At 40.2% G+C, this 112,661-nt stretch overlaps 9 protein-coding genes across 18 annotated transcripts; 7 read left to right on the top strand and 2 right to left on the bottom strand.

The window, feature by feature from the left end:
* Positions 1–1,399: 1,399 nt before the first annotated feature.
* On the bottom strand, positions 1,400–12,441 carry bap1 (BRCA1 associated deubiquitinase 1). Of its 2 annotated transcripts, none has more exons than XM_071532116.1 (17): positions 12,297–12,441; positions 11,613–11,642; positions 11,428–11,482; positions 10,111–10,243; positions 9,215–9,334; positions 8,738–8,799; positions 8,424–8,566; positions 8,173–8,251; positions 7,950–8,073; positions 6,097–6,238; positions 5,811–5,992; positions 5,337–5,470; positions 4,726–5,189; positions 4,279–4,520; positions 4,000–4,092; positions 3,825–3,897; positions 1,400–2,329 (listed from the first exon to the last, which is right to left on the bottom strand). In XM_071532116.1, exons 1-17 carry the CDS (start codon positions 12,331–12,333, stop codon positions 2,196–2,198), a joined length of 2,247 nt encoding a protein of 748 aa, XP_071388217.1. In that variant the 5' UTR covers positions 12,334–12,441; the 3' UTR covers positions 1,400–2,195. The 2 variants fall into 2 exon arrangements, with proteins under 2 accessions (XP_071388217.1, XP_071388218.1); XM_071532117.1 differs by having other exon boundaries at positions 4,279–4,517.
* Positions 12,442–13,379: 938 nt separating this feature from the next.
* rad54l2 (RAD54 like 2) lies at positions 13,380–31,376 on the top strand. 3 transcript variants are annotated; one of them, XM_071532125.1, is made up of 22 exons: positions 13,380–13,499; positions 14,556–14,748; positions 15,245–15,554; positions 15,643–15,779; positions 15,995–16,138; positions 16,329–16,561; positions 16,840–17,022; positions 17,170–17,303; positions 17,403–17,599; positions 17,743–18,085; positions 18,210–18,387; positions 18,751–18,981; positions 20,468–20,586; positions 21,077–21,195; positions 22,259–22,358; positions 22,449–22,654; positions 23,987–24,162; positions 24,740–24,936; positions 25,185–25,366; positions 25,505–25,594; positions 25,678–25,779; positions 27,058–31,376. In XM_071532125.1, exons 2-22 carry the CDS (start codon positions 14,607–14,609, stop codon positions 28,089–28,091), a joined length of 4,557 nt encoding a protein of 1,518 aa, XP_071388226.1. In that variant the 5' UTR covers positions 13,380–13,499; positions 14,556–14,606; the 3' UTR covers positions 28,092–31,376. The 3 variants fall into 3 exon arrangements, with proteins under 3 accessions (XP_071388226.1, XP_071388225.1, XP_071388224.1); XM_071532124.1 differs by having other exon boundaries at positions 15,968–16,138; positions 25,678–25,770; XM_071532123.1 differs by having other exon boundaries at positions 15,968–16,138.
* A 126-nt stretch (positions 31,377–31,502) lies between these two features.
* cyb561d2 (cytochrome b561 family, member D2) lies at positions 31,503–33,019 on the bottom strand. The gene is made up of 4 exons (XM_071532133.1): positions 32,935–33,019; positions 32,659–32,854; positions 32,528–32,565; positions 31,503–32,295 (listed from the first exon to the last, which is right to left on the bottom strand). Exons 2-4 carry the CDS (start codon positions 32,789–32,791, stop codon positions 31,792–31,794), a joined length of 675 nt encoding a protein of 224 aa, XP_071388234.1. The 5' UTR covers positions 32,792–32,854; positions 32,935–33,019; the 3' UTR covers positions 31,503–31,791.
* Positions 33,020–37,684: 4,665 nt separating this feature from the next.
* On the top strand, positions 37,685–41,753 carry rassf1 (Ras association domain family member 1). Of its 3 annotated transcripts, XM_071532131.1 has the most exons (7): positions 37,685–37,985; positions 39,038–39,180; positions 40,198–40,212; positions 40,666–40,770; positions 40,945–41,233; positions 41,356–41,471; positions 41,604–41,753. In XM_071532131.1, the coding sequence occupies exons 1-7, from the start codon at positions 37,685–37,687 to the stop codon at positions 41,751–41,753; spliced, it is 1,119 nt and encodes a 372-aa protein (XP_071388232.1). The 3 variants fall into 3 exon arrangements, with proteins under 3 accessions (XP_071388232.1, XP_071388231.1, XP_071388233.1); XM_071532130.1 differs by lacking the exon at positions 40,198–40,212 and having other exon boundaries at positions 39,038–39,162; XM_071532132.1 differs by lacking the exons at positions 37,685–37,985; positions 39,038–39,180; positions 40,198–40,212 and adding an exon at positions 40,303–40,419.
* Positions 41,754–42,729: 976 nt separating this feature from the next.
* Positions 42,730–46,885, top strand: tusc2b (tumor suppressor 2, mitochondrial calcium regulator b). Its single transcript, XM_071532128.1, has 4 exons — positions 42,730–42,871; positions 43,996–44,238; positions 45,690–45,810; positions 45,915–46,885. Exons 2-4 carry the CDS (start codon positions 44,090–44,092, stop codon positions 45,978–45,980), a joined length of 336 nt encoding a protein of 111 aa, XP_071388229.1. The 5' UTR covers positions 42,730–42,871; positions 43,996–44,089; the 3' UTR covers positions 45,981–46,885.
* A 4,233-nt stretch (positions 46,886–51,118) lies between these two features.
* hyal2b (hyaluronidase 2b) lies at positions 51,119–57,439 on the top strand. Of its 2 annotated transcripts, XM_071532107.1 has the most exons (4): positions 51,119–51,268; positions 51,945–52,927; positions 53,382–53,471; positions 53,564–57,439. In XM_071532107.1, the coding sequence occupies exons 2-4, from the start codon at positions 51,977–51,979 to the stop codon at positions 53,951–53,953; spliced, it is 1,431 nt and encodes a 476-aa protein (XP_071388208.1). In that variant the 5' UTR covers positions 51,119–51,268; positions 51,945–51,976; the 3' UTR covers positions 53,954–57,439. The 2 variants fall into 2 exon arrangements, with proteins under 2 accessions (XP_071388208.1, XP_071388209.1); XM_071532108.1 differs by lacking the exon at positions 51,119–51,268 and having other exon boundaries at positions 51,816–52,927.
* A 1,113-nt stretch (positions 57,440–58,552) lies between these two features.
* abhd14a (abhydrolase domain containing 14A) lies at positions 58,553–63,100 on the top strand. Of its 3 annotated transcripts, none has more exons than XM_071532120.1 (5): positions 58,553–58,623; positions 59,898–60,178; positions 60,439–60,554; positions 61,329–61,564; positions 62,123–63,100. In XM_071532120.1, the coding sequence occupies exons 2-5, from the start codon at positions 59,916–59,918 to the stop codon at positions 62,303–62,305; spliced, it is 798 nt and encodes a 265-aa protein (XP_071388221.1). In that variant the 5' UTR covers positions 58,553–58,623; positions 59,898–59,915; the 3' UTR covers positions 62,306–63,100. The 3 variants fall into 3 exon arrangements, with proteins under 3 accessions (XP_071388221.1, XP_071388220.1, XP_071388219.1); XM_071532118.1 differs by lacking the exon at positions 58,553–58,623 and adding an exon at positions 58,648–59,149; XM_071532119.1 differs by lacking the exon at positions 58,553–58,623 and having other exon boundaries at positions 58,647–60,178.
* Positions 63,101–63,990: 890 nt separating this feature from the next.
* On the top strand, positions 63,991–73,897 carry LOC139654888 (aminoacylase-1A-like). 2 transcript variants are annotated; one of them, XM_071532114.1, is made up of 15 exons: positions 63,991–64,069; positions 64,695–64,832; positions 67,382–67,446; positions 67,597–67,701; positions 67,797–67,891; positions 68,128–68,204; positions 68,972–69,061; positions 70,354–70,410; positions 70,542–70,615; positions 70,747–70,796; positions 71,759–71,903; positions 72,034–72,102; positions 72,199–72,278; positions 73,061–73,121; positions 73,266–73,897. In XM_071532114.1, the coding sequence occupies exons 2-15, from the start codon at positions 64,706–64,708 to the stop codon at positions 73,428–73,430; spliced, it is 1,260 nt and encodes a 419-aa protein (XP_071388215.1). In that variant the 5' UTR covers positions 63,991–64,069; positions 64,695–64,705; the 3' UTR covers positions 73,431–73,897. The 2 variants fall into 2 exon arrangements, with proteins under 2 accessions (XP_071388215.1, XP_071388214.1); XM_071532113.1 differs by having other exon boundaries at positions 64,028–64,069; positions 64,692–64,832.
* A 3,410-nt stretch (positions 73,898–77,307) lies between these two features.
* Positions 77,308–107,037, top strand: cacna2d2b (calcium channel, voltage-dependent, alpha 2/delta subunit 2b). The gene is made up of 38 exons (XM_071532110.1): positions 77,308–77,423; positions 88,623–88,704; positions 93,253–93,369; positions 93,851–93,910; positions 95,664–95,708; positions 95,886–96,021; positions 96,178–96,309; positions 96,418–96,475; positions 96,590–96,640; positions 97,152–97,251; positions 97,409–97,570; positions 97,729–97,839; positions 97,928–98,006; positions 99,438–99,487; positions 99,667–99,756; positions 99,917–99,982; positions 100,187–100,261; positions 100,410–100,484; positions 100,702–100,773; positions 101,000–101,071; positions 101,445–101,506; positions 101,693–101,769; positions 101,922–101,982; positions 102,283–102,380; positions 102,475–102,565; positions 102,868–102,930; positions 103,066–103,169; positions 103,464–103,562; positions 103,747–103,838; positions 103,947–103,994; positions 104,657–104,728; positions 105,486–105,638; positions 105,767–105,819; positions 106,095–106,150; positions 106,296–106,419; positions 106,529–106,638; positions 106,757–106,839; positions 106,942–107,037. The coding sequence occupies exons 1-38, from the start codon at positions 77,308–77,310 to the stop codon at positions 107,035–107,037; spliced, it is 3,291 nt and encodes a 1,096-aa protein (XP_071388211.1).
* The last annotated feature ends 5,624 nt before the right edge of the window (positions 107,038–112,661 follow it).

Genomic DNA, 112,661 nt, shown 5'->3' with positions numbered 1-112,661 from the left:
CCCAATAGCGAAGCAGGAAAAAAAGGATATAGGCCGAAGTATGATTTTCAGTACAAATACAAGGAGTGGATAGGGGAGGGTTGAAAATGTAACAATTGGGGTACTATGTGTGAGTTTCACATGTCCTTGACTCTCTGACAGGAACAGAGCACAAATAGTCAAACATTATAGTAGTAGTACAGCACGACTGTCTACACAAGCATCTGCTCCACTGAAGCTGAGTGGCTAAAGGATGTTTTATCAGCTCCCACTCTGTCTGTGTGGCAGTGGCATTGGGTTAATAAAGATTACATCATATCAGCGTCAACCTTGTCCCAGCATAAGAAGTGACTCAAATGTCTCCAGTGCTTGCTTCAAACAGGCCTGCAACATAAGGTCAAAACTTTTCTGACAAACGAGCAATTGATGATGATGCCATTTTGCTAGTAACAGGTGTATGGAGGTCATGTTACGTACCACTAGCTCAATGAATCCAGCCATAAAATGTGTGATTTAAGTTGTTAAACTATCAGTCTCGTTTTATATCTAGTACTTGAATGACAAGCGTAAGCTGAAGATCAAATTCATGTGGGATATTTTATTCACCAAAACAATAAATTGTACAGTATTTCACACAAGGCCAATGGCATAAAGAGCCAACATGATGCATTTCTGATTAGACCATGAATCTGTCTCAAATGTGTAAATCAACAAATCAAAATAATTGTAAGAGGAACAATGGGATTCGTTTGCAAAATGCAATCTGTTAGTATTGCCTTTCACAAAAAATACTAGATTTTACTTTTTCAAGGTAGTTAAAATTCATGTAAGTACACTTGTACCTCAGCATCACTATGCCAGTACATAGTGCTATTAAGGAGAACCCAAAGTGCAATTTATAGTGAATGAGGGCCTCAGTCCAGCATAGCAAGTGACAGCCAATTATCCCCTGCTAGGTACTACTCATCTCTGAGTCATTGCTCTCCCTAGTGTACCGTGGCTGGTACTACACAAAAACCACAGAACTCTCTCACAACATGTCAATCTAACTAGTTAACGGTTTTTAAACCTATTGTTTCACTGCAACCTTGGATCCAACACAGCCCAGTCAACACCATTACAAAACACTTTAAAATGTCAACCCAAGACACTTTCAAAAATATGGATCAGTCAGAGCAAGATATTTTTGTTGAGTTTATTGTAGTATGAATTGGCAAGCACAAAAACCAACTGAGCTCACTGTACAGAAGTGATGCTGAGCTGATGAACAGATACATATGTACAAAACACACAACTGCACACACCCACACAATCTCCACTCAATTCTGAGATCCATTTCAGGTACAAAAATAACACAAGAGCTTGCTATTCATTTGCAGGACCTCAAGAGATGTACAGTTGAAGCCGTACACACAGTGTGAACAAACAGCCCTCTCACAGCCTTATCTGAGGAGTGAGATCTTAGTTGAAGGGACTTTCGCTGAAAAAAAGCATCCCAAAGGGCAAAGTCTTGCACAACATCCTCTTGAGTTTAAAACTGTCCATTGACGGATGCCGTTAAAAGATGCTTGATCTATTGTTATATTACCTGCAGTGGATATACTGAAAGTGAAATTATGTATAAATGTATGTATGAATAAAACACATTTCCCACCTTGTCAAAACATTCACAACATCAGTGAGGGATACAGTTGGGGAAATATTGTTTTCAGGTTAGCAAATTGTATATACACTGAAGTATGAAGGGGTTTTTACAGGAATTCATTTTCCAACAAAGAATAATAACCAAATATCTAATGACCATAAGACTGTAGAGAAAATCTTTCTATGTGAATAAATCCCACACACAGTAAAGACAAAATAGTACTCAGATGCATTATTGGTAACGTTTGAGATGGCTCATTTTAAATGTACAAACTGTAAATAGTAGTGGCACGGACAGAAGCAAATTTACATTGAGACTAAAATGGTAGTACAAACATACAACCATACATACATACATACATACTGTACATACATACATACATGATAAAAGAAGTGACCAAACACATGGTCAATTTTATGAAAAAGAAGAGGGTGACTAAAATACAAGAATAAAGTCTTTTCAGACAGACTTTATGGGAACGTTTTGGGAGCGCTGCAATTTCTTTTCTCTGCAGTGATTGCTCGGTGCTTACAGGTGTGACTTACAGGAGTTACTGTAAAACTGTTTGTAATCACTGCCGCTTGGCTTTGTAGGGCCGGGAGCGTTTCCTGCGATCAGGTTTCCTCTGTTTGTGCAAGCGGCCGATACTCACTCCCTGCCGACGACGCACCGAAATGTTCTGCTCCACAAGGCTGGCCAACATGCCTGGAGAGGAGACCAGTCAGAATGAAGAAATCAGCAAAGAAATTACAAAAATAACACACAATAACAAGCAATGAGCCAAAACTAGGAACAAAGCATTTCACATATCATACAGGTTCTCTTAAAAAGATTCCAGTCCTGATAAATGTTTACTATGTAGAGCATTAGATACTACCAACTAGGAATCACATACAGTAATGCCAGAATGATGTTCAAATTATTTTTATTCAGAAGATTACCCAATAAACATAATGTTTCAATTAGGGCTGGGCGATATGGTTGAAATCAATATCACGATAATCATAAGGATTTTTCTCGATATCAATATATATCACGATATGGTTCATGTATGCAAAATCACGTTAAATAATCAAATTAATGTTCATCTCATTGAACCGAATGGTAATGTTAGGTGTGATGTCAAACAAAACAGAAATATTCAAATAATATACCTACCATACCTCATTTTATGAGAGTTTCTAAGTAAAATTTGCTTGTCATCATCAATTTAGACAGCAAAAATGTGTGTCACGATATTAAAATATCTTCATATCATCACGATATGATTCCACTGAAAGACGATAAACGATAATATTGAATTATCGCCCAGCCCTAGTTTCAATACTAGTTTTCATCGTAGTCTTCGGAAGAACTGGACCTAATTATTCTAAACAATCAACATATGGCTTATGTGTCTTTTGGTTCACGTCCAGTTTAGATGAATTGGGCCCCAATTCTTGTTTAGAGTTTGTATACTCTATCTGTCTATACTCTGTTTACCTTCTCTTGTTTATTGCTGTTGAGGTACACAAGTTTTTGTCTACATGAGGGGGATATTGAATGCTGTCTTAGTACTAAATATATTGTTACAGATAATTGTCTTGCCGTATAAAACACTGTCTGAAAAAGAAAGTGAAAAAGAAGTGCTGTCAGTATGTACAACACCTTGTTATTGCCAAAGCTGGCCCCTACAGGTTCTATTTCCAGGCTGATAACTGACGGACGCCTGGTACAACAAGACCTTATATATGTCAGTATCTCTATTGGAGGCTCACCCCAGATCACTCCTGATGAAGATCATTATTGAGATGTTGGGTGTGCAGTTTATTGTACTGACTTATAGAATAAAATGAACCAATTTCAACATTATTCAGGCATTACTGCGTGTGCTTCCCCATGGGCAGTATCTATTGCAACTATTGGTTTGGGGATACACTTATGACAGTTTTTTCTTGACTGCCAGGAGTCCTATTAGACTACACAGTGTAGCACAGGCATCCAGTATAAAAATAAGCCTGGTATGGTGTGGGTGGAGACGAACCCCAGAGATGAAGCATAAGTGTACCGATCAAACACTAACATCTGCCATTTTAGGAGAGTGAGACTGCAGAAGTTGAAATAAAACTCAGAAAAAGGTGGTTGTGTGGAGGGGAAAAGGGAGACAAAGTGCAAATAGGAAAAGACGAAGAGGTTGAGATCTCCGACTTGGGAGATTTACCTTCTTGTGCCAGCATTGATATGAAGGTGCAGATGAACTCATCGTAATTATGGGTCCTCCTTTGATCATCGATCTGATCAAATGAAGTCAAAACATTGTGATTAAAAACCAGCAAATACAAAAATCCACCAAAAATATAGGATTTACATGATCATTCTAGGTGAATAAAACTTGCCTTATATTTCTTCCTCTTCTCCACCTCCTCCTTCAGAAACACTTCATAATTGGCAATGTCAGCCTCTACACACTTGAGCAGAGCAAGCAACTCCTGCAAGAAACAAAATAATATGAACAGCTCTGTTGCATTTGTTTATTATATCAAATAGAAAAGTCTACTAATTCAACAACAGCCCCTTAATTGGCAGTATAGAGCACACGAGAAAGAAAAAACTCTTGACAGACTGATAAAGAGAGCACTGTACAGATGAAAACACTCTGTAAAATCTGGACTTACTTTAGGAGAGTACTTCTCCCCAGAGGGTTTGTGGCCTCCAGCAGTTTCCACAGAGTTGAGCTTCTCCTTGCTAGGTTTGACCTCAGATCCATCTTTGCCCTCCTCTTCTTTCACTTCCACCGATGGTCCCTCGTTTCCCTCCTTCACCACTTCCCGTTCTCCTGCTAGATGGCCCCCTTGCTCTTTGTCTTTCATCTTCTCAGGAGTGCAAGGCCGCTTTGTCCCATCAGCAGCAGCATCTCCTGTGCAGGTTAAGTAAAAATCTATAAAAAAAAACTAACAGTAGTGTGTTTCATATTCACACAGATCAGCCCAAGCAGTAGTAAACATCGAGACAGATTTATATGCTATGAACTGTAGTCAGAATGTCATGCAATAAGCTCAAATACTTCCTTCAGCAGAGGCTTTTCAACCTCCCTTTGGGAATAACATCATTAGCGTACTCACCAGATGGTGGGAGAGCGTAGATGACCCCGTCCTCCTGCAGGTGTAGCAAGGCTATGCTGACAGAGGGACCCAGTTCTCTTACAGCACGGTTGTGTCTGGAGTCTAGCCTCAACATCTCGTCTTCTCCAAAGAGCACACGAGAGAGATGCGATGCGACCGGACTGGACGGGCGCGTGGCAGCTTGGGAGCGTGCTGGTGAGCGCAGCGGGGAGTTGAAGGCGCTGCCAATCTCAGAGGCTGTGTCAGTGCTCTCGTTGCTGGGTGTGGGGGAAGGCTGCGATGCAGCTGTGATACAGATGCCCCCCGTGCGGCCCTCTGTGCGTACAGAAAGGGGTGTATTCAGGGCATCTTTCCTTTGGACCTCCTTCTTTAGTTTCTCAGCCAGGACACTGAGGGCAATCTGGCTCTCCATTCCACCTCCTACCCGCCCTGATCGTGTACGCAGACTTGCCTTCCGTCTAAACCTAAACAAAGCGAATCAAAACAAGATCAAACATTAATTGAGCTAAATCCATAAAAGTAACAATTCAAAAGGGATTAGTTCCCTTTGGTCAGACCACAACAGTAAGCATACAAAGAAATGATGACCATACAAATATTGCAGTGCTAACCTGTTGGATGTGCCTGCTGTACCAGTTACTTCCTCATCATCATCCTCATAGTCATCCTCATCGTCAGAGTAGGGAGGTTTGGGAGGCCCCGAAATCCTGGAGCGACCAACTCCAGCAGCGAGATCCTCCTCTTCCTGTCAATCACAGAGAATTTTCAATAAACGATCAGTGTAGGTAGTTATTCGCACATTAACTAGACCTAGTGCAGGTGCAAAATATCAAATTTGGTAAAGAGAACTCTGCACACTGCTCTTGCAACAACACATGAGTTATTTTAATGAACACAGTACTAACGTTTCAGACCCACCCGGTCTTTCATCAGAGTTTAGTCACATTTTCTCAAAATGACTCTTTATATACAGTTTGCTCCACCCCTCCCTGTTAGCACAGGTGTGACGTAATTATGTAAATCAATGTCCAAACAAACTATCAGGTAAAAGTACAACTACGTGGGGAGTCTTCCTCCCTTCCTACCTGCATGGGGGACTTGGCGTAGTTGTGGTTGTCCAGGAAGGCAGGCAGGCGCTGAACGATGGGGTTGGGACTAGTGACTGACTGGGAACCTCCGGTGGGGATTGGTGGTTTGCCCATGATCTTAGTGTTGCCTGAAGGGCTGGAGGCAGACTGGGATTGAACTCCTGACTCATCCACTGGATCTAAAATCAGAGCCAATTTATTTATGTATAAGATAAGTCCCCACACCATTTACAATAAGATTAATTTCATCAAAAGGCTGCGGGAGTAAAGCCAACTTCAGTACCTGAAGAAGCCTGCTCGGCCCCCTGGGATGTAACTGGCTCCGCATCTGCCTCTTTCTTGATAGCAGCTGCTGTATCATCAGGAGCGGAAGTGTCCTGCTGCTTCTTGTCCTGAACAAGCTCCGGCTGGGTGAGCCGGATCAGCTGGAGAAACAACAAAACATTTCAAGTCTGCCCTCAAAACAAATAAGGCAAGATACACAAGACGTTCACCATATCTCTGCTCTCCTGAGAGTGACAGTAACCTTCTTTTAGTAGCAGATGCCAGAGAATGGTCCATTTTAATTCTTTTAGATCTCAGTGGGGCCTTTGATACGGTAGGCTATACCGTTTTATTAGATCACTTCAGAAACTGGGTTGGCCGCAAAAACACAGCTCTTCACCAGTTCAACTCCGACCTTTCCGACAGAACATTTTCAGATGTGTGGAAGTTACCCACACTGAAAGAAAGTTCATGAGGTGCTGATCACTGGCACAAAAATCTCACATGAAAAAAGTGCCAAGAAAAAGCATCGCACATTCTAGCTCCATATGCATAATATTTTTTACTGACAATGTTTCGGCATAAAGCCATCTTCTGGGTCTGGTCAAGCCTGCAGTGCTTTTTTCTTCTTTCACAGGACATTTTCAGTAACCATAGGTAACTCATCCTCATAGACGTGACTTGTGGGGACCTGCAGGGCTCAATTTTGTCTCCATCTACATATTATCAGCAAGCATAAGATACTCTGTCTGCCAATGTGAAGTGGCAAGAAACTTTGGTGTCTTTTTAATGCTAATTTAAGCTTTGAAGAACAGGTTAAGAGAGTTGTGCAATACTGTTTCTTTCAAATGTGGAATACAGGTATTATCAAAATTAAGCAGTTATCCTTTAGTGGTGTGTAAAAAGTCATTCATGCTTTTATCTCTTCTTGCTTAGACTACTGCAAATCTCTGTATCTCTGGTTCAGTCATTAGTCCCTCCCTTGTCTCGAACTGCACTAGGTACTATTCTTACTAGAATGAAAAGACAAGATCACATCACCCCCACTTTAGCATCTTTACACTGGGTAAAAATTTTACTGATCATTTTTACGGCACAGATGGGTCTGGCACCAGGCTGTATCACAGACCTTTTAACCCCACATGAGCCAGATTGCAGCCTGAGGTCCTCAGGCAGGCTGTTCCAAAGTCTAGATTAAAAATAAGAGGATCAGAGTTCCTGTGTCATCTTTTAATCACTTCATAAAATCCACTTTTTTTTAAGACTTGCTTTATGTAACAACCTTTTTATTAATTGTTTTTAACCTCTCTTTTATGCTTTACTTTTTAGGTTTCTTGCCTTGCTTTTATATTTCTTATATTTTTTCAAAAGTGATATATAAATAAAATTACTATTATTAGGGGAAACTCTTCAGCAATGCAGAAGTCCTGTTTTCAGAATATCAACTGTAATAGTAAACAGTTTCTGTAATAAAGATGAAAGTTAAACTATAGAATTTCAACAACCCTCAACATTCTCAACAAGTCTGTCCAGGCATCACAGAATCAAATGTTGCTTAGAGTGAAGGTTAGTGTAAATGTTTCATGTTGGAGAAAAATTGTGCCTTTAAGTTCTCAAACAGAGTTTACAATAAATCTATTTTTAATTTGTATGTTTTGAATTTGAGGTTAATAAAAAATGTGACTCTTATCTTCTTACCCAGTCCTCCTGTCTCACATATTTTTAGCATTTAACTATCCAACTGCTTCCATGTGTTGGTCAAGGAATGGCCATTTTGAAGCTTTGCTCAACAACAGCCACAGGCGACCTGACATATTACTCTGCCACTAAGGAGCTGTGGGAATTAGATCTGCCTTTGATGAGACTCCTGACCTGCTGCAGACCCTCCAGGACAGTCTGGCGATTCCTCTTCAGAATTTCCAGTTTGGACTCGTACTTCATCCTGCGGTCGGGTACCACTGCCATCAGGTTGAAGCGGATGTCGTGGTACGGCTCACTGAAAAAAACAAGAGGGACAGCGACGTGCGAATGAGTCCAGGAGAGTGTGTGTAGACACTGAATCACCATTACTTGAAGTAATTGGTTCAGGACTCACCCAGCAGTGGCCAGTCCAATCCTCTCCATGATAACCCGCCGAGCTTTATCAGTCCATTCCTCCTCCTCTCCCCAAGGCCCTAACATATACCATTTACAACATTACTTACATTTTACCTTTAAGACAACTTCTTTTTGTTCTCTATGGTTCCCTGGCAGACTGGCTTTACATTGCAGCCAATGTGATATTACAAATTAGTGTGACAAAGTAAGAATAGTGCTACTGGTTTCTATATTAGCATGGAGTCTTACCATGGTCAATGGGGTATGCCTTGAGCCCATCAAGCTCAAAGAGGCGGTCTTTGATGGGGACATAGCTGACAAAGTGGAAGGCTTCCATGGTTCGCACTGCACTTATCCCATTCTGTTTCTCCGGCAGGTGCCTGGGCTCCGGTCTCCATAGAAACAAGAAAAAAAAATGGCTTCAGAAACTGATGACTCCACAAAGCCTGCGGTCTCCCAAAGCAAGGCAGAGCAATCATGTGTCTGAGGGTTTTTTTCTAATAACCAGAGACACTTAACATAGGAACAAAACATAGGAATATGAGCCACTAACTGTAACCTACCTGGCATGGCTATTATGTGCTTTGGCCAGCTCTGGGGCATTTCCTATAGCATATCCTTTACTCTGAAGAATGAAGAAGAAAAATCAAAGTTAAACATAGGTATGAGAGACAGCATAAAGAAAAATAATTCCGAGAGCTGATTCTCAGACAAATCAGTCAAGTTTCAGTCAAGCTATAAAAGTCAGCCAGGTACCCTTGAGAACCCTGAATCATGATTTTAATTACATCTTTTAACTAATTCCTGAAGAAAATAAATAAATAATAACAGCAGTCATAAAGGTTATAATTGTGCTCTTACAAATATTTAACGGTTTACTATAAATGGTGGAAAGGTAAATAAAAGGCACACTATCAAATTAAACTGACAACAGTGCATTAAAAATATGTGAAATCAAATGTCTCTACAGAGAATCTACTGATTCCCACACATTCATGAGCGAGTGTGAAAGATGAGAGATAAAGAGAGAAATGTCTTACCTCTGGACTAAAGCCTTTTGTGAAAGCCTTCATGCGACTAAGGGTGGTGCCAAGCTCGACCCCACTGCAGTTCAGAAGCACGCTCAGCAACGCGTGGGTGGCACAGGAGTTTGGTATGAGCTAGAAGCAGAAATGGCAACATCAACACCGAGCAAGTCCAAGTCAGACTAAGCATCTCATTAAGATCACCTTTGCGGTAGAAGCAACAGAACAGTCAAATTTACAGCTGTCCCCAAATAATTCAGCTATTGCTCAGCTATGATTTTCATAATCTTATTCTCACCAATTAGTTGAACAGTAACTTAAAGTAATTTACTTTTCAACTGTATACTTGTGAGTGTCACCGATCATCCATTTTACATGGCCATGTTACATGGATGGCCGACTGCAACTACTTATAGGAAGAGTTGTAAAAGATGACAGCCGGATCATCTATAATAAAAATATTTAGGTCTGCTAGCCTTTAGGGTCAAATCAGAACCATCTCTTGTGATATTACATTGCAATTTCTGATTGACAGAAACGGGTACATATTGTACACATTGGTCACGGGGATAGTTAAATATGCTTTTCTGCAGTTATCAAAATGAAAAGACTGATCATTTGGATCCTTTTATTATTACTGTAGGTATTTTGTGTTTTAAAACTGTGGTTTCAAAAATTAGAAGATATTTTAATCCAGACCAGAATTTAAAACACTGCTTTTATATGATATACCATATGGACTAATTTGACTATTAATTGAATCAGATTTGCTCAAGAAACATGAAAGTCCCCAAGAAATCTGCTACAATTTATGACTTAAAAAATACCTCTGTTGTTCTATAAACACTGATCCAAAGACTTGTGATATCACATCAATAATTACAATAATCTGTGATCACATAGACCCTTACCTGATGTGCAAAGAACATGTCATTAACAATTTCCTCATCAATGACAGAGGTCTCATCCACCAAGGTGGAAACTTTCCTCCTGGACCGGCGTTCCTCAATCCATTTGAACAGGAAGATGAAGCCATAGACAGGGCTGAGAGGAGGGACATTATGAACAGATATTGCCAAAGGCTGTGCATTAGTTTTTGCTCAATTTTGATACAATTTTGAAGGAGGTAAATCAAACCTAATGTCTTTATACCAGGTGGGAAACCTGAACAGCTGTGTTGAGCTTATGCTTTGGTCACACTTGCATCTTGTGAGGCTTTGAGGAATAGACACCATTCCAAGCTGAATTTTGAAATCAGGCTGCCCTGGCATGTTCAACACAGACTGGTGTGATCATCTCTGAAACTATTCATGGTACTACACTACATCTGGGGCGGTATACTTTAATGGTGAATTTTATAAAGGTCCAAGACAGTGGTCCATAATTTGGTATGAAAGCAAAAAATGCATGGGACGCTTTTGGATGTTGTCAATAAATGAGATTAACCATAAATTTGCATTTGTGCCAACTAGATTCATTATGAGACATGAGATGTTAAGTCAAGCACAGATATCACTGACCAATGCATTTTCATGGAATACCAATCCATATAGAACACTATTGGTAAATGCCCTGAAATAAAGTAGACGTTTACGATTAACGGTAAAGTTACACAAACATTTACAAAATCCCTGAGGAAATTTTAAACCACATTGGGCCATCATAGATATTTTTCTGTTGTCTGAGCTTCTTTTCCAGCAAGGTTGCTGATGATTCCACCAGGCTCCATTTGCATTACCTTGAAATGAGGAACAACAATGTCCAATTGGAAAGTTAAAATTATACTTCAGTCAGTCTAAGAAATTCTTGGCAATTCCTTGGCAAAAAAAATGCAGTAAACCTTGACATTTAAGTATTCCATTGCTATTCAATTATTTGAACGTCTGTTGTCAGGGGATTCAAATTTATTATTTTTTGTGAGAAACGGGGCATTCTATGTAGGTATTTGGAAACTTCATTGAATATCCTATTTCAGAAATCTGATCAGTTGTGCACTGTAGAATTGAGACACGCTTGACAACAAGAATATTCATTCACCAATCGAAACCTTCACAAAGACACAAAGTCCCACAGGGTGCAAGTGACAGAAAGCTGTGTTAGAGATGAGGCACAACCACACTAGATCCCCTATTGATATTCAGCCATTAGCTTGAGCATAATAGATAGTGAAGTTCTCTGGATACATGCAAAGAGACATGCCTATCACTGACTGGTTCCAAGCTACATACCTTTGACACTTGCTTTGAAGATCATATATTTCCTCTACTTGGACACCTTTGACACCTACAGAAAAACACAAAATAGTTTTCAAATAAGCGTGATAGTTAATGCCCCTTCCAACTTCACTTGCAGGGGTTTAAGAAGGATAAAATTCATATTGGTGCACTTTAAAAGGTTAATATGAGCTACTCACCAAAATCTTCCACCAGCAGAGTGAACAGTCCTGAAATGACAACAAAACCTTTAATTTTAAGGTTCAACAACTGACATGAAGAACGTTATTAGAAGATAAATATAAGGCTAGCACTGTGTTGTTTTTCTGGAACTCCTTAAAATTGCACGCTCCACACCTGAAATGTTGCAACAACTACATAACACCTTCATTAATTAATCTCTCTTACTCGGGCTTGTTGCCTTTTATACATTCACACTATGTTAAAATTCTACAACGTTGCTTAGCCTAACGTTACTTGAATTGCAGCTCATTATTTGCATTTAAGCATTAACTCACTATTAGCAGTCCATATTGTGACATTAGTTATACTCCCAGCTTCTTTCGGTAAACCCATTAACGTTACCTCTCCCAGAAAATGTCAAACAAACACACATTTAAATACTTGTTTTGTGGGTATTGTGTAGACCGCTAGCCAGGAAGCCTACTGATGGATTAGACGGTCTAGCTACTCACCGTCGGTTACTCCGTTAATTCGCTAACGCCAGTATAAATCAACATGCTAGCTAACCATATTGCAGTTTTCTATTACAGTAAAGTTACCTTCTAATTTAACGCTAGCTGCTGTAGCTACCACTATCAAATTATGTGGAAGCTAACGTTAGTTAGCTGTATAGCCTCCACTCTCCTGTCGAGATTTCTTACCTGGGTCACTCTCGAGTTCCAGCCACCCTTTGTTCATCTTTACATTTATGCACAGCTTATTGATATTTAAGATGTTTGCCAGTCCATATTCAAGGGAGGCGCACGAATCGTTAACGTTAACGCTGTATCCATCCACGTATCCCTGTTGATAGCTGTTACGAGCTGAAGATAAACACAAAAGACAGCAAGGACGCCTACAATCTACGTCATCATGAACCGACGGGCGCTAGAAAAAAAACCCCATTCAAGCATTTGGCTTAAAATGTTGTTTGTTTGTTTATTCATTTGACAATCTTATGTATGTAATTATTTGGTGCCCGTAACGTACTATATACAACAATTCCCGGAAATTTAAACAAATAAAAAAGGTGAAACATCACGTTAACATTAGACAACATTTGACAAAATTCCCTGCAAAAAATACAAGCATTAAGTAAATGATTTATGGGGAGACCTCAGTAGTTTTAATGTTAGGCCGTGCATGGACGAAAGTAGCTCACTTTCCTGTTTTGTAGGAATGTGGCCATTAATTAACTTTTTTTTTTTCCTTCCAAAGTGCTGTACAGCACTGGCTGAAGCTATCACTACTGCAGATAAGAGAAGAAGATCGTAATTTAGGGGGAACACCCACAGAAGTGGAGGTCAACCTGTCAAAATCCGTGAAGGGCAGTACACGTGGGATGTGGGAAATTTCCAGTTGTTAGGTAGTATATCATATTTATAGTGTAAATCGTCCGGGCAAAAATCGGAATAGGGATGCTACTGGTTGGAATACAGTGACATGTAATTTGGGGTCTTTTGGAGGTATAGCCGACCACAAAATAAAGATAATAGACATGAGGGATTGCGAACCCTGGGAAAGTTGTAGTTGTGACTGAGCTGATTCTTTTATTTTATTTTATTGGTTTAATCCCAGGATAATTATTATGTTTAATCCCTTGGAGCCTCCAGTGAGTCAGGACCAGAGACGGTGGACCCACATTTTGAAGCCACCGGGCCCCCACTTACCCCCGGAACCTTCGGTTGGATTAACCACTTCCCCATTTTTGCGGGGACGATCTTTATGGTCACACTGCAAAAACTGGGAAATTAGCAACCTTTACCAGTTCATTTACACAATTACCGCTCATATTAATTGAATAGTAATCAATTGCAGGCATTAACACCGAGGTTTCTCGAAGGAATAGCGTAACCGTACACGAGGTAAGACCGCAGCCCAACAACAGCTTGATGTTTGAACTTCGTATCTTGCTAACGCTTCTTAGTTAGCTTAAAGCGTTAGCCTTGTAACTTAGCTAACGGCAAGTAACGATACACATACACAATGTTAGATTGCTAGCTATGATAGCCAACAAGCCAGTTGGTTAGCGAACGATAGAGCCGTTGCTTGCGAGCCTCTTTGCCGACCAGCCACCCTGTTTTGCTGCCATGGATGGACAATGGACGTTGCGTGTTTTTGGCGTTTGAAATTACGTTCATTGTTGTGTAACTAGCATATTGGTCTTGGGACTTATAGTAACACAATAGCAATTATATTTATTTAGTAGTTAGTTAGCCAGCGTAGCGAGCTAATTAACGACGGATGAATGTTGCCAGTGTTACCAATAACAACAACATAACAGGGTGTCTGCGCAGTTAGCTTAACGCTATTTGCTAATCTCCATCCTCGGCTCACAAGCTGTTGTATTGGATGAAGTCCCTCCCATGGCATGGTTCACGTCATGTAACTCCAATTTTCAGCACGGAATTTCGCAATGATTAAAGGTTCTTAAATTCCTCCAACCCTGGAGCTAGATGCAAGACATTTACACTGTGATCTATACGTTATATATCTATACTATACGTTAAACATATGAGCGCTATTGCCATGACTCAAAAGAAAGGGGGTTCAGCTGCAATAGGCCAGCAGTGATGGAAAGGGTATCGGGGTGTCCAGTGAACTTGCATAGAGTAACAACATGTTACAATCAATTACGTTTACATATGTAGTCCAGCACTCTTATGATGATAGATAACGTTCTGCAGGCCTCACTACACTCATTATTATTACGGTCATAATCCCCATCTAAGTTGTACTGTTTGCAGCATTATCAATGTTTCCCCTTCTTCATTTTCTCAACAGCAGTCCTTTTATTTCCTATTTCCTAGTCCTTTATTTGGTGATACCTGGGTTTGGCAGGTTTTGATAATGTCTGAAAGGATGAAGTGCTTAGGTATAATGTTGTAATGTAAAGATGTGATGTGTTATGTTTGTTTCAGGGCTCCTGATGAGGGTGTGTAGGTAATACTCTCAGAGCCCCGTAGGACGCCATGTCTGAAGAGGCAATTTCAGAAAGTGACCTGGAGCCCAGCCTTAACAGCGAAGAGGAGGATCTGGAAAATGAAGAGGATGAAGAAGACATGGAGGAAGATGAGGACGAAAATGATGGAGATGACGAAGATGATACAGCTGGTTAGTGACAAAAAAAGTCTCTCTCTCGACACACCTTGTATTATTCTATTTCAGTGCATTCCAGTGTGCTCACAAATTAGGGAAAAAGGCTGAAGACATAGGAGTGTTGCCTAATAAATCAATGAGTTTAGTTAAAATTAAAGTCTTCTATTTTCAGTGATGACTTCTGATCTCCTCATGACATTAAGAATTTTAGTAGCCCTTAAAATAGCATAACTTAAAGAATCCAAGCCAGTGTTTCTTAGAAGGAGTTTGTTCATTTTATTGGCAAATTCCATGCATAAGAATAAAAAAGCATGCAACAGTGGTGCACCAGAGACAAGCCTTCCTCAAAATGCAAACAGTACAGGCAGAATCAGTTTGAGGAGAGTCTGATAGATCCAAATTCTTTTGTCAAAACTTAGCAACGCCACACTGTGCAACGGAGCTCTGCAGTCCTCGTTACCCAGCTAGGGTTTTAGTTATTGAAGACTTCATGATGTACTCTCTCTCACAGAGCAACCTTTGAGTGCCCAGGACAATGCAGAAACAGCTCAGGATGGCGGGGACTCCCCTTCAGCTACCTCCGGAGAGCCTTCCTCTGAGCCTCCATCTCAGCCTGCGTCCCGCCCCTCCTCCAGAGCTCCTTCCAGACCTGCCTCTCGATCGCAGCCTCCAACCAGTCCAGAGAACTCAAGCCACAGCAAGCCACCTGCCAGCAAAACAAAGAAACAAAAGGCCTCTAAATTATCAAAATCCTCTAAGTCTTCAAAAGGCTCCAAACTCTCCAAGCCATCAAAGCCTGCACACATGAGGAAGAATATCAGGTACATTCTCCTATTTGATATTTACTGACATATGTATTGCAAACATTTTCTCTGTAACCTGACTTTCTCCTCCCTTCTCCTTTTATAGAAAGCTGCTGAAAGAGCATCAGCTGGAGGCGGGGACCAAGGCTGCCCAGCAGGAAGAGCTGGAGAGGCGGAAACGTCTGGAGCAGCAGAGGAAGGACTTCCCTACACCAGCCCCACCTGTCTCAGACTCTCAAATAGGTGACTGTCCCTCTATCAACAAAGATGCAACTCTGGATTGTTCTTCCGCCTTACATTCCTAATCATATTTCTGTTTGATATCCTCGTACATACCACTTCAGAATATTCTCACACCTCAGTCTTATTTTTTAAGCTAACTGTCTTTCCATTCATTTGCTGCTTTGCTTTGCTCTGCCTTCTCTCCTAAGTTTCCCTATCCTTTCCCACCTCTTCAGCAGGTGAAACAGCTTCTAGGTTAGGGGAAGTATCTCAGTTGGTACCCGCTCTCCTGAACAAGCAGGATGTGATCTGTCTGGATAGCAGTGGTGAGGAAGAGGAAAAAGAGGAGCCTATGCTGCCTGTACATGCCATCAGAGATGGTAAGACGGATAGAGATCAGTTAAAACACTTCATGCTTTTCTCTCTTTGCTCAAAGATGTATTCAACAAAAGCTTGAGACATCATAGATAAGTAATATTTAGTTGGATACGACACTCTTACAATCTCACCTTATTTTTTGAGTTTTGAGCATGTTCTGATACAGTGCTTATTTCATCAATGTTGACATAGATGTAATTGAGCTGAGTTCCGGGGACGAGGATGCCCTGCAGATTAGCAGTGAGTCGGCTGATGAAGAGGCTGAGGGAAGCGCGGGAACAGAGGAGAGCAGCGGGGCGCACGTCAACGACGCACTGAACCAGCCTGATGCCCAGGGTAGAGTGCTGGTCAACATCAACCACCCTGCAGAGGAGGAGGACCTTTACCTCGCCCCACAACTGGCCCGCGCCGTCAAACCTCACCAGGTATGCAATCTCTATGCTCGCCATCTCACTCTCTGACTCTCTCTAACTCTCAATCAGAATACTCTTAAACACCTCCACCTACTCCATAAAATGTGGTATATTTGAGGCCTTTTTGCCTTATTTTTTAAATGTTTTTTGGAGCACTGCCATTTCCATGTTCTTAATGGAGTTTCTGGAACAGACCTACAACTGTTTTGACTTTCAGTTTCCTTTTAATGTCTCTCTCACACACAGTCAAGCTTGTTTTCCCACTAACATTCATCTCCCTCATTTCTAAGGTTGGGGGTATCCGGTTTCTGTATGATAACCTGATTGAGTCTCTGGAGCGGTATAAGACCAGTAGTGGCTTTGGCTGCATCCTTGCTCACAGCATGGGATTGGGCAAGACTCTGCAGGTCATTTCCTTCATAGACATCCTACTGAGGCATACCGGAGCGCACACTGTGTTGGCCATTGTCCCTGTGAGTATTCTGTGTGAGTGGCATGTTGAACATATGAGTGGTGTATTCGCTCCAGCATATGCACATGTATGCACATGTATGTACACTGAACTCAGTATCTTATTTTTGTGAAATTAAACTCTTTACTCTTTCATCCCCATGCGCCAGGTGAACACACTTCAGAACTGGCTGACAGAGTTTAACCTCTGGCTTCCCCCCCAAGAAGCCATTTCTCCTGACACTGACCCTGCATTTGTCGCAGGCCGCACATTCAAAGTTTACATTCTCAACGATGAGCACAAGTATGTAACATGCCATATTGTGTGTGTGTGTGTGCAAAGTTAGGTACTCATTAGCCAACATTTGATCTGTTAATCATACTGGGTGTGTGTGACCTGCAGGACGACGCTGGCCAGGGCCAAGGTTGTGGAGGACTGGTCCAGAGATGGTGGGGTGCTGCTCATGGGTTATGAGATGTACCGCCTGCTGTCCATGAAGAAGAGCTTCGTCATGGGCCGGAAGAGGAAGTCTAAGAAGCCTGCAGGGCCAATCATCATTGACCTGGATGAGGAAGATAGACAGCAGGAGCTCATGAAAGGTCAGAAAAGTTTTTAGTTTAAGGGAAGCAACATGTAAAATGGCATTGTTTATGTTAGTGTGCTATGGAAGGTTTCCTGGGGGATAATTATCAGACTGAGGTCACAAAAATAATAATTATCTTCTCTTCTTTTTTCTATACAGGTATTGAAAAGGCCCTTGCACGGCCTGGCCCAGATGTGGTGATCTGTGACGAGGGTCATCGCATTAAGAACTGCCATGCCAACACATCGCAGGCCCTAAAGAACATCCGCTCACGGCGCAGAGTGGTTCTGACGGGCTACCCATTGCAGAACAACCTCATTGAGTACTGGTGCATGGTGGACTTTGTTAGGCCTGACTTCTTAGGCACGCGTCAGGAGTTCAGCAACATGTTTGAGCGTCCCATTCTGAATGGGCAGTGTGTGGACAGCACACCTCAAGATGTCCGTCTGATGCGCTACCGCAGCCACGTGCTGCACAGCCTGCTGGAGGGCTTTGTCCAGAGGTGAGCTTGCTGTCAGTAACTGGATTTAGAAATGGGATATCATGAAAAGAAAATCATAGTTTCCTCTCCTATGTAGAACATTCTAACTTGTTTGGGTTCTTGATGGTGTTTTTCTGGGTTCCAGACGTGGTCATGATGTGCTGCGGGACCAGCTTCCCTCCAAGGAGGAGCATGTCATCTTGGTGCGGCTGTCTCATATCCAGAGGGCACTCTACACCGAATTCATGAACCGCTTCCGGGAGGCTGGGAACAGTGGCTGGCTCGGTCTCAACCCACTCAAGGCCTTCTGTGTCTGCTGCAAGGTGAGACTTTCCTTGCACCTGCTGTTGGGCCATTAAGAGCCACTGATAGAAAACACTGGTTCTGGGTCCGTCCATTCAGACCTGCTGACCTTTTCCAGAGATTCATCTGTTTCCAGAGGAATCAGATTTTGGATATGCCTATCAAAATCCTGTTTTGAGTGGCTTAGTGGTCTAAAGCGCATACTATTTAACCGCAACAACTTAGTTTTGAATCCGGCCCGGGACCTGTGATGCATGTCATCCCCTTCTCTCCCAGTCTTTCTTGTCTCTCTCTTCTGTGACTTATCCGATAAAGGCAAAAAAAAAAAAAATCCTGTTTTGACACTTTTTTGAATAAGTGTGCTTTCTTGTTTCCTGATCCAGATCTGGAATCATCCAGACGTCCTCTATGAAACCCTGCAGAAGGAGAATCAGGCCAATGAGCAGGACCTGGATCTGGATGACATCACTTCGGCTAGCAACCCCCGCTGCCCCGCCCCTGGTGCTGGCCTCAAAGCCAAAGTTGCCGACTCAACCAACAGCAAAGTGAACAACCCCCTGCCACCGCTCAATCCCATTCAGGATAGAGCCAATCAAGTCATCACCTATGAATGGGTATGCCATGACAACAACCGACTCTTTATAAACAAGTAGTAGCACGTTTGTAGAAAATTCATCTTTCAGTCCCCACTGCTTTAAAACTCACTGAAAGTAATAAGTTGCTTAACTTTGTTAGGGTTCAGGCGATTTCATGCAGTGAAGACAGATCATAAACTGGTACTGTCCTCCAATGCATAAACAGTCAGGAAGAACTGTACGTTTTTATGCCTCCGCACCGGCAACAGCCGTGGCCGGAGGCATTATGTTTTCAGGTTGTCCGTCCGTCTGTCCGTCCGTCCATCCGTCCACAAACGTCCACTTGGACTCAAGGATGAACTGATTAGAATTTGATGGTCAAAGGTCAAGGTCACTGTGACCTCACAAAAGATGTTTTTGGCCATAACTCAAGAATTCATACACTAATTATGGCAAAATTTCACACAAATGTCTAATAGGATAAAATGATGAAGTGATGACATTTTATATCCAAAAGTTCAAAGGTCAACTTCACTGTGACATCATAATGTTTTGCTTACCACTGTAGCTGAGAAAACGATCTTGGGTCATTCTACAAAAACGGTGGAAGTGCTGTCACTTACTTTTGCCGACACCACAATCCTTTAAGTTGACCTAATAATCACATTAATTATATATGTTCAATAAATAAAGACTGTCCTTGCAATGATAAAACAAAGTTTATTGGCGGAGGCATACAACCGCGAGGCGGTTATTTCTAGTTTTTTGGCTGGACCGCAACAGCGGGACCAGCCCTATAAACGCGAATGTCTGTCACTCACTCACTCACTGACTGACTGACTGACTGAGTGACGAAGTTACGCCATTGGTCGGCCGTGGCACGTGGCACACCCATACAAGATTCAGCCATATACTAGGTTTTGACCTAGTCTTGTTTATGTGTGTATTCTTTTTTCTTAGAAACACAGTAAATAAATAAATGGTCAGGAAGCTTTCCCTACTTTATAAATATATCCTTATGAGTAAAGGTATACCAGTGACTGAGCACTTAGATCTAGACGGTTAACTAGCTCTAGAATAAAATGTACAATGATGGCTTGTTCCACCCAGGATATAGAGAAACCAGCTTGGTAGGAAAAGCAGTCAGCTCAGTAGGTTCAGGGCATACAACATCCAGAAAACAATCAAATAAAAAGCAGGGTAAACATAGGTACATAATCTTAAGTGTTCAAGCAAATTTTCATGTAAAGCCCTTCCTCTGTCTGAATAACCATCCTCCCGGAGCCCACAGCTTATTTTTCAAATAACTAACAATTACAAAATTCAAATGCTGAAATACGTTAACTACCTTCCACACCATTCAACTGATGGTGACAGTACCAATATGTCGACTTTGCCATAATGCTTTCTTTGATGTCACGCCCATTTAGGGGTTTCTTGTTACTTTCCTCGGGGCCTGAAGGAGACTCTTGGGGAAACACTGCCATGTTATTCAACAGCCTTTTCTCCTGCTGATATGTCTCAGGCAAAGGACATCATGTCAAATTACCAGACAGGAGTTCTGGAGAACTCGGCCAAGATGGTTCTGCTCTTCCATTTGATCGATGAGAGCGTGAGGAGAGGAGACAAGATTTTAGTCTTCAGGTACGTCCTCTGCCCAACATACCAGGCATTGAACACAAATCAAACGTGAAGCAATCTATACTAGAGGTACACTTATTGTGTGGTTTAGCCAATTAATTGGGCCAATTAGAGCATTCAGAACTTTTAGAAACAGTTGGAAATTGGTTGATATAATGTTTAGGTTGCTGATTATTGTTTTATTTCATTTTCTTTATTTTATTTAAATCCCCCTGCATCTTAAGAGGTTTCTGCCTCTTGCCAGGTTATCAGTCTAAATAAGAATTTCTTAATTGACCTGATGATGTGTCTACTTTATTATCTAAAGTGCGACTACCTTGCCTTAAAATGAAAATGGCAAAATTGATGATTGATTTGTGAGCCATACAATACTGTATATATAAGACCATCTTCAAAAACCTGTGATCAGTTGACATCTACTATATTTCAAAATCTGAACTGAACTTTGCATTTCTAATACCTCATTCATATGTTTTCGCTGTGTCCCCATTAGCCAGAGCTTGTCCACCCTGACGGTCATTGAGGACTTCTTATCGAAGAGACCCATACCGACGGCCACTGCCTCGTTTGACACCCAAAGCCAGAGCTGGGTCCGCAACCTCAACTACTACAGTGAGTCACCCAGTCTGTGCTCTGTTCCCATAACAACCACTATACAGATTATGTGGTCTTTGCCATAGAAACATCAAACGTGTGATTGTCTGTATTCCGTTGGTATTATTGGCTGTGCTTTCACCACAGATTTCCCATTTGTTGCAAATTTGCTCTGAGCTCTGGAAACAAGCAAGGTTAAGATCATGTATTTGCCATGGTAGACAAGGGAATTTGAATTTGTCTTTTTGCTTGTCCCTCTGAGATGCGTATAGATTTTAATTCAGTCAGTCATTATAACACGTGCAGGGTTCCTAGGGGCTGTGAAAATCCTTGAAAGTTTGTGGATTTGAGAAAAAAAATGTTTTTATTAAAATATAGCACCTCATCAATATACCCCAGCTCTCTGAACCTCTCTCCCTCCTAGGATCAGCACTTCACATCCTGAGGAAAACCCTATGATGGATATTTGTTTGATATAGCAGCAGCTTTAAAATGAATGATTTCACCATGAGTTTTTGACTATAGGTCGTGATCCTGAGTAAAAAATGAGGTCTCTGTGATTCTTTGAATTTGATGTTCAAGTGATTGTGGGAACTGTGTACATGCATCAAGTAAGAGATAATGCATAACATGGTTTTTAATACACAACATGGTTTTATCTTTCTTTTTTTCTATTCTTCACTGGCACTTCACTGGTCCCTTTTAAAGGATTTAGAGCACTCACTCACCATACACATAGTGTAATTAGGAAGTTAAGCACGTCTCTGAAACACATATACATGTATGCATTTCACCAGAGGTCAGAGTAGAGTGCCGAGTCAGTCATTTGTGATGCCCTCAGAACAGGTAGGGGTTCAGTGTCTCGCTCAAGGATAGTCCAGCAGGGATGGACTCATTGCCTGCTGCAGGGATAAAACCTGTGAACCCTGGTTACAAGCGGATCTCTAACCATCAGACCACCAGCTCTGTCTTATTGTAACTAAGATATTCAGTGGAAAATGGAAATGGAAAATGACCATGATGCAAGTTAAAGTGGGTTCGGGTGCTTTGGTGTGAAGAGATGATGTTTGCTTCTCTACAGGACTGGATGGGAGTACATCTGCCTCAGAGAGAGAACGACTTATCAACCAGTTTAATGACCCAGAGAACACCGCAGCATGGGTCTTCCTACTTTCTACCAGGTAGCTGTCTCAGTTCTTCATTCTTTCTCACACTTCCCCCAAGCACCGACAGGAACGTCAATTCTAATTAATTTGCTGTGCTCCACTCAGAGCGGGCTGCTTGGGGGTAAATCTGATTGGGGCCAACCGCGTTGTGGTGTTTGATGCCTCCTGGAACCCATGTCATGACGCCCAAGCAGTGTGTAGGGTGTACCGCTACGGTCAGAGAAAACCCTGCCACATTTACCGCCTTGTCTGTGACTTCACCCTGGAGAAGAAGATCTATGATAGACAAGTCTCCAAACAGGGCATGTCAGGTAAGAAAGTGTGTGCCTGTGTATGAATGTGAGTGTATCGATTTCATGCTTAGAATATTGCAGCGTAAAGGAAAATAATGGTGGTGTACAAAACTCTTTTTGAATAGATTGTTTTTGGCAATTACAGTTTCTAAATGGGGGGGGGGGGGGGACATGCCATGAGTATTGCCATGGAAATTTGTACTTGTGAAGAATCTGTTTTTCAGGCATTTTATGGCACCTCCACCAATGCAATTCTCCAATTGCAAAGCTGCACCCTCCCTAAGAGTTTGTTAGTTGTTAGTTCATCATTTGTCTTCCGGGTTTGATTTTCTGACAAAATAGCATGTGAATCCAGTGCTGTTTAGAAGCTGACTTGGAAATTCCGGATGTTGGACTTCCCACCAGCACATGAACACAGCATGATATTTATGGCTAAAAAAGGATAATCACCTAATGGCAGAAATCCCAGATCTGGATCACCAACTGAACCTTAGGCCAAGGGCTGCCTGTCCACAAAATTTCAGCCAAATCCGTTCATAACTTTCTGAGATATCTTGCTAACAAACAGACTGGGGTGGAAACTTAACCTCCTCCAACTTTGTTGGCAGAGGTAATGAAGAGCATGAGAAGTGCTTGGACTGGTAGACAAAGGGCTGGTGCAATCATACTATAAAGCAAGGAATCTGTATGTGTGTCCTTCACATATCTCGAGAACCGTTCGTCCAATCTACTTCACACTTGGCGGGTGTATTGCTGGGGACCCAAGGACGTGCAGTGTCGGATTGGACATGCGACACGTTCAGTATTAATAAACTTTGAATAAACAAGCGAACAGCGCTCTGTGCAACAGCGGGGCTCAAAGCAGGCGACTGAAAGCGCAGTGTCGAGTGTGCAGTTGTTTGGATGAGCGGTTCTCAAGAAAGCAGCAAGCAGCAATACTGGAAGCCAAGCAATCGGCCCGTTCCGAACAGGCATGTTTTGAACGGGCACTGCACTAGTGTAACAAATATACAGTGTCTGAAAACATTAGACAAAACCAGTTCTCATGGCTCACCTGAATGCACAGTCAGTTCAGTCAGTATCAGTTAGAATTTACAATTGCCAGAAGGACACGTATTAAGTTTCACTTATTGAATTGGCACCTTTCCTCTGTTATGTCACAAATGACATAGGAACATGAACACCAAATGGAAGGCTAATAAAAGGCTTGAACCAGCATTGATGATTGTTCCATGTAGCTGTTATGAAGCGCTTATCCAAGCACTATAAATGCATTCTTAACCAGATTTAATGTGGGCTATTATCAAGATTTGCCCGTGTTTAACCAGTATTGTGTTGGTTTGTTTAAAGACCGTGTGGTAGATGACCTGAACCCAGTGCTGAACTTCACTCGTAAGGAAGTGGAGTCGCTGCTGCACTTTGTCGAGGAGGAGCCTAACCTAGCCAAAAACCCCCTGGACCCCCGAGAGGACATGGAGGCAGTCATCAGCCAAGCTTGTCAGCTCTACCCACGCCTCATCACCAAGGTACAGTACACATGCCTAGTGACGCTCATGTCTACAACCTGCAGGAAACACAACTTGAGCAGCTTAGGGCCAAAAATTTAGCTTTTTTTGGAGTCCATTTTGCTACCCTCAGTCAGATTGTAAGCATTAAAATGTAAGTGTGTGTACATGCCACTTCTTCCCCAGGCCACTGCTTTAACTGAGAACGTATTCTTAGTCAGTCTGCCTGGTAAAATAATTTAAAATGAGTCGAAATGTAAGTTGTTTTTTTTCCAAGTTAGCAATTTAATTTGCCAACAGTGGAACATTTTAGCCTGCTCAAAGACAAGCTACAGGTTTTGTACTGGTGGGTTACACTGACATGGATATGAAATGGGCTTGTTCACTAAGTTAGTCTACAGCATTTATAGTTTATTTCATGTTGCAATTCAGCATAAAAGAAATCACAATATGATGATTTTATTAATATTGTGCAGCACATTAAAAAAGGTGTTTACTCTGGCACTTCTGAGCCCCCCTTGGCTCTCCACTGGAAAAAGTGGCTGTTGAATTACAATTCAGCCACCCGAATTCGACCTGTTTCCATTTGTCTCAACAGCATCCTTTCCATCATGAGTCTCTGCTGGTGGACCGGAAGGAATCAAAACTGACCAAAGCAGAGAAGAGAGCGGCCAAGAAGAGCTATGAAGATGAGAAGCGAGCCTCCGTGCCGTACTCTCGCCCATCGTACGCCCACTATTACCCGACCAGTGACCAGACGCTTAACAATATACCAGCATTCAACCAGCGCAGCTGGTGAGTTTCAAACTGTGAAATTTAAACTTTTACTTTACTATATGGGGAAATAAATAGGCATATATAATAATATGATATAATATAATAAGGAATATTATATAATTTAATACACAGCATTATACTAAGTAGTAGGCCTGTATCCAAAGCTTCAATATGGCTCTGAGCCTTGGGGTGGAAGTTTAATTTCACAACCTTTAAATCAGGATATGTTTATGATCATCTTATGAGTTTAGCCCATATATTTCCAGGCGTCCCATGACACGGCCAGATGACAAGCCTGTGGCAAGTGTCAGGCCCATCCAGTCCACCCCAATCCCCATGATGCCTCGCCAGGTCATGGGCATGGCTGGCTCCAGCTCTGGTGGCAGCTTTCCTGTCAACTACCTGCAGAAAGCTGGGGTTTACGTACAGAGGATTGTCACCACAACTGGTAATTATTAATGTGCTCCTGCTACATATCACTCTAGAACATAATTATTCTTTCTTGTGTCAAATGCCATGGAACATCTGGATTGACATTTGACATGAGGCATTATTTTAGCATCAGACATTTTGTCTGAATCCACAGATATTGTAATCCCAGGAGCCAACAGCACAACTGATGTTCAGGCCCGAATTGGTGCAGGAGAGAGCATCCATGTCATCAGAGGGTCTAAAGGTAGTGGCAACAACACAGTAAGGACTCTGTCAATGCATTTCAGTAAATTGTTTCTATGATTTGACATGTCTTGTCCACCACAGGTACCTACATAAGGACAAATGATGGAAGAATTTTTGCTATCCGGTCTGGAAAGATCAGTAGACCAGCAGTGGGGGGCTCTGCCACTTCAAGAGGTACAATAGGTTTGTATAATCAAGATATAATGCCTGACACAATGGAAAATCAGCATTATAACAGCTTCATATAACAGTTTTTAAACAGTAATTGCTTCATTACACATTTTGTAATGTGACTACATTGCACATAAAATTCACACACAGATGATCATATTTACCACTGGCTATTCTCTCCCAATTTCCAAAATTTCTACATCTCAGTTAAAAAAAAAAGTGGTTTCCAGCCATGTGCCATTGTGAGCTGTGTATATAGATTTTCATTCCAACCAAACATGACACCATCTGATTTCACTGTAGTTCAAGTTGTGCTCATTAGTGAAATCGGCTACTGTAGTGTTTGGATGGAATGAAAAAAAAATCTGTTTTTGCTTCTTCTTGTATACATTTGCAGTACAGCTTACTACCTGTCTGACCCATTAAAATTGTTGAACAAGTGAATGATTGTTCAACAAGTGAATGATTTTGCATCTTTAGTCAAGGTCCAGAGTTTGCACACAGATTAGCAATGACCTGAAGTAAGCAATTTGGCGCATTTGGAAGTTAACTGGCCCTCAGTGACCTAATTTTCAATTGGGTAGTTAAAATTATTTCTATCATACAGACAAAATGCCACAAGTGCAGAAGAGTAGACAGGAAGGTGCAGTGAATCCACCTCAAAAGAGATTTCCAACGATCTTGAAAAGTTCAATTAATATTTGTGAACAACAATCTCAACAAAGCTAGAAACCAGAGAGCCAAAGCTCTGATGTTATGTCATCATGAGATGAACACTGGAGCTGCTCCACTGATAATGAATTGAGAAAATAGAAAATATGTTTTGACTCATAAATTATCTGTTTGATATTTTACATCATCAAGCCAGAAAATGAGCCCACATTCCCATAAAATCCCCCTGAGTAATGTTGTGTCCAAACAGTTGGTCTCCCATTCACTGTGTATGTAGCAGTTTGAAAATTTGTCTTCGAGAAACTCTTGACTTGCTCATGTTTACAAATCAAGACTATCGTGTCCATGATTGTGGAAATAATGCATATGAAGTGTTACAGGCAAGTGAATCTGCTCATACCATTTGTGTAACTTTTATTTTATTTTTTTTTACAAAGCACATTATTTGTGATGGACTTGTTACAAATCATCAATGTTCATTTATGTAAGAATCATGTCATGAGCTTCTATTACATCTCTAATACATATATGGCTACACCGGCTCTGTTTCAGGATTGACCTTTCAAGAATAAATCATGTCTCATGACGTTTCATGACACCATTTCCTCTCTTCTGTAGACTCCCAGAGTTCCCAAATCCACCCAGTCAGTAATGGCTGTTCATCCCCTGTGGAGCAGCAGCGCAGCCCAGACGAAGAGCAACGCCCCTCGACCCCTGACAGCCCCGAGATTCTCCGAGAGCTCAGCCGCTACAGTGTCTCCACATGTAATGCCACTGCCGGTGTGGCAGGAAATGAATTGCCGTCGCCGTCAGATGTGTCAGCTGAACCGCCAGGGGATGGAGGCAGTTCACAGAACAGTGAGCCTGGTGACCTCAGCAGGCACCTCAGCGATGACCTCCTGGGATCCACGTTAGAGCCGCGCGGTGGCAAACGCAAGAGTACTGAAAGCCACGGCAACAAGCCAGTAGGAGGCAAACGCACTTCTGCTGCAGCACGTTTCCCCAGCCTTCCCCTGGGCAGTGGGCTCAGCTTTCCCCCCGTGGGTCTGAATTCTTCCTCCCTACTGGGAAACCTAGGTCACATGAGTCACCCACTTCTCATGGGCGGCAGTGGCGGATCTTCATTCCTTCAGACACCAGGACAGACACTGGGTGACCTGCAGGCCATGTTCCCTTCTGCAGGGTCAGACCTGCTGAGCCAGTCAGCCACAGGGAATGGACACCTTCCCGCCTCCTCCTCTTCCTCCTCCTCATCGTCCTCTCTTCCCGCCGTTTTCCCCTCCACTGCCACCACCATTCCTATGTCATCTGCCCCAACAGCAGCCACTTCTTCTTCCTCCCTGGCATCAGGTTCTCTGCCCCCCTACTTGATGAACCCCAACATGGCTGGTCTGCTGTCCTCAGGCTTCAATCTCAATTACAGTCAGTCCCTGCTCTCTGAGCCCAGAATGTTCCCCGCCCCTCTTCTCTCTGGGTCAGGGGGATTCCCTGCACCCAGCCCCAGCTCTGCTGCATCCAGCTTCCTTTCTCATTTCAACAATCCCACCTCCAGCCTATTGGGGGCAGCTCTGAGCCAACCTGATACACATCTGACCACAGAGAACGGTGGTAGTAGTTCTGACGACGACGTTATAGAGGTGACAGGGCAATAGACAGTCAAAGACCCACAGAGGCAGTTTCACACACAATCTTATTAAACATGGTTAACCTACATTAGGGATGGGAACAGTCACTGGGGATAGGAATGATTACATGTTTACACGACTAGTTGTGGGGAAATCAGAGACAATGAAAATAGTAGTTGAACTATATTAATTACTTTTCTTACCACAAGGTTCCTACAATAAAAGGAAAACCTGTGAAAGTCATGTAATTTGAAAATTGTGTTTTCTAGGCCTGAATAGATGTGGACAAATGAGGCGTCCAAAAAATTTGAAATTTTTTTTTTTTTTTTTGCAAGTGTTTATTGTCAAGCTTGCTGCTGATGGAGCTAATTACCTTTTTGAAGGAAATCTAACTTATCTTTCCTCATTGCCCCAAATGATAGTTAGATGATAGATAGATGATCAAAAATGTGTTGGAATCCATCAAACAAAATGTATTTTCAGCATTGCTCCTTAATTGTATCCCTGTCTTGTCTTTGGTATAAGGCTTATCTGTTCAGATTTCAGAGCTGTTGATTGATGATTAATTGCATCGCTATAGTCTGAGTGTGCAAGCACATTGGAATGCATATGAGTGGAACAATAAGTGATATCAAAGGAAAAAAGTGAAACTTCTGAGGAGTGATCTAAAACATTCAATGTTCATCCTAACTTGATGGAAACACCTGGCAGGATACAATTAGGTTGACAAATGTTGAGATTAATTGTATCTATTTTGGCATTTTCTATTAGACTAGTCGTTTAAACAGTTTATATCATTCAGCTAATCAACAGTGGAATAAATCTAAATTCCCATTCCTAATGGTCTCATGCAAATTCAGATACACTCACACATGGACTCACATGCCTCAAGCGAACGAGAGAATAAGTTGTATCTTAATAGGTTTATGAAGACAGAGTAACAAATCCTTATGCTGAATATCCCAGATTTGTTCAGCTCAAGCATCAGAGACGACAGGAACAGACTTTTGTCGTATGGGGACCAGCTGAATCTTTCAAGGGGCTTTCCAAGCACAGCCTCTCCTGCTATATTTTTAAGCAAGGCTTTGCCATGCAATTAATTTGATTTCCTCTGAACTGGGATGGACTAATCTGATGAACAATGCTTCATGTTGGGTTTTCTCATAATATATTGCCGTGAAGTTAGTTGTGAATTGTGAACCGTTCTAATGCAAGCAAAAAAGTGACTGCTGCTGTTACAAATAGTAGCCCCGCTGATCTGCTGCACACGTTTTTATTTAGTCCAGGTTAGGAGTTCTTCAGCTCAGTTTCCCCTTCTGGTGATCAAGACTGGAAAGCTGCAAAAACGTGTAAGAGGGAAATAATGGAATATCATAATTGGAAGCAGTTCATGGGGACTATAGAATGTAGGGTCAATAGTTATCACAATTCACTTGACAATGATATATTTGGAGAAAATCCTACAAGGCTTACCTTTAACAGTTGGATTGTTAAGCTCTCAGAGAGCTTATTTTAGTCATTAGCAATTTGATAGACATTGTAGCATCCCCTGTTGGAAAGGATATTGTGTGTGATCTGGATGTTTTGATTACAATACTATAACTGAAAATGTTGATACTTTGTAAATAGTGGTCATTATCATTGTTTATATTGCAAGTCAATACTGTGCAGTGTGCAGATTTTGGTTCAAGGGAGTGGTTTTAGGGAGATGGTTTATTATTCTTACAATGACTCTCATGATGATAGACATGCCCTCGCACTGATGCTGGGGAAACAAATTTACTTTCTTTCAGTGAGTCCTTAAAACTAAAATGAATGTACTTTCATGCTAGCCTTTGATAACACAGGGGCTGCGACATGGATTCGGACTGTGTTCTTTCATTTTTAGCCTTAAATGACACAAAGGGGTCTTGAGTCTTAGCATTTATGTCAGTACATCCTTTTACAATCTGCTGGAAGAACTTCTGAGCATTGAGACAGTTGGTGTCAAACTCAAAACACAAGTTTAATGTAGATTCAGCATTATGATTAAAAGCACCAAGTGCGAAAGCCAAATGGAGTACAAACCAAGAGTTAATGTTGCTGGTTCATTTCCAAGAGCTTGTCATATGTCTTTTGTAGCACACTCACCCTTTTTTCTGAAGTCTCCCCACCATCTATTGATATATCACTACTGAGTCAACCTACATGCTTTGACAATTTTCTTACAAATTCTAGCACACTGTCAGAAACTTCCTGAGAACAAACATGATCTAAGCTGTAGAAGCCATTTGTGCAGCCTAAGTGTACAACACCTCAAATCAATGTAGCCACTAACCACCAAACCAGTTATGTAATCAACATTACATTACAACCACCAAGAACTGTGGCAGATCGTTAAGTGTGGGTATGTGATGGCCTTACCAAGCTTTTCAGAGGTGCGTCTTTACAAGCAGTGCAGTGTAAGTAGCTTCTTTCAGTGTCTGTAGGTCTGCGGTGCTTAGGGAGTTTAGGTCTTCGCTGTTCTCTGTAGCCTTGTGTTTCTGTGTTGTGATGACACCTCAAGGTATTTAGATTCGGGAAGATCCCCTTCCTCCATTGCTATGTAGGCTAGATGCAGTGGTTATTAACCTTATGAGAACACTGGATAATCTAACACAACAGATCATTCCCTCTGGAATTTAATTTTTTTATACTTCTGTTCTTGTGGGGTCCGCTTTTTGCTCTAAACCTCCCAGATTCTCAGTACTGTACAACTTTTCTTTAATTTGCTACTGGCTCCTTACCCGTCGTTCTGTATGCTACATTTTTCTTATTATGGACATCATTTTTCTTAAGCATGTCTTGGGAACTTCAGATTTGGTCTGTCCAATTCGAAGGTAGACAGAGCTGGCACTTAAGATCATATCTGCTTAACTTGTGAATTGTACATCGTACTGACCCCATGTCTTCACTCTCAGTCTTCGGAATCAATTGGAAACACTTCTCATCTGAATCGTGGTATTATCAGTTTATAAACAAACCTGTCTGTCATTTCTTGTCAGTCATGCATTTTTTTATGTTTCATGGGAATATTTCATTTTTTTTTTAAATGTTTTTTATAACTTCTTATTGGTGTTAGTTCACCTCTGGCAGTTTTTTTTTTCGTTATTTCAATGTAAGTGTTTACCAAATTTATTTATTTATGATGAAAAATATATTCTCAGTTTTTGTAATTACGTTTTTTAACCTTTTGTTCACTTTGACCCATTGATGGCTGATCCAGTAAGAACTTTGATTTCATACATGCAGCCTAGAGTGGAGCAGAACATGACTGTGTTATCAATGTTATTTTAACAATAAAACACTATTACAGTGTGAATACTTTGCAGACACTTTTACTATAGCACATATCTTCGTTTAACATATTTATTCATTGGGAAATCAAACGCATAGCTAAATCAATAATCAGACAGCAGCATCAGTAAGAAAATGGCAACCTGAGATACATGAATTCCTTACATAGGTACAAAAAAAAACAAAATAAAAATGATTGCTTCTTGGGTGATGACAGACTTTCATGCAAATCAAACTGACTACATGTGACTGGAAAATAAATCTCTGGTAATCATTAGAAAAGTACATAGTGTAGGTCCCATATTCAAATTCAGTCATGGCACCAGTTATGTAGAAAAATTATGGCTTTATATCTTAAAATATATATATATAAAATGTTACGCTTTTTGTCATATTGATATAGTGGCCTTTGTCAGGACTGCAGGCGTTTTTTAGCCATGTAAGCATTGGTCACTTGACTCATTATAACGAAGGCAGTAAGAGCCGGGCAGAGCGCTGACAGGTACCAGGTGTGCTCCCTGACAGATGCGGTGAACCAGGCAGAGCAGAGGCCCAGGAGGAGGCTGGCGCTGCCCAGCAGGTACGTGACGAGTCCAGACGCCGCGTGGTAGCGCTTCAGCTTGGCCAGGGACCAGCCTTTGGCCAGAGAGTGATAGATCAGGGGCACGGCTGCCAGCGACTGCACCCCGACAACACACACCGTCACCAGGCCCACCAGACCGTGCCACGAGGTGAAGTGGGGTTTACCGTTCAGGTGCTTGTTGTAGGTGATGGCTGCCAGGCCCAGGGCGGCGCAGCAGACACACAGGCACTGCAGCACCCAGTGAACGCGCCCCTTGGTCTTGTGTGGAAACCTCTTGATGGGGGAGCCGTGGGGAGAGAAGAGGAGGATGGCCTCTGTCATGAAGAGGAAGAACTGGTGGAAAAGAAAATGAAGATGAGAGGATTTGACTGAACTGCTTTCAGGTGTTTACTGTTGATGAGATTTATTGAGAATTTTCACTTCAATGTTTGAGTAGGGACAGATGCATAGACATAGAACATTTTAAAGAAAATAGTCTGATGTCACATATCATAACATCCATAGCCAAAGATAATTTGCTATGTTTGTCCCTTTTGCTAAAAACTTCAAATGTTTTGCAACTTACAGCTAGTGTCATGAGGAAAGGGTGCCAGGAAAACAAACCTAAAATAAAACGGATAAAATCAAATTAGCAGTCAGTAGGCAAAGAAGGACACTGTGAGTCTGTTTTTAAACGAGGGCAGTATGAACACTCACTTGTCCCCGGCCGTGACAGAACTGCAACTAACACCGTAAAGACAATGCAGACGAAATGGGTCAGGACTGCGCACGCCGTCCTGGCATAGCCGTAGACCCGAGGCTCGGTTTCAGTCCCGCTGCCGTGAACCATCTTCAACACGACTTGTGCGGCACCCAGGTAGCCGACCCGCAACCAGCACACACAGTTTGTCACCTGAAATGAACTTTAAGTTAACTTACAGCCAATCTCGATTAGATGAGCGGAACTGATGGTGAAGTCAATGAGCTGCCTACCTCCTCCACCTGCTGGAGTCCTTCAGGTTTTAGAAGACCCGCGGTACAAGAAGAACAAGCTTACGCCTACATTGGTGACTTTGTTTAACAGAGAGTAGCTTTACGAAACGAGAAATAACTGTTCTGTATCAGCTTGCTTGTGTTTGACGTGGACGCTTCCTCCTTTTCCCCAGGTGCATTTTGGGAAAAGAAGTTTTTATAACGTTACTGAAGCTGTAGGCATAAGTAACCCCATATGTTGTCTATGTAACATATTTAACATACCTTAGTGTGGTGTAGGAAAACAATAACATACATTGCAAGAGAAAGGCTGTAAGCTTTCGTTAATTATTACTATATTGAGGGTCAGAATTGTTTTGTCAAAAAAGCACAGTCATACAATAAAGGGCTATATAGTAATGATAGAAATGGTTCTCTTAAAAAGTCATAATTCAAAAAAAGTATCCCATTGTCCTAAAGAAAAATGTTTCAGTGTCGCTGGTCTTAATTTCTGGTAGCTTATTATAAAATCTTGCAACATGGTTTAACACTTAAGAGGACATTTGAGTAAATGGTGTGGGGAGTGGAGTGGAGTGAAATGGAGTGGAGGGGGGTTTGTTGGGGTGGAAAGATTGCTAAATTGTATGCTCTTGCTATAACTTTTAATCAAAAATGTAGTGTGCAGTTGCCTACATAAACTAGTTGGCTAAAACGAATTAATTAGTAAAAAACAAAAAATCTAAGATTTAAATTTAACAAAATGCAGTTATTAGTTGAAACACATAGTTAACCATATCTCAATCTGAAAACAACAGATATAAACCTAGATTTAATTTTAAGGGTAACTCTCAAGATTATAGAGCCAGTCAAAAACTACCAAAATATGAATGATGACTTAAGACTAAAGTTGTAGAATCCCATAAGACCAGTTCTGCGCATGCGGTCTGTCTGTGCAGGACTGGTATGTATGTGATGTCTCAGAGTAATGCCTCCCATTCCAGATCCAACAACTCAATGGGCACTCAGTGCTCAACACTGTTCACTGGTTATTGTGCTCCAATTCCTCCCTAATAAGCTTGTGACTCTGCAGGGCCTACTGACCAGGCATATAGGCAAGAAAACAACAGCATGCACTCATTCAGGACATCCCTTGCTCTCTCTCTCTCTCTCTCTCTCTCTCTCTCTCTCTCTCTCTCTCTCTCTCTCTCTCTCCCTCTCTCTCACACACACACACATTATAATGTAGGCAAATTAAGCCCACCAAACAGAGTGCCACAGGGTCTCTTCCTTCTTAATTTTACTCACAAAAAGAAGTCTAATAATAGAGCTACAGCACAGTGTGCACTTCAGTTGGCAGTTTCCTTTAGAATATTTCAACAAAAAAAAATTTGCCTCATGACTGTTCTTTTTACAACCTATTTTTATAGAATTCCTTTTTAGATTATTTAAGATTTTCATTTTATCAACTCGTTTCATTATGTCCTCATTTTATTTTCATCATTGCCGTTGATGTTTTTCTTTGTTTCCGTTTATTGTTTCCTGGAGAGCACATTGTATTCCTGGCTTGAAGGTTGCTAAGTAGCTTGAATTCTTAATTACTGTGTTTGTTTAGATTGTTACATTGTTTCTTTGTTCATTTTTCTCTGTCAAAACTGTTCACATGCAGCTCAGAAACTTTAAGTCCCAGAGCAGACAAACTTGGCAGGTGGATTCCCATAGTAAATGACCTACTATTCAGGCAAGGCCAACCACTAATGTTGGCCAGATGGTGGAGCTATAGTAAAATATTAAACATTTTCAGCTTTAAAAGGCCATAACTCCCACACCACTCTGGATATACTGTATGCAGCCAGGTTGTACTCTAACTTTGCCCGTGGGAACACCCAAGTCCACCATATTGGATTTTGCACCATTTCAACTTTTTTCTCTTTAAAAGATCTTAATAAGTCTTTCATAAGATTTTGTTACTCAGATTCAGATAAATATATTATGGCCATTTGTGGTGCTCCACTGGTCAAAAACTGACAAACTACATATTAAGCCATAACTCCTACCTACTTTGTAAGTCTGATTAACATGAAACTTAGGCTACACATATCCAGCTATGTCAGCTCCACAGGACCACCCAAGTCTATCATGATGGATTTTTATTTTATTTAAAAAAACAACAACTGTATTTTCAAGTAGACTTCGTCACTTTTTGACCTGTCGACACCAAAAGAGATAATTATGCAGCTTAAAGAGACACAGATACATAAACGTACTATAAACAGGCCATTAACCAATGAACCTGACAAAGCCATTTTTAGCCATCTTAATAAAACTGCTCGGACCCCATACAATTGCTGCTTGCAGCTAAATTTATTATTATTATTAGCAGTAGCATTAGTAGTAGTGTTTCCAGGACAGATAATTGTTCCACCATGACCCTTGGTCAAAGGTCAAGCTTTTAGATTTACTCACTCTTATCTTGTCCTTTACATTCCCTCCCTTCCTTTGTGAGAACTTGGTATCCTCTTGCTATAGATATATCGGCCTAAAGACTGGATGAAGTCATGTAAGGAAATGAAGGAGAGATGCTCATTATGAAGCCTCATGATATTCTGTTTTTTGTCTGTCAGAGAAATCCGTTGGTGTGTCTCATTTGAGAGAGAGATTACAGAACAAATCCTTCATCAGGCCACCATATTTGAGCCTAGAGGCTTTTTCCTCCAGAGTGATTTCCAAATGGCCCTTAATTAAACATTGAAGAGTCTATTCAGTCCAAAATGAGATATCCACCATTTGAAAAAAGTGACTCTTACTCCTACTGATCAATAGTGGCAATAATGAACACATGGTATGACAGTGGGTAGCTAAATGAAATCCTTGGTTGACAAAATGACCAATTTTACAGACTAGATTCTCTATAATTTGGATATTAAATGAACTGCAGGATTTTTTAGAAGTTTTTTTTTTTTTTTGCAGAATGGATATATCCTAGAGTTTTGAAATAGAAACGTCTTGCTGATCCCACCAAATATAGAGACCATCAACGTGAATAGTAATTTATACAAAAGTCATGTTTCCCTTCTTGGAGTAAATTTTGGAATATGCACAAAATATTTAAGGTAATAAAAGGCAACCCACGTTTTAAGATTACATAAATTATAAAATAAATTAATAGCATACTTAAGTAGTAGCCTATCAAACCCATTTTAATTATTAAGGAAAAACGTTTTCTGAAAATATAGATTTTTGTTGGTGTTCTTTTGCCTTATGATCACCGACTGGAGGTCATAGTTTACCCACCTTTTTATTTACCACAACATTTTTGATGTAGCACAGATTCCTTCATGCCGCTCCCAGGATGGTTAATAAACACACGGGATTAGAGGGTAATCCCACGGTCACAATGTGCATGCGCGAATTGAGGTGCGTGCGTCGGGAGACCGAGGACTCGGTGTTATTTCAACGACAAACTGCTTTCTCTCTCCAAATTTCATCTACGATAAAGTGGTGATGAGGAATTAAATGAGGTAAGGTCATTTTAACGCATTTTACGTCAGCAAATCAGAATATGTGTTTTCGGGTGTCAGTGAGTTTCTGGTCCCGTTGTAGACTACAGGATTAACTTGTCTGTCCCGTATAGAGACTCTGATAGCCTACATGTTGCAATAAATTACAAATTAAGGATGATGTACTACTTTGATCGTATAGGCCAAGCCAACAGCGTGAAGATAACTCATGGTATGATAAAAGCAGCAAAATAGGGACTATTTTGGTGATCCTGGTCACAATGTACCCTTGTTGCCCTGTGTGAATAATTGCGCCGTGCAGTGACCCACTTGGCAGACGGAGCCCATGCGTTGTTCATATTCAAGTCACAATGCAGCTCCACAGGACAACTAATGAGACAAAGTTTCAGATGCACCTGAGAACATGTTGCCCTGCATTTATCCATAAGACTCCTACTGACATTTAAGAGATATGTTTACAGTTTTACAGTTCACAAAACTGTGCTTTTACCCCCACCCCACCCCTAAATTTCAATACAATAATTTAAAACATGTAAAAACTTCAAGCCGTTATGATACAGAATGCTCTCATCTATATTTTTGAGTTGTCTGAGTTAGTTCCAGACACTTTCTGAATTTAATGAATGAATTGGCCTAATATTGATTGACTGTATGAAAGCTCCTTTTGCCAGAATTATACAGTTTTTTTTTCCCACTGCCACTCATATAAAAGCAATATGATCTCTCCCAGCTTGTGCAGGATTAAACTACTCATCTTGTCCCACATTTTAATATAATCTTATGAATACTGGCATCAAATAACAAAGCTTAATCTTTTGTTTTGATTCCATTTGCGAAGGCCGCCCATGCCATAAGATAACAGAGACATAGATTTCATACATTTCTGTTGATTGAATTGAAACTAATTTAAAGATGTCAGATTTAATGTATTAGAGTGTTTTGATGAAGCACAAAGCTAGTAAGCGTTGTGTGATTTGGAAACAATGTCTGTGTTACAGCTACTGCGGACTGTGTGGCCACCTGTTCCTCCACACCACACACCAACCTGCTCCTCCACACCACACACCAACCTTGGACATGGACTGAATCGAGAAACTGAGCCGATGCTTTTTTTGGCCTGTGTATGGCAGCATTTCATCATTATCTGACTCATTAAGGATGTGGAGGTGCACAGATTAATGCTAGTGAGTTCTCTTCCTGGGACCGGACAGTGAGCGCTCACCTGACATGTCAGTCTCTGTGTCAGGGACAAGATGTCTAAATGTGAGCTGATTGAGCTGAAGGACCTCAGTGTGAATGACCGTATTGAGTTGGCGGCCCCAGCGGCCCCAGAGGCCCACATAGCCCCGCCACCCCTAAACCCAGGGCAACCCGGCCATTTCCATGTGGTCCGTCTGGTGGGAGACAGCGTCACCCTTGAGGGACCCTTGTTCCACCCAGGGGACGGCGGTGAGGGACACGACTTCCAGCCTTGCAGCCACACCCATCTGACCTGGTGTGACCTGTGTGGAGACTTCATCTGGGGTCTCTATAAACAGAGTTTACGCTGCGGCAGTGAGTATCATCGGCGTGTGGATCAGTATAAATTTGTTCAACTTTGGTTTGTGTGTGTGTGTGTGTGTGTGTGTGTGTGTGTGTTTTTTTTCAGTGTATGGATTGACCTAATAAACAAAGAAAATCAACTGACTGCCAAATCTGCATTGCATGAGACAGGATGAAATAGACATGTATTACCTGGCTTCAAATCATCATGCTCCTGCAAAAGACATTAAAAAACAGACATTATAAACCATAATGGTTGTTTGTCACTACTAACTTCCCCAAAAAAGGAAAACCGGTATAGAGATAAAACCATTAAACTAATGAGAATGGCTGAAAATACCCTCAAATTAAAGCTCAAATCTGCTTTGTAACCTCATAGTAATTGAGTACTTGCCCATCCAAAGCTTACAGAGCTCAATGTTAATGATATAGTCATCACGTTTTTAAATTCCAACATCTCTAGAGTGCAGCACTGCTTGTGTTATTTTTTCCAGGCAGGAGAAACGTTTATCACAGACTACGACCCAATCTGTAGGAAGCTCTGGGAAGCTTCATGTTGTAGACTGGTGGGGCAGCTAGGGCATGGGAATAGTTCTGTTCCCCCATATCATTTGACTTCAGGCATTTCTGTGGTATGTTAGGGGCCCATTTATACCAATTCAACAAATAAGTGAACTGCTGTATGAGAGCTAAACAGGTGATTGAAAGACGAATAGTCTAGAATCAACCTCAAGTCTCTCCTATTAAATCTCTAACATGAGCAATTATCATCTTGTAAACGAGAGACATTATAAGCCCCATCTTGCCCATAATATAGAATTGTAACTTGGTATCTTGCTTATATATAGATAATGTATCTAGCTTCATGTGTTTTTGGTTTTAGAATAGGTGATGTTTTCAGCACAGCGACTGTTTGCTGAACAAAATCCACAGCAGAGGGCTCTACACACCAAGTGTTGACCACTAGCCAAAGCAAAACAGAGTGCAAAATATACACCCTCTAATGTTGAATGCTCTCTCTGTCCCCCCCCCCCCCCCTCTCTTTCTCTCTCTCTCTCTCTCAGACTGCAGATATACCTGTCACTACCGCTGCCGACCATTCATCCAGTTGGATTGCAGCACAGATGGAAGTCTATTAACAGACCAGGCAGATTTCCCTGAGGACACCATCGAGACAGACACAAATGTGGTAAGGAGCATGATGAGAGCAACAAAGGAATTAACTTCTTTTTTAACAATTTTAACAATGGCGCTTTTGTATAGGAGGCAAGGCTGACTTTCTGGAATTGGTTTATTATTTTTTAAAAGATTGATAGGAGAGAATTTACAATACAACAAATTCAAATGTTAAGCAACCATTATTTTATATTTCATTCTACAAGAGAGACACCATAGGAAGTTAGAAAATTGTGAATCTACATAGTTTTTATGGTTGAAGCTCTTCAATAAAGCACTGACTTTTTTTTTCTTTTTTTTTTTTTAAATGGGGCTATCCTATTGCTCTAGAGGCCAGTCATGAAACTGAAATCAATTTGAACAAAATGAGCATCATTGTCCCTTTCACTTTGTAGAGTGTTACCTCTGTCTCTGTCTCTCTCTCTCCCTCTCCCTCTCTCTCTCTCTCTCTCTCTCCCCCTCTCTCTCTCACACACGCTCACACACACTCACAGTACCCATACTATGCTGGCCCCGTCCACTTCTGTTTATTTTGTGTGGGTGGGTAGGTGAAAGCAGATGGAGGCTAGCAGATTGTCCACTGCTGTCCACTGAGTGTCCATGTGCCATATGTCCACAAAGATACTGGTTTTATTACCTCCTCGCTTGTCAAGGCATCTATATGATAGTCATTTAGGAGAGCGCTGAAGGGAGGGGATTACTTAACAACTGCACAATAAAACAGCTGTCTGTATTTCAGAGCCACGCTGCCTGACACTGCCGAGGCCCATGGGCCAAATATCAAACTTATCAAATAATTCAGTCAACATGTACATCAGTTTTTAAACCGTCTTCACACATACAACAAAAACAGCGTCAGAACAAAGTTTGGCTCTTAGAATAAGACCAGGTTTTGTGCAACAAAAAGGAAAGATTTGAGTTGATCATAAAGGGAGTGGGTTGGCCCGTTAGACACCTTTGTGAGGTTTTATTGGCAGGGAGGGGCCAGTGGGCATACCCAGGTCCCAAGAGCTGTTTCTACAATTAGTTTTCAACAGTGAGAGAAGAGAGACAGAAGAGAGCAGTGCTGCTGATGGGATATCATGGAAGACGATTAATAGTGACAATAATCTGAAGAGGACTGCTGGTATTCCCACTCACCTGAAGCTCTGAGATGACCTGGGGAAGCACAGCAAGCGGCGCTCTCTGTAGTCAGGAGGATGTGGGCTCAGTGCTGGAACAGTTTTTCACCGCACATACATCTTTCTTTCACAAAGCCAAAAGGTTAACGGTGAGGCTGTGGCACAGTTCATCAATCCTGCAGGGATAAAAGCCACTTTCTGTTTGATTTATGATATTGAATCGTGCATGTCTTCATTCTGTAAACACAGATAACTTGAATTGATTTTTGTCTCTGTTCTTCAGTTCACTGCCACTATCTCTTGGATCATATCCTCTGTAAGCTCTGCTTTAAAGACAAGTTCTCTGCTGACATCATGTGGCCTATTTGCTGCATTGTATCTGCTCTCTTTTTCAGGATGAACAAATTGATTGGGGGAAACAAGAGTTGACTGTTGGTGACATTCAGCAGAAGGTTAAGGAGTATAATGCTCAGATCAACAGCAATCACTATATGGTGGTTGTGAGTAATCCTAACTTTTTTCTCTGAACATTCAGGCAGGCACAAAATTAGTCTTTTAATTTTGTATTTTAGTAGTATTAGTATTGCTTTTGTATTTGAGTATTCAGTCTATCTTGATATTGCGTGAAAACATTTCACTCACAATCTTATGATATATATCCGTCTTCCTTGCAGAGTAAAGATGGATCATACACTGGTTTCATCAAGGTCCAGTTTCAGTTACTTCGACCCATCTCCCTCCCACCTCCTAAGAAACTGTCCTTGACACAGGAAGGAGGTCAACAGGAGCCTGGGATGAAACGCCGGACGTCTTTCTACCTCCCCAAAGACACTGCCAAGCACCTGCATATAAGCTCCCGAACACGGGCACGCGAAGTCATACAAGCCTTGCTCAACAAGTTCACCGTGGTGGACAACCCGGCAAAGTTCGCCCTGTTTGAACGCGTTGAACGACACAATCAAGGTAGAGCCACGAATGTTGTAGAATTACTGTAATACAAAATAGTATTGGATGAGAAATGATGGGAAATTAGTCTTCATTTAATACGAAGTATTAAATACTCAACTACTACTTTTTTCCCTCAGTATACCTGCGTAAACTGTCTGATGATGAGCGTCCCCTCCACCTACGCCTGTGTGCTGGCCCCAGTGAAAAAGTCCTGGGTCTGGTTTTGAAAGAGAATGAAACAGGGGATGTAAATGTAAGTTTTCATATTTAAAACGTTTGGCTCAGGGAATGCGCTCATATTATATGCCTGTTCATGTTCGCTGACAAAGCCATTAAAGAAGGGAATATGAAAATGTGTGTAATTTGAAATTTTTCTCTCCCACAGTGGGACGCATTTAGCCTTCCTGAGTTGTGCAACTTTCTGCGAATCCTGCAGCGCGAGGAAGAAGAGCACGTCCGACAAATAGTGAAGCGCTATGCTCTTGCTAGAGACAAGATGAAGCAGGCCATGGCAAGCATTACTGCCCCTGGTTGAGTTTGTCTGGAGCCAGAAACATTCAACTAGTTCAACTTAACAGAAACATGAAGTACAACCCTCTGCTGCTTTAATGAGCAACATGGATCAATAAACAAATTCACAGCACTAGAAAGGGAAGGAAAGAGCTCAGATATTGATGTTGTCTTGATAAAAAGGACCTAATGAAGCAGGGACGAGCTTAGTGCTGTTAGACTGAACTATCTAAAGGCCTAGACCCTACTATTATTGTGTGTGCATTGTCACTGTTGTGAAGCACTGAACGGACAGAAATGTTTGGGTATTAATTTTTAGACTTAATTGGATGCAGTTTTCTCTGTGGAAAAATCATGCTGCTCGACCAGATTATTTATAAAGTTAGTTATCAAGAGTCAACGGATTTGAGTCTTGCTGGTCATTTACACAATTATATTTAGATGTCTCTTGTCAGACTATTGAGATTCGTTCAAATTTGTGAAGTCCACTTTGTTTTCAAATTTTGGCACTTTAATGAACCTGTGAAATAAGTTGGGAGAAGTTGGACTGTGCGTTTATATTCTAATTGTCTAATGAATTGATAATAATAAATCATTTGAAGTCATTTGAAGTGTGTTTTGGTTATTTGAATTTTAAGCAGCACAGGAGTGTGTATTAGACGGTTAGGGTTAGCGGATGAATTCTGGTCCACATTGTGGATAAAGTAGGTGAACTAAGCCTAAGGGGAAAGGGTATTGAGTTCAATACATCCATGGTCTTGAGTTATATGAAAAATAACAGGAAGAACTTAATGTTATCAGTGTTACAGTATAATGTTTTGTTCCAATTCCTAAACACGTTACAGCTGATTAGAAGCAATTATCTTTTTAAAATATATAAGTAATAATTTAATCATATATGAGTATTACATCTCGCCAAATTCACACTCCAGTCCATTTGGTGGCGACAGTGCACCATGCAGTTGCTTATCAACCGTGAGAAAGAAAATGGAAGAAGAACACCATCCATAGCACAGGGATAGTTAGCTGTTTGTGTTTTCCTGAGGTCTCTCCTGTGGCAAATTAGCAACCCAACAAGCTAAGATCATCAGAGAATAATTCATACCTACGTACGAACTGACAACAGATTAAAAGCCTTTTTGGGTATGTCTTCAACCAAGCTGTTTGTCACACCAGTCAATTATCAAGCCAGCTAACTTTGGTAACGATAGCAAACGTTTCCTTGGCTAACCAGATGAGCAGAAATATTTTGACCTGGCTAATGCTAGTAACTTAACTGTTAGCTAGCTAGCAAGCTAGTTTCATGACAGTGCAGCCAGGCAGTGTAACTTAGCATACAATAACAACATACAATACAAACGCGGTTATGGTAATGTTCCAACCTTGCATAACTTGCTAACCAATCAGTTTAATTAGTTATTGATGCTAAGGAAACCATGATTTGTGAGCTCATCTTTGAATTTGCACGGTCAGGTTAGTCTGGAGAGAGCGTTAGCTACGTTTCCGAGCACAGTTAGGTAGCAAACTGTTCCGTTTAAATTACATGAATCTTTCCTGTTTTGTTGCTCTGATTTATCATTATTTAACATCTGTGCTAACTGCATTAGCTAGTTACCGTTAACTTTATGTCAGCGTATCACAAACTTGCCTGTCAGCTTTCTTGGCTGCTGACGTTACCGTTAGCTAACGTTAGCACGTTGCTATTGCCTTAAAGGGCATATCGCTCAAAATACAGCTGGACTGGACCTTTAGTCCAGCCTTTACACTTCAGCCTGAGCGTTAAGCAACAACTGCTCCTAATACTATTCGTAAAAAGGGTTTAGGGTTTTATGTGGTTAGAAACGGGTGTAACAACACAGAATTAGAATAGTCTCAGAATGTCATCTACAGTTCTTTTGGGCATTGAAGGTCGAATGTAATTGTGATGTTCCAGGAAAAAATGGTTTTCAAGTAAATGGGACCCCCTGTATTGGTTTTAATGATGTATTCCATTTGTTGGCTTTTCAATATATCAATAAGATAATAATTTTTGCTGTGGCAACTTAACTCTCACTCAAGATCTATATTTTAAAAACAGCAATAAATGTGTCTAATTTGGCCTTTTCTACTTCTCAAGTCCAGCGCAGTCCAGCTTGATATCCATGCCTTCTTTCTTTGATCTTAAATGGGATAATAATAAATAAATTGTTTTGCTTGCTTAATAATCAAAAACTAAACATGATAAAATGACTTATTAAATATCCCTTCCACTGTGTCACTTTTCATAGGTTTCCTATCCTGGAGGTCAGATTTCATCTTGCACAGTAAAGCTACTACTACTGGGAGTCCTGTGACCAAGAAAATAATGTGCCGCAGTTGAAGATGGGAGGTAGCGGCTCCAAATCCAAAGGATATTGGCCTTTTTCTGGCTCAGGTAGTGCTGACGATGCAACCAAAGATGGAAATGAGCAGTCATTGGCAAGACTCCGAAGTTTCCACAATGCAACACCTTTTGTGTTTACTAGACGAAGGTAAATATAGCCATGGCAGCATGTAGACATCATCACATGTTTTATATGGCAAAGGTTTCCCAAGGATTGTATTGCAGCCGTTGTGTAAGACTGCTAGACTGTAGTCTCAACATAAATCTGATGTATGACAGTCTACCAGTCTTACACAACGGCTGCAATACAATCCTTACAAGCATTGATATTTCTCTTCTCACATCTAAAAAAAAAAAATTTTTTGTTTACTGGATTGGTTTATTCATTAGGTGTTTTTTAGTCATGGCAATAAATAAATGTGTATTCACCATTATCCACTTTATTGTGTACACATAGCTAGTATGAGGTAGGACCCCCTTTTGCCTACAGAACAGCCTAAAGCACATTTTATAGTCGAACGCAATGTAAACTTAAAGCGCAAATGTAAAGAATGTGGCGCCGCTTACATTTAAGTTTTTACATTTCAGGGTTGATGTGCGTGTAGCATGTTGTTGAAATCCTGTACACAGGGTGGCAGTGCTTAAAAAAAACATATCACACCAAAACGAAACATAGAAGAAAAGAGGAACAGGAAGCAGATGTGAAGACAGTTGAGATTCTTGGGCAGGTGCGCAACACCTACACAGAGACCCTTTCGAACCAGTCTTTCTATTCTACTCTGACCTCTCATTAACGAGGCATTTTCACCTACAGGACGACCACTGACTGGAGGGTGTTTATTTATGGTGCCATTCTGGGTAAACTCTAGAGGGTGGAGGAGGGTGACAGTGTCTGAGATGCTGGAATCAGCTCGTCTGGCTTTGGCACCAACAACAATACTACTTTCAGAGTCACTTAAATCGTGTGTCTTGTCCATTCAAAACACTTAGTGGAACAGTAACTTAACCAAATGACATTGTCTGCACACTGTCTCACTCACTGGAACAAGCTGCTTAGTAAACGGGGAGCTGTACCTAATTAACTGGATTCGGAGTGTATATTTGTTTTAAATACGTTTATTTGTATTTTCCTCTATTGTGGGCTTCCCACTGAGGCTACCTTGTTAGCTGGAATATAAGAGCTTCCTGGCTCATGCTTCAGTTGAAGAGCTACTGCTGAGGAGAGCGCTAGGGTTTCCCACATTTCAGTTTGCTTGTCAGTTTTTTTCCATTCTAGCGGGCTTGTTTCTGGAAAACACCCTGATTTTTGTCATGGCTGTGTGTTTCTTTTTGTATTGTACTGGCTATTTTCATTCACCAACTTTCTTTTTAGTGCGTGTAAAACTGAATATGTGCCTAGATCATGTTTGATATTCACTAGGTTGACAGCCTCGCTGCTAACATGACTCAGTCTACTGTGAGCTGGTCAAATCACAACACAATATAAAATGCAAATTTTTGCAACTTTTAGTATCTACTTAGTTCCAATTACAGTTTGGATACATAGCACTACTGGTATACTCTCTGTACATACAAATAACTTTTGTCTGTCTGTTGCAGCTCTTTGTACTTTGACGAGGACGGTGACTTGGCCCATGAGTTCTATGAAGAGACAATTGTGACAAAGAACGGACGGAAAAGAGCCAAGCTGAAGAGGATTCATAAAAACTTAATACCTCAGGTGTGGAAATGTTAAATGACAATCTTGAACTAGGCCTTTACCCACTGACATTTCCCTCTATGTTGTCAGTCCAAATAATTTTCATCTCTTTGCTGTCCTTACAGGGAATTATAAAGCTGGACCACCCTTGCATCCATGTAGATTTCCCAGTTGTCCTCTGTGAAGTTTGATGTCTGAGGAGCATTCTCAGACTAGCCACTGTGTCGACTCCGTCCCGCGGTTTCCCTGGAAGCCTGAACCCTTGTGCAAAACACCATGATCTCTTGAAATATTTGATGCCCTTACGTGTACAGGCTGATACATTGTGTGTTGAGCCTCTGCATGTGATCTGTTTTTGGCTTGTGTGCATTTAGACACAGAATAGGTCAGCCATGGGGATTGATGGTCTTTCAAAGACATCAAAGACTAGAAGGACATAAAAAAAAAGCAAGTTGGCAATACCCAGTCAGTTTACAGTTGATGGTCTGTGTGCATGTATGTGTGTGTGTATGGACATGGGTGAAATGAGTCCTGGCTGTATCGCAGCAGACTGATTTCTGGTATGATTCATTGAACTGAAGGAGTTCAAGGAGAATGTAAGAAGTGTAACTGTGGGGAGTAGAATAGTAGTAGTCTTGAATCTTAAATTCTGGCTTCAAGGGGGAATTTCCATTCATACTGGACACTGAATCATAATAATTTTTTTCTCTCAGTTTTTAGTGGTTTAATACCAACGACTGAGCTTCCTCACAGATCAGGGCTACATCCAGAGATTTTAGAGCAGGAAAGTTTAAACGCACATTTTGTTTGTACAGTACCATCTTGGCTTGCTTTAATATGCATGAAACTGGGTCTGCTTATCCCTAGGGAGTTGACAATCAGTGACCAACAAGATCTGAAGTGGTTTAATGTGATATTGTAACGTCTGATAGACTGGCTTGAGTTACCTTGGTGTGAGCAGACCTCAGAGCCACACGTACAGAGCAGCAGTGAGTCTAATAAGAGATCCTGTTGTTTTCTTTGCTGCTTTGGCATACTATGTTTCACTTTTAATTTATTATAACTGTTCAAATTGCATTGTTTTTTTAATTACAATTTGAAATGTTAAACTGTGTCATGGTCTCTTTTTTTTCATACAAATGAATATCAGAGGGATAGTTGAACATTTTTAAGCGTGTGTTTGCTACACAGGCATTTGAGATCAGTGGGCAAAGAAAATCCATGGTTACGTTTTATAGCCATTTTCTCTAATAACCGCACACTAAAATTACTTACTGTGAATTTAAAGATAAATCTGAACCCTTAAATTGCAGATACATCCCCTGTATTGCCACTAGAATTTACCTGTTTTATATGTCAAGCATAGATTATAAAACAGACTTTAAGAAAACTGCACTGCCAGTTTGTATTTAAGGGGTCTTAAATTCCCCTACATTCTCCATCAGCCTCCCTAAAACCCCCTCTGATATTAAATAACATTACAACTACAACTGTGATGAATCTGAAATGTTCACAATCGGTCTTTTCAATGTTGTGCTACACAAGTTTATGTTGGCCATATCGTTGGGAAGTTATACCATGCCATGAAGTTGACTGATGTTATGTTATATAGTAATTCAAATCTATCTTTTTTGTTGCATATTTCACAGGAGTTCAGAGCATGAATGTGTCTGAAATATACTGGACACTACCAGAGCAAATGTCTGCACATAGACTGAGTGCTGAGTCTGCTGTACAGCGATGTGTCTTTGCCTCACTGTCACTGTAAGCAGTAAAGCATTTTTAGGAAATCTCTTTTCAACAGCGTAGTCAAATGCGTCTTTCCGGGGCGAGACTTTGTATAACATTTATCGGGCAAGATAAAAATAACTATTTGTTAAATGTTCTTGTTAAACCACAGACCAGCTGAGAATTCACCACTTTTGGCAAAAGGAATACAAAAAAATCACTGTAATGAACTGGCGAGACCTGTTCACCCCTGTAGTGGAAACCATACTGACCTCCACTAGGGATGAAAAGAACCATCTGCATAGGAAATTGCAAAGGGCAACCATTGCTGAGAGGTAAAGTGTGTGTGTTTGTGTGTGTGTCTGTTAATGAGGGATGGAGATAAGAGAGAAATGAAGGTCTGTAAAGGTCTTCAGTGCAACCTCCATGGGAAAGGGTTTTCTACAAAGCTATCTGTGATATTGTCGTCCTTAGAGGATAAAAAGGCCTGTGCCAAGATCCACTCCACTTTATTACTTTCATGAAATGTTCTTAGTCTGCACAGCTTTGAGTGCCTTTTTCCCCCACGCAAGTACCTTTTTGGACTGAGTCAGGGGAGACATGAAATTACAATTACTCTTTGTATGTTTTCACTAAGTTGTAATAATATGCTGGGCAATGAGGTGAACCGTAGTGAGGGGGGGGGGGTTGTCCCTGGAAAGCTGCCTTGATCTGGTTTTGCTGACTAGTGTAGTCAAATTTTTACCATGAAATCATTCAAAGTACTCGAAAACGATGTTTCACAGTAACCGTTCATATCTTTTTACCTTATTGTTATGATAAATTAAGTCTATTTATTATTCTACATTCTTATGAACCTATAAGTGTCGGACGTTCCATGTCTATAGAAAATGTCAGTATTTATGGTGACCTAGCTTGGTTTAACAACATGCTCTGAGAGGGTTTTTTCTAGCAGAAAGCCTTTCTATGCTATGTCTTCAGAGAGATAAAACTATTAACTAAGTGGTGTGAGGGCAAATTTGGAATAAATGGGTAATAATGGTGTGGGCAGTGAGGTGAACAATAGGCTACTCAGTGAAAATAAACATTTTGTCAAGAAAAGCACCCTTTGTGTGGTTCCACTTACAAGTGTAATAAAAGATCTGTCAAAGGATCTTTTTTAAGTAATTTAAACATTAACTTTCAGATTCATGATGACCCCACTTAGTTCAGCAATAGGCTATGAATCAACTGTAAGTAGTGTTTACCTTCTTGGCTGTTGACAAGTATTATTGACTGTGATCCATGATGTATGAACTGTTACCAGAAGCTTTTGTTACTACATGAAGCCTGCCTTAGTGTATAAAAGTTGACCTAATAATGTGGACCTCAGCACAACTGCAGAACAAATTAACAATATTCGACCAGATGGTTTATGTACCAATAGACCACCTGCAACACTGCATCAGCAGTGGTAATCTTGTTGTGCGTGGCCAGTGTATTAAAGCACCCTAGTAAATTCAGTAAAACATTTTAGTGGGTGCTGGATGTGTGTTGGAGTTGGGTGTTCTGGCTGCTCAGTAGGCTGCTGCATGGACAATGTACTCACAACAGTGTAGATTTGAATCTGGCTTACTGGAGCTCTCTCGCTCTCTGTCCCACCCTGCTACAATACTGTGAACTACTAAACCACAAAAAAGTAAAATAATATATAAAAAGTACCTAAAACAGTCCCTCTTTGAAACTCCCTCTGGTGAGAATGAAAGTAGGCAGAGTCCTATGTTGTTGCACAAGTTGGATAGAGGAGGATAGAGAGGATAGAGGTTAGAGACAGAGGTGGAGTCTCCTAGATATTTAAATTCCAGCCTGTGGTGGACTTCAGCAGAAATGAATGAATCATTTCCTCTGTCCTTTCAGCACAATCTTATTCCCCGGGGGGTAGAATAACTAGTTTGATCTATATGCATCCAGACCTTGAACAACTCAAACAGCTTCAACTACTTTCATCCTATGAGATCCGAGGGGAAGATATCGGTTCCTGGTAAGAGATTGAATCTGGAGACATCTGAAAATTACATATTTATATATTATTTTATCAGGAGTCAAGTGATGATAGCCTACTTGTTTCATCAACCTTTTTTTTTTCATTCTTTTTCTTGCATAATGACATTGCATTAGTCAACAGTCAAAGTGTCTTCTTGAGTAGGCTTTTGTTCACTATATAACAGAATTGTCCTACCTGAGAGCTTGTAGGCCTAAATATCTCCGGGCCTGGACAGAAGTGATTCCTCTCAGGCTAGATGCAAAATACAAGATTCCCTGTGCCATTTTACTTACTGGCCAGTCAATTTGGAGGAAGCTGCAAGAGACTTTGTAAATGGTCGTCTACTACAAGTAACAGAAAATACAAAGTAGGCTAAATGTTTGAGTGAGATATCGGGAAATACGCATGGCCAAATAAAGAGGGTGAAGATGCTTCCAGCCCCAGTGACAACTGTAGCCTGTATAGTCGATCTAACATTGTGTGTTCAAATGAAAGATAACGCATTTTCCTTCCAACAACACCAAAAACATGCATGTTTGAGATTGTTGGCATTGCTGTTGAAACTGTAGGTGAACAAAGGGGACTATGAAAAGATTTTGTAGGCCAAAGAGAAAAACAGACAAGGTGAGAGGAAAGTATTTCATCGTGAAAAGACCTGGAAGAGATTCAAACTAAAATCAACAGAACAAAGGAGAGAGAGATAAAGTAGCCTCTCCTTGCATTTTCCTTTGCATTGGGAAAGTCAAAGAGAGTGGTGATAGATGTTGCCTGCCTGCCTGGATATTATGGACTGTATTATGGATGATGGGGGTAAGATAGTCTAGAGTTTGAGGCTAGGTAACACAGAATTGAATGACACAATATCATGCTGTTTAAGATAATATTTTAAATTCCTAGTTCATGTGTTAAGTCAGTGGGTGTCAGTATAATGAATAATGCACTTCCTGATTTATTTTGCCGACTGCCATTTAACAAAAAAGAGGAAGAAACATGCTAGGAAAACACAAAAACACACACCCCGCATCATACCAGAGTGGCCAGCACCCTGTTGATTCATTCATTCATTCATGGACTGAACTCAGGACCCCTATACACCTTTACGCTGCCATCTTACCAAAGCGATTTGACTGCCTTGTCGATAACATCATGTATGAAACTCGCATTTGCATGTAAAGAGGCGACGAGTGAAAACAATCCTCAAAAATTTGGACATACTGTAAGTGGATAAGCAGGCGTTTTACACGTGAAATCTGTGCAATGCTTCTTCAGCTTCTATCCCGTCCCGAGCAAGGCTTGAGGAACAGCCCATTTGCTCAGTTTCGCTTAGGGGAGAGTGGTATAGGAATGTAATAGTACGGTCCCATTTATGACAGTGGTATTCACGATAATGGTAATTCATTGAATACAATCTCTAATTAAGTGTCTAATAACAGGCTATATTCGTATAAATTACAAAATATGGCAAATTTCGAGTATAATATATTCAGTGACCCCCCACTTGCGAACTCATTGGAGTTACCTCTTGTTGCTCACTGTGTTCCTCATCGCCCCTGCCATGTCTCTCAGGCAGCCCGGGCTAACTTTAGAAAAAACTTTAAATATGGATTGAACGGAGAATGATATTTTTCACATGGCAGGGCGCTGGAAAAGTCCTTCTTCACATAGTTTATTTGAAAGTCACATGAGTGGAACAAACCCGTGTCCTGAGTGTCAGCCTCATCGGAACAGGTCAGACTGGATAGCAGGAAGAGAGCTAGCTAGCTAACCTACAGTGGTTTAAACCTAACGTTGACTCTAATAGAAAAGTGAGCTGACGTTAGCTTGTGAATATAGGAACGTTACAGCTGTGAAGGCAGAGAGTATCCTAGCTGTAATGGCTAGGTGCGGTAGTTTTTTTTTTACTTCGTACAGACCAACTTTTAGCCTACTTGCCACAACTGAAATTCCCAATGTAATGTGATTCACGTTGCCTAACGTTACGCTAAAGTTGCTATATGTGTTCCAGGAAGGCGACTGCAATTGAAACCGTATTGGTGGCCAGTTATCTACACCTCTATATCCTCAGATGTACTGAATGTCGCCTTCATATGTACCTACTAACTATATTATTTTCTGACTATTCCTCTAGTTCCGAGATACTCAGTGTCACATTTTAGTCATGAGGTCATTGATTCCCTCTATCCTAAAACGACCTAAAGATTTCAGTAATTAAAAATATATTGTACACAGCTGTCACAGTGCCTAATGGTTAGAGGACCGGGGTTAGGATCATAAATTCACTTGTTCAAATCGCTGAATCCTCTGTGAAAATAGTTGGAACTATTCTGAATTTATTTTCAGTGGAATTTAACGAAACTGCTATATTTTTCTTTTTTCTTTTTTTCTTTTCTTTTTTTTTTTACAGAGAAAGAGGAGAGAAGGTGAGACAAGGTGAAGATGGGGGCTGTATTTCACACAGCCTTGGCCCAGGTTGGCCAAGTACCATGGTTGCTTCTGGCTCTGTTTACCCCCTGGACAGTCTTTTGTTCACCAGAGATAAAGCAGACGAGATGGCCGTTGTTTTCCCAGAAGCCAGTTCTCCTCGCCTGGAATGCCCCAACAGAGGACTGTGGCCCGAGGCATGGTGTACGTTTCCCTCTGGAACAGTTTCAGATTGTGGCATCCCCCAATGAGGGCTTTGTCAAACAGAAACTCACAATTTTCTATAAGGACCGCCTTGGGCTGTATCCCTATTATGAGCGTGATGGCACTGCAGTGAATGGAGGCCTTCCACAGGTTGCCAGCCTTACTCAACACTATGAAAAGATGCCTGAAGGTGTGCAAAGATATATTCGTGAGCCAGATGCAAAAGGCCTAGCTGTCATTGACTGGGAGGAGTGGCGCCCACTGTGGATCCGTAATTGGGATATCAAAGATGTGTATCGAGAGAAATCACGCCAAATGGTGGCCAAAAAAAACCCTGAATGGCCCCCGGAACGTGTGGGAAAAGTTGCACAGCAGGAATTTGAGCTGTCAGCTCGCAAATTCATGCTGGAGACTCTGAAACTTGCCAAAAATCTGAGACCTAATCAATTGTGGGGTTTCTACCTGTTCCCAGATTGTTACAACCATGACTACAGGAGTGGCCTTAAGAACTACACAGGCCGCTGCCCTGATGTGGAGGTAGCCCGCAATGACCAACTTACATGGTTATGGACGGAAAGCACTGCACTCTTCCCGTCTGTGTACATGGGTACTGTACTACGCTCTACGACGTTTGGGCGGCGCTTTGTCCGTAACCGAGTAAAGGAGGGGATGCGCCTGGCATCTGCTGGGGATGGACTAGCACGTCCTGTTTTTGTTTATACCCGGCCTACTTATACCAGTGAGATGACCCTCCTAACTGAGGTTAGTTGGCTACATCATCTTTTAAATAGAGTAACAATTCATCAAGCACAGAAGGCATAGAGCCTACATTCATTAACTGTTTTCTCAATTAATGTGTGTGCAATATGGGCTTATTTAGTGTCCAAAGATATTGCAATGAGTAGCAACCTAAATATAGAAAGAAGAGAAGTACTTACCCCTACATGCCTACATATGTCTGTGTGGTCCACACATCTTGCCTGGTCCTAACCAGAGTCTTTTACCCACTGTCAGGTCTACGTCTCTAGGCTACCACACATCACCCATCACCAGTTTTCTAGTGAGACACTTGCACATACTGTATACACAGTATAAATACATACATGGCAGGAAACTACATTCTTCGTGGAATTGTGCTAAAAACCAGTCCTTTGTGTGTACAGATTTTACTCATTCTATGGTACATAACTGAACTGTGTGAGTCCATGCATTACAGACAGACCTGGTCTCCACCATTGGGGAGAGTGTTGCGCTTGGAGCTGCAGGTGTCATCTTCTGGGGAGACTCCACCTATGCAAGCAGCAATGTAAGCGCCATACCTTACCAGCTTGTTTCATTATTAATACTATACAGCCTAGTGCTCCCAAGTTTTGGGTTAACATTTCTCTTTCCCTCTAGGCCAGCTGCTCCAGCCTAAATGAGTATCTTCGGGGACCGCTGGGTCGGTACCTGCTCAATGTGTCCACGGCAGCAGAGCAGTGCAGTCGGACGCTGTGTAGGTCCCATGGCCGCTGTCTGCGCAGAATATCAGACAGTGATGTGTACCTGCATCTCAGCCCCTTGACCCATAGCATCACCAGTCAGGGTGGCAGGTTGAAGGTGACAGGCCTGCCTGGCCAAGGGGAGCTGGCTGGGTTCCGCACACACTTCCAGTGCCAATGCTACAGTGGGTACAGGGGTGAGGCCTGTGCTCAGAAAGAAAAAGGGCAGAATAGAGCCTCCTCTGTCCTGGGGATTTGGCCCCTTTGCCTTATACTCCCACTAGGACTCCTCACTCTGCTACACTGAGGAAACTATGAGGCCCAAACTATTCACTGCCTCTGCCACCGCTTAAAGTCCCTGCTCCGCTGAGAGCTGGCCATGACCTCCAGATGACGATATATACACAACACACTCAACAGGACTTAAATAGTTGTATTGTGTGATTGTCCCTGTAGGATCAAAAGCCTTATGAAACAAAATAACTGCTTAACTTAAAAGGACAGTGTTTGAAGTATACTCATGTTTGTGACAGACACACACAGCAAGGTGAGGGTTAAGCAAGAAAAAGTGGAAGAAAGGTACATTTTACTCAGAGATGCCACCTAGCTTTAGGTATTCTATATTTGCATTTTTCTGCCCAAACACAACATTGTAGTGTATCTGTTGTTGAAGCAAGCTGTTGGCTGTTATGAAATTTAGGCTTATAATTATGACTGAATTTTGAATACTGAATTATGACTGAGAGAAGCGACGCAGTCTTAAATTTTTTATCCTTGACTCACAGAAACAACATGGCTGGACCTTCCTGTTTCATTTTAGAATTGTGCCTTAACAGGGCTGGAAAGTGCTCTTGTTTTTATAAGTTAAACAGTTGTTTTTGTTTACAGTTACGTTCTTACAGTAGTGTTCATCTCAGCCTTCTGTTGGGCAAGGTGATTTATGCTGGTATGTATCCTACATACATAGCATGCTTTTTTTATTAACAAAAATCAACATACTGTATATAAAATGCAAAGTATTGACAGGACAGACCAGACCAACAGAAAAAAAAAAAGAATCCAATTGTGTTTCATGCAGAAGGCATCTTCTAATTTAGACCAGAATCACTGTGAGAACAAATGAGAGTTACTGACCTTTATGTCAAAGTAAATGTCAGCATTTGTGATACAGGTAGTGGAACCTTTGCCAAAATTTTGTTCATTTTAATGAATCCAAATAATTACAGGCAGATGATTTATCAACTAGTAGCAGCATAAATGTCCAAATATGCAACTATCACTTTCTGAGTATTTTAGAATTCATAGTTTGTGTGAACACTAGAAACGAAAAAAAAGGATCACACTTGCACTGCAACTCATGTCAGTGGGCCTGCCAGTGACATTGTGTTTATAGCAACTGCTGTAACTACATCTACATGTGAAAAGGTTTTTTCCAAGCAAATATATTAGATACAGTGGAGCTAGCTAAGCAGTTTTGTATTTATATATATCTGTATTTATTTAGTTTGGCAACGCCCAAAAAGTATTTAGCTAACATAAATTTATCAGCAGGCTGACAGATGGCAGGTATAGGCTGTGATGTTCACAAACTTAATCCTGGAAAATGACAGAATCACACAAAAGATATTGTGATAGAACTTTTATGTGTGCTACAAACTTTTTGCAATTCTGCACTTTAGCCGTTATGCCATTGGGGTAGATCTGGCTTCATACCATGTGGATACTTGCACCAAGACGTGTGTTTGTGTCCCTTGCTGGATGCAAAGGCCCGTGAGATACAGTCTTTTTTCAAACGCATTGCATTACCCCCAAGATATTACTGTTTTTCCCTTTAATGCTTCATGCATCTCTACTTTCTGGAGATATGTGCCACTGTGAATCTTATATGCAAAGAAATGGGTGCGTGTTTTAGATGGTTATACCTCCCTCGGCCCTCAACTCATTTGCATTGTGAAAACGATCTAATATTTTCTTTGGTACTTTATAATATTTAGCTACATATAATATTGCCTTACCTCAGTGCTGTCTTTTTGAGCTTCGAGTATGCCATATTTTTTCACAATATCAGTCAAAATTAACCAGAGTTGCTACAGCAGGTCTTATGATAAAACACCATTCAAGTCCTAATAACATTGGTTTCTGTGGTATAGAGGTGAAGGATATAGTATAATATAGTGATAATTTCCCCCTCTGCATTGACATGTTAATACCAGGTATCACTATTAACATTTCAAAACTATAAAAAACAGGCCACATGTTTTCTAACTCAAAATAAAAAACATAATTTAAAGAGCAAGTGCTTGACAGACTAAAAAGTCTTGAATTTAATCTAGTAAATCATGATGTTTTACTCAAAGGGATAATTGGTATTTCATTTTAAAAGAAATTAGATGTTTAAATGTTTATTGCAAATAAAATAGATTGCTAATAATAGATTGCAAATTTGCAATATAATACTATCAAGGAATATTTAAGAGTATACTACATACTAAGCTGAAACTGCTTTCAGATGAAAATGATTATATTTGATCATGTTACGTTGAAAGACAACAATCCTGTTCAAAAAGCCTTAAATAACTGGATATGACTTGTCTTACTTGGATTTTTGTGGAAAATCACAGTTTGTTTCCCCCTCCAAATGTTCAAATGACCCATTAGAGTTTTGATACAATTGTGCACTTTCTGAAGAGACAGTGTTGCAGATGAGGGAGTTCCCGCCGCTGTTCAGGTTTCTTGATAACCTTGTATCTTATTGAAATTAAAGGTGATAAAATCTTACTGGGAACTTCTTTGTTTCAATAAAGACCAATTGCAGGGATTACAGGGATTCTATAATCATGGTTGGGCATAACATTTAAGCTTTACAAACAATCTAAACAAATTGGTCATATTGTGTTATTTTGGCTAAAAAAGTACATGCAATAATGCATTTTCATGCATTATTTTGAAGGCTGGCTTGATGGTCTGTGTCATGATACTCAAGTATGATGTGGAATATGTGCGTTACGCTAAATGTGGGAAAATAGTAAATGTATACATTACCAGCTCTGGTAATACATACATTTGCCAGTGGATGTGCACATTTACAGAGTTCCCACAAAGTTTGTAAATGTAGACATTTCCCAAGTTAAATGTGGTAAATGTGCACACTTCCAAGTTGATGTGAGTGAACCACTTATTGTATTATTACCTTTACTGTGAAGATGAGTACATTTAGCAGCAAAGATCCAATTTTGAAAGGCTGTGATGTCAGCTTTTTAACAAGAATAGCACAATTTGACCAGTTTTGTAAAAACAAATCCCCATGTTACTGTTAAAAGAGTACATCCTGACAATAAATGTGAAATAATAGTCCCTAAACTATTCATACTTATTGCAACAAAGTGGCGAATCCTTTAAAAACCAACAAATTGGGCAAAAACTTAGCTGGGTAATGCTTTATGAACCGTACAGGACCCAATAGATGGTGTATTTTGTTCTTTGAGCTTGGAGATGATGTTGTGGTGTGGTTATTCATCACACAACTTTACATTGAATATTATTTTGTCTTTGCTATTTTAGCGTGTTTTGCTTTTGTGCTACTCCACTTTGCCATTTACCAGTGTTTCACAATGGCAACAGCTGTCTTAGAGTCTTACTGAGCAATCTAGAAAAATACTTTAACTTGAAAGCCTTCTTTTGCCTTGGCTCATTTTCTTGTTTGAAACCAAATCTAAAAAAAAAAAAATCAAGGGTTGTGCAGGTGTTTCATGTCTTATATCCCAAAAATATTTCTTATTCACTGTTTTTTACACCTGAGAATTTCAATATTAAAATAGAAATTGAATGTAATTTTGGCCTTGTTGTCATTTTCTGTCATCTGGTTCCAGAGGCATTCATATTTCCCTCTTTTGGCGACTGCCAAATAAGGCAACATTTTGAGCCTATTTTGAGTTTATTATAATTCTGTCCAGACTACAATGGTGGTTAGTCTCTGGAAGATGTTCAAGTCTTGCCCAGCTACTTGCAGGACAGTCGCAGCCCGATAGCCCAGATAGGTTCCGTTCTGTCTTATATGGAGAAAATCTCATACAGGCTGCGAAATTGTTTATGAAATAAACCACAAGGTTTACACAAGGCAACTCAGAGCGTGACTTTGCGGGGTACGATGGCAAAAGTAAGCTCAGCCACATATAGGAAAGGATAATAGACCACCTTAGTAGTGTTGTCATTTCAGGCCATTTTATGTCCGGTTCCTTTTATTTTTTGCCTATGTTGAAATTGAACAGGTTTTCTGGTTCCTATTTGTCAATCGTTTCGTCCTTTAAATATGTGAAACCATATTAGATATATAACGGGGCTAATTTATTACTTGCTAACTAGGTGCAGATGTGTCACGGGCGCCATCTCTCTATGCTAGAAAATGCAGAGCAGGTGACATCAGTGTCAAATGGTGAAATGCTAAGCCAGGAAATGCTTAAAATTTTCAGACGTTGTTGGAGGCAATCATTTTACATTCCTGTTCATTTTGCTATTAGTTTGACGAAGGAACCGGAATCCCTTATATGGGCAGAAAATGTATGCCACGCTTCAGTAGTCTACATGACAGGTGCTGCTAGTGGGGCTTAAAATTTTGCACTTCGCACTCAAAATACACATATTTGTCAAAAATATTTGATGATGTCACTGGAAACAATGTATAGTAGTATGTGGGCTCGGGACAATTAACCTCTACCTCAGTCGAGCACAGACCTCCGCCATGTCTGACAACACCCCGCAACGAAGTTATGCACCTTTTGGTGCTATGACACGCCCACCAACACGCCCCCTTTTGGACAATCGACATGAAAAGGTAAGCAAGCAGTTCTTCCCGGTTCTTCCTTGGCCCATAACCAGTTTCGTGCAAATCCGTGTCCAACTTTTTTTTTTTTTTTTTTTTTTTGGGATATCCTGCTAACAGACGGGCGGACGGACAGACGGACAAACACACATACGCAGGTGAAAACATTACCTCCTTGGTGGAGGTAAAAATAAAATAAAACACTGGAGGAGATGTTTAATTTGCTTCAACGTTTCTGACAGCTTGAACGGGAAATGACGTAGTTGTACCTCAGGTTGTTGTGTGCAGCTCGTTATGTGCTCCGATAAGGGACAGCAGGTTTATACCTACACGTAGCACTTGACAGAGACGACTTTTATTATAATTCCTGTATATATCTTACACTATCCTATTGTCTAACGTAACTGTTCTTTTACTCAACCGTTACTGTTGGCTGGCCGAATATTTCCATGTAAGGAACGTTGGAATATGCAGATAGTTTCTTGCCAGCAAAAATATGTATTGCACGCAGTTTTAACAGCTAACTACCACCAACATCGCCCCGAATTTCCCACCAATAACGACTTTGATCTGGAGTGGCAAGACGCAGTAACCAGCATCCCAGAAGACGACATGATGAAGCAGGCCCCCTCCTCCTCATCCCTCTGTCAGTGAACGTGTTAAACATTAATCTGCTTGGTCTTGGTATGTTTCCTCTAACGTCGCATCCTTAATCCATGCAAATATTGTGTCCGTCCTAGAATTAACGTCAGAGCTATACAGCTAGCTTCCTTGGTTATATCGGCTAATTTATGTTAGCTAAATTTGACTCGCCTTTACCCTGATCCCACAGTATTATTGCATTACAGTATTATTGCCTACTGACCATTTGCCCTTCATCCATGAGGGTTAACGTTAGCTTACCTAAATGACGGATGGGTCTCTTTCCTCGAGGTCCATTCTCTCTTTGAAAGAGGATTAGGCCACGCAGTTGTTCCTAACAGAGGACCTGGATCTCGACAATTTGCAATTAGTTTGCTAGAGCCTTATATGAACGCACAAAAATATAAGAATTGTCCATTGTCACGTCATACAGTTGTGGTGAAATGGTTGGTGTGTGATCACTTTGAAAGGAGCCACTTGTCTGCCAAGGCCCTAACTGTCCACTGATGCCTTTGACTTTGGGCAAATATTTCTACTTATTAAGTTGGACACCAACATTTTAAACTAATGCTCTCCACGTGATCAAAGGTAGGACTGCCCAGTAATGCGGAAGAATCCTCAGTTTATTTTACCAGTATTTGTGTAAAGACAAAAATATCAGTGGATCATAATGGTCTTGATGGATGTGGACATCAACTTGACTATAGACAGTGATTATATACACTGTATGAATAGGATCCTTATGATGGGCTCTCAGGCAATGTACCTTGCCCTCTACCACTTTTTCTAGATCAGACACCTCCACGAAATGAATTTCTTGCGTAATCGCCTTGTTGTTCTGGGCTTGGTGTTGTTGGCCACGGTACTTCTGTACCTGCTGCTGCCATCCATCCGCCAGGGCAGCATGGAGCCATCCCTTGAAGTTCAAAGAATGGGGTTGGTGGCTGCCTCCCCTCCTCCACCTCCAGCCATCAACGTGTCTGTTCGCACGGGACAGCTACCCGGGGACCCTCCGCTCTTCTTCCGAGAGGCTCTGCCTATCGATGGAGCTGGGCGACAGATATTGCCTAGGTGAGTTGAGCCAGTCACACAAGCACAGACTGACTTAAAACATTTAACCGGCTAATGTATTTTGTCCTTATAATCACTAATTCCAAAGCAGTTATTAAAGAGAATGAACATATGAGGCAGTGAGTATGTTCAATTTTCTAATTTTAAGTTAAGTGTGTACTTCTGGCTCTAACGTCATTACCAGGTCTGTGTTGGTTATAAAATCTTGAGAAACCTACTGTAAAAAGTCCTGAGAAACCACTGGTTTTATTTTTGTGCAGGCTGCAAGTGGTTCTTCTGCATGGCCAGGCCTTCACATCCAAAACCTGGGAAGAACTGGGCACCCTGGCCTTGCTGGCAACTAATGGATATCAGGCCTTGGCTATGGACCTGCCAGGTAGACCTTCAGTCTTATAGCACATAGTGAACACTTATGCAGGTCAACATGTGACTGTATTGGCTGTAATGACGATTTCAGTGTAACTGGATTATGCAGTAAATTCCTAATAATATGTATGGTCTGGTATGCTAATTAATTGGATTAACTTTTATCTTTACAGAGCCCCATTACTTAAAATTGAATCAACATGCAGTCACATTTAAGCCCATTTGTGAGATCTTTGAACGATGAATGGAATGGTTTCGGTCCAAAAGAGTGACAAGCAAAAATGTATTAACTACAACATGTTTCAAAATACATTAGTTGTAAACTAACAGATTGGTGGATTAGCACACACAACCTGAAATAAACAATGCTAACCCATTATAGGTGTTGTATATAGAAAATAAAGTTGTAATACAGCTTGCCTTAGTGATTACAGGTGACAAGACAGATTTTTTTGATTTAGCAAGATGTCACTTAATTAGCTGACAGTACACTCTAGTGGTCAAAAATATATGTGAACTTTTATATCCCTGTAAAATCAGGTATATAGGTAAGTCATTTTTTCATAGATCAGGACTGAACAGGGCTGTGGGCTGGATGGGGCACATGGAGTGCTGGTTTGCACCCCATGTGCAATAATATTTAAAATCCATATATTCTTAAATTCAGCAATATATAAACACTGGCATTAATTATTATTGAGTTAGCGGTTTAGGCCCTCATTTAAAAAAGGGACCTACTATGGGGTCCGTTTCTTCTTCCTCAAACTCTTTGTCTCTCTTGGAGGATTTGGGAACTCGCCTGACTCAGATGCCCTGAAGACTGATCAGAATCGGGTGGACCTCCTTCGGAGATTCATGGAGGCCCTGGGTGTCAGGACAGCTGTGCTTTTGAGCCCCTCCATGAGTGGACACTACTCCATACCCTTCCTCATGAAGCACAGTGCTCAGCTACATGGCTTCATTTCCATAGCTCCAGTTGGAACCCGAAGTTACACTCCACAACAGTACCAAAATATTCAGGTGAGGGAGGTGTAGACAGGTAAATGATTCATGTTTCTAACTGATTAGCAAGTGTCCAGTACAAGAGTACAATGTAACACAGCACAACAGCCTATGTAGTTGTGCAATGGAAATTATTGTTGGCTAAATTGAGCCAAGTTGATTCTCGCTGCGCATATGAATAACTGCTAATTTTATTGCTGCAGGGATATTTTCCTGTGGTCATTTACATATACAAATGGAAAGGAAGGGCTTAATGAAGAAAAACATGCCACCAAGGCCCAATCAATCCATGTATTTATGGTTTGTCAGTTAATCCAATCAAAAAATCACAACATGGTGTATTTTTGTTTTGTTTAGCATGAATTTTGCTCTTTTGACTCTGACATTTCCCCATCTCTGCTGTCAACAGAATGCAAAAATTATATGTTTGTAATGCTAATAGGTATAAGAGAGGCCATTAGCAATGTTAGACAATTAACTGTACCCCAATGGGCTATGTGTTGATATTAGTCTATGCTTGTCTTAAAACATTTTACATTATATTCTCCCTCTTTGCCTACTCCCATTGCTTTGCAGACTCCCACTCTGATTGTGTTTGGAGCCCTGGACACAAATCTAGGTGCCCAGTCTCACAAGAACCTTATACAGCTTCCACATCACTCAGTGCTGAAGTTAGAAGGGGCTCGCCATGCCTGCTACATGGACAAACCCAGAGAATTTCACCAAGCGCTAATTGACTTTCTTAGCAAATTGAAGTGAAATGTGTAGGGGAAGAAAGATGGAAAAACGAAACTGAACTTGGGAATGAAAACAAGTCCTCTAATCACTGGTGTGGTCATGATCACTGTGTTAAATTTAGAGACAAGTAAGATGAACATTCTAAATATCTGAAGCAAAGGACATCAACATGAAGGCAGTTTCTAATTAATGGAACATGACAGGAAAAGTGGCTTTCTTGTTGATGTGATTATGGTGCACATTACCCCAGTTAACCACAATTCTCATGTTTTCTTGTTTTTTTTTTTTTTGTTTTTTTTAAGTTTTCCACAAAGTCACATAGAAATACCAACATGAGACTAGTTCAACTCAGCCTGTTACAAAAATAGCTTCAGACATGTAGTGGTGAGTTTCATTTTATGTTTCATGTCTGTGTTTGCATGTGAAAACATGGAATGTCTTTGCTTCATTGTTACCATTTTTGTAGGTGACATAGGTTACTGTAAATATGTAAACGTAGCAGGTGATTGTGTTTAAATGGCTTCAGATCTTATGTTAGCTTCATATTTGGCAAAAGGATTTGTATATTAGGATCTGGTAACTATTCCAGCTTTAAACAGACCTATGGTGTACTCCACAAAAGCAAACACATTTGACAAAATTCCCCTCTGTAATAAAAATGTATAAAAGAGTATGGACCATATTGAAATTATGAAGATAACTGCTATTTATTTATATTATAATGATGAAGTTCTATGTAATATATTTGCAATAGGTTTGTTTGGACAATCATGTATAAAAACAAACTTAAAATGAGTTATGTGCATAGCTTTCAATAAAAACATAGAAATAGTATGTGTGTGTGTGTGTGTGTTTTTTTTTTTTAGCTGATTAATATAAAGTACCATGGTGATAGTGTCAAGGTCGTGTTTTTTGTTGTATGTACATCGCCTCCAGCCTCTTACTGCTGGCTCATACTAGCTTTACTATGTTTCTTGACCTCATGAAATACATTTTGAAATTCATTCAATCTGAGAGGTGACACTACTTCTGGCGCTTCCTTTGCATCATTTTTTGATTATGTTGAAAATGAGCTATACCTATAGGCATAGCTTGTTTCCTGAGCGAGATAAAAAAAACAAGTGAGAAGGTTTGCTCAGCCACATTATGTCCCACAGTGTCTTTGCGATGTAGGATGATTTTATAATGCACTATTTTAATGCACTTTATTCTGTTAAAATGTCGGTTTCACGTGTTTTGATTGATTATTATCGAGAAAAAATATTTAATTCAAGCTTCAGGACTTTTATTTTGAAACTCGGAACACGTTTTTTTTTCGGAGCACGTTCTCTGTCCCCAGTGTTTGACCAGACCATGGATGTAGTGAACACAGTTGCCAAGTCCGCTTATTATACGGACTTATTATGCGACTTTGGGCTTGTTTTTCTGTAAAGTCGCTTACAAATATTGGTAGTCGCGGGTTGCGTTTTTTTGGGCTTGTTTCTAAAGTGTAGTTGTTTATTTGGGCTTGCTCCCATGTTGTCAAGCAGATGTTTTCGATAGTTTGTCCTGTTGCAAGATCCGTCCACAACCCTGGTCCCTCCGCCCGCCCCTTCCCCCATACACACAGGTGACAGTCAGTGAGGTGTTATTAGGGGGGGGGGGGGGTCAGTCGCTTCTTTTGGGCTTGTTTCCATAGATTTGGTTGCTTGTTTCTCTCGCGAGATCTGGCAACACTGGTAGTGAAGTCAGCAGCTTTGGTCAGCTGACAGTGAGGCTTAACTAACTTCCTATTGACATCCTAGGGTGAGTAATGAGAGTTATATCTTACAAAATTAGCGTTTTGTTATACCTTCGTAAATTATGATACAAAATAATAAATCGCTCGTTTTCCCGTTATTCCTGCTTACTGCGTATATCCTCACTTAGATAGCTAAGAAGCAGCCGTTGCTTGAACCAAAGCTAGAGAGACAAACTAAGTTAACTGACATTGCCACAAATCTAAGCTAGCACGCTACCTTGGATGTAAATATATCCATCAGCAGCGACCCATCAAGCAACAATCGACAACCACAGGCCTTCTGCTGCTGGCCTGGCACCTAGCCGGTCCTATAGAGGCAGCAAATGTTATAACATTTATATACGTGACTTGCTCGACCTTTAGTCAGTCATTGGCCTCTCTTTTGCACTTTGGTTGAGACAAGTGAAACCGTGCTGTCTGTCAAATGGGAGGCAGTTGACCCTAACCCTTACGGATCATGTCATGTTTGCTATGACTGGGCCTCAAATTATTATTTTCAAAAGGGGACACTAAGCACGAGCATGTGATTGCAACCTTATATGTGTATAATATGCATGACTATAATATATATTAAGTATATTTTATGTATATGCACGTTTTGATGCTCGTGCCTCTGTGTCCCCAAAGAAGGAGATCACACCATGTTGCCTGACAAAGATGGTCCAGGTGGTGGAGGAGGCCAGACCACCACTGAGGGAGAAGACCCCTCTGTGAGTCTGTTCAGAGATTACCTCCGTCTGAAAACCGTCCACCCAGAGCCTGACTATGGTAACGCACCTTTTTACAATAGATGTTATGTGGATTTTGATTTATGCTATGCCTATTGGCTTCTTGGATTTGGATATTTGGCATTTAGCCTAGTTGTGTGTCCCTAACCCATTTTTTAGGTGTCACAACAACTAGGAATTTGCCTCTGGCTGTGGGCAGATATGTGCGTAAGATATGCAGATTACTCCTCCAGTAACTACTGTACACCACACACACTTAACACTTAGAGTAAACAAAACTGAAGAAAAGACTATGCAACTAATGATTCAGGTGTGTTTATGTAGTAAAATTACATTTGTTGGTAAAACATTGACAATAGAGTTAGCTGTTACCTGAAATTTCTGTTTTTTAGCAAGTAAAAATGTTCAGTGTCAAGAGGATGTAAATCCTCTGGGACTGGCTGTAGCCTAAATAATGACACTATCAAGCTATCAAAAGTGTGCCATAAATAAATGTAGATTAAAGAGATATACTCTACTATGGTCGATCTACACAATATATTGTCCATGCTGAGTCATTCCTCGAAATGAGTGCCCTTTGGCAGCCAAAGTGGTAACACCAAGCGGCCAAAACCACGGGTGAATTTTGAAGCCAATAAGGAAGTGGCAGCAGGCGGCAATTCCCTGGGACCAATCAATGGGACCACAATCCAACTTCTCACTCAAAATATAAAGTCAATAAATGTTTTTGACAAAAGGTCAGTAGCTAATTTCACCTCTTCTAATCTGTCTCCTTATGGCGATTTTCAAAATAATTATGTCATTAACAGGATATAACAGATATAAAACAGGGTTGTTTTCCTAGTGATTGACAGATCACCTGTCCAGTGATTGACAGGTCGCCAATTACGGGCCAATAGCAGGTGGCTCTGTGGATGACCCTCAGGCTCGCTTTGTCTGCGCTGACTCCAAAAAATGTCAACATGATGAAACCTATGGGTCACACTCACTACGTCCATCTTTTTTTACAGTCTATGGGTGCCACCCAAAATCTTCTTCACGTCACTGGCTATTTCTCTCTCAGTGACACATTAACGTCGCCTCAATTTCAACTAAGAATACACCCACCCACCTACTTTGGAATGGGTGGTAGTTTCACTAAACGCATCTTCTCAGACACGTTGCGTACAGTATTTTCAATCAAAGCACAGCCGGTGTGCAGGGAATGGTAGTGACATAGCATTGATATCATGAAGCATTGATACGTTAAGTTAATTATATTAAGCCATTCAGAACGTTGCTGAATTCTACCCTAAAAGGACCATACCGGTGTTTTTGCATGTTTTAGCCCATTTACTACAAGTCACGTATACTTAACATGACTGCCGACCATTTTCCAACGCATACCATATTTGTTTAGATGTGTAAGAGGGAAGATATGATATTGTTATGTGGATATTTGCCCTAGTAATTTTGGACCAGGGACAGCCACTGTAGGGGGGTAGACAAAAAAGGGGGGGAGAAGAACAGTAGAAGAAGAGAGAATGTTTTAGCTGTGACACAGTTGTCTGTACATGTGTGGCCAAATCAAAAGTTTATAAAGTTCCCAAAAAGGTTATTCCAACTACTGCATGGATTTCCTGGATAATAATATAAGATGCATGAAACTAAGGAACCTTACCCACAGCGATAAAACTGAAAATCTAAATATTATAGATATTTTAATGTGTTTTTCCGACCTTCCAGGCAGCCATTTGCTTCCATTCATTTCAATATAGCTAGCAGAGACTTGAAGCTTCAGATTGATATTTCATCACAGTGAACATCCCACCCGGGTTTATTTTTGTCTAAGTTACTTATTAAGTTTAATGCCCGCATTGATTTGAAGTCTACATGTCTTCTGGTCTTCAAATGACACTCTTAGGTAATATAAGTTGTGCTTTATTAAAGGAAATATGTAATCGTTTCAATAAAACAATTTGAATGTAGTGTTGGAAACATTTTACACAAATTGTTGAAATAAGTCAGAGGGACTTTGGAGAAATGACTGCTACATTCTGATTACACACATAGTTGTTCTATATTGAACAGCCACAAGACAGCAGTAAAGAAAGAAACCTATTTTTTTTTAAATTGCTAATATTTAGTCTAAATGTTATACATCAAGATGTTATAAAGCAAGATCTTATAATTTTACACACCTACAGTAACCTGTACCTTCTGTAGGCCTACTTGCATTGCTATTACAGCAAACATGTCTAAAACTAAAATCCAATAGGACACTCCAGCTGGCAAAAGAAATCCAGTATGAGCTCTGCTTGCCCATATCACTTGTATCATCTAATGTGCCCTGATTTATCAAAGTCCATTTCTTATCACTGCATTTGTCTATGTTGGTTGGAGTTCAAATGCATTCCAGTTTTGTATGAATAGGCACAGCTAACTAAAGAAAGATCTCACTGTCTTGTTAAGTCACAGGAAACTAAAAACAAAACAAAAGTACCACCACAACTAATAGCAGTAGTACATGACTGTCTAGAGTTCTTAGAAGTTTTAAACAGTTATTAATATTTAAATTGTTTATTCTGCTATATGTTCATTTATTTATAGATGCTGCGCTTAGGTTCCTGGACAGAATAGCAGAGGAGCTTGAGCTACCCATGAAAAAGATTGAGGTGGGTGCCAGTGATGGTAATTGAATCCACGAAGCAAACATTTTTGTACATGCTGTAAATATTATAAACAAATTGGTAATAAGGAAACAACCATCTTCACAGACAAAGAAGGTTATAATGTCTCTTATCTGTTGTTTCCACTCCCTCTAGGTTTGCCCCCGCAGAGTTGTGTGCATCATGACATGGGAGGGGACAAACCCCACTTTGAAATCCATCTTGTTGAATTCCCACACAGATGTTGTACCTGTTTTCCAGGTATGGTGACTGTCTCTGTTTGTGGTCTCAAAATGCTGGTATTACCTGTAAAAGACTCGAAAAGAGGAAAGCTTTGATATAGATCTCCTCTGCAGGAACATTGGAAGTATGACGCTTTCACAGCTGTCAAAGACCCAGAGGGCAACATTTATGCCCGGGGATCACAGGACATGAAATGTGTGACTATACAGTGAGTTGAAGCTCTCTTGTGTCACATTTTGATAACTTGTCTTCAAAAACGTGTTTTTTGCTCCAGTTTTATATACTTAGTTTATACATAAATCTCCACTTCTAATTATGTTCTATGAGAAACACATTTTTTACCACCACCCCACCCACCATTTAATCTGGATAGTACCAATTCAGACTCTAATCCCTGCTCTGTTCTGTGACACCTTCCCTGCATGGTACTTTTGCTCTCCATAGGTATATCCAGGCAATCAGAAGACTGAAAGCAGAGGGAAGGAAACTGATGCGCACTGTGCATTTAATGTTTGTTCCTGGTAGGAATTGTGATTGTTGCCATTCTCCATTAGTAGTTTGTCCTCATTTAGAATCTAATCTATTCTTCAAGTGAAAACTATCTTAGCACTAGTTATATCCTTGCTAGCTTTGAGCATCTTGGCAAATAGTAATGTAACAATGACAAGTAAAATCTAATTATCAATAGTAGCTCACTACTACAACTTAACAACTGCTAACGTACACTTAGCAAGGCCTGCTACGGTAAAGTTACACCCTCAACAAAGGATTAAGCCCACTTACAATGATGAAGTCCAAACAATATAATGTTGTAAAATGACATGAATTACCTTATCAGGAGACCAGGGAACTCTAAATGAATCTTCTAATTGATTCCACAAGCAATTTGAATTGTAGAGAAATGTGAAATGGAAAAAGCAATCTGGCAGTGCAACTGCACTAAACCACCACAGGCATTTCAGACATCCATAGATCAACAAGGGCAGAATGAAAATACTACAGTCTCTTAGTGACATCAGTACATGTAGATGTTTACCCTTCTGGCAATCCTAAAAACAAAACATTTCTCTCTCTAATTCAGGAAAGAATAAGCCCAAAGAACACACGTACTAAAGACTAATATGCTGTTCACGAATGATGCAAACCAGTTTCATGAAAGGAATTGTACAAAAGTGAAGTCTTGTACTTTTTTTAGTAGAACAATTTATCTTTTGTACACTGTCATTTGGTTTGATTTTGATGTGATTTTTAGCTTTCGATAATTAATTCAGACTTTTTATTTTTTTAGATGAAGAAGTTGGAGGTCACAAAGGAATGGAAACATTTGTGAACCACCCTGAGTTCCACAAATTAAACATTGGCTTTGCACTTGATGAAGGTAAATAAATAACTTTGTACAACATTTTCAAAAGTAAATGAGTAAAAACCTGAAAGATGTTTTTGCTGCACCCGTTGCGGGCCCAGTGAAGGTCACTCACTTCACTTGGCGAGCTGAAACTGGGCTCACTCATTAAGTTGAGTCTCTGCCTAGGAGTGAGTTATTAATCCAGGGTAGAGTGTGTTGTGGACAGTGTCTGAAATGAACTTTATGGTTCACCTGCCAGGAGCTGGTAAACCAGAAGAATTTACCTGCCAAGAATAATTTTTATTGGCCAAAATAATGAATATATCTATTTTTCATAGAAATATCTCACCCTTTTATTGTCAGTGCTATTTTGTGAATAGAATCAGGTGCTGTGTGAAATATTAAATAAAGAGAAGCGCAGGTTTTTAATTTTCTCTTATACAATAGATCAAGTTTGTAATCCATCATGAGGTGGCTCGCCACATGGGAATAATGTTAAGTTAGGTGCTACCACTTTGTGTGGAGCCAACAGGACAGACAGCCGATCAAGAGTTTGTTTGATAGAAAGGCTTTGTTTTGTTTTACTTTGTTTTGCTTCAGGGTTCAGAGAGAGTGTACAGTGGTCACTAGGGTCAAAGTCTGAGAACAGGGCAAGACCAGAGACGGTATATACCCAAGGCAGTCAAATGTTATAATCTCAAAAGTTACTGGCCAGTGTGGCAGGTGAACCTTATTGATTTATCCTCCGAAGACAAATTTTACCTGAATTTGGTGCTTGGCGGGTGTTAATTTTGATTCAGGAGGCCTGATGGCGGCCGATAGGTGGGTTGCCATTTTCTGCATCATCAACCTCTGTCCTCTTTCTTTCTTTTCGGCCCTTCGCAGTTGAGGTCTGTCCACATCTCGAACGATGACTATAAACTCTAATGATACATTGTTGCTCGAGAGTTCACACTACAACGATTCTTCTGGACTTCTGTGATAAGTTGCCAGTGCAGTGAGATACCGAATTCTCTCGCCCTCTTCTTTCTTAGAACTTGAATTTGATTGGTTGAAAATGTTTTATCATCGTCTCCAAAAAAACCCATTCTGAGATTGAACCAAAAATATAGTTAGGCTATACTGTAGTTTTCGGTCTAGGTTTTTTTTAATAGTTAGAATTGTAGTGAGAACACAGACATTCTATTAACTTAGAACGATTTAAACATTTTTTTTTTAATAGTTTTAGGTGTCTTTATAGTTATCGTCCTAGATGTGAATGGGCCTTTAACCTTATACACTGGACCACTGTTAAAAAGTGCATGTTATCTGTCTGTGTGCTGTAGGTCTGGCCAACCCTGGGGAGGCCTTCACTGTGTTCTACGGAGAAAGGAACCCCTGGTGTGAGTATCAAATACATACAGTTCATTAAATTTCACTAAGACCCCAGGATTTCAGATCTTTTTTTAGTTGTATTTTAAACTCTGAGGGATGATGAACTCCTTGAATCAAGCACAAGGTTAATTTCATTCAGGGATCACAGTCCATTGCCCAGGCAGTCCCGGCCATGGCTCTAGGTTTGTGGAGAACACAGCTGCAGAGAAGCTGGTAAGTTTCAATATTTAGTTACCAAATAATAAAATAAAAATGTATTTGTCATGATAACCCGATTTACAAGAGCTCCAAGAAGTCTGAGAAGGACTATGTTAGTGAACACGCTTTTTGTTTTTTTGTCACAGCGCAGTATCATTAACTCCTTCCTGGACTTCAGAGAGAAGGAGAAACAAAGGTGAGATTGGAGGAAAGTTTATGGCCTTGATTCCTAAATATTTGGCATATAAGATTTTGTCATTATATTGCTTTGAAGTTAATTGTGATGACATATTGATGACAATGTAATTCTGTCTAAATTTGGAAGCTGTAAGCTTAATTTCTGACAAAAGTGCCCTTTGGTAGCTAGTATACTGTTAAGTTGCACATTAAAAGCAACATAGAGGGGAAAATAATGTGCTGAAAGCAGCTCACAGGGGCCATAGAATTTAGTGCTGACAATGCATAAGGGTTGCTTTAAATGGGTTGTGGGTCTGTTCATGATTGGTCCCTACATGACAAGAGCTACTAGGATGTTTTAATGAGCCTAGGGCAAAGTAAAGAACTCATTCAGGTCCAAAGCTGAAGACTTAAACCAGCCCTGATTTATGGACTACCATTTCTAGGCAATAATCTGCCACCTGCACTCAAACACGTTTATCAGGAGAAGTGCAATACCACTGAAAAATTGACAAAAGAGAAGCATTATCATAGAGATGGTGCTTTATACTGTATGTTGGTGGGAATTTCACCAAAAATACACTAGGTGTTCACGCATAGCTTTAACTTGAAAACTATGAAAAATATGAAAAATCTCAGACTAGTTAACCACTTCGTTTGTATGGTCATGTGGCTTAATCAGTGGCTCAAGATTCTAGCCCTCTTCTGGGAATTTTGATGAATATTGCCCATGGTCAGGAAGAGGAAAGGCCAGGTGGCTCATCAATCATCATGTGTTGCGTAGCTGTGCCAGAGACTTCTAATTGATTGTGGAAAAAAATAAACCCAAATGATGAACAAATGTCCAGCTTTTGGATGTAGATTTCTTTGATTGAAAAGTCAGTAGTTTCCAGTGTTGTCCTAGCGCCAAAGATATTCAGTTTTTGATTTCATTGCAATGTAATGTAGTAATTTCATTACTAAGATGTCTGTGAATTACAGGCTAAATACCAGTGAGTGTTTCACCCTTGGCGATGTCACCACCGTGAATATGACCATGGTGAAAGGAGGGGTAGCCTACAATGTCATCCCCGCTGAACTGGATGTCAGCTTTGACCTAAGAATACCACCCACAGTAAATCTGCAGGTGTGTATGTGTGGATCTCTGTGTCTGTCTGTCTGTCTGCAGATTGACTGTGTGCATGTCTGTGTGTGGCTTGCACTCACAGCTCAAAGTTACCTCTACAGTAACGACTAAATGTTGATTTCCCCGGCAGGATTTTGAAAAACAGATTAAAGAGTGGTGTAAGGAAGCAGGGGAAGGAATCACTTATGAGTTTGCTCAGGTCAGTGTACTTTACACTCAGTACTTGATGGAAAAACTGCAGTTGGTTTGTTCCTGGTTTGTTCAAATGGTCTAAATCAGCTGTCATCCTCTGCAGAAACACATGAACCAGAATGTGACTTCCACAGACGACAGTGATCCCTGGTGGAGCACCTTCAGCACTACCTGCAAAGCAATGTGAGTACACAGCATGCTCATTAACACTAACACCTATCCAGTGTGTGTTTTCACCTTTCAGCTTTTGCAGTGCAGTTGCAGTGGGGATCAAGAGGCCAATTCAAGTCAGTCAGTCAGGTGTCAGACATTTCAATCTGATACACCTGTGCACTGTTAAACTTGACCACATAGCAAGTGTGTTATGACAGTATCTACTTAATGAAAGGATGTAAAACATTGTTGTAAACATTAACCTCAACTATGGCTCTGCTAACATGGGTGCAACTAGAGTTGAGTCCCACATGCCCAAGGTGTTTTCTAAGCTTTAAATCAACACAGGTAATTTGTTAGAATATAAGGCCAACCAAAGCAAAAGTTGCCATAAGAAAAGCCTCTGTGCACGCTACAGGTGGAAGTCCCATGGAGGATGAACCATTAACCATACTCATCACTAGTGATTAGGTCTAAACTTTAAATGAATTAAGTTAGATTTGTGTTTGAGCAGACTGTGTCCATTTTCTTTTCTTTGACTACTCGTGGAAAATTTCAATTTGTTGTTGTTGGAGTGTATACCATTTATTATCTTACTAACCAACTAACTACCAAAAGATAGGACTTTTTGGTCACAATTCACAACCGTGTCATGGACTGTGGCTGACATTGGCACTTTTACAATATGCTGTGAAATAGCTTTTAGCCAGATAGCTGTAGCTGGCAAAACCACAAAGGTGCTGTGGGACTGAACTGCCTCTGTCCTTGTTGAAGCATATAAGCCGAGCCTCACACTGTTATCTCCACTCTAGGAATATGACTTTGGAAAAGGAGATATTTCCAGCAGCCACGGATAGCCGTTTTATCCGAGCAGTGAGTATAAGGAATGGATGTGCTGACAGCAGGGACAGTTACAAAGTAGTTGCCATGAATTCCAGAAGTCCATTGTATCTCGGCTTGACACTTTTCCAGTGTTTCAGTTTTGTGCCAAGTAATATATTTGTTTCTTGAACCTAGGTGGGAATACCCGCGATCGGATTTTCCCCAATGAACCGGACGCCGATCCTGCTGCATGATCACAACGAGTATCTGAATGAGCAGGTCTTCCTCAAGGGCATCGATGTGTACGAGAGGCTCGTTCCAGCTCTGGCCGGCGTTCCTGCCTTTCCTGATGAGGCTTAGACAAACCCTCGTCTTTAATCCTGTCCTTAGCATATTTCACTGATGATATGATGATCTAACTTGAAACATTTACCAAAGAATGAGAATGTGTATATCATTAAGCCAAACTAAGCACTTAGCTTTTGGTACTATTCATTTTTTATAATTCTCAGGATACAGGTACAGTAGCTTTGCATTACACAGTATTGCAGCAGCTTTTTAACAACATCATAATCATGTCAACATTGTCGATTGAGTGTGTCTGTGTGTATGCAGTCTTAAAGAAATATCACTTGCTATCTAAACCACTTTTCCTAGTAGTGTGGAAAAATCAAGTTACAAAAATGTGAATAAGACTTTTGTTGAAAGACACTTTGATCAAAAGCCTTTCGATTGCCACTTCGTAAATTTAGATTTAGATTTTATGTTTCCCAAGATGGAATTTTATTTAATAAAGTGGAATTGAATAAAGATATTTGTTCATTAATTTGATGATCATATTATTTCCTTTTAAAAGCTCTATGATTTTGACAGATTATGTATTGACATACAGATATCTAAAAAAAAAACAAAAAAAAAACTTAAACGTCTATAATTAAAAAGACACCCGTGAATGAAAAGGAAGATGAGGACTGGTTTTGTGAAGTTGAAGTTGAATTTATTATATTCTTGCTCATAGTTAAAAACTGAATAAAAACAGAAATTACATAAGAGTGGGGGCCTATATATAAGTATGCAGACAAACATGTAAAAACATATAAGCATGCAGACAAATATATAAAAACATAAACATTGGGAACAAGTGTTGTTGCATTTAACTACAGCAAAGACATTTAACCTCCAATCACCCTCCTACTTACAGGAAAGGTATTAAACTGTAACAAACATCAGCTCAATACTGGAACATAGTACAAACATCAAATTATCATAAGTACCTCAAAGTACGGTGCTTGGGTATTCTGAGTCCAGCCTATACTATAAATCACATTGAGTTTCATTATTATGTACTGAATGCACCTTGTCACATAAATCTAATATGCCAAGAAAATATTGTTGAAAATCCATAAACACAATCTAAAGATTATTGGTAATATATGATATGAAATGTTGAACAAAGTTTTGCCAATGTGACAGTTTAGCCCAAATGAAGCAAAGGGGGTAAATACTCATGTAAACTACATTTCTGTAATATTTAAATATATTTCTATATTTTTTATTTTCACTTAAATAAAATGACTAATTTGTGGAGTGCTCAGGCAAAAAACAAATAACTAAATGCATTTTGAAATCTTTTAGAACAAGAAAATGTGCACAATAGTCACTGCATTACAGGACACTGTTTAGCTGGTGTTCTTACAACACATGACCTTAACAGCAAATGAATGACATTTGATAGCATATTTAAGGAACTTTGCCTCAAATCATAACAATAACACAATGAAATGGATACTATACTGTATTTAGATATGGATATTGTAAAGTAGAGGTGCCAAAAATTAGCCAAAAATTCCTTTGATTTGTAAGACTGTTTACACGAGGTAAAGGTCTACACAGTTCAGTTCCCTTTGGAGTTGCCGTCCAATTAACAGAGCATGGCTCTCCAAGGGGGATTAGCAGGAAGACTGCAGTCGGTAATTAGAGTCTTCTCTCCCCAGGACATGACAGCAGTATTAGCACATAGGCCTGTCAGGGAGAGGACTAAAAGCTGAACTCACACCCTCGCTCCCACAGGAGCAGGAGTAGGTGCAGCCATCCTTTCGGGTCAGCTGCAGAGCAGTTCCTCATCTGAATGCCTGAAAGTGCAAACTCAGGCTCCATTGTACAATTTAAAAAAGAAAAGTCCTACATGCCACTGTTTTAGGAGAGCATTTAGAAAACCTTTTAGAAAATTGGTTTGTATACAAACCCAAACCTTTCAACTATAAAACTGACCACGGCCCAAAGTCTTGTTTTGAGGTACCCAGTTCAGGAATTTATATATGTTATTCCTCTGGTAAAAAATAATGTATAATGCAATACTTTATTGATCCCCCTAGAGAAATTCTGTTTTCGCTCGCCCTTGGTCTACAGGGAGGTCAGAGGTCAGGCTCAGCTGCAGAACAGCTTCCCTGGAGCTGCTGGGGATTCAGTGTCTTGGTCAAGGACACCTGACCACAGGGGATGTTTGCAGACACGGGGGCTTGAACCTGAGTCCTCCAGTCTCTCCCTATACGTCTTATCAGTATTATTAAACATCACCAGTTCTCCCTCAAAGCCACGAAGCAGAGAACTGACTTGAGCCTGTGATGTCATCAAGATGTCAAATCTGCAGCTGCTCCATAGAGATGATTTGGGGAAGATAGTAAAGGTGAGAAAGCACCGAAGAAAAGAACATTGTTTCTGCTTGATAACCGATAACACTACTGTAGAGAGAAACTCATCTGGATACAAAAACGGAAAACAATCTGTGAATCCACAAAATCGATTTCCGTTTCGCAGCTTTATATTTTACAACTTCATGACATCACAGGTTTGAGTAGTTCTGTGCTTGCTGGCTTTGGGAGAGAGCTTCTTATATTCACAAAATATTTAATGCACTGTGTTAGACAGGAATAAAATAAATAAATCCTCCAACTGAGTGGTATGTCCCCCCTAATGAGTTCTTCTGCCATGGGAAGAATACAGCCGTCCTTTGGTGGTTTAACAAGACTCTTGTGTGATATTCAGCCTGGATTGGGAATCTTTATTAATTTTAGTCTGTAAGAGATTTGAGTCCCACCATCACTGTACTGCAGTCAATACGTTTCATTGTCCTGTTACACTATTTTTCATGATTATTTTTCATGTAGCTTATGAAATACACTTTGATTATCTTACTCTACATGGTAAAAGAATGTATAGGAGAAAATGACAAACACCATGTAATAAAATTTCATTACCATTTTTTTTATTTTTTTTAGTAATTCTGGTATGTTAATTATTTTTTTACATTTTTAAATTTAATTTTAAACTAATTCAAGGCACTATCACATCATTGTTTTCATTCAAAACAACATGGCCTATCTGATTTTGTAATTTTACAGTAGCCCATATCCCCAGCTAAATCTAGACGATGCACTTCTTAATTGAAAAGAACTGTTGTGATTAAAGATGTGGCTCTGAGATTTGTCCTGAGATAGACGAGTGGAGGGCTTCCCAGACTCTTTCATTTGACGAGCTACTAACCACCATTTGATGATATTTTATCAAGGAATTCCTAATAAAAAATGTTGTTGTTAGATGAGACTTGGTACAAAATTGCGTAACTGTTGATACTGTAATTGGAGAGTTGACAGTGGGGCAGTGAAACCTATGAACCAAACAGCCGTCTTTAATACAAACTCTCTTTAATAGATACTCTCTAATAGTGAAATTAAATTGTTTTTCCATTTAGCTGGTCCCCTGGAGCCCATTCAAGACCCTGCTGAACTCCACTTTTTCCACCCACTGACCTATAGCGCTTCACACAGTCAGGTGAACGTGGGCTTTTGAGTACAAATAAATGCCGAGAATAAAATCCATCTGCAGTCTATCTCGAGGCAGCCTGATATAAGCTATACGTTACATCCTACTGTTGCCTGCCCGCTGAGCGTGAACGTGCCTGGGTCCGCGGCTTGATGAGAGCAGTGTCGTGCACGCGCGAGGCTGTGTAAGAGCAAGAGACTCTGCAGTGTCTTGGCAGCTGCATTAGTGCATCTCCCACCGTCCGCGATGAATCCACGGGCAATGCCTGCCTCAGCGTCGACTTGACAAGGGAAACCGATATGAACTCGGAAGGAAACTGAGACTGTCAAATCCGGACAATTATACATGCCCTGGAGACGGTCAGGAGCGCTTCATTCACGCATCGAAACCCCGTGACTAGAATTTTTAATGGAAAATGGCGATAGGCAAACGGTCTTGCAGCGTCGTCTGCTTGGTATCTATCCAGATTATCTTGATTTTCAGTGCATCGTGGCCTGGAGCAGAGGGTCTAACATTCCCTCAACAATACACGTAAGTAGCCAGATACCTTAATTGAAATCATATCGGTTGCCTGAGAGTGAACTTCAAGTCTTGTTCACTCAAACAGCAGCTCTTGTGCCATAAAACAGTCTACTTTAGTCACCCTGCTTAATTTTCGGCCGCTGGTGTTATATAATTTGACAGTGATGCGATCACATCGATGTAAACGTACTTTAAGCTCAGTGCCTTCCAAGGTGTAGTCCACACTATGACTGGGCATACATAAGTACACAAATAATTTACAGGGATACATGAGCATAAACGGTGTCAGCATATCAATATTTCACTTAAAGCTGTTGTAACATCTCATAAATGTTAATTCAGAATTTCAAGCAGGCCTAAATCTATATCAGATGAAATGATTGGTGTGGTATTTGGATAATGCTTTGGCCTCTCTGTTAACATATGATGGGTTATAGCCTTCATTTTTTTCTTTTTTTTTCTGTGAAGACTAAAAGGTGTAAGTAAAGATTACATCTTCAGTCATATCAGATGTCTTATCTTTTTGAAATTGCATTCCATGCTCTAATGTATTTCCATTAGTTTTATTTGTTTAAAATAAAAAATAAAAAACAGAGCAGCAGAGTCAGGAACTCCAATGCACGGATGTGGAGATGTCAACCCAATTTTTTTTTGCAGTGATACTTTCACTTGAGGAAACAACAATGAAGTTAGGTGAGGTTGACCATGGCATTAATTGACGAAGTCTTGAAGTAGACTGAGGCTTCTAGTATTCCTGCACTGATCAGGAATCCTTAAGTCTCTGTTGCTGAGTTGTTGTCAAACTGAAAAGGGATTACTGAATGTCTAGATTGCGTGTGCCTATTTATAGTTAGTTCCCTATAGGCTTATGGGCAAAACATACACTATCTACATACATTTTGTAAATTATTCACCTTTCTTGCAACCTCTTGAGAAAATCAACAAGAGATAACTGTTACTAGTGGTAGTGCTACATTGTTAGTAGTAGTAGTAGTACTGCTTTGCATAGTAGTAGGAGGGTGTCATTCTTTAGAGTGAAGTCCTGCTGAAGGCTCCATTAGAAATAACCTAATTATTTCTCAGTCTCTTTTTTTTAAATGATGCTGTGCGCTTTGTTCTCCGTTCCTTACCTTTAACCCGTTACTCTTAAGTACAGCTGGCACTCAACTTGAGAGTACAGTTATCTGGGCCCACCTCCAGGCTCTGCAATCAGGCCGCTCTGGAGGGAGGAAGCGCCAGATGGTACAGTGATCTTCGGGACAGAGTGAGGGATTTCTGGCCAATCACAGCTGGAGATACTGGGTTTATTTACCAATTAGAAAAAGAGGCCTATAAATCAGGGAGGTGCGAGTGTGTGTGTGTGTGTTTATGATGAATTGGGTTATTGCAAGTGGGGTATAGCCACTTTCTCCTCCTCTGCGCTGGTTTTTACTGCTGAGTGCTTTGAAACGGCAACACGCCCCTCTGCCCTGGGTCTCTTCATGTAAGCTAAATGAAGCAGAATCGCCACGCCAAAGAACAGCATCTCATTCCAATTAAGAATTAATACTGCAGCAGTCAGGATTTATTCCTCCTATCCCTCACTTGCTACGCCCTCCTCTCTCCCTCCCTCCCCTCTCCCTCCCCTACATCTCTTTCTCCCTCCCCCTCTGTCCTGCCTCTCTCTCTCTCTCTCTCTCTCTCTACATATATATATACGTGTCTCTCCACTCACTCTCCTTTCCCTCGGTCTGCTCCTTTCACTCCATCTTTCCCTCCTGCTACTCCACCCTCTCAACCTTTCGCTCCCATCTCTGTAAGTGAATATGGGTCACAGCATGTAGTGCTGCTCTCTCTCTTGTCCCAGGGGTGTGTGTGTGTGTGTGTGTGTGTAGCAGGTAACAGAGTAGGGGCAGAAGTATGCTGTTCAGCGGCTTCATCATAGCACTGCGATGTAGAGTTTTCTGATGTCCCATAGGGCTTGAGAGGAGAGGAAATGGAGCACACTCAAAAAACTTAGGATTGTGCTTCAGCTGCACTGAGTCACACAGTTAAAGCTGCTCTGCAGTTCTGTGGGCTACAGTCATGTAACAGACCCGCTTTAGTCATACACTAGCATTTTACAATGCACTGCAAGGCCATTCTAAATTAATTTGTGATACAACAAGCCTGTCGACTATTGATTACAGTATGTTGAGAAATACGCTTGTTAATCCAGTAAATTAATATATTAATGGAAATAATATGTTAGTTTCATAGTGCATGCAAAAATGATATAGTAGTGTATGGCAAATAGCTTATTTAACTTATTTCAAGAACTAAGGAGGGCTCCCTAAGGGCTCCCAAGATGGAGATTGCACTTCAGCAGTAGATATCTTCAGCTGGACCAACATAAAAGACAGCACACATAAAAAATTCTGATTACTTACATTGCATTAGTTGGATGAATGGATGGTTATGTGCCCCTCTGTAAACTGGTGCAATGTAAGTCATTGTCCTTTTGATCCTTAATTGATGGATGTGCTGTCTTCTATGGTTTCCCAAAATCAGTTTGAAGCCCTGAGGGACTGACTGAGATGTTTTTCTAAAGACTGATTTTGGTCTTGAGAAAAGTCTCAAGATTGCATTTGAAAGTCTAGCTCTTGTTTGGAGATGGCCCTAATTTGTCATTGTCTTATCAGGGATATATTTGGGTGAGGTCTTTTATTTCTGCCAAAGTAATAAGAATTGTGTGAAAACCACAAGATGCTGACTCTCCATTGTTCTGTGTAATGTGTTATATTTGGAAAAGCGGCAATGTAGCAGAAAAGCACCGCTGAGTATCATTGTCATGAAAATTTTGAAAGATTAGATTTGACTAAGGTGGTCTTGACTACAGTCCTGCAGTAGAATCCAGTGAAGCTATAGGCCTGTGAGAGCGTCAGCCTGGTAGGAAATCAAGCTTATCGACAACCTGAAAAGGTTTATATTAATTTATTAAATGATTTTAAGGGTTTATGTCCACAATACTTCTTTTCCCGATGGCTGGCAGCTTTTCAGTTGTTTCAAAAGGGAGAGAAACGAAAACTAAACTACAAAAAGTGCTTCGCCCGACACATTTTTTTTAAGAGCACTCCACCCTTTTTTGTGCAACCCTCCAGGTGCCTCAAGCTGAAAATATTTATTTTATTTTTTATTTACCTTTATTTATTCAGGGTAGTCAATTGAGAGTGGATGCCCTCTTTTACAATGATGCCCTTATACAATACAATAACAATAAAACATCGCAAAAAAATTCCTGCAGCCTGTTCCACTTGTCTGGTGCATAAAAACTAAAAGCTAATTTCCCAAGTTCAGTGTTAATGAAGTGAGTTTCAAGTGTCAAATATTTCTGTGCACGTGTCTTATAAGAGATAGATTTGAGCTTTAAAAGAGATGTAAGATATGAAGGTAACTTATTTAGTAATGCATTGTAAACAAAGAGGAGACAGTGTTGTTCCCTTCTAACACTAAGTGAAGGCCATCCTATTTTCAGATAAACAGTGGTGTGTTCTGAAACTATCCCCAGTTATAAACCGTAAGGCACCATGGTAGAATGTATCTAGTTATTTCAGAGTAGTAGGGGCTGCATGCATATAAAGTATATCACCGTAATCCAAAATTGATGTAAGAGTTGATTGTACAATTGCCTTTCCTGTTTTCAAGAGAAAAACATGATCTGTTTCTGTAGAGAGATCCCAGTCTAATCCTCAGTTTCTTTTTGAGCTCAATGATGTGAGTTTTAAATGATAGCTTTTCATTTAGCCAAATACTTAGATATTTGTATGAGGCTACACCCTCAATTTTGGCCCCATTAAGGAGCAAATGTTTAACGCTTTGTCTTGGTTTCTGGCTCTTGAGAAGAGCATAGACGTGGTCTTCGAGTCATTGATGAGGACTAATCTGAGATCAATCAGAGATTTCTGAATACAGTCAAATGCAACTTGAAGATTTTTTCCAGCTTGTTCTGCAGCTGATGCACAGACATAGAGAATTGTATCGTGTGCATAGAAGTGTAGTTTACAGTTCTTTACAGAGGCACCAGTGTCATTTATAAATAATGTGAACAACGTTGGGCCTAAAATAGAACCCTGCGGCACACCATTCACTATTTCCAAAACCTGGGATTGCAAGACCTTGGCCTCTATACATTGTGTTCTAAGTAGTCCTGAAACCAGTTACAGGCTAGTTCATCAAACCCTACAGAGGACTTTATACTTTTCACAAAAGTGGTGTGCTTGTCATTTAAACTTTGTCAGTCATTCAATCATAGGTTAAATGGGGCTTTAGAGCGATAGGTCTGATGTTGATGGAGATAAAAAAAACAAAAACACATACAGTGCTGTTTTCCTGTATGCTCCTGTTTGGCTTCATCCCAGTACTTTACAGTGTTTTCTAGTCTCAATGAATTTTAGTGACTCTAAAGTGAAAATTGGAGCCCTAGGTTATTAAACAAGCATTTTGTTGCATTTTTTTCATCTATCAGATGAAAGTTAGATGTTGAGCAACACTTTCAAATAAAACTAGTACTGTGAAATGTTGCCTATATATCATGTAGGGTTATTAGCATTTTATTTTTTTCAACAGCTGTATGAAAAGTCTCAAAGCATGGGAAATGGAGTTCATCATCAGGTGTACAGGTCTTTCAATTCACCCGTTTTCAACACATAATTAAATCAAGGGATCAAATGAAAATTAATTTTCAAATATCAGGCATGTTGTGTCCACATTGCCCTGTGAAAAAACAAAAATCCATCCTAAAACTGAATTCCCAAGTGTTTCATTGAACTAGGACAGTTGGGTCTGGCAGACAGTTGAGATTTGTGTACGTGAACAAGCCTCTGCCAGTGCTAGAAACAAGACAGTCAAGACTTTAATCTGTGATGTTCTCAAGAAACTCTTTTGGGATCTGCCCCGTTGATGATAAATAGATCGACTCTGTGACGCATACAGGACCATCCAGTGCCATTTTCTGTAGATATTAGGGTTGTCACAATACTAGAATTTCTAACTTCAGTACAATACCCAGGAAAATATTGATATGCGATACAATTTTCGATACCACGGGGGGGAAAAAAATGAATTTTCAATCTTTTTTTTAAATATTGTTTTCATGTTAAAATATAACTTTAACATGAAAACAATATTTTAAAGTCTTTGTCTGAGATCAAACAACACATTTTTGATTGACAGGTGTCGATTGCCGTCATGATTTGCTCTTTTTTATTGAGGGGAGTGAGCTTATACTGCACAAGCATGTGAAACATCATATTGCCTCCTGGCCTCTGCAGCATAGACTGTAAGCAACTAAGCAAAAAACACAGACAAAGAGACCCAAACTAGTCCCTTAATATCCGACAATGCAGGGGGAAATCCCAGTGCAAAGAGACTGATGGGCGGACAGACAGACAGACAGACAGACAGACAGACAGACAGACAGACAGACAGACAGACAGACAGACAGACGCTTCTCAGTAACGTAGGCCCGATAAAACTCATTCAAAACTTTGCACTTACACAGCAGATTAGCCTGCTCGAGTCATCAGCCTATCAGAACACTTTTAGCTTGTTGAAGCAACAGATACCCACCAATGATAGGGAAAAATCAGCAGGGCTAGAGTTAGTGGATTATTATCGACAGAATGATTTTAATCGGACATTTCAACATCCGGTCGAGCCTTCTGACCGGGCCCGGACAATGCATCTGAAAACCGGACAGTCCGGTGTTCTGACGATTTATGCTGCCTTGTCGAAAAATGCGAATCGCTACCCTAACCCTAACCCTAACTATAACCATAACCATAACCCTAACCCTAACCCATGCGCAGAACCGCTAAGTAGCAGATCTCGATAGGTAGCACATATCGATAGAACGTTCACCGGTCGAAAACCGGGCATCTGGCAAACCTACTTGATAACGTTAGCTAGCTAAACTAAAACGAATGATTTGCAGGGTACGTTAACGTTTATGATAAATGTTTAATGCTTCAGTGATGTTGAAATGGGAGCTTTCGCTAACCTCTCGAAATTCTTTATATAGACTGGCGTGTCGGTCCTTAAGGTGCTTCGCCAAGTTTGACGTGTTGCCCCCGTTGCCCCCCTTCGTCGGCACCACTCTGTAGCATTGTTTGCTGACTGAGGAACAACCCAGCTGACTGCTACTAGTGAGAGGAGGGGCTGTGGGCAGCGGTGCAGGGTGTGTGTGTGTGTGTGGCTAGTGGAGGCGGAGAAATAATGTTTGATTTTTCATTAAGAGAAAGCACTGCTGGTACCGATACTGTTGCAAATGAATGTATCTGTTTCAAATTTTTAGTATCGATACTTATCGAAGTATCGATACTTTTGACAACCCTAGTAGATATATATTCAAACCTATTAGCACCGCAATGAAATAAAACTCATTTTGGGAAGAAAAGTCTCTTCCCATGTACTGATAGTTCATCCATTTGGCAAGCTGAATTACATGCTCAATAGACAAATGACTGCACCCAGCTGCGGCCAGTGAAATAAAGGAGGTGTACAGAGAGAGTTGTGACTCTTAATTGATACTGCAACCATTCAGTGATCGTCACTGATAAACTCTCCTGAGGATAGTTTGGCGAAGTCTGGGCATGCAGGGAGGCCACAAGAATGCCTGAATACTGAAGTCTTTTAAAAACAATTCCTTGCATTTCAAGCAATCTATATTGGCTATCAAAACAAGCATTTCTCTATGGCTAATGTGAATGCTTCAACATTGCTTAGATGTTGCATAGATGTACTGTATATAAAAAAAAGGTTAGACTACGCTGCTGTGGGTCAGATATGTTTTGTGTCGGATTGTGCTTTTTGCTTTGAAATTGTAGATTGGGTTGTGGCTCTACTTTGAACTGTTTTATTTGTCACTGAACCCTTTTTGGAAAAAGGAAGAAAAAGAGCGCAGATAAGGTTCATTAGGATAAAGGTTTTTAAAGGAACAGTCAGAGTCAAATGATCGGTTATTGTTATTGATATTGTTTATTTGGATCCCCATTAGTTGTCACCAAGGCAACAACTTTTCTTCCTGGGGTCAGTAAAGTGAGTGAGGGGTGATAATGTTTGTTTGACTTCCCCTTTTTTTGTATTAGTAATTTATAATTATTCTGTGGGTGATAATGCATTTATCAGAAATTATTCCAGGCGCAGTGCCTTTCCAAAGCAGCTGCTTTCCATCCGCTTTGCAGCCGCTCCACATTTACTTTAATGAAATAACGGCACTGGCAGTTTGAAAAAAGCGGAATAATGTGAACGGTGTGTGCCGGAAGTCGTCTAACATCATCAGATACGCTGTGTTCCTGAAAAGTGGATATTTGTAGAATGTGAAATGTGTCAGGGTGCTGTATCATGCACCGATTAGGCACAGCACAAAATCTTCGCGATTCACACAGAATAGCACAGGTTCTACATTAATAAAGACTGACTATAGCCGTTTTTTTTTTTACCAGTGATAAAAAAATTCAAATATTTTGCAAATGCATTTTCCTATTTTCTAATAAATTAGTATAGGCGTTTCCTGTGATCCTAAATGCACGATGTCAAAGTGAGAAAGTGCACTCTCCAGAGGCATTGGTCACTGGCAGAGTCAGGTAAATCCCTAAAGATATTTCCACATTAGGAAACACTGAGGAATGTTCCGTTGACGAATCAGTTGCAACATGTCTCTCAACGTTTTTCTGTCCTTATTTTTCACATACTGACAATTTAATTGGCAAAATCCTCCTGCAAAGCATCTGTTGTATTTTTATTTAAATAAGACAGCAGAGGAACAAAGTTCTTGCAATGAGAGTCCCTGAATTTTATTTAAATTTCCAAAGTTTTTATTCAGTTTTTTATCATGTCTGTAATATCTGTACCATATCTGCTACAAGTTTATGAATACAAGAGTAAAAACTGCAACTGCAAATTTCTCTTTGCCTGACATTGCAAGAAGGCAATTGGGCTCTCAAGATTAATCCCGGGTGTCTTTTATGCCACCGCTCTCTCTGCGGATCAGACCTAATGGTGAAGTCTCTCAAGGAGGCAACAAGTTAATGAATTAGACAGGTCCAGTTCAGTTTTCTGCAGGTGTTCACTACTTTGAAAACACGGTAGAATAGTGTCCTGCACATTGGCAAGGAGAGCCATTTCAATTGTATCCAGCTGCTTATAGAGTTAATTTCTCATTGTGTGTTGTAAGGTTTCATCATGTGCAATTTTTGGAGAGCCAGTTGAATGCTCATATAGTTAATGTACTGTGTGTGTGTGTGTGTGTGTGTGTGTGTGTGTGTGTGTGTGTGTGTGTGTGTGTTGCTTGGACATGCGCTGACCACATTGTTTCTGATAAAGATTTCATTATCTTTATTTGTCATTATCTTAACTTGCCAGCACCTGGTGGATTTTGAAAAGAAGTAAAAAAAAAACTGTCTGTAAAAATATGAAAAATTCATTGATCTCAAGGCAGCAATCAATTGTATTGCCCCCCTCTAAGTTTAATGTATGTGCAGCACAAAGTAGCCATTCAGTAATATCACATGCAAGCCTGCACCCCTTTATACATCTCAGCCATATTGCTGGCATCATCATAGCCTCGTTTCCAGCAGTTCTGTATGTCAACGTCCTTTCAAAACCTCCAGCACTGCATTGAATAGCGACGCTCCAGTGTGATTTGTTATGAGTAAATTCATGAAACGCCGCCCTATTGGGCCCTGCTGGTGAAACACAGCACATTATGACAATCTGCTGATCAATATGAGAACTGTCAGGGGTAGAGACTACACTGATAGAGAAATACTTTGCCTCTTTGACTTGGTTTACGATTTCAGAATAAACATTTCCTCCCATTGGCTGCACAATTTCACTATAGATTGCTACTGGCAAGAACGATGGATTGCCACGCCCAGCATTTCCAAAGCGTGCAATGTGTTCTCTAACAAATGGGTCAAATGACTACGTAGCTCTATAGCAAACCCATGTAATACAAATGTGATGCAAAAGCAAGTCTGTGTTCAGATCAGAAGTTAATAACAGTAACTACCCCCATAAGTATGTAGATTAACTCAATACTGGCATTCTGTTTGGAACTAAATTCGTAGTCAATCTGTCTGCCCTTTCTCTGCGGTTCTGGAGATCCACACAAACATACTCAGATCCCTCCTGCTTGGCCACCCACTCTTGCTCATGTACCCAAACACTAAATCTACAAGTGGAAGAAGTTGACTTGTTCCTTTCTGGGTCGAATATAAAAAGGCACGCAAAACAAAATCCACATCTCATCCAAATGCAGACTAAAGAATGCGCTCGCATTCATTGATTCATTGAATTTCTAATTTGTCAAATTAGGCCCTTTAACAATCTGTGCATCCTTGTTAATGCCACCACAATCTATTGGATCATGTTTGTGTAGGCCAGGGGGTAATTACCTGCTGGCACCACATCTGCCGATACATCGCTGGTAGATGGTGGATAATTGCTGGTGTCGCTGGTGTCCCATGTGGCTTCACTGGAGGTTGTGAATTCTCCGTTGAAGTTGACATCTTTTTTACATCACATAGATAATTGTCCTGCATATAAAACCTAAACAAAACTAATTGATAGGATGAGAAATTAAGAAAGATGAGGAAAGATGGCAGGTAAATGCTTTCCATCTCTGGTGTTTGGATGCACAGTATCCAGTGAGTGACGTGTCCAGCATGCAGTCTATAGTAGCCAGGTAAAGAATACAGTAGATTCATAGTTTGTGTTGAAGTGGAAACTGCAACATTTCAGAATTGGTATTATACCTGTTGTCTAAGACAGTCTAAATATTATTTGAATATGAACAACACTCTCCCAGAACAAGAAAACTGAACTAAAACTTGAACTGACTTTTCCAAAGACGGTGACAAACCATATTTTCCATTTCATTCTCCATGGAGCAGCTCTAGAGCTTTGTAACAACACAGGTTCAGGTATTTGTTCTCTGCTAAAGGTGACTGTAAGAGCACCCGGTGGGGTTGTCTGGGGTTAAGAGTACATTTTCTGGTTCAGGACTGATGACACTACTGTAGGATAAACACTCTGTGGTTCAACAAAACGAATACCCACTTCTTAGTTAAAAGTCTATGGCACAGCTTCAGAATTTACATGTTAATTACATCACAGCTTCAAGCCATATCTCTGTTTTTGACTGTGAGAGAGATAGAAAGTTATGCCCAGAGATAGTCGAGTAGTGTACATACATGTACAGCCCCCTCCATTTAATGAATTGTCTTGTATTATCCTGTGTTAAAAGTTGGCACCCTTGCTTGTAGCCAAAGAACACAATGGTGACAATACAGTGCATGTTAATAGAGGACTGCCTGTGCTCATGAATTGCCTTGCTGGTTGTACACACAGTGAGCATAGTGTTGATGAGTCTCTCTATCCTGAGAGACAGAATACATAATCTATTATGTGGGCGGTGCGAGAAGCTCCGATTGCATCTATGTAGTAGTCTTGTATTTTTGTATTTTTCACTGCTTTGGTATTGCCTTTCATAACATTATATCATCTAGATAGTTAACAAAGATAATTAGGACAGACAAATAAACAGAAAAAATTGCAACCGCGCAACTGCACCTGATGCAACCGTTCTCCAAGCATCGTTTTTGAGACGGTTCTTCCTGTAGTCTTTCAAATCAAAGTTGTAGAGAAGTGGGAAGCTTTGAATGGCTGTAATCAACTTCTTGTCCATTTTGTTCTTGTTCGTCAAACAAAATCACATTGGTAGGAAAACAAGGAAGCGCAGAAATCTGATTGGCTGTTGATGGTCAGTAACCGTGTAAGGTTCAGCCATGGCCAACTTTGTCAGCTGTCAAGTTGTCTGTCCACACGTCGGCTCAGCTTCATGGGAAATGAAATTGTGTTGCTCGCAGTGTGGAAGCACAGTTACTATACATTTAATACTTACTGAAACAATACTGTTCAGGGCTGGCACAGAAAGTAATCTTCCAATTTTTCAAAACACAGTTGTCTTATGAATTTTTAATACAAACTGTTTGCATTAAGAAAACAATGTAATTTGTACTGTAGTTGATGTTACATAAAGCATCTTATTGTGATTTGTGCTTAAACCCATGAATAGATTAGAGCTATTTTTGCTGTAACATCACTGTTTACTCAGATGGAACCACGCACACCCGATCTTATTCTTTTGTTTCTATTCTGTGAGAATCAACCTGTAATGTTTATCCACAGGATAATGCACTGGGCCAGGCGTATCGAGCAGGAGATTGACAGAGTCTTTCAGCACATCACTGGAGCTCAGCAGTTGAAAGGGGTGAGTGTGTAGCTCTCTGCTGATGCTATACAGTTCCTATTCATTATCATATTGCTGCATAAAATCATACTAAGAAGTGCACTGAGCGGAAAGGTCAGTGTGAAAAATTGTTGTTGCTGCTGCTGCTCTAAATCCATAAAGCTTAAGAGCTAAAGCTAAATAGCAACAGAAGACAAGAAAACAATTACATTCGGCCTCATATAAACCTTTTTGTTTCTGTTTTTTTTTTCATCATGATTTTATGGGGCTCCTTGCAGGGCCATAAACAACAAATAACACAATCCTTTGTTTTCCCTGGATAGATATAAAACTCTAGTGGCCTCTGTATTCACCAGTTTTGAGGATGTGTGCTCTGTTTTTTGGATGTTGTAGCTGCATGTCGCTGGCAATTTGTGTATTGTTTGCTATAATTATGAATCTCACTCTTGCACACATTACAAGAGTGGAGGAGTTTGCCTGCAGCATTTAGATTCAGCATACCTAGGAACATTTTTCATGAACTCATGACCTTCATAGCAGCTACATTTATGAATACCGATTCAGTCCTTATTTTAGCTTTTATGAGGTGTAATGCTTGTGTTATTTGTGACATAACAGTGGAACAGTAAATATTTCAAAATAAAAGCCTTCATGGCAATTGTGATTTTAACTGAAAAACAATGCTCAGCATTGGCCGTGACAATGTGTGTTATGAAGCTGTGAGACATTGTATTCATGAACGCTCCTATGAAGTTCTCAATGAGTTGTTCGGAGTGCATTTTATACCAGCAGCTATATAAAATATTATCACTTACCTGCCCCATGAGTTGTGATTGGGAGCGACTTCCTCACTGTAACAGGTGGCGGGGTCGTCCCTGAACAGGCAAATACCAAATAACAAGACTTAAGATCATCTGTAGGGGGCAAGAGTGTCCTGCTCTGGAAAGCTATGTGTGGGCGTGTCCTCAGCGGAGAGCAGAGGCTGTTGGTCGTGGCACGTGTCCTCTCTGTTTGTGTCACAGCAGAGCAGATGGTCAGGCAGCCTGCAGTAATGCTAAGATGTTAGACTCACTTTTTCATTCATTCACCGATAATCCCTCAGTGTGCTTGAAATGATCTGGATCTGCTAGAGAGATAGTTCCACTCAGCCTGCGATGCACAGTAATAGCCTCAGTAGAATCCTCTTTATCTGGGAAATGCAAGCAATTTAAAGTAAAGAACGCTCATCTTCCTTACACAATAAATGTCAAAAACCACAATTTTCTAGTTGCAGATGATTTTTGTGGCCTCTATGATATAACTCTACATCGGGTTTTGTCGGTACACACTTACAGTATTGCTGGGCTCAAAGCATCTTTCAAAAGTCGGTACAATGGACAGTTTATGTTCAAGAGCTTGGTACAACCTTATTTTTGTGATAAATCATTTATTTTGTTGCACAAGATATTAGTCACAAAGTTATTCTGTGTCAAAGCCATCTTCAGTAGTACATCATTATCCTGACTGTTCTTCACAGACAGCATACAGTTGACAGTAACACCCTGTTTTATTACTGTGTGTCTCCATCTGTGAGAGATGGAAGGCAAGATGTCGGCCTGGGCAAATAAAGCATGGTTTGAGTGGTCATTTCACAACTTGAGGGATGTCTGGTACACAAAATTATCTCTAGGTATCCTTTACAGCTCATTCCATAAAGTCAGTGTTTTCATTTATTGGATGAGGGCCATCGTACAGCATATGAGATTTGCAAAATGTTCTCATCCAGGTCACTGACTCCCCTCCTGTCTTCATCTGGTCTGTGACATCTTTCCTCATGGGGTTGATTGAGTCTGCTGGCAACACTCACTAGGCAGTGGGCTTTCTGTCTTAGTGTAGGTCTCTCGTACCCTGGCATATCTCATTCTAGTTGTAATGTAGGCACTAGAGCTCAACCAGAGGAAAAAATAGCCAAAAATTACTTTGACACCAGTGGTTTGCAACCTGGGACTAGATCTATAAGTGTTTACTCACAAATATACATACAGCAATTTCCATGCAGAATTTTGGAGTTCTACACTTGTTGTGAGAATGCATTTACCTCCTAACTACACACTATAAGGGTCGAGACTTTGAAGTTATATATATATAATAATGTGGGGAATATGTAAGGGATGATGTACAGGGAGCTCGTCATCATGGCAAAATAAGCCCTGACAGGGTGAATTAAGACACCTGTGTGAAGTGGATGAGACATGAAATATTGATGTAAAATTATTTTTTACCAGCTGAAGTAATTCACAAGCTTGCTCCATATCAGGACTGCAATCATATAAACGTCTGTAGCTAACATCCACATGGCGATGTAAACAATTTCGGCCGGACTTCTTGACTGAGGAGAGATATGATTCGATGTGAAACGGCAGTCTGTTATTCAGAAGTAACGGACCTCAGAATGCGTTCGTTGGCCAATCAGTATTGAGTATTCAACAAAGCTGCATCATCAAACTTGTTAATAAAAAGGATTAATGATATGGAACTCTCATTATATGGTAATGCGGAATGCAAAGGAGTGATACAATCCATTAAAATGTTCCCAATAGCAAGTTTATCTTCACTGTAGTGCTAATGAAAGAATGTAAGTGTCAACAACGTTCCAAGATAATAATTTGTCTAAAATCTATCCTGCATATTCATCAAGTCCTTGATTAAATCTTTGGCTGTCATTTAATTTATTATCCTGACACTGAGGACCATGTTGGAAATATTTGTTTTAAAATGCCTCTTCGCACTATGGGTTGATGCATTTATAATGATATCCGATGCCTGTTTTTAAGTTAAAAATTATAAAAAATTAGAAACAAAACTGAACATTCCTAGTTGTAGGAAATGTGAGGACATAGCAAGACCATATTTCAGTTCCTCTGAAGTTAACTGTGTTTTCATGTGTGGTCTAATTTAACTTATAGCCCTCTGGGGAAGACCGTTTAGAGCGTTACTAACATCATCTGGATGGATCTGGCTCTGTTAATTTGCTGGAGGTTTTTGCCTCTTGATTCTAGACCCAAGTCAGCATTGAATGCAAAGGGAAAACAGTTATTTTACCTCATAATAGAGTGCATCATATAATAACACTAAAATTCAACTGTTGATTTTTAGGGTTTTGCTGAAAAATAGCCCATAACACACTATTTGGTACTATTTGATACTATGACTAATTGGTGTGAGTATAAAGCAAAATCATCCATCCGCCTACAAGCAGTGTTTATCGTTGTTCAGGCAGTTTTTTATTGCACCTTAAAATAAACTTGCATCTTACTTCTTATCATATGCTGCCAGGGCCCCGGCTGCTGCGCACCACTGAAAGATATTATTGGTAGAGGAGATAAAGCTGAGTGTCCCAGCAGCAACTGGCCCATCTAGCAGGATTTTGAAGTGGCCCTCACCTCTTAATCATTCAGCCTGGCGCTCCTTAACTCACACCACCTGGTCCTTTACATTATTGGATAAAGACAGGGTTAGGGCTACTTTCTGTTATATTGTTATGTTGTTGGCCCACAATTAACACATTCAAGTATCAAACTGGGGTAAATTTCCCTGCTGATAAGTAAGTCTCAGAGGAGCATCTGCCCCACTGGCAAGTGTTTTTATGTACCCAAAGTATTTGAATGCCTTGGTTTGATCAGTGACTTACAGCATGTAGCCGCCACAGAGGCAAAAAAGCTGGAGAAGCTGCATTTAGTTTTTATGCTCCAAGCAGATGGAATGCCCTGCCAAGTGACATTAGAGATGCCCCAATGCTTAGTTCTTTTAAAAGTAGACTTAAAACATTTATTTTTACTGTTGTTTTTAACTAGGTCTTTTGACATAACACACCAATGTTGCGTGTTTTTTTTTTTGTGGTTTTTTCAGAGCAAATGTCTGCTCCTGTTTTACCTGAATTTATATGCACTTTAAATTATCTATGTCCTCCGCATGTGGGCATGCGTATGTTTGTATGTTTTTATGTATGATGATATGCATGTTCGTATTTTATTTTATTATACATGTAGTGAAGCACATGGTGTTGCTTTCTGTATGAAATGTGCTCTACAAATAAATTTGACTTGACTTGACTTGACTTTCATTCCAAAATGCTCTGTATCTGTTTTCAAGGAAAATTGTTACCCGCAGTTCATTAATCATTGTTTCAAAAATGATCTTCATCTTGTTTGTAAAAGGTCTTAAGAAAGCAAGCAAACTTAATGAATGTTAGAACGCTCTTCTTTCATAGTAGCTTTCATTTTGTAAGAGGAGGTGCCAGACTTTTCAGATGGAGGCTATGTCATTTAGAAACTCAAGTATTGTGATTCTTCAGTGAAAATACGCGACTAGACTGTGTGAAAAGAAATGCATGTAGATTTGAATTAAAGTGCAAACACGACAATCTAGTTCCTCTATGTCCTTAATATTCAAATTTAAAGAGGATTTGGTTTTGCAAATGATCAGCATTATCAAAGGAAGAGATGTGCTCAGCAGGAATGGACATTACAGGATGACTTTGCTGCTGTTATTGCTCTTACATTTTTAACAATGTACATTAACAATTTACAGATATACAACGAAAAAAGAAGGCAGTTTAGTCTGGTGAAGAATCAACCCCGAGAGATTGTGGAGAAAGTCGCCTCTGATATAGAGAAGCTCCTGGCTAAGAAGCGCAAAGCCCTTGATGTAAGTCTCTTTCTTCATTTAAATAAATAAATATATACATTTTTCATTTATTCCCCTCAAAAGAACTGTTCTTATCAGTTATAGTTATAGTTATATAGATTGCATGGAATGCACAGATGATCTGTCATGTTGATGGTCCTACTGAGAATGACATTACTGTTTTTTCTATGACCTTTAATTTTATATTTTTTTAATATATTTTTTATGGTTGGTTTTATCCCTTAGACAGGCACAAGATGTCTGGGCATTACCTCATAAAACAAAAGTTTAGACAGTCACAGAAAAGTATTTGAAAGTCATTGACACCTTTCCTGACACTGTCTGAATTCTTCTCATCTGGCACACAATGCAGGTTTAAACAAACACAAGTAATTATAATTATGAATTACTAACCCTTCATGATCTCTACAGAACCTACCTTCACATTGTTCTTTCCCCTTGATAGAGCTAATCTGAATTTTTGTGTCATTTCAACATGTAGAGGTTAGCCAGTGAGGCGGAGCGACTCCAGCGAGAGCATCTGTGGCAGGATGGAATCAAGGTAAAGCTTAAAATATTAAACAGCATGACATTCAGAGTTCAAATGACGCACCGGCAATGCTGAGTGAAAGATCATGACACATACATAAACATAAACATAAACATAGGATAAACATGTTTGAGATTAATGATTGTGAGTTGTTAATCTTTTATATTGTACATATATATCTAGTCAGCATTATTGACACCCCTGTACATGTATATGCCCCATGTGTATATACACAAACAATTGCATTTGTGTATATTGTATTATTATTATTAATTATAAAGCTTGGACAAGATTCTTGGCACCAGGTACTTAACACCTCCTTTTACTGCAATAAATTCAACAAACTCACTCAATATTTGGTGCTTGTGTAGATACGTCTTTCCCATTGCTGTGTTAAGTTCTTGACCAGCCTTGTTTATAGTACTGTTTTGACTGTGTTTCTTGAGTAGTGGTGTCTCCAAAGTATTTCAATGTCTTTTCATGCCTTCGGCAAAAATATTGGAGCAGTGGAGTGAAAAAAGTTCTTTTTGCACAACAGTTTTTCACATTCTTGGAGTAACTGACAGAAAAGTACACCATGTTACCATGTTTAACCTTATGCACAATAATGGGTGGGCAACAGTTTTGATTGCTTTGAATGTCGACAGTACGGCAGTCATTGACAAATCTAGATGTACAACACTGGAGTACTCCGAGTTTACTGCACTCGAGTATGTGACCTTCATTTTTTTTGCAGCTAGTTCTTCTGTGCTAATGTTGTTGTCCAGGACATTTTTCTATTTTCTTACTAAATTGAATTCTGAACATCAATTGAGAGTCAAATAGTGAAACTAAAAATAATGAAATAATGAAGACCAAAAGTTTTCAACACATTTCAACATACTGAGAATATAACAAAAGCAAATTTAATAACTGGTGTAAATAGCCAGATGTGTATGGCTCAAGCACTGTGTATCCAAATGTACGGCCTGAGACAGAACACCAGGCCAGGCTGAGGATGAGCTGGTCCTACAGTGCTGGGCCAGCTGAAAAAGACAACTGAGCGCGCTCAGCCGGGAGCCGCTGTTGAGTCCCACAGACATTGGCATTCCGCTTTTCCACTTGGTCTGCCTCATTAGCCCAACAAAGTGGGACTGGGCCTGTGGCTTTAACCCCATCCTCCCACACAACCTCATCCTTCCCTGGAGCCGTGAATCTCTTCATGGTCTTAACTGCTACTTAACGTTTCACTTGCCATGCATTAGCCAGCAGAAGTCCCTCAATGAAAGTCTCTCCTAAATAGAAATATTAAATTCCAGTTTTTATACTTCTACCAAACTTCAGAGGAATATTGATAGATGGGCAAAATTAACAACCAAGAAAAATATCCAATTTTTGACACATACAGTATTTTCCATGAGACATGATGACTATGGAAATGATTATGATGATGATGCTCAGTCAAACTACACTCTAGATACAGGTAATTAGCTAGAGTATACTAGATCATTTGTGGCCTTGTTGATCGATTTCATAACTTTTCAATACCCAAAAGGATGAAAGTCACCTTATAATGGACAAAGGTGTTGCAAGTCTGTATTAAGAAACACTAGATAAAAAGTGGAAAATATGAAATATAGCCATCATCCTTGAAAAGGTTGCTGAAATATACTCCCTGTTGTCCAAAAGGTGATTTGACCTGTTGGTAAGACTACAACTCCTCATATTGATTCAAGGTTGTGACCGTTGCAGCATCCACATATCCACATCTGTTTGTTTTTTTCAGGAGCTGGATATGGCATATTATGACTCCAAGGCAGAGCTGGATTATGTGAGTCGGGGACAAATACATAGAAATAGGAAGAAATTGTTGAAATTAACATTGTAATGAACTTTTAAAAACTGGCAAAGTGTATAATACAAAATATAATAATACAATGTATAATAATAATACTGACAAACAAAATTAAAGTATATCTGAAGTGCATGCTTTCTCATGTTCACATAGTATTCCATGGATGGAGATGGGGAGATGGAAAATCCTTCCCATATCAAGTTGGAGTTTGTTTATGATCCAAACTTCAAAAACAATGTCAACTACTCCTACACAGCTGTTCAGATCCCCACAGACATTTATAAAGGAGGTAAGTGGATTTGGTACTGATTGTGATTGTTTTTTTGGGTTTTCTTTTTTGCTCAACAGCCTGGAACAACGTCAAATGTACAAATGGGATTTAATAGCAATTATTCTACATGTTTGAAGGTGTGTATCCATGAATTCGTAACTATTTTCCCATCAGCTCCAGTAATTCTGAATGAGTTGAACTGGACGCAGGCGCTGGAGAAGGTCTTCATGGAGAACAGCCGGGAGGATCCGTCTCTCCTGTGGCAGGCTTTTGGGAGCGCCACAGGAGTCACCCGCTACTACCCAGGTAGGTCCTAAAATGACATGGGAAATAAGATGATGTTGTTTCAAATGGACCGAGATGAAAACTGAAACATGATATGTATGAGGGAAACACATTATTTTATTTCTACAGCCACACCTTGGAGAGCTCCTGATAAAATCGACCTCTATGATGTTAGGAGGAGGCCCTGGTACAGTATACTGCGTATTCTGTTTTTTGTTTTTTTTTTGTTTTTTTTCACATTTAGTTCTACAATATGTCCAGTTCATTTAGAGAGTTGTTGCATCTTCTTTCTGTGTTACAGGTACATCCAGGGTGCCTCATCCCCCAAAGATATGGTTATTCTGGTTGATGTGTGAGTAATTCATCATAATTCGTCACGGTTGCCATGCATCGTGGTGATAATGGGTCATTCATTGGCTCCACTTCGATAGAGTTGAATAGGAAAAATAGCAAAGTTTGACCTGTCATCAACATGAAGCATAATGGCAATGATGCTACTGATGGCTGCTTTGCTCATCATGTTCAACATTTAAGAACAAGGAAACACAATCTGGTCTGAATGAGATTTAAAGAATATGGTTTCAATTGCTTTATTTGCAGTTGTGCTGCTTATATAATGAAAAAATTCTGTCGTGTATAATTTCTTATGGTGCATCATCCTTTAACTGTATTATTACTCACATACTGTAGTGAAGAAATACTGGATAAACAATGGGCCAAAAAAACAACAGATTCATATTATATTTACGGGCTTATGTTTGTGCGCACGATGTGTAATATTTATTTGTTTACACTTGCTCTTGCCTATACTGAATGTGTCTGAGCATGTGACTGGGCTAATACTGAAGTGTGTCACCCCTCAGGAGTGGCAGTGTCAGTGGACTCACCCTGAAACTGATCAAGGCGTCAGTGATGGAGATGCTCGACACGCTGTCTGACGATGACTATGTCAACGTGGCCAGGGTGGGAATCTGCTGCGCTTATTGATTCATCTCACTTATCATTCTATTGGTGTCTGACTCGTTATCATTTCTTGTCTTTCTCTCTTTGCTTTGTTCTGCTCGTGTCCTTAATTATTTTCATTTCTGAGCCCCGGACCCTGTCTTCTGCTGTGTTTCAGTTTAACGAGAAGGCAGAGGCTGTGGTTCCTTGCTTCAGGCACCTAGTCCAGGCTAACGTGCGCAACAAAAAGATCTTCAAAGACGCAGTGCAGCAGATGCAGGCTAAAGGCACCACTGACTACAAGTCTGGCTTTCATTTTGCCTTCAACCAGCTGTTAAATGTAAATGACACACTGATCTAGAGCCTGTGGTGATTATGTCAATAGTAAGGTTGCCACACACTGTTCACTTATTGACCAACCCAACTGTCATTATGGTGCCCACTTTCCTCGTTTATACAACGCTCATTCATTTCCTCGTCTATTTCATTTTTTTGTAGAAGACAAATGTCCCGCGGGCGAACTGCAATAAAATAATCATGCTGTTTACTGATGGAGGAGAGGACAGAGCTCAGGATATCTTTGTGCAATACAACTGGCCCAACAAAACGGTTGGTTTCTTCTGAGCACGGTTCAGCCGTCTGGCTGCTTCACCCTTTGATACCAAATGTTTCATTCTTTCAATTTCCCTCCCCACAGGTTCGAGTATTTACCTTCTCTGTAGGTCAGCACAACTATGATGTCACACCCTTACAGTGGATTGCATGCACCAATAAAGGTGAGTTGGAGTTTCTATGGGATTATTTCACCTGATGATGGTCACTGTGTACAACTCTCTCTCAGGTGCAGTGGACTCAGAAATTGTTCCACTGTAAAATGGAAATATAACTGAATTTCACTATTCACAATATCACATACTGTAGTATTATAATATTACATAATACAAATTGAATGGCCCCAGTTTATTTAAATAGTAATAATATAAAAGGTTTTCACAAGAAAAGATTACAGTTCCTGGTTCTGTAGCATTACTACAAAATAATGTACAGAGCCCAGCTTCTCAAATCCTCCATGTGCTGTCAGAAGCAGATTGAAGTGGCATTATTTTTGGAGCCATTTCCAAACAAGATCATTGTTAAAAGTAACACGAACAAGCACTTTTAGATAATGGTTGGGTAGTCCTGCCATGTGTAAAGCAACAACACTAGGTGAGCACATGTATTTTTAGAGCACCAGATTATCGCATTCATTTCCATCTCTCTCTGAATAGGCCACTCATCTCAAGCACATCGCTGGAATTAGCACTTTGAAACATGAGTCTACTTAAAACTCATGAATTGAAATATACACAATATAAACAATGAGCAAATGAACTAGCACAAACAGGCAGTTTATAGACCACAGTGTTTTCAAAGTAAATTTAGTGGCTTGGACATCTGACCAATTGAGGTAAACTTTACAGCAGGAGCTCTGTGCTCGGAGTTGTCAATCAGCTGTGTGCCGATTGCTATTGGCTGGTGGGTAGTGGAGGAACATGTTAGCCTTCCTGTTTTCCCTCAAACTCACCTATCGCAAAGTACAACAAAGTAATGTCAGTATTCCCCTGCTGGTCCACACACTTCCAATAACTGAATTAACCTGATGATTCATGCAGTCCTTGGATTTTGGTTGAAGTTTATATTCTGTGTTACTTGCTATTGAAGATTATGGCCTGGGTCATCTCAGCACCTTGGGAAGATCAACCAAATTTTACTGTTAATTTCTAATTAATTACTGCAAGTGTTAAGAAACATGTTAAGTTTTAGAAACTTGTTACTGCATTGAATACTGGACGTAGCTAGAGGCTATTTTTTTTTTTTTTTTTAAAGCTCAGACAGATGTATCCACAAACATGTTTTTCTTTTTTTCAATGAAGCAGATCCAATCCCGATGGGAAATGTGTTTTTTTGTGTTCCAGCTTTTAAGTGAGTTTGACTGAATTTTAGAATTGAGTGGTCTTCCCCTTTAAGCTTCATTTCTGTAGGATGTAAGTGGCTGAGTCACTGCTCTAGTAACATCTAGTAAAATCTGGAATATTGATGAGCTCTGTTTCTGTGTATATCAGTAGCATCTCTCTCACACATGCTCTCCCTCTCTCTCCCTCTCTCCCTCTCTCTCTCTCTCTCTCTCTCTCTCTCTCTGTTTGCCATCTTTCTTCCTCGCTTGCCAGGTTACTATTTTGAGATCCGTTCCATCTGTGCAATACGGATTAACACCCAGGTGGGTTTGTCTAGTGCCTCTGACACAGCTGCTCCCCATCCACTGTTTCTAGTTTTCCTTGTGGCACTGATCCTGTGGAAACATCTAGTTCCACATATTTGTGCACCTGTTTTTCCGCACCCTGAAGCTGTTGGTTGTTTTGAAGCTGCAGTCTGTCATGTATTCCTGTGTGTTGTCAGGAGTACCTGGACGTGCTGGGCCGCCCCATGGTCCTGGCCGGCAGCGTTGCCAAGCAGGTTCAGTGGACCAATGTCTATCAGGATGCCTTGGTGAGATTACGTGACCCCATTCCTATAGATTGACATTCTTTTAAATATAACGATGTATTGGATCAAATATAGTAAAGGCATTAAACATAAATACACACTGAAAAAAATAGGCCTCATGTTTTATTTATATGGTTTGGGCCTTTGTCTTTGGACTTTATAGGGTCTTGGGATGGTGGTAACTGGGACTTTGCCTGTATTTAATCTCACCATGGATGGAAACTCACAGGTACAAAAGGTGTAGTAACATGAAAAGGCAGCTAATGCCATAAGTAATGATTTTGTCATTTGTCATGTCAGTTTGCACTCATCTATCTGTATTTGTGAATACAACCTTTGAATGGCAGGATTTTGCTGTGTTGAATGACAACACTGTATACTTTTCTACTGAATGTCTACTCCAAACTATTTATTGATGCTGTTATCTTGCCAGAATCAGCTAATATTAGGTGTCATGGGAGTTGATGTTCATCTTGATGAGATAAAGCGTCTGACACCACGGTACAATGTAAGTGTATCGCATTATTGTCACTATGAATCACAATTTCACTTCTTTGTTTCTGCTTGTGATGCACGATGACACAGACAGACCGACACATTGCCTGCACCCCCCCCACCGCTCTGTGCTTATTTTGGGTGTGCTCTGTCTTATTCAGCTTGGAGCCAATGGATACATATTTGCCATCGATCCAAATGGATATCTTCTCCTTCACCCTAACCTTCAGCCAAAGGTGATCTATATTTAACCTGCCAAAGAAATTTTTATTTCTACTGTGGTAGTTCAAAATGGGGGTGAGGGGGCAGGAATATAGGTCCATTAAAAGTTTGGGTTTCAAGCACAGATGGTTAAGAAATAGTCTAAATAATTACTGTGTTGTTCCACCCGTATTCCATTGTACATGTTTGATGTTTGCATGTGTTTGATGTTAACATAAGTGTCTCTTTCAGCTGGATGACCTGCCAGAGCCTGTGACACTGGACTTTCTTGATGCAGAGGTGGAGGACAGCAGTAAAGAGGAGGTGAGCACTTAGTGCCAAGTGATCCTGGAGAGTTTCTGGTTTCAGGCATTTTCTGTTCCTCTCTGTTGTTGAGATCATGGTAAAAGTTACTGCTGGGTCAGTGAACAGAACAATATTATCTGCCCAGAGGACAAGCTGCCTACCTGTGTGCAATATTCTGTGCAGGTAACTGAGGCCCCATAGTTCACACGGCCATGAAACTGTTTTCTGTTTTTTAAAACTGTAGATACGTCGACAAATGATTGACGGAAGACCAGGCGAAATGCAGATCAAAACCCTTATCAAGTCAATTGACGAGGCGAGTAACTGCTCTTTCTGAATCACTTCATGCATTTCACCACTTCAGTCGGGCCTTAGCCTTCACATCTAGTTCACTGACACACATTTGATTGTTATCGATGTGTTCAGCATTGAGACCTAATCTCTTACCTAATTCATCACAGATGAATACACAAGTATTACAACAACAGAAATTCAAATGTTGGCGATATACCACTCCACACATGGTGAAAAACTGACTACAAGTAATAGCTCAAGATTATTAAATTATTACAACATAAATTATAATAAGAGTTGTATAAAGTGTGGTGAATTGTAGTGCTGTTCTATGGACTGAGCTTTTGCACCTCTAACTTTGACTGACGAAGTGTGAAATGTTTCATTTATTGTAGCAATACATTGATGAGGCATACAGGGGCTACACCTGGACACCTATCAATGGTACAGATTACAGGTGAGTGGTTGGTATGGTAGGAATGATAAATAATAAGCAAAATGGACTGTGGACTGTTGAGGACTGGGTGGAGAGAGATGAATTCACTCTCACTTGGACTGAAAAGATCATTTCTCTCTCTTCATTTCTTTCTTTTCATGGTCCCCTGTTGATGCATCTTCCTTTTTGGGATACTGCCACCTGCAGTCTTGGCTTGGTATTACCCCCCTACAATGAATACTACGTCCAGGCAGACCTGAGTGATGTGATGCTGCAGCTCCAGTGTGAGTACCTGGCTACAGAGCTTTCAAACTGTCCAGCCTGTTTAACAAAGATGTAATGTAGAGATGAGCTGAAAATGCATTCTCTCTCTCTCTCTCTCTCTCTCTGTCTCTCTCTCCTTCTCTCTTTCTCTGTCTCCATTTCTCTGTTGCAGATTTGCAGTCTTTGTTGCCCAGCTCCTTTGAATCGTCAGGACACGTGTTTCTGGCTCCTAGGTGATCTCTCTCTCCCTCTCTGTCTCTCTGTCTCTCTCTCTCTCTCTCTCTCTCTCTCTGTCTGTCTGTCTGTCTGTCTGTCTGTCTGTCTGTCTGTCTGTCTGTCTGTCTGTCTGTCTGTCTGTCTGTCTGTCTGTCTGTCTGTCTGTCTGTCTGTCTGTCTGTCTGTCTGTCTGTCTGTCTGTCTGTCTGTCTGTCTGTCTCACTCACTCACTCACTCACTCTCTCTGTCTCTCTCTTTCTCTCTCTCTGTAAATGGTGAAAAAGGAAATGTTCTCAGTTTTTCTGTTCTCTCTCCAGGGAATACTGCAAGCGTCTGCATCTTTCCGACAACAATACCCAGTTTTTGGAGAATTTCTTGTCTCTCATGGTAGAGATTACGCCAGAATCTGAGGACTGTGAGTTGTGTCTGTTAATGGCTTTTAGTGGCTTACACTGTCTGCTGCTGCTCCAAAGATGGGAGGTCACTTTACCTACTTGTTTGTGTCCCAGGTGACCAAGGCCTCATTCACAACCTGATTTTGGATTCTGGCATTATTGGGCAGCTTGCCTCCAGAGTGTGGAAGAACAAGGATCTCAATTCGTGAGTCAGCTTAATATACATACAAAGATAAATCTATATACACACCCATTATCCTCCTTAATGAGGTATTGCAGTATTCATAAGAGTGGGCCTCAGCTATTATTGAACCATATATATATATATATTGGTTTTTTTTAGTTTAGTAAAAGCTGTATGAAAGGCAGTCATTAAATGCACAAAACATACCTTTCAGATGTTTAGAGGAAGCATTGAGTAATCTAACAGCAATCTATTTAGATGGTATCAGAACTGAACATTGATTATTGATTACTGAGTACTGACAGAAAGATGCTGTGTTTCAGGTACGGCTTCCTGGCTGTATTTGCCTCTACAGATGGTGGAGTAACACGGGTTTTTCCCAACATGTGAGTAAGGCTGTGCAGATTCATATCGTTTTATTAACAGTAGAGCATTTTGTTGGTAGACTCAACGTATATTCTGTCTTTAAGCAATGCCTTTCCTGAAAACATATAGTAATTTGTCTTATTGTGTTTTTACAGGGCTGCTGAGTCATGGGATGAGGATCCTGAACCCTTCAACTCCAATTACTATCGACGCAGCCTTGACAATAGAGGCTACATGTTCAGAGCTCCACCAAGAGCCTGTGAGTAACAGTCTGATGGCCTGTGGTGCATTGCAAAGTCAATTTACTGCAGCAATGTATACGCATCTTATTGTATGTCCCTTTACTGTAAATGTTGATTACGTGATCACAATGATCTCCCCATTTTAGAGGATTGTATAATGATAGTTAATTGCAAAGTCACTAAACATAATTTTAAATGAATTAATTCAGCCCAGAGATCAGTATGACTTAAGTACATGGGCTAATCTCCAGTTTACAAGTGAAAGATTTGTTCTCATCACGTTTTGCTTCATACTTTCTTCCTCTGAACAGCCATGGATGATCCAGTAGGCGCAGAAAATGGCACTATTGGAATTCTGGTTAGTTCAGCTGTAGAGGTTAATTTAGGAGGCAAGCTGCTTAAACCTGCAGGTAAGGAATGCATTTTTATGACGAGACGTGATATTCCTCCCAGCAGTATTTTTAATCTAAAATATACATCTAAAATCGTAGCTCAGGTTGCTTTGTCCTCTTACTTCTTCCTAATATACTGCTTCTCGTCTTGCCTTCTTTGTGCTCTCTTTGTTCTGATCCTGTGAATCTCAACACGTAACAGTGGTGGGAGTGAAGCTGGATTTAGAAGCCTGGGTGGACAAGTTTAAGATCCTGGCCAGCAACGTGTCAGACAGTCGCCAGGGCTCGCACAAGGTACAGCAACATGCCACTGTTTGCTAGTGATCATTAATTACTCAGTCCGGTCTGAATGTACGTATACAAAAGTGACATTATTGTCTCATTAAACATTTTATTAAACAGTGTGGACCATCCAGAAGTTGTGAGATGGACTGTGAAGTGAACACTGATGTAAGAACATTTCTTATTTCGCTTTCGCATTAACACAACAACCAGACTGTAGCAGCAGATCGTCTTCAGCTTTCTAACGTGACAAAAGAAGTCTGAGTGTTAAATCTGACAGTGGGAGGAGACTCCATGTCCAGTACAGATACACAGAAACTAGTGAATCTAGTGAATTTTACCACTTTACGTTTTTTTGACAGCCACATATGTAAAAGCTGACATAATAACTGAAATAAAAATGTTTTGATTTGGTTCACCCATGCTCTAAAATTACATTATATACATGTTATCCTGCCTAGATTTGCCTCCCTGTGTGTATCTAAGATTATGCTAGTCTGAGGGACAGACAAAGTCGTGGTGTGAGCTCAGCTGTGCCTTGTGAGATTGTCCTCTAACAAAATATTATATTAACTTCACTACTATAAATGTAATAAAAGTCTGTCAGCCTGTCTGAAGATATATACTTTTCCCCTCAAGTTATTCAGTTTTGCTTGCTTGCCAGCTGGTCTTTATATTTTGTCGTCTCCTTTTGTATGATCATGTCGGCCTTTATGATGGATTTTTGTGTCTCACGTTAATGTGCCAAGACATTAAACGGGTTGAGACCTGCTGCTGCAGACAGTGGGTGTACAGCTCTCCTGATGTTAACCATGCCATGTTGTCTCTAGGACCTTCTCTGCTATCTAATTGATGATGGTGGGTTCCTGGTTATGTCCAATCAGAGGGATCACTGGAAAAAGGTAAAGGCCTGTGTGTGATGGTTTCTGTGTCAGAGTCACACTACCAATTCTCAAGAAACTGAGATTATTTCATGTCAGCCAGAAGCCCTTGTACTGTGTACTTTCTCCCAAAATATTCTGGTTAGTGTTGTTTTTGTGCCACAGTATATTGTCGAGGAGATTTTAAAAGAGATGATGAAAACAAAGGTAACAACATTTCTAAGAAAGCTTGTACCGTTGTTGGTGTATGAAGTGCATTCAGGGACTATCAAAGTGTTTTCAGTGATCACCTTGTCCTGCTTAGATGTTCTACTGAAAATTTTTGAAAGTCCTTTTTACAATTTGCAATCAGATATTGCAAAGATTCAGTTCCTAAAGTTTTGCTCAGTCCAGACTAATTTGTATTGATAGATGTAACTATTATTGTGTGTCTTGTATCGCGTTTCATGTTTGCTGTTTGCAAAAATGTCCTACTTATTTAATAAAGTATTCAGCTTCTACTAGAGGATCAATTCAATTCAGTTCAATTTAGTTCAGGTCAGCTCGGCTCGAAATATCTTGACTCACTTCAGTTCAGTTCAGTTAAATTCTGTTCAATGCAATTTAATTATCATTGAATGGCCAAATGAATTAAATATTTCATTAAACAAAAATCTAGGAACGGAAACAATCTGGATGAGAAAGAAGCATATGGTGGAAAGCAGAAGAAAAGCTTATGTTAATCTACCCTGTGGTAATGTTTCACTGATGCTTGTTTTTTATTTTCTTTTGATCACAGGTAGGCCTCTTCTTTGGTGATGTGGACCCTTACTTGATGCACGCACTATACAACAACTCCATCTACAGCCGGCGTCAGTCATTCCAATACCAGTCTGCATGTGAGCCAGTCAGCAGCAGCCACACTGGAGCGGCAACAAGAGGCATCTTTGTGGTAAGAGCTTCAACTCAATAGATTTAAGATAATGGCACAATTTAGATTTTCTCTTCAAATGATGGGCACCACTCATCTGTAACTGCTCCGCTCTTGTCTCTCTCTCCTCCTCATCATGGCGGCTCCAGCCCTCCATCGCTGACATGCTAAGCTTGGCCTGGTGGACATCAACAGTGGCATGGTGAGACTTCGCTTAGCACAGTATGACATCAAGAGCGAGTGAAGTGCCCTTTAATACAACCTTTTAATGTGTCCAGACTGTAAGTGAAACCAGGAATGACACCAGGAAGGCGATTTTTTTTTTTTTTTTTTTTTTTTTTTTAGTGCTTGACAGCTGCCGCTCCCATTTTTTCAGCATGATGTTCTTGTAGCCTTGACATGCTTTTGCTGTTATTTGTTGATGTTTCCAGAATATGCTTCACTCTCTCACAAGGTGTAATCTGATCACTCTCTTAGGTCTGTGATCCAGCAGTTACTGTATGGACTGGCCTACAACAGCTGGCTCTACCCAGGTTGGTTTGTGCATCATGAGAGAATATCTGTGTGCGGGAACGTCTGCATGAATTAATGGATGTCATAGGATTACAGCCTTTTCTCAAGAATGTTTTACAAATGTTATGTGGAAATACTACACATAGATTTGTGTTTGTGCTGCAGGCGATACTCTAGTAGAGGCGTTTGAGACCAAGGAAAGCAGCTGTGTGACCATCCAAAGTCAGTTCTATTTTACAAACACCACCAACTCGTACAATGTGCTGCAGGACTGCGGAAACTGCTCAAGGTGCGTTTTGACGTGTCAGCAGAATGGGTTTGCCCCGTGTCATTACTCCTCCCAACGCTCACACCTGTAAGAATGGAGTCGGCTAACTGTGCCTGACTCTGTCCCACAGGCTGTTCCATGCAAAGAGGATAGAAAGCACCAACCTTCTGTTTGTGGTGGCTGAGACGCTCCCCTGCAGCTCCTGTGAGATAGAGAGACTGACCCAGGTCCGGACAGAGTGTATCCTTTCTATAGTCAGATACATTACAGTGCTATTCATTTTTGCTAAGGGTGCAAACATCATCTATCTTGGGTGGCAGTTAAAGTCACTATTGGCTCCCTAACCAAAAACAAACAGTTCAGGAGGAGAACCCCTGTGAAGTGCTGAGCAACGCGCGATATCGAAAAGGCCCGGCTACCTGCTTTGACTACAGTGCCTGGGTAAGTAAACCACAGCCAGTGTAACTTCCTCTCTCGATTTAATGTACATGCTATTACTTGTTTGCCCTGGAAAAGTGTGTTTACTGTGTGCCTCTGTTACAGGAGAACACCTCAGAGTGTGGACGCGGTCATTCTCTGCACTTCTCCATAGGAATCCTTCTCTTTATTGAGCTTATTCTGGCCCTCTTTCATCTCTGACACCTGCAGAGACCCTAACTGAGGTCTTTCATCTCCTGACACTATATTCGTTTTAGGTTTAGGCCCGGATCTACTTCAGGTTTGTGCTTGCGCAAATCTAGTAAGAAACACAAAAGTATTGTTTTCTGATCTACTAACACAGCGCACAGGGCAATTGCGCTTGGAAAAAAATATGGATCAATCTGGATGCCCGCTGCTCTTTGTGCTTTTGCCTTATTGCTTATGCATTTGTGGGTGTTCCAAGGCTGAAGTGCAAAATAGAGGGAGGGAATTGTGGAAATTGGTAGCAGATGTGATTTATCAACGCTGGAGGGTTGCTATTATTTGCTGATTGTGCATGCTACTTCAGAACTAGGACAAGCATGTCTGAAAACTTTGCACACGGGCTTTGCCACAATGGTAGAAGCTCGGTGGAAGCATCACCAAAGAGTTTCAGGGAGGTAGTTACTTAACTTTTGAACAGACCAATAAGTAATCACCCAGTTGGAATAAACTTGGACTGTGGTTGGAATGTGGTGGCAAAAAATCACCACCAAAAAACTCTTCACTGGATTAATTTATAATTGCTTTGTGGAGAAAACACGCTCACCTTTAGATTTACACTGTCATCTCACCTGTGTTGTTCAGAGGAGCTCAGGGATTGGCCTAATAGTTTATAATAATTCATAACTGACAGACAGCACCACTATAGAAGACAGTATCCTAGTTATAAAACTCACATTCCCATCTTCTGCCACATTGTTGAAAGATGGCAGAATATAATATATAGGACATTTGATATTCCATCATAGGCCACAGTTTGAGTTGTAGGCTTAACATCATTTGTGTGTTTAGGACGGCCCATTAATTCAGGCCTGCCTGGGTAACCTAGCTATCTGTGGTAATGGATTTATAGTTTCCATACAGGCAATAAAATTGCTTTGCAAAGCTAAACAGGACACAATAGTGGGAATGGCAAGTTTATTTTGCACGCACCTAGAGCGAGGCTACATGGAAGTCATTGTGAAAAGAAAACAGACACAATCTGCTGATAACACAATGGGAGAATGATGGGTGTGTTTAATGGTTCGTCCTCCATTGGACTCCCACATGGGACTTCCACCTGTAGAGTGCTTACAGGCTGCTTGTGGCAACTTTTGCTTTGGTTGGCTTTCTATTCAAATTTCTAGTGAATTATCTGCGCCTGCCTTCATTTGCATGCCCGCTCTTGGTAAATATGTTGAGCACGCGGGACTTATTGCACCCGCACTTGTTTTTACACTTTGCCTTTTGTTGCGCCTGTGACAGTAGATCCGGGTCTTAATCTCACATTCACTTCAGTGTCTTTCAGTCCACCTCTGACCTTCGCCAGGACAACAGTACTATCATTTTATCCTACATGATTCTTTCTCTCTGTTCCCCCTCTCTTCAGTATGCTATGTCTCTTAGATCTACTAGACACTTCCAGGTTTTAGCCAGAGCCATTCTTAGTTAACACAAATTTGGATGAATAAGGTCAGTTTTTTGTCTACATTTTTGTCTCTGAGCATCCTGATGTAGAAGAATTGTATGGGACAACAGCTGAAAAAACCTAATAGTGTAATACCATTGTTAGACCTCCAGCAAGATTTTTATCTTGTCAAACACTTTCATAAGGGTGACTTTTCATTACGTATAACACTGATAAACCATTCATTTTGTTTCATTGTGATAAAAGGATTGTTTTAGTATATTTTGTTGAAATGCTTCTACTAATATTTGGTATGATCTTGAAGTGCTTCCACAAGTCAAACAAGAAGGCTTAAAGGTGTGAAATGAAAGAACAATAGGCCAAAATCATCAAAGTTGCACTGATTTTGTTTAGTACATGTAGTACAGTACAGTACAGTACAGTAGTACATGCTCAATTGACTACAGCATTTAGGAACCTGTAACACTTTGCATGAAGGTGTTCTTTAACAGTGCAATAATGCTATGATAATTGGAGCAACATTTTATTTTAGCAGTAACTATTGGTAACCATTGATTCATCATCAAATGATAAGATTTCAAGTGGTTTACATACAGTGTTATCTATGTAGTCTTATTACACAAAAGATCAGCTGAAGTTAATGTGCGGCCAACATTTCTTTATATGTATTACATGTATTACGTCAATTGGCAGATTGATGGTAAGCTCTTAGTCCCATCTTGTATCTTGTATTGCCACTGTTTGTCAAATCTGAATTTATGCACTTACGTATGCTTATGTATGGGGAATGTAGCTTATGAAAAGCTTTCAGTGTTATCAGTATGTGATGCATTTTGACCCTTTGTTGATATTCCCTTGACGTCCCATTGAACGTGATATTTCGCTTTGGTAGAACATTTCCATTTTAGCATGTATACCCTCTTATGATCCACGAACAGTCAAACATCGATATCAGCTGTCCCAGATATCCACAGGTTCCACCAACACTGAGACTCTTTCTGCCTCTCACTTACACTCATTTTGATAACAGTTTAAAAACCATCTAACTAAACTATGACACAAAGATGTGAAATTATCCACCTTGAAAATTATAACATTGAGAAAAATATTGTCAGGGTCCAAGTTGCCATAGTTTGTGTATTAAATTGTATTCCATTCAAAGCTCTTTTTGTCCTGTAAGATTTGGTTTGCAGACAGAGGTACAGAGGTAGAAGCACACAATATAAACACAATAAAAACACATAACTCATCACAACACACATACATGCAGACAGGCATCTGTAGATAAGATCAGACATGGAAGTCAATTTCTCTGTTTAGTGCAATAAAAAGTTGCAAAATAAAAAGAAATCTTAAGACATTACATCATTTTATGTACAAAATAAGCAATCTAATTGCTTTGGGGATCAGCAACTCAACTGCCCTCTAAGGGAGTGCGCAGAATTGCATTGGCCTTCCTCAACCATTGCTTTAGCTGCCAAAACAGGTTACAATACAGAAAGTTAGTGCAAATTCAGAACGTGTTGGTAATTATTTAGACCCGGTTATCAAAATGAATGCAAGTGAAGGAAGAGGCAGAAAGGAAACTAAACACTGGCAGTGTGTTGGATCCCAGGAGCTCCAGTGTATCAGTGGTTGACAGGTCATGGCCTCATGTGGAGGTTCAGTATGTGTGACGAAATAGTGAAAATATTTTACCACGGTGATTTATTAGCCCCTGGAGTCTTTTTGTGTTACCAGTTGCTTTGGTTTCAGAGTTAAAAAGGGATATTTTTAAAAAGCTTTTTTGACAAAATATTTGTAATATGTTGTTTTTCTCTGTCTGCCTGGTGTTCCACCCAGTAGTGCCTTGTTGCACTCCTATTGGATGGCAGGGACGTTTGGATCTTAGATGTGGACGTTCATCCTGCAGGCCATGTAAAAGGCACACTTGAAACTCTAGATGGATTATGATGCTCTTCATGAACTAACGAGCTTTGAAGCGGGGAAATACAAAAATTTTAAGGAGCACAGCGCAGTTGTGAAACGGCACAGCTGAAGCATATTCACCAGCTGGCCTCCCATCTCTATTGAGCATGCTCCCCTCCTGCCTTTTATGGAAAGATGTCTAAGAGTGTGTTGAAGCGAAGAGAACATGCCCTGTTGCCCTTCTGCTAAATGTCGTTCCTCTCTACACTGTGGTTCAGCCTTGAATCAAAGCACAGACACTGTCCATTTTCATAGATTTCTACTTTGTCCCATCTGCACACTGTCTAAAGCAAATTGTGAGTTATATATTTGAAGCCTGTCAGAAACATGTACTTTCCATTACGATCAACTGAAATGAGTGAATGTTTATGTATAGTACCCAAGCATGGGGGGACCTGGTGAAGCAGACTAAAGCTCAACACTGTTTGGAGACCTCAGCAAAAACATTGCTTTAAAAAAAAAAAAAAAAGCTTTTAATCTGAGACTTGCAGTATTTACTTTAGGTGATATTGCATTATTAAAAGAACTTCAGTACATTGAAGGAAGGCATTTTGTGAAACTCTTTATAGCCTACAATGTATTACTCTTGTTGAGGTCAATGTTGTAGTTTGCAATGTTTGGTTTTAAAATACTTAACTGCATGATATTTTGAAAAATTTACAGATTTGTGTACATAGTGTAATGACAGATATTTTACATTCCTTTTCACATCCAGCTCTCCAGTACTGCGGGGAGAAGCGAGGGTGCCCCCTGTGGATATTTTGGGTGATGTGGGGCCCGACAGGCTCCACTGTATGTACAAGAATGAAGTTGAAAGTTTGACTTCAGTGAAGCCTACAGTAATTTTCAGTATTTGCAAATTAGCTCTTTTGCAGGAAGTAAAAGCACAGAAATGTCTGGTGTTATGAGCAACCTACTGCCTGATTACACTTTTATCTTAGATTTAGGACATTATGCCTCCAGGTGTCATAATAACATTGGATACGAATTATGTATTTGCAGGCTATAACAAAGAAATAAGGCAGGGGCATGTGTGGAATTTCAGAGATGCCCCTTTATAGATTACCTTTATTTATTGGTTTATTAGGTGGAAGTATTACATATTTATTTATTTATTTATTTATTTAGTTGTTCATTTATTTCTTTATTTATTTATTGGGTATTGCGAATAATGTTTGTATTGAAATGAAAGGAAACTGAATGTTTTTGAAGTTTGCGGGTGGGCACTACAAGCAGTTTACAAAAAAAAACTGTCCATGTCATTTTATTTATTGAGTAAGAAATAATAAGAATGTTAATGTTTTGCTGTAATTTTGCTTTTCGTTTTTGCTGACATTGTCGTTTACTTGGGAGAGTTTCCTCTATTTGTGCCAGTCTCCAATGTCACCTCATTTTTGTACAGATGATGCGAAGCAGTCAGCAGAAGAAGGCTAACTTTGTAAAGATTTTGTCAGCCACATTACAAATGGATAACTAAATGTTTATATCTGATATTTGGTGATTAAATGCTATTGATATTTTTCACTTCAGCTCAGTATCATGATTGCCCTTTACTCTTATTCTGAATATTCTGGGGAAGATGGTTAGCGCTGGACTAATCTTTTAGATAGAGACACATGAAGCTGTCCAATACAAATTATTTAACTTACATCATCAAGGTTTCTTAAGAGCATAAGAGTCTGTAGTCAAAAACCTTAATGGACAGTGGTTCTCTTTTATAGCTAAGACCCCCTTGTACCATGGAAATTGTTTAGCATGATGACTCAAGGCTGGTCTGACACCTCAGACTCTTATTTACTTGTCATCAGTTAGACAAATATGTGCTTCATGCAGCATTAACTGCATGATTAACCACACACTAAAATTGCTTTATTGAAGCCCTGCCAGCCCAAAATACTAACATACTAACAAAACCAATACACCTTCATATATTCCACCCCAAATTATATTTCTTTATATATATTTTAATATATCAAGGCGAAAATTGAGTTTAGAGGCTTTCCATATCCATTCTGCTTTTCTACAGTCTCTCTTTAAGCCCAAGCAACAAGGTGAAGCTGAACAAGCTGAACACACAAAACATTTACTTAGTCTAGTTAGACTTGTTGGTATATTATATGATTCTAGTTTTTCAGTAAAAAGGGAAAAGAAACCAGGAAGTGATTGTTGTTGACTACAGGTCCCCAGAGCAGCAAGAATTGGTGGT

Source organism: Centroberyx affinis, unplaced genomic scaffold (assembly GCF_046629955.1).
Source record: "Centroberyx affinis isolate AG114_WGS23_722 - 3 ecotype Tasmania unplaced genomic scaffold, CSIRO-AGI_Caff_v1 ptg002163l_1, whole genome shotgun sequence".
Classification (NCBI taxonomy): Eukaryota; Metazoa; Chordata; class Actinopteri; order Beryciformes; family Berycidae; genus Centroberyx; species Centroberyx affinis.
The sequence above is the reverse complement of the archived record's forward strand: the minus strand, read 5'-3'. Positions and strand labels throughout refer to the sequence as shown.

Bases quoted from the DNA above. Each gene is read 5' to 3' on its own strand.
- bap1 (XM_071532116.1), bottom strand. From the start codon at position 12,333: ATGAACAAAGGGTGGCTGGAACTCGAGAGTGACCCAG. The intron at 8,074-8,172 runs GTGAGTCCTGAA...TGTTTTTTTCAG, and splicing joins ATTGGACTGGCCACTGCTGG to TGAGCCGTACCACGACATCC. The intron at 5,471-5,810 runs GTAGGAAGGGAG...TGTGATTGACAG, and splicing joins ACGCCAAGTCCCCCATGCAG to GAAGAGGAGGATCTCGCTGC.
- rad54l2 (XM_071532123.1), top strand. From the start codon at position 14,607: ATGTCTGAAGAGGCAATTTCAGAAAGTGACCTGGAGCCCAGCCTTAAC. The intron at 14,749-15,244 runs GTTAGTGACAAA...TCTCTCTCACAG, and splicing joins TGACGAAGATGATACAGCTG to AGCAACCTTTGAGTGCCCAG. The intron at 16,139-16,328 runs GTAAGACGGATA...ATGTTGACATAG, and splicing joins TGTACATGCCATCAGAGATG to ATGTAATTGAGCTGAGTTCC.
- cyb561d2 (XM_071532133.1), bottom strand. From the start codon at position 32,791: ATGGTTCACGGCAGCGGGACTGAAACCGAGCCTCGGGTCTACGGCTAT. The intron at 32,566-32,658 runs GTGAGTGTTCAT...GTTTTATTTTAG, and splicing joins TCTGTCACGGCCGGGGACAA to GTTTGTTTTCCTGGCACCCT. The intron at 32,296-32,527 runs GTAAGTTGCAAA...CTTTTCCACCAG, and splicing joins CTTTCCTCATGACACTAGCT to TTCTTCCTCTTCATGACAGA.
- rassf1 (XM_071532131.1), top strand. From the start codon at position 37,685: ATGTCTAAATGTGAGCTGATTGAGCTGAAGGACCTCAGTGTGAATGAC. The intron at 41,234-41,355 runs GTAGAGCCACGA...TTTTTCCCTCAG, and splicing joins CGTTGAACGACACAATCAAG to TATACCTGCGTAAACTGTCT. The intron at 41,472-41,603 runs GTAAGTTTTCAT...TCTCTCCCACAG, and splicing joins ATGAAACAGGGGATGTAAAT to TGGGACGCATTTAGCCTTCC.
- tusc2b (XM_071532128.1), top strand. From the start codon at position 44,090: ATGGGAGGTAGCGGCTCCAAATCCAAAGGATATTGGCCTTTTTCTGGC. The intron at 44,239-45,689 runs GTAAATATAGCC...TGTCTGTTGCAG, and splicing joins TTTGTGTTTACTAGACGAAG to CTCTTTGTACTTTGACGAGG. The intron at 45,811-45,914 runs GTGTGGAAATGT...CTGTCCTTACAG, and splicing joins ATAAAAACTTAATACCTCAG to GGAATTATAAAGCTGGACCA.
- hyal2b (XM_071532107.1), top strand. From the start codon at position 51,977: ATGGGGGCTGTATTTCACACAGCCTTGGCCCAGGTTGGCCAAGTACCA. The intron at 52,928-53,381 runs GTTAGTTGGCTA...CATGCATTACAG, and splicing joins AGATGACCCTCCTAACTGAG to ACAGACCTGGTCTCCACCAT. The intron at 53,472-53,563 runs GTAAGCGCCATA...CTTTCCCTCTAG, and splicing joins CCACCTATGCAAGCAGCAAT to GCCAGCTGCTCCAGCCTAAA.
- abhd14a (XM_071532120.1), top strand. From the start codon at position 59,916: ATGAATTTCTTGCGTAATCGCCTTGTTGTTCTGGGCTTGGTGTTGTTG. The intron at 60,179-60,438 runs GTGAGTTGAGCC...ATTTTTGTGCAG, and splicing joins GGGCGACAGATATTGCCTAG to GCTGCAAGTGGTTCTTCTGC. The intron at 60,555-61,328 runs GTAGACCTTCAG...TCTCTCTTGGAG, and splicing joins CTTGGCTATGGACCTGCCAG to GATTTGGGAACTCGCCTGAC.
- LOC139654888 (XM_071532114.1), top strand. From the start codon at position 64,706: ATGTTGCCTGACAAAGATGGTCCAGGTGGTGGAGGAGGCCAGACCACC. The intron at 67,447-67,596 runs GTGGGTGCCAGT...CACTCCCTCTAG, and splicing joins TACCCATGAAAAAGATTGAG to GTTTGCCCCCGCAGAGTTGT. The intron at 72,279-73,060 runs GTGAGTACACAG...TCTCCACTCTAG, and splicing joins AGCACTACCTGCAAAGCAAT to GAATATGACTTTGGAAAAGG.
- cacna2d2b (XM_071532110.1), top strand. From the start codon at position 77,308: ATGGCGATAGGCAAACGGTCTTGCAGCGTCGTCTGCTTGGTATCTATC. The intron at 99,488-99,666 runs GTGGGTTTGTCT...GTGTGTTGTCAG, and splicing joins CAATACGGATTAACACCCAG to GAGTACCTGGACGTGCTGGG. The intron at 99,983-100,186 runs GTACAAAAGGTG...TTATCTTGCCAG, and splicing joins CCATGGATGGAAACTCACAG to AATCAGCTAATATTAGGTGT.